At 47.1% G+C, this 138972-nt stretch overlaps 2 protein-coding genes across 4 annotated transcripts; one reads left to right on the forward strand and one right to left on the reverse strand.

The window, feature by feature from the left end:
• The first annotated feature begins 8342 nt into the window (after nt 1-8342).
• Nucleotides 8343-53695, forward strand: SLC5A11 (solute carrier family 5 member 11). Of its 3 annotated transcripts, none has more exons than XM_025855450.2 (16): nt 8343-8783; nt 18235-18391; nt 20187-20258; nt 21460-21564; nt 22760-22819; nt 23480-23584; nt 24756-24861; nt 27370-27450; nt 29180-29385; nt 41336-41471; nt 48347-48454; nt 48809-48959; nt 50682-50850; nt 51217-51432; nt 52066-52234; nt 53374-53695. In XM_025855450.2, the coding sequence occupies exons 2-16, from the start codon at nt 18257-18259 to the stop codon at nt 53574-53576; spliced, it is 2022 nt and encodes a 673-aa protein (XP_025711235.1). In that variant the 5' UTR covers nt 8343-8783; nt 18235-18256; the 3' UTR covers nt 53577-53695. The 3 variants fall into 3 exon arrangements, with proteins under 3 accessions (XP_025711235.1, XP_073744063.1, XP_073744064.1); XM_073887963.1 differs by having other exon boundaries at nt 8633-8783; nt 18235-18335; XM_073887962.1 differs by lacking the exon at nt 18235-18391.
• A 2959-nt stretch (nt 53696-56654) lies between these two features.
• On the reverse strand, nt 56655-108927 carry ARHGAP17 (Rho GTPase activating protein 17). Its single transcript, XM_025855440.2, has 20 exons — nt 108899-108927; nt 107027-107066; nt 103613-103717; nt 98373-98446; nt 97359-97470; nt 97027-97103; nt 93591-93702; nt 91172-91240; nt 90931-91012; nt 86001-86128; nt 84294-84405; nt 83648-83729; nt 81296-81376; nt 79393-79506; nt 77951-78042; nt 75873-76029; nt 73976-74206; nt 71546-71709; nt 65653-66273; nt 56655-57547 (listed from the first exon to the last, which is right to left on the reverse strand). The coding sequence occupies exons 1-20, from the start codon at nt 108925-108927 to the stop codon at nt 57417-57419; spliced, it is 2613 nt and encodes an 870-aa protein (XP_025711225.1). The 3' UTR covers nt 56655-57416.
• Between the last annotated feature and the right edge of the window lie 30045 nt (nt 108928-138972).

Here is a 138972-nt window from a genome sequence, read left to right on the forward strand (position 1 = left end):
TGGAAAACCTTTTATGCTTTTTTTTTAAGATTTTATTTATTTGAGAGAATGCTTGTGCACGAGTAGGGGGGAGGGGCAGAGGGAGCGAAGCAGACTCCCCGCTGAGCAGGGAGCCCAACGACACGGGGCTCGATCCCAGAACGCTGAGATCCTGACCTGTGCTGAAGGCAGACACTTCACCGACTGAGCCACCCAGGCGGCCTTAGAAGAATAATGTTTACATTAAAATCCTCAAAATAAGGGAGCCCGTGTGTCTCAGTCGGTTGAGTGTCCAACTCAGTTTTGGCTCAGGTCGTGATCTCAGGGTCCTGAGATCAAGCCCCGTGTCCAGCCCCATGTTGAGCCTCACCTCAGGCTCTGCACTCAGCACGGAGTCTGCTTGAGATTCTTTCCCCCTTCCTTTCCCTCCCTCTCTGCTCCCCACCCCCTCCGCTCTCTAAAATAGATAAATAAATAAATATATAAATAAATAAACAGATAGTAAGATCTTTTTAAAAAAAATCCTCAAAATAACCATGTTTGTAATGGCCTCTTAGTCAAACCAGAGGCTTCCAAGAATGGCTTATTTTGTTCCAAGACAGTTGCTTTGGACTATGTTCCCTTCCACTCACATTTCTACCCCAAGGGTTTTACTGTGTTCTGAGAGGAAAAGATGGGGACAAAAGTCTTTGCTGTCAGTGCCTTGTACTCTGGGGACACTAATCCACCAGGTGATGCTGTAGGCAGGAGGGCAGCAAACGTTTTCAGCAAAGGGTCAGATAGTAAATATGTGTAGGCTGTGCAGGTCTCTGTCACAAGTACTCAACACTAGTCACCGTAGCACACAAGCTGCCAGAAACAATATGCAAACCAATGAGCATGGCTGTGTTCCAATAAAATTTTATTTACAAAAACAAGCAGGGGGCCATAACCAGTGGGGAGGTGGGGAGGAGGAAGGAAGCATAGTTTTCTGACCTCTGTAGGTAATGGCATATTGCGGAACGCCTCCCCTTCTGCTGCTCATGATGGGATGGCCTTATTATGATGATGGGTGTTGCAGAATGTAAAGGACATTAGAGACAATGATATAATAGGTGACCTGAGTCACCTATTATATAGTATTAAGGTATACACTAGCAGTGATGGCAACAGGTACTGTGAGCACAGTGACATTTCCTAAGGCACAGCCACTGGGTCCCATTGTCTACCTTCTTTATTTTAATCCCTGTCCCCATGGTCTGTGGCTATGTGGGGACAGGGAGGGACCTGGGACTGGAAATCAGATGTCTCGGTGATCACCCGCTGGACAAAACACCTGCTAGATTTGGCGATCAAGTAAAGATTCAGAACGACTGCAACAGGTGGGAGTTTATGAGGCAATCTCTACCAGAAAATTCGAAAACAGTCACTAAAATAAGAACACTCACTTCTTTAGCATTTACACAATAAAACTCAACAGCTCACATGGATTATCTCATTGGAGGCTTACCACTATCCTGTGTGGGAGGTACTCTGACTTCTCCCTCCCTTAACAGATGATGAGACCAGAAGTAAATAGGGTAGGGGTCACTCACTCAGTGGAGTCTAAAAGCAACGTTGGGGACTTTGCACAGGAGTAAGAATGTGTCACTCATAGGTTTTCTGTAATGAGACAAAACTAGGTGTGTCCTTCTGGAGAAAGACAGCAGGGTCCTAACTGCGAAGTGCACTTACCCAGTGCTTCCTCCATTTTGCAGGGTAAAAGGCTGGGCTGTCCTAACCCAGACCCATTTAGTGCGTGGGAGGCTCCAAGTCAGTGGCTTCTCTGCTTTGTCGAGAGCCCAGACTGCTGGCCTCCAAGTCACCATCCTGTCCAGTGGGAAGGCGGGAAAGAGTGGACGTTCACGGCCTGGGGCTCCCTCTTAAGCAAAGGAGGCACTGCCCTGATTCCATCGGCCGCACCCCACCGCACTGGGTTGGCCAGTGGGGTCCGAGAAGGAAGAAGGGCAGATTTTGCTGGCCAGACCCCACCCCGGATCATTCTCTTATTTAATCCTTAACAACAGCCCCATTTGACAAGCGGAGAGCCTGAGAGGCACGGGCGGGGGAGGAAGTTGCCATAAACCACAGTTAGTAGGGCCGGAATTTAACCAAACACAGAAGGCAGAGCCCAGGCACCCGGGTGCACCCAGCTCTGGGACTCACAGCGCCTGTGACAATGGGTCGACCACACAACTGTCTCTTCGAACCCAGGCTTGGGCTGGTGGCAGTTTCAGTCAGGCTGGCTTCCACAGGGCCCTGTTCTACTCTGATAATCTCCAAATGTGTAGAAGTGACATTTCAAATACCAGCCTCTCTGCTGTGAATGACCCGCTGTTAAAGCGTTTAGCAATTAAGTTGTAGAGTTCTTGTTCATTCATTAACGATCCACTCCACACTGACCAGCTAGGTCTCTGCAGTTGCAAACATCTCTCCCACATGGACCCTCACACCACAAACAGGCTTTCTAAGGAGGGCTTACTTGCCGCAGAATACACCTTTTCACACCTTGCATGGGTTTGGGTTTAAAGAGAAGAGTTCACAAGAGTTTCCCCCCATGCACAGACTCCTACCAGCAGTTCTCAGACTTTCTGGTCTAGGACTTTTTACAAGAACCCCAAAGAGCTCCTGTCTATGCGGGTTCTATCTCCAGCAACTTAGCGGAATTAGACATTTAAATGAGGAAGCAATTTAAAACATGCATTAATTATTTAAAAAGTAACAATAACAAACCCATTACATGTTAAATAAATAACTTTTTTTTTGTTTGAATGAAAAGCAACCATCTTTTCCTGAAAGATTTAGTGAGATGGGTGGCATTGTTCCACATATTTGCAAAGCTCTTGAATGTCTGGTTTAATAGGAGACAGCTAGATTCTCACATCTGCTCCAGCATTCTGTCCGTGGTGACATCTCATTTCGTGTGGCTTCCGGAAAACTCCACCGGACATTCGGGAAATAATGAGAGGAAAAAGAGAAAAGTAGCATCTTAGCAGTATAAAGAACATTATAGGAGCGCCGGGGTGGCTCAGTCGGTTAAGGGTCTGACTTTTGGTTTCAGCTCTGGTCGTGATCTCAGGGTCCCAGGATGGGCTCCGCGCTCAGCGGGGAGTCTGCTTCTCCCTCTCTCTGCTCTCCCCAGCCCCCCAACTGCTCATGAACTCTCTCTCTCTCTCTCTCTGACAAATAAATAAATAAATCTTAAAAATAAATACAAAGGTGGGGCACCTGGGTGGCTCAGTCATTAAGCGTCTGCCTTCGGCTTGGGTCATGGTCCCAGGGTCCTGGGATCGAGCCCTACATCGGGCTCCTTGCTCGGTGGGAAGCCTGCTGCTCCCTCTCCCACTCCCCCTGCTTGTGTTCCCTCCCTCACTGTGTCTCTCTGTCAAATAAATAAATAAAATCTAAAAAAAAAATACAAAGAACATTATAGGTATTATCTCATTGAAGCTTTCTGATAAAATAGCTCAGCACTATGATGACATCTTCATTTTTCAGAGGAAAGAATGTGGGCTCAGAGCACTGGATTCATTTATACCAGAACACACAGCTAGGAGCAGAGAAGCTGGAATGAGGACCAGGGTCTGCCTGCCCTGTCCCCCGCCAGCCCCCCACCGTGGTCCTGCAGCTACTGGCAAATGGAAGTCCACCCAGGTTTGTGAGAACCCTGACCTGAGGAACAACAACAACAACAAAAAAAAAAAAAAAAAAGAGAGAGAGAGAGAGGAGAAAAAATGAAAAATGTACAATTTTTCCTCATTGGATCCATCAAAAAGAAAAAGGCTTTGAGATTCTCAACTAAATGCAAGGCAGGCAGCTCATGGTTTAACTCCGGGGTTAGGTGAGGAAGGGAAGGAAGGAACCAACGTGGACCGTGGACCGAGCACCATCCCAGGGGAGATGCTTCTCAGGGGATCTTGTTTAATCTTCGTTTATTCCCCTGTGAAGTGGGCATTAGGAACATCCCTTTGCACCGGGAGGGAGCTGAAGGCTCCTGGGAGGCACAGAGACTTGCTCCAGGTCTCAAAGTTACTAAGTCAAAAAATGTGTCTCGTTTTACTCTTGCGTTTACTTATGGGCTTGGTTTTACTGGACTTACCAGGTTTCCTCGGAACCACCCCTGGCCGTGCGCTAGAAAAGCTTGCCTTATCCAGGGGTAAGTGTCTGGGTGGGTGTCGGTGTCTCTAAAAGACTGTGGAAAACCTCAGGAAGGAATCCCTACCTGGAGTTGAGGTCAGCCTGGGTCCCATATACTAAGATTGTGACCCCAAGCCCACGACCGTGTGGGTCTTTCCCCCATACCACCACGCAATTCCGTGACATCAGCGGGTGTCCTACAATTCGGCTCAATTTTGACACCGATCTACTTGGAGACAGTGTGTGAACTCACAGGTGACGGGCTCGGTCCCACGAGACTGCCCCCTCCCCCACTTTGGAAGTCCCAGTTGTCTCCTGTGCTTCTGACCCACTCGCTCTAGGTGGAGGTTGCTAGAGTGGTTCACCGAACTCAGAGAAACATTTTACTTACTAGATTAGCTGTCTGTCACGTAAGGATCCATAGGCAAGGCAAGCGGGAAAGGGGTGGAATTTCCACACCCTCTCTCTCCAGGGACCCCACTCTTCCCCAACCCCCAAGTGTTCAACAGCCCCAAAGCTCTCCAAACCCTGTCCTGTTTGGTTTTTTATCGAGGCCTTATTACACAGCCACGATTGATTAAATCATTGCCACTGGCCATTTATTCAACCTCCAGTTGCCGCTGTCCCCAGAGATCAGTGCGTGGGACGGAAGGTTCCAACCCTTTTAGGCACAGGGTCCTGCCCCCACCCTTTTGGGTGGGTCCCAAAGTCACCTCATTAACATAACAAAAGTCACCTTGATCTCTCTTATCTGCTCAAAAAATTCCGAGGGTTTTAGGAGCTCCGTGCCAGAAATGGAGACGAAGACCAAGTATCTGTTATTATAAATCACAACATCAGTATCACACAGGGTTACAAATGACAATGTTTTAACTTCTTTTTGTTAATAACAAATTACTTGCCAAACCTTATAAATCAGGAGGGTTCACGTAAAACCCAGACTTACTTTGGCAACATTGGGACTGCATTCTCCAGTGGAGACAGGAGGCTGGGACTAGCTCCTGGGAAGTAATATTTGGGCAAGGACCACAGCCTCTACCACCAGAGAAGCACGGACTGAATTTGCACAACTCCTTGTTGGTACATTCTCTCCTGTTTTTGTTTTTTAAGATTTTATTATCTGAGAGGGAGAGCGACCATGCAAGCACGGAGGGGCGGGGGACAGAAGGAGAAGCAGGCTCCCCGCTGAGCAGGGAGTCCGACAAGGGCGGGATTCGATCCTAGGACCCTGGGATCATGACCTGAGCCGAAGGCAGACGCTTAACCGACTGAGCCACCCACCCAGGTGCCCGCACCTTTCCTGTTCTTGAATCTCATAGAAATGGAATTGAAAGAGGACTTCAGCAACCTCCACTTTGACCTTAACTTTTCTAATTTGATTAAGTTCTTGGGCATCTGGGTGGCTCAGCCTGCATCACCCTCTCCCTCTGCCGCTCCCCCTGCTTGTGCTCTCTCTCTCTCTCTGCCAAAAAAATAAAATCTTTTAAAAAAATAACGGATTAAGTTCTTTCCAGCTCATGTCATAACTCAGGCAGAAGGCCTGGCAGGGAAAGCATCCTGCGTCGGACCTGAAGCTACCCCCTCCAGCAGTAAGGACAGCCCTGAGCCAGCAAGACCCCACCCATGATTGACCCAAAGACACTGATGACCTGACCTTCACTGCCTACCTTTGTTTCACGTGTTCCTTATGTAAACCTGGAAGTATTTTCCACACTCTGGACAAAGTTTCTCTGCCTTTGGAAAGATTTTGTTGGCGGCCAGCGGCTGGACCTGGTCTGTGCGGGGACCCTGGAGCCACACCCCTGCGCTCCGGCTCCAGAATCATAAGGTATGTTTCCTCCTTCATGTCTGCCTCAGCTTCTGAGGTCCATCTGTGGTGGTGCCTGCAGTGGCTTGTTCCTGCTGAACACCAGCAGGGTCTTCCCCATCCCTTCGCCCATGGATGAATCCTGGGCCTGTCGTGAGCAAGACCACAGGGTAGGTTTGTGTACAAGTGGGAACGCCTCTTTTCATTTCTCCAGATAAACACCTGAGAGCATAATTGCTGAGCCACAGAGTAGGGGGGTGTGTTCACCTGGGTAGTAAGAAACTTCCAAAATTTCTCTCAGCTGGTTGTGCCATTGTCCTCTCCTGTTCTTCACAGCCCCAAGAGAGGGTAGAAAATCAGGGAAACGGTCAAAGGGGATGAGCCCGTGGCCAGGGAGCCACGCCTGGCATGCACAGATGAACAGTCATGTGACTATACAAAATTTTGGACTTATGTTTCTAGAAGAAGTGGAAGGTGTGGCCCCATTGGGCCTGGGTTCCCCACATTAGAGCTGGGTCATGACTCTCCCCTTTGGCTGGGACACATGCTCTCCAGTGCACGTCCACCTGGCCGGCCTGGCTCACCCACATGCCTCCTCTGTAAGTGCTGTGACCCCCAAACATGCCTGTGGCCCCCCACGCACGCCCAAGTGGTCAGGGCTGGGCCCCCCGGGCTAGGGGAGCAATGTAGCTTCTGTAGCACCCACTGCCTTCCTGGTGTTGTGGCCTATGGCCCCAGACCACCGGCGCAGGCTGGCCATTCCCTGGCCTTCCGTCTGCTCCCCTCTTCCAGGCCCAGCGGTCTCCTCTGTATGCCCGTCCTTCCAAGGCAGACTACCCCTTCTCCCCTGCTCCTGTAAGACTCTGGGTTCAGATGCGAATCCTGCTGTTCACAGCTGGGTGGCCTCAGGCAAGTTACTGGCCTCTTTTTAAAAAAATATTTTATTTTGAGACAGAGCATGTGCGTTCACTTGTGAATGAGGTGGGGAGGGGCAGAGGCAGAGGGAGACAGAGAACCTCAAGCACATTCCACGCTGAGTGCAGCGCCTGACCCGGGGCTCGATCTCACGACCCCGAGATCATGACCCGAGCTGAAATCAGAGTCAGACGCTTAACCGACTGAGCCACCCAGGCACCCTGTTACTGGCTTGCTGTTTCAGTATTTCTTTTCCTTCGGTGCCCGGGGTTCTTGGTCAGTCCTCTTTGAAGAGCGAAGAGGTAGACCAGACGAAGAGTGGTGGGCAGCAAAGCAAAGTTTATTGATCAAAGTTTCTCAGTCTAGGGTTTTTAGGAGGTTATGGGCGAGCTGTTTAATCTGCTTCACCCTTCATGCACCTGTCACCCAATCACGTTTTTGTCCACGTGTTCATCTACATATCAGGTAGTTGTTCACATGGGAAAGAGGGGAGGGCTTCTTCTGGGGTGACATAGCCTCTGGGACCAAAAGGGCGGAGGCCACCCCTGCCCTAAGGCATGCCAGCCAGCCTTAGGCCACGGATCAAGCTCTGTTTAAATAACCCAGTGGCTGTTGAGCTGGCCCCCCGGGGCTTGGGTTAGGCCGCCCAAGGCCATTCCCTTCCTTTCTGGAAAGCCTAGAACTGGATAGGGGGCTTTTTCCTTTTAAGGGTAGTTTCCTTTTAGGATGGGGACCCTAGTCCCTGCCTGCCTGTCTTCCCGCTCTCCTCCGTTACTGCCTTTACCTCTCCTTCCTCATCAGTGAAAGGGAGATAGTCAGACAATTTGTCTTAGAGGGTCGTTGGAAAGACCAAGTGAGCAAAGACATGGAAAGCAAGCCCTTGGAAGGAACGAAGCCTGGTGCATAGTCACCATCGCTGGCCTTTCAGAATCATGCTGTGCTGGGCCCTGTGCACCCAGGGCCCAGCTGGGGCTACTGAGGGAGACAGGTGGGCTTGAGGTGGGGGTCTGTGGCAACAAAGGGTGGCCATGACTCTGCTCTGGCCAGTTGCTGTCCTGTGACCATGTGGACCTGGTGTGGCCAGATCTTCAGAATGTCCTGTGAACGTGGGAAATCAGAGCCTTGTTTCCAGTCTCCTGGTTTGTAAATGCTAGTACCTATTTTTTTTTCCCCGTGAAAGCCTTCTGCTGTCCTCCATTACCTGCCTGTCCTGGTGTCACGGGCCCCTGGCCGTGGCTGGGTCACTCCTGACAGCTCCCCGGGGCTCCAGATGCCTTGTCTTTTTTTTGCCCTGCCTTGGTCTGGAGCACACCCAGGGAAAAGGGGCCGAACAAAGCTTGGGCACTGTCCCTGAGGCCGCGGTGGTGGGGCCCTGGCTGCAAGGGCCCTCCTGGGATTTTTCCGCTGTCCCCGGCCTCCCTCGGCAGCATCCCTCCTCCCCCTCCCCCCCAGCCCGTCCCAAGCCCGCCTGTCCCCAGCGTGGAGGCGGGCCGTGGAGGAGTGGGTGAGTGAAGCAGGACAGTGCGGGGCTCCAGCTCCCCTGCCCCTCCCTGCCACGGGCCCCCCTCCAGGTGAAGGCCCCCCATGGAGGCTGCGGAGGGGCGGAGCTCAGGGCATGCCCTCCTCCCCACACGGGCCTGCGTGGAGTTCAAGTTCAAGGGTTCAGGGCTAGGCCTGGCCGCTCCTCTGCCTGGGGAGATCATTCTCTTCCTCTGATCCCTGCTGCAGTGAGGCTGGAATTTGGAGTTTGACCCGCAAGGAGGCTCTCAGCTGTAGGCGGTGCAGGAGAGGGTGGCCACTGTCCTCTCAAGCTTTGGCTGTGAGGGGAGAGGGAGCCCAGGCGTTCCCCCATCTCGTGCCCCCTCCTGCCTCCGAAGCCACGGACGGCCCCCCGCCCCGGGCAGGCGAGCCCTGAATCTGGAGGAAGGTAAGATTCCTTACCTGCCCCCCAGCCAACCTGACAGCCTTTCTCCAAACTGGGGAGGTTGGTCTGGGGACAGGGGGACATGGTGGCAGAGAGGACTCCAGCTGTGAGCAGGGGGGCCGGGGGTGGGGGTGTGGGGCACCGCTCCTCTCCCTGGAGAAGGCTCCTCGCATACCAGGCCACTGGAGTGCGTTTGGCGGGGGGACAGCCAGGGACACCAGGCATGTGTCCCTGTTCTTCCACATCCCAAGTTCAGAGACTCAGCTCACTGAGCCTCAGATTCTTACCTGTTTTTTTTTTTTTTTAAGATTTTATTTATTTATTTGACAGAGAGAGACAGAGCCAGAGAAGGGAACACAAGCAGGGGGAGTGGGAGAGGGAGAAGCAGGCTTCCCGCGGAGCAGGAGCCCGATGTGGGACTCGATCCCAGGACCCCGGGATCATGACCTGAGCCGAAGGCAGACACTTAACCTAAGACTGAGCCACCCAGGTGCCCCTCAGATTCTTATCTGTTAAAGGGGATTATAAACCCCAGCCCAGCCCAGCCTCTAGGCGTGGCGTCTCCGAAGGACCCAAAGAAAAATGGGGGTGGAAATATCTATGTAACAGCAGAAGGCTGGCGGGATACGTTGCTGCCACCAGGGCAAATCTGAGTTTCACTGAAACGTGCTGGGCACGTGCAGAGGGCTTCCCTCCCCGGGCCTGGTCTCACTGGACAGTCATCCTGGTCTCACTAGGACACAGCCACCCTAACTCACAGACAGACAGAAAGCCATTAAGAAACATGCCTGAGTTTGCACGGATCGTGAGTGGCAAAGCCGAGACTCAACCGTCACAGCCGCGAGCTGACCCACAACGTCTGGGTTTCCGATAGTGTTCTTTTGAGTGATCCTGGGGACGTGGGAGGAGAGAAGTGCCCTCCCCAGGTCCTGAGGATAGGACTTTGGGGAGGAGGGCCCACAATGTGCAGGGGTATATGTATATAGCAAAAGCTCTGAAAATCCCATGTTTGTTACACAGATGTATATTGAGTGTCGGCTTTGGGGACACCAAGTGAGTAAGGCAGACACAGTCTCTGCCTTCAAGGAGCTTCCAGGGTCTCGGGCACAGGCAGTGGTGGGACTCGTACAAATCAGATGTGCTGTTTGATTCGACAGACAGTGAGGAAAAAATGTTTGCTATGATGGCAGATCACTTAAGGACCCAATTTAGATTGAGGCTGAAAGAAAGCTCCTCTGGGGGGCGCCTGGGTGGCTCAGTCGGTTGGGCGTCTGCCTTCGGCTCAGGTCATGGTCCCAGGGTCCTGGGATCGAGCCCCACATCGGGCTCCCTGCTCGGTGGGAAGCCTGCTTCTCCCTCTCCCACTCCCCCTGCTTGTGTTCCCTCTCTCGCTGTGTCTCTCTCTGTCAAATAAATAAAAATCCTTAAAAAAAAAAAGAAAGCTCCTCTGGGGAAGGGACAGTTGGGTGACATCTGAAGGATGGGTCAAGCTGGTCAAGCTGAGGCCGTAGGGAAGAGCATTCAGGCAGAGGGGAATGAATTAGGGACCATCAGATTCTGGGAATCGAGAAAGAGACACTGTAAACGCTTTGGTGGTGTGTTGGCATGCCGTGGCTGCTGCTGTCCTCAGGCACATGGTAGGTGCTCACGGACCACTGGATGGATAAGTCAGTGATGACCGCAGGACTTTAGGCTCACGAGTGTCTTGTATGAGCATCAGGGTGGGCGAAGTGGCCTCTTGGGTGGGATGGGGGTGTGCTGAGGTTGAAAAGCATGGTCTCCAAGTAGGATGTGTTTTGTTGGAGAGGCCATGTTGGCATTTGGATGCTCTATTCTCTAGGAAATTATGAGACAAGGTCATCACCCCTGGAATTTTCCCTGCCAAGGGTCCACGTGCCAGGCGGTGGTTACGAGCTCAGGGGTTAAGCCTGGGCTGGACCTGGGTTCAGTCATTTACCAGCATTGTGACCTTGGGCCCGGGGCCTCGGCTTTGTTTTCCTCACCTTTCAATGGGGTTAATCCAAGACCTGACCTCTTGGGGTGCTCTGCATTTAAAATGAGATTTACACATGCAGGTGGTCAGGATCTGCTGGACCACAAAGTCCAAGCTTTTTTTTTTTTTTTTTATAACAAGGACAGGGACAGACCCAAGTATTCTAGACCTAATCATGTTATATAATGAACTCACCTAATGCTCTTAACAAACCTGTGACAGTTCTGATTACTATCTCCATTTGTTTTTTTTTAAGTAGGGGCTTTTTTTTTTTAAGATTTTTATTTATTTGTCAGAGAGAGAGAGGGAGAGAGAGTACAAGTTGGGGGGGGCGGCAGGCAGAGGGAGAAGCAGGCTCCCTGCTGAGCAAGGAGCCCGATGCGGGGCTCGATCCCAGGACCCTGGGACCATGACCTGAGCTGAAGGCAGACGCTTAACCGACTGAGCCACCCAGGTGCCCCAAGTAAGAGCTTTTTTTAAAAAATTTTTTTATTGTTATGTTAATCACCATACATGACATCATTAGTTTTGGATGTAGTGTTCCATGATTCATTGTTTGTGCATAACACCCAGTGCTCCACGCAGAACGTGCCCTCCTTAATACCCATCACCAGGCCAACGTCCCTCCCCTCTAGAACCCTCAGTTTGTTTTTCAGAGTCCATCGTCTCTCATGGTCCAAGTAAGAGCTTTTTTAATGCGGGGCTTGAACTCAGAACCCCAAGATCAAGACCTGAGCTGAGGTCAAGATCAGACACTTAACCGACTGAGCCACCCAGGTGCCCCTCTATCCCCATTTTGTAGATGGGGAAACTGAGCCTCAGAGAGTTTGCTGGCCCAAGATCACGGAGCTAGTAAGAGGTAGAGTTGGGACTTGAACCGGGCCATGTAGTTCTAACATCTTTATTAGAGCACATCTCTTTTCCGGAGAGTTTTTGTCTATAATTAAAACTTGTAGTAAAGCTGTCATCTCTGGTCCCTGCAGGGCCCCTCCCTAGTATCTGTCTGTCTCTCATTCTCTGTCCCCACTGATGTGTTTGACATTCTTCGGCAAATAAGCCTGCACCCTGGCAAAATACTCGAGCTATTTTGTGTCTTGGAATGTATTTAACATACGCAGATGGTTTTACGCTGTAAATTTTGTTCTGTTCATTTTTCTTTTGTTATGAAATGTTTCAAGATGCACAAAAGCTAAAGAATGGTGTTGTACGCTTCCCCGCCCACCGTGGTGCACACAGGGGAGCCAACCTACAGAACCAAATGCCCCCACCCCACCTGCAGCCAAGTTTCCCAGTCTTGCCCTTGCACTGGGGCATGGAAAATTTCCACATCTGCTATGGCAAATTATGTAATGGCTGCAAGGAAAAGGGTGAGCAGCCGTCCCTGGGTGCTGAGCTTCCTTTGTTCTCTGGCCCATCGGTGACTGCGAGGCCAGGGTGTTCTGACAAACAAAGCCGATGTTACAACGCTGGCTTTGTCCAAAGCCAGACTCCCCTTAACCCGGCCCTCCCACACAGAGGGTCCCTCACAGGAGGGGAAGCCGGAGCCCACCCCCAGCTTGGCCATTCTGGAGCAGTGCAAGGGCCAAGGGCTGCCAGGGGCTGGTGAAAGAACCCACCAGGACAAGGGACCATGCCCGCCTTGCTCACTACTTTGTCCTCTGTGTCTAGCACAGAGCCCGGCACATAGCTGGTGCCTAATGTGGAAGAAAACCAGAAGGATGGAGGGAAGGAGTGAGGGAGTTGAGCAGATGGGGAAGGAGGTTGGGAGGAAGGGAGGGAATAAAGACAGAGCAGTCAGTACTGGGTGATGGCAGTGCCTGCAGTTGAGGACCTGGTTTTGAATCCCACCTCCGGCATTTCTGTGCCCTAGAAGCAAGGGGCTAGGACCCGAACCCCAGCTCACTGTTCCCTCTTCATGCCTCCCTTTCACACCTGTAAGGGGCCTGGTAACTGTGTCTGCCTCACCAGGGTGACCAGATGCGGTAAGAGGCCAGCTGTGAAGTGGGTTCCATGCCTGGTGCACAGTGCTCACGGAATCGCCGAGAAGGGGCGCGTTAGCTTGTGAGTGTGTGGCCGAAGCGGCAGCACCGGGGTTCCCAGCTTCACTGGTCCCTGCTCCTAGTCCTGCTGTGCAGAAGGGCCAGTCCCTCCTGGCCCCTGGCAGGGCCCCCACCTCCCGGGCACTCAGGAAGAGCCTGAAGCCGGTGCCAGTCTGCCCAGAGCCGCGATGAATAAGTTGTTTATCCGCCCCCACCGCCCTCGGTGCCTGGCAGGCAGAGGCCTGCAAGGGGCAGCTTGGGGGAGGGGCTGGCCCCATGGTCGGCCCACTGCCCGCCCCTCCTGCCTCCCTTTCAGACCTGTTGGGTTCTAGAACAATCTACCCTCCTGCCCAGTTCAGCATCAGTCTCCACCTTGAACTGTTTCCCAAGCTCCTAGCCCTCACCTTTCCCAAAGGCCCCGGATTTGGAAGCAGCAGGTTGAAGTGTTTAAAAACAGGCTGTGAAACCATACAGATGTAGGTTCGAGCCCTGGCTTTGGACATGATGCCAAACCTCCCAGAGCCACAAGCTCTCACCTCGCCTGTAATGTGCCGTAACAGTACCTAATAGGGATTTCATTCCTGAGATAACGTGACAGACCATCTCCTCGAGCCTCCAGAATGTGCCTTTCCCTCCTTTGTTATTATTTTTTAAGATTTAATTTTAGAGAGTGTGAGTGGGGGAAGGGGCAGAAGGCGAGAGAGAGAGCGGGGGCGGGGGGAAGAGAGAGAGAGAGAGTCTCAAGCAGACTCTGCACAGAGTACGGAGCCTGTCTCGGGCTTGATCTCTTGACCCCGAAATCATGATCTGAGCCCAAACCAAGAGCAGGATGCTCAACTGACTGAGCCACCCAGGCACCCCTTTCCTTTATGGGCCTCTGTTCCCACCCTAGAAACTGCAGCCTCCTTCCCACTTCCTCGCACAAAGGCTTTGCAAGTATCTGGTCCAGTTGGGTTCGTCCGGAGCAGGTTATTACCCCATTTCATAGATGGCAATGATCATGAAATCTAGACTGAGGGGTGAGGGGAATCCCGGCTTCTGCTACTTCCTTCCTCCCGCATTAGGGCACAGTAAGTGTCTGAGCTGGACGAGCCCAGTAGCGGCTGTATCCCCTCTCTCCCTCCCTCTCCCACTCTGTCATCTTTCCTTTCCATCAGTGCAGTGGATCCCTGCTTGCTTGGGTCCTCCCTCCCCGGGAGAGGGCCACCACGTCCGAGGTCTGAGCAGCCATGAGCTCCCCTGCAACAATACAAAGCAAGGTGCAGCCCCAGGGAGAAGTCCAGAGCGTGGGAAGGGAACTCAAGATCCTGGAGCGCCCCCCTGAGGCATCTTGTCTAAATGAACATCCAGCTGCCTTGTTTAGGGCAGTAAGACATCTCGTAGCAGGAGGTTGTTAAACATCCTACAGTGCACAGGATAACCTTCCCACCCCATAACAGAATGATCCAGCCCAAAATGTCAATAGTTTTGAAGTTGAGCGAATTTACTCTAGGAACAAAGAACATCCTGCTCAAGTAATCAGGTAGTTCTGTCTGTGGGAGGCTCTGATCAGAAGCACGAAAGAAGCATTACCCTGTTGACTAATCACCAAGCCTTACTGATTTTAACCCCAAATTACTTCTCAAATCCTCTGTGCCCCCCTCTCTACTTCATCTCAAGTCTGAGTCATTACACTGTGACCTTCCTGCCTCCCTTCTTCTACTTAAGCTTCCCCCACCCCTGTCTGATCACACTATTCACTTGTCCCTTAACCTAGAGCAAGGGCATACAGCGGATGCATTGCTGCCCATTGGGAGATGCACTGAACATGTATGGGAGCATTTTCAGTTGTGACCATGATTTGGGGGTACCATGGAGGCCAGAGATGCTAGACTCCCCGAAATACACAGAACTGCCCCATGCAATATGAACTTTCAGATATTCTACCAGACCTTCATGTGGGTGAACAACATGCTTATAACTGAGACTAAAACCTACCTCCAGTTTACGTGAAACACAAAATGTTGGCTTTTTTAAAAAAAAATTTTAAAGCAGTGAATGTGCCCGCTTTTATCTCGACAGCATTGTCTCAGATATTTTTCAGAGTGCTTGGTCTTAAAAAGATGGCATATCATGGCAATTGCTTGGACCTTTTTTTAAAAAGATTTTATTTATTTATTTGACAGAGAGAGAGAGACAGCGAGAGAGGGAACACAAGCAGGGGGAGTGGGAGAGGGAGAAGCAGGCTTCCCGCTGAGCAAGGAGCCAGATGTGGGACTCGATTGCAGGACCCTGGGATCATGACCTGAGCTGAAGGTAGATGCTTAACCATCTGAGCCACCCAGGTGCCCTTTTTTTTTTCCTTTAGATTTATTTATTTGAGAGAGAGCGCACGAGTGGGGAGGGACAGAGGGAGGGGGCGTGGAAGAGGGAGAAGCAGGCTTCCCACCGAGCAGGGAGCCCGATGCGGACCCCGACCCCAGGACCCCGGGATCATGACCTGAGCTGAAGGCAGACGCTTAACCGACTGAGCCACCCAGGCGGTCTGGACTTTGGGGGAGCCTGGCTGGCTCAGTCAGTAGAGCATCTGACTCTTGATCTCAGGGTCATGGGTTCAAGCCCCCCACTGGGCATGGAGCCTCCTTAAAAAATAATGAAATCACAAAGTATGCTCACAAATGCAAGCATTTTGGTGTATATACACTTGACCCTTGAACAACATGGGTTTGAACTACACAGGTCCACTGACACATAGATTTTTTTTTTTATAAATACAGTGCAGTACTATAAATGTATTTTCTCATATTTTTTTATATTTTATCTTCTCTACCTTTATTGTAAGAATACAGTATATAGTACATATAACATACAAAATATGTGTTAATCAACTATTATTGGTAAGGCTTCTGGTCAACAGTAGCCTATTTGTAGTGAAATTTGGGGGAGTCAGTAGCTACCTGTGGATTTTCTGCTGCACGGGGGGGAGGTCAGAGGCTGTTCAAGGGTCGACTGTTCAGTTTCTATGCTGGTGTTCCTTTGCAGATCCACTTTTTATTCTGAGTTTGGGGAATAAAATGGCTTCTGACTTTATTTCTCTTAAATTCAAAACTTAGCATCGTAGGTACAAGTGTCTGACTGCCTCTTAGGGTCTGCCCGTGGAGTGAGACAGAATGCAATTGCATGTTGATGTATTCATCATTTTATCATTAATTGATTTCCTTTTATTTCTCTTGGAGTTAAAGCATTGACTTTTTAAAAAATTATTTATTTACTTAATTTTTAATTTTTTGTAGTTTCTTGTTTAATTTTTTTGAAAATTTTATTTATTTGAGAGAGAGATTGAGAGAATGTGTGGGAGGAGGGGTAGAGGGAGAAGCAGACCCCCTGCTGAGCAGGGAGCCTGATGGGGGGCTCAAACCCAGGACCCTGGGATCATGACCTGAGCCAAAGGTGGATGCTTGATGACTGAGCCACCCAGGCACCCTACTTACCTACTTTAGAGAAAGAGAGAGAGTGGGCAGAGGCAGAGGGAGAGAGAGAATCTTAAGCAGGCTCCACACCCAGCATGGAGCCTGATGTGGGGTTTGATCTCAAGACCCTGAGATCATGACTGGAGCTGAAATCAAGAGTCAGCTGCTCAACCGACTGAGCCACCCAGGCTCCCCAGAATCTGGTGGCTTCTTAACTGTGACATGCTTATTTGCACCTCAGTGTGTAGATGCTGTTGTCTTGGCCTGGAATGCTCTCTTATCCCTGCTCTCACATCTAGAACCACCGACTCATTCTTCAAAACTCAGCTTTTATGCTACTGTTTGGATCTCTTCATTGATAGTGAGGTGGTCTTTACCTCACTCACTGAATATTGTAGACAATCCTGTTAATCACGATAATAATAGCAGCCAGAATTTATGGGGCACAACTGTGCAAGCAGTGCACACAGACCTTCATAAGTATGAGCTCACCGCGGTCTCTCAATACACACTCTTATTGACCATTTAGAGAATTTGTCCTGGTTCTCAGGATTGCCCAGTGGTGGAGCCAGCTCTGTGGCTTCTAAGCCCCCATCCTTAACACATCTGCCTCTAAGCACCTCCCCTATATGGAACATCTTTATGTTGTTATCTGATGAGTGAATTTCCCCATTACTGGGCTGCCCGTCGTAGAGGTCAGGGACTGAGTCTTTTCATTCTCAACCCCCCAGAGTGGAGTCATACATTAACACAGGAATAAGTCAATGCTTAAATCACTTATGGTCAAAAATCACACTTGGGAGTTTTATTAGTTAACAATTACCAGCAGTGTAGCAGCTTGAAACAACACAGGGTTATTATCTTACGGTTCTGGAAGTCAAAAGTTCTAAGTGGGTCTCACTGGGCTAACATCAAGGTGACAGCAGAGCTGAATTCTTTTTGGATGCTCTAGGATGGAACGCATTAATTTGTGTTTCCAGCTTCTAGAAGCCACCTGAGTTCCTTGGTTTGTGGTCCCTATTTTTCCATCTTCAAAGCCAGCAACATTCGGCCAAATCTTTCTCACACAGTCATCTCTGGTTCTCTCTTCTGATTCCCTTTCACTTTTAAGGACCCTGTGGTTGCATTGGGCTCATTCAGATAATCCAGGAAAAAATCTGCAAATTTGATTGTCCTCCGGCCATGTAACTAACATATTCACGGGTTCTGGGGATTAAAATGACACATCCTTGAGGGGGACATTTACCTGCCTACCACAGAAATCCCTTAAATTACACACAAATGCAGGATACTGAGAAACAGCTTAGGATAGTAGTTCAAAGTATGGATTCTGGAGCAAGATCGTTTGCCTTCAAATCCTAGCTCTGCCACTTGAGCTGTATTACCTTAAGCAAGTAACTTAACTTCCCTGTGCCTCAGTTTTACCATCTGTAAAATGGGGATGATGACAATAGCACTTACTAATAGTAAACACTTAGAATGATGCCCAGCACTTAGGAGGCACTATATGTATCACTAAATATGTGCAATTTTATGGGCCATCCAGCATTGGAATAAGATAGTAGTGTCTAGCTGACCCTCGGACAAAATGGTCAGCTTGACCTTCACCCAGCTCAGAGGTTCCTCAGAAATAGGGAGTAACCCAGGTGTCTTGCTTTACTTACACTCTTGGAGTAGGAAACCGTTTGTACTATTCATGCTGTTTATTCTTTTTAATATTTTGCCAAGTGAGTGACTGAATTGCTAAAAAATCAGCAGTTGATTGGATGTGACTTCACTGTATATGCTGAATGAATGAGTGAACGGATGGACGGACAGATGGGTGGGTGGCTCTGCCTTCCCGGGGGACGGGTCCCCACTACACATCCCCCTGCACTGTCCTCTGGTTTGCGTGCTCCGAGGAGGCAGCCGCAGAGAGGGTGAGAAAAGCGCCTCTGGTTCTGGCATCTGATGCACATTTGCACTTCCCGCAGGAGTGAACGTTTGCTCAGGACCATGGAGAGCAGCTCCAGCAGCCCTCAGCTCACCCAGTCAGAGCCCCTGGAGGCTTTTCCACAGAGGAACCTGGAGCCAGGTGACATTGCCGTGCTGGTTCTGTACTTCCTCTTTGTCCTGGCTGTGGGACTATGGGTAAGCCAGGCCAGGGAAGGCGGGGGAAGAAACTCGCCTAAGGTCATCAAGTAATCCAAACTTGACACTTGTAAAAACGGACCGAGTGTGGATCATAAATCAGGTGTTGTCTTAGGCACTTGCAAATTTGTGTTACCCCATGTACTTTGCACAGATGTCTATGAAGAAGACACTACTACTGTACCCATTTTATAGGCAAGGAAACTGAGGCTCAAAAATGTAAGCTCCTAGGGGCGCCTGGGTGGCTCAGTCATTAAGCGTCTGCCTTCGGCTCAGGTCATGATCCCAGGGTCCTGGAATCGAGCCCCACATTGGGCTCCCTGCTCGGTGGGAAGCCTGCTTCTCCCTCTCCCACTCCCCCTGCTTGTGTTCCCTCTCTCGCTGTGTCTCTCTCTGTCAAGTAGACAAAAAAATCTTTAAAAAAAAATGTAAGCTCCTTGTATGTTAGTTAACAGAGCTGGAGTTAGAAGCCAATATTTCCTTCACTTTGAAAGTCATGTTCTCTTTTCTTTTTTAAAGGAAGGTTTGTTTTTTGTTTTGTTTTGTTTTGTTTTTTTTAAAGGCAATACAGCCTCATGGTTCAAAAATAAAAGCAACTTAAAATGACATACAGTGAAAAGTCTCACTACTACACTTCCCTTCACAGGTAACTACTGTTGTTAACTTGTTCGCACGTTAGTTTGAGTTTCCTTATGGAAATCCAAGCAAATATTATTGTGTGTATTTACCTCTTTCTTAAATGGGAAATTGCTTATTCTACACATTTTTTAAAAAGATTTTATTATCTGACAGAAGGAGACACAGCGAGAGAGGGAACACAAGCAGAGGGAGGGGGAGAGGGAGAACCAGGCTTCCTGCAGAGCCGGGAGCCCGATGTGGGGCTCGATCCCAGGACCCTGGGATCATGACCTGAGCCGAAGGCAGATGTTTAACGACTGAGCCACCCAGGTGCCCTACATGTTGTTTCTTCACCTTGTTATTTTTCACCTATCATAGTCTCTTGGCTATTTTTTCATATCAGTACATAGATGCTTCCTCGCCTTAAAAGTTGCACAGGATTCCATGAGATGATCGTACCGTGATTTATTTAGCCTGTTTTCTTCTGAGGGTCATTTGGATTGCTTCCTGTCTCTTACTGTCACAAACTATGTTGCAGTCAACAAATCAACAAATCTTATACACTCATTGTTTTGGATGTGTGCAACTATAATGTAGGATAAATTCCTACAACATATGAGGTTGTCAGACTGAAGGATGTAGGAGTCTGTAATCATTGAGACCTGGGTCTGAATTCCCGGCCTTTCTGCTCTCTAGAAATATGGCACAAGATAAGTAACTTTGCTTCCGAGCCTCAGGGTCTTCATCTGTTAGGTTGTGGTCTAATGACACCAACTTCATAGAGGTTGGTAGGGAATAACATGAGATGAGCTCTAGAAGCTTAGCATGGTGTCTACCAGCTCTGTTACTCTGATGCTATGCTGCACTAGTACTCAGGAAATGGTGCCCATCATGAGCTCTCCTACATAAGCCCTGGGTTGAAAACTCAAATACGTAGGTGAGCCGTACATTTGCGAAGCGGGGAGTGGCAGGAGTTGTATTGACCTGAAGAATTTGTCCTCTAAAGCATTCAAATTAAAATCCTCTTAAACCATGGGTTTAAAAAACAAAACAAAACAAAAAACCCTAAACTATATTTGATGTCCAGATCTGGCCTGCTGACTCTAGTGTTTGGTAATCTATGGCTCAGGAGCTCTGGGATGCCTCTGATTGTTACATGCCCTCTTCTTTGTTTCAGTCCACAGTGAAGACCAAGAGAGACACAGTGAAAGGCTACTTCCTAGCTGGAGGGGACATGGTGTGGTGGCCAGTAAGTGATCTTTGATTCAATTAAAGTCACTTCTCAAAGATTCTTCGAGGGCTGATGTTCTGTTTAGCCTTGGGTCTCGCAGGACTCCGGTTGTATGTAGTGTGAAAGTCACAGTCTAGAGAAGGCTTAGCTCCAATGCAAATGTGTTGAACAAAAAAGATTCATCAGCTCACCCAAGGGAAAAATCTAGTTAGGCTGGTTTTAGGGATGGCTGAGGGCAAGGGCTCAAGTGATGTCACTAGGACCTGTTTTCCCTCCCTCCCCTCATCCCTTCTTTCCTTCTTTCCTTCCTTCCATCTGTCCATATCAACTTTTCTTCTTCTGGATAGACACTATTCCCAAACAGGGCCAACTTCATGGCAACAAGATGGCAGACACTGCTCCGGACTTTTCATCTTCTTAAGTTCAGTCCCGTATGGGAAGAGCACCTGCCTCCATGGCAGTATCCCCGGAAAATATTTTCTCTCTGATTGTGTCCCATGCCCACCTCTGTGCCAGTCTCTGTCAATCCTCCTGATTACATAAAATAAAAATTCACACTTTAGTACTAATATATCTTTATCAACCTTCCATCACTGGCTAATCTCTATGTTTAGCCAAGAGAATGCCGGCCTCAGTGATCGAAACTAGCTAGGATTTAGTAACAGAGATTGTGTCCCAGTTCCAGATTTGCAGGAGAGAAAATGTAATTGATCCAGCTTGGGCCAGGTGCCCAGGGCTGTCTGGTCCAATCAGTTGAGACCAGGGATTGGGATCACTGAATATAAGCTTGGCCACTTAGTGTTCTACCAGGAGGGTTATCTACATGCTAAATTAGAAGCAGAACTGGAATAGAACACAGGCTTCCTGATTCTCATCATGAAGCACCTTCCACAATACCCGTCATCATTTTCCCTGGGGTGCTGCATACAGTTGTTCATGTTGTGCACTGCACAACCCTATGGCGCACAATTCACATTTTAGCCATCATAAATATACATGTTTATTATGCTAATTTCTGATGGTTGGAAGTAAAAGAGTCTTGGGGAAGAAGAATCTTTTTCTAATTTGGAAAAAAAAGGTGCCAGATAGGCTAGGGATGGCCCTGCCTCCTCTACTTCTCCTTCTGTCTTGGTCCCTCTGGAGCATGGGAAGAACTGAGGGTGGGGAGAAGGTACCATAGACCATCGCTCCAAGATCGGACTTGTCCATCTCCTAACAGGTGGGCGCATCCTTGTTTGCCAGCAACGTGGGAAGTGGACATTTTGTTGGCCTGGCAGGGTCAGGCGCTGCTGCAGGCCTTTCTGTCACTGCTTATGAATTAAATGTAAGTATTTTACCAGGGCGGGTACAGCTCATCCTTTGCCTACTAGGTAGATCCTGGGGGACAGTGTGAATGCCCCATACTTTCATTTATTTATTTTTGTTAAAGATTTTATTTATTTATTTTAGAGAGAGAGAGCAAGAGAGGGAGCACGAGTGGTGGAAGGGGTGGAGGGAGAGAATCCCAAGCAGTCTCCATGGCTGAGGACAGAGCCCGAGGCGGGGCCAATTCCCTGACCCTGAGATCATGACCTGAGCTGAAACCAAGAATCGGACGCTCAACTCACCAGGCCACCCAGGCGCCCCTACCCTGTACTTTTTAAAAATAGAGTTGTACTTCGTGAGAAAACAAACAAGCACCAAAGGCACCCCTGGTCAGCAAAAATCAGTTTGATCTGCAAGCTTCAGGCTTGTCTGGGTTTGCTTGATCCTGGGACCAGAAGGCCGGGACCCTAAAACACCAATGTGCAGGAGAAGAGGACTCAGAAGCTCTCCCTTGTGGATGCAGAAGATAGAAGGACCCGAAGGGTACCAGTCAGCCATCATAAAAATGTAGTTCTGTGGTTCAGTGGTTCTTAGCCTTTCTGGCACCCCACAGATACCCCAGAGATGGGACACACTGTCCTGTGTAGCAGGGCTCGTGCAGGGCATGATGTTCATTGACCGGGCAGGCATGTACTCTTAGTAGTGAGTTTCGTCTTCACAGTGACTAACAATTTTTTTAAAAAACAAGCTTTATTTATTTATGTATTTATTTTTAAGTCGTTTCCACACCCAGCGTGGGGCTCGAACTCACTACCCCGAGCTCGAGAGTGACTCACTCCACCCACTGAGCCGGCCCCTTAGTGACTAACATTTTTAAAATGCTCATTCTGTGCTGCACACTGCAGTACACTACGCATATTACTGTATGATGGGGTTCACTTAGGGAGCCCATCCTGGCTCACGTCTGGATGAAGGGGGACGACGTGAGGTTTTGGGGGACATTGAATGAGGAGTCACAGGAAAGCTTCTATTTCCACGCTTCCCTCCTTCTTCCCCTTCTCCCATTATCAATGTGGGAATATGATAGCCCGGGGAGGATGAGGTACTGAACCCAAGACTGAGCCAGGCCAGGTGACCTCCAAGTGCGGAGGGAAATCCAAATCAGCACCTCGATGTAGGTGGGAGCTGAGTCCTGAATCTGTTTTCTCGGGCAGGGCCTGTTCTCTGTGTTGATGTTGGCCTGGATCTTCCTCCCCATCTACATAGCTGGGCAGGTGAGTTGGGGTGCTCTGGGATGCGGAGACCCTTGGGGAGGGTCACCCTCGAGTTCCCTCCCTCCCACCTGAGGACATCCGTTAGCCAGTCCCTGGGAGCTCCCTGCATGGTGAAGGATGCTGCACAGGCGATACCGGGGAGCCCTGTCCTCAGCACCTCCCACCTCCTGACCCATGATGAAGATGGGCACAGGCTTTCAGATGTTTCATGTTTCAGAAACATTTTTTTTCAGTGCCTCACACAGTGATAGATGGGTATATCCCCCTGCACAGAACCCCAATTCCTCCACACCCCACTCCTCTGCCCATTTCCTCCTTCCTTCTTTTTTTTTTTTTTTAAGATTTTATTCATTTGAGAGAGAGAGCGAGCACAAGCAGGGGGAAGGGCAGAAGGAGAAGCAGGGTCACCTTGGAGCAGGGAGCCCGACTCAAGACTCGATCCCAGGATGCTGGGATCATGACCTGAGCCGAAGGCAGATGTTTAACCCACTGAGCCACCCCCTGCCCCCATTTTCTCCTCCCTTCTTAAGTCTATGATTAAGAAGACCATCAGTGCTGCTGAGTTTGGAGAGGACATGGGGAGGGGAGGGGAAGGGCCAGTGCCCTGAGGCCATCTGCCCCAAATTGGGTGGGTGGTGACCGCTCAGCTCTGGCCCCCAGGTCACCACGATGCCAGAATACCTAAGGAAGCGCTTCGGTGGCAACAGGATCCCTGTCATCCTGGCTGTGCTCTACCTGTTCATTTACATCTTCACCAAGATCTCGGTAAGGTGGGGACGCAGCCTGGCCATGTCCCTACAGCCTGGTGAGAAGATCGATTACAGCCATTAGTCGTGTGTCCTGCGCATGCATTTCCTACCCTTGGGCAGGCTTCAGGGAGCTTGGTAGATGGGAGGGGTGGGGAAGAGGGTAAGCATGGGGAGGAAGTTGGGAGAAAAGGTAGAGGGAAGGACACCTCTTTCCACTCCCGCTTTGGCAACATGTCAGGGTGGTGCAGGTCTCAGAACGGGACTCTTTGAGAGCCCTGCCAGGCCTTGGTGGGGGGCTTGTTCTTTTCCTCCTGGGATCAGGCCGTCATCAGGTATTCATCAGGTGTGCTGAGGCCCATTGGGCCTGCCCCATCCTGGCCTTTGGTTGGATGGGCAGATCTCCAGAAAGAGGCCAAGAGCAGATGCACTGCAGCCTCCAGGCACGTGTGCTCAGCCAGCCTGACTCAACGCTGATGCTGTCTCCGCTTCCAGCTGGGGCTGGGGAGAGCTTGCCCCAAGTGGGGGTGGTGCAGAGAAATTGCATTCAATCCAAACAACAATAATGGACTCTACACCAGCTGCAGGCTTGAAAGACAGACGTTCGATGACAGCATCCTTTCAGAACTCTGCCTCTCAGTCTGGTGGGAAGCTATAGATGTGGGGAAGCTTTCGCAGGGGAAGTTATGACCGAGGATGATTACCAACTGGGGAGAGGGGGACTGGCATTCCAGATGGACGGGCAGGGCTTGTTAGGGAAGCAGGGAGTGTGAAGGGAGTGAAGGAAATGAGGCCAAGGGGCGAGCAGACTGTGAAGCTTGGCATGCAATTCTAATGTATTTATGTAGACATTATCATGGGGGCCATGGGGGGGCACTGAAGAATTTTAATGAGCAGGAGAAGGATGTTTGATCATGACAGTATTTGATAAAGGTTGCAGTGTTGAGGGTGGAAGGTGGAAGCCCAAGAGGAGAAGCAAGACCACTGAGGAGGTTGTTGTATTAGCCCAGTGAGTGGGTGTCACATGTAACTGCCCACAGGGCTGCAACTGGAGAACCCTGATCTGGGAAGAGGTGGCTGAAGAAAGGGGAGTAGAGAACTCTTCCATGTTTGCCAGAATCCAGGCCTAGCAGAGCCTGTGCTGAAAATGTCCCTCCTTTCATTCATCTGGCAACTTCCTGTCTCCCCAGGTGGACATGTATGCAGGCGCCATCTTTATCCAGCAGTCCCTGCACCTCGATCTCTACCTGGCCATCGTTGGGCTGTTGGCCATCACGGCTCTGTACACTGTTGCAGGTGTGTCTGAACAAGGGGTGATGCCTGAGAGACTGTGGCCCACCGCCCCACCGATCTTTTCCTGGCCCATGTTCTGATGTTCCCATGTGTTAAAACCATTCATTTATTACATCTCACTCCACAACCCCAGACAAGGTGATTTCTCTTAGCCATTGTCCAAAGGAAGAAGGTTTCCCAGTTAGAAGGAGGATTTAAAAATGCACCACAACTGCATCAAGCTATTTTCCATTTGTTTATTGAAGAACTATCAGTGCATATTTATTCACGTGCACTCTGTAAAGCTAGATGGTAAGCGGCTCTAATTCTGGAGCTGAGGTCGGGCAGCCTCCTCTTTCCCCATCAGAGCTGCATTGTAGGAGAGAGACTGGCCTATAGTAGGACCCGGACAAGTATCTGGTTTGGAATACTTGCCTTTTTATTTTCATTCTGCTCCAGCTTCACCCTTGTCTGTCTCCTTTTGGTGTAATATAATCCCTTCTGCAAATATATCTGTATATTACCTAGTATGTGCGAGACATCATGCTAGGAATGGGGCAGAGCAGTAAACAAAACAGACAAAACCTTTACCCGAAGGGACTTTATATTCTAATGGGGAGACAGACAACGAACAAGGAAACGAAGATATTTCTTGGTATATCATGGTATATCAGGATATATTAGTATAATCTGATAAGTGTTCCGAAGGAAGTTTAAGCAGGGCAAGACGGGGAGTGATGGGATAAGGGAGTTTTTTTTTCCACATAGAATGTCCGGGGAAGGCCTTTGTAAAGTGATGCTTGAACCACATTTAAATGATATGAAGGCAGCTCTAAAGAGAAGTGCAGGGGAAGGGAAGTCCAGGCAGAGGGCATATGTAAGTAAAGACTCTTAGGATGAGAACATGCTGATTTGGGAAACAAAAGGGCGGTCACTGTGGCTGACGCTGAGCGAGCAAATGGTTGTTCGGGCCGCGTCCCGCTCAGCTCCAGGGGCCGTTCCCACAAGCCAGAGAGGGATGCACGCCTGGCACTGTGTGGTAGAGCAGCCCTAATGAGGGAGAAAGACCAGCCACCAGCGCCTCGCAGGGGACAAAATGTGCCTGGATTTTGTTCTAAGTGCCGTGGATCTCCACTGGAGGCTCTAAGCGGAAAAGCAACTAAATTGAACATATGCAAAGGCCCCCCGAAGGATCTCAGGGGGGTCAGCACTCATGGAAGCCCTGTGCCTGGAGCCCAGGGAAACAGAAGGGCTAGCGGCAATAGCCGGTTTATCTTTGTGTTTCCTTGTTTGGGGGTCTGTGTCCCCATTACACTGATCTCTCTGAGGACCGGGGACATGCTGTTTTGTTTGCCTCTCTTTCCCTACCACATAGAGCTTGGCGGGGCGCTCCCCAGAGATTCGGTGAACAATTGAATAAAACACTGAACCCAGTGCGTGGCGCATGATAAATGCTCATAATCGTCAGTATAGAAATAATGCTGGCTTTTAGTGGTGGGATCTCACCACGCTCAGGCCGGCTAATTGCAGTAGCGGGCTGGGGCCACAACAGACCCCGGGTCTCTCTCCACATTTGTGACGGAGCCCTGTTCCCACTGGCAAGGAGGCAGAATCAGAGTAGAACACCACAGCTCTGTGCAGCGTTTTTTGTTTTTTTTTAAGATTTTATTTATTTATTGTCAGCATAAGGCAGGGAGAGTAGCAGGCAGAGGGAGCAGGGAGCCTGATGCAGGACTCGATCCCAGGACCCTGGGATCATGACCTGAGCTGAAGGCAGGTGCTTAACCGACTGAACCACCCAGGTGCCCCTCTGTGCATGTTTTGTATTGCATACTGACTTTGCCCACTAGTAAACGTGCTCATATCAGAGAAGCATCTCTTTCCCCTTTGGGAAGAAGGAAGAGGGAGGTATGGTACAGAGAAGAGACTGGAAAGATCGCCCTGTCCAGATGTCGACAGACTTGCTGCCATTAATTATATGACTATGATCAGCTGGTCTCACTGGGCTCCGTCAAGAACAGGAGGTTGATGACATCTGGAACGGCTGTCTGGGGCAAGGTGGACTCACTCACTTGGGCGGCTGGTGGTTGGCATGGGCTCTCAGCTGAGCTTCCCCCCACCCCGTGTGAGCCATCACCCTCTGGGAGGCAAGCGTGGGCTATTTAAAGAAGCACGGTGGTCTCAGGACAACACGAGAGCAAGAGCAGAAGCTTCCGGGCCCTTGAGGCTTAGGCTTCGAGCTGCACAGTATCACTCCCACCATGTTCTGCTGGTCAAAGCAAGCCATCTGGCCAAGCTCCTCGTTAAGAGGTAGAGAAATCAGCTTCACCTCAACATGGAAGGAGCAGCAAAACCACAGTGCAATATGGGCATGTGCTCAGGAAGGCGGTACTTTGGCCATCTTTGCAAACAACACTAAGAAATCTCCCCAGGCAGGTTGAACTTGCAGGTTCTGTCTGCTCCCCAGGGTAACTCCTCTCCACCATGGTACCCGACCCTCACCTCGGTGCTTATGCCCACCCCTACCCCCAGGTGGCCTGGCTGCTGTGATCTACACGGATGCCCTGCAGACTCTGATCATGCTTATAGGAGCACTCATCCTGATGGGCTACAGTAAGTGGGGCCCCAGGGCCACTTGGGTGGATGACAACCCCTCTCTCAGTGACATCTGCTTTCATCACTGTGATCAGCAAGCCCAGGGTCAAAGCATACCACGGGGGCATTCCAGTCACGGGTGATTTGCTTGAGACATGGTTATTTTAGCTGGAAGAGAACTGGGCTTATGGAAACTTACTGTTTTGTTTTGTGTTTTTTTAAGATTTATTTTAGAGGAAGGGGGAGGGGAGGGCAGAAGAAGAAAGAATCTCCAGCAGACCCCCTGCTGAGTGAGAAGCCCCATGTGGGGCTCCATCCCACGACCCCAAGATCATGACCTGAGCTGAAATCAAGAGTCAGCCTCTTAAGCGACTGAGCCACCCAGGTGCCCCTAAGTGGCATATACTTCTCTGTCATTTTACTTTGAACCTATCTATGTCTTTATAAACATAGATATGTGTTTATACAAACATACATATATTTCCTATTCTTTATATTTTAAGTGGGTTTCTGGTCGACATCATATAGTTGGGTCTTACTTTTTATCCAATCTGACGATTTCTATCTTGTCATTTGCATCTGTGGGTCAATTACATTTATGTACTGATTGATAGGGATGGATTAAAATCTGCAATCCTGTCAGCTGTTGTCCATTTGTTCCAAGTGTCCTCTGGCTCCATTTTTCTTCTTTTAAAAAATTATTTTGGTGTTGGCCCTAAAGTCTACAATGTCCATCTCAGTCTTACTTCTAATATTATCCTACTGCATCATGTATCGTTTAAGAAGCTTACAATATTCCACTCCCAAATGCTCCCTCCCGTCTTCTGTGTTATTGTTATCATACATTTACACATGCCCTAAACCCCGATACCCTGCTACAAGTTTTGCTTTACACAGTAGATTATCTTTTAGAGTGATTAAAAAGAAGAAAAAAAGCCTTAAAAAAAAAAAAAGTCTTTTGGGGCACCTGGGTGGCTCAGTTGGAAGAGCACGAGACTCTTGATCTTGGGGTTGTGAGTTCAAGCCCCACACTGGGTGTGGACATTACTTTAAAAAAATCTTAAGGGTTGCTTGGGTGGCTCAGTCGGTTAAGTGTCTGCCTTTTGCTCAGGTTGTGATCCCAGGGTCCTGGGATCCAGCCCCGCATCAGGCTCCAGCCCCGCATCGGGCTCCTTGCTCATGGGGGAGCCTACTTCTCCCTCTCCCTCTGCCTGCTGCTCACCCTGCTTGTGCTCTCTCTCACTACCTCTTCTCTCTCTCTGTGTCAGATACATAAAAATCTTTAAAAAAGAGAAAAGAAACCAAATTGTTATTACAGGGGAGCCTGGCTGGCTCAGTTGGTGGAGTGTGTGACACTTGATCTCAGGGTTGTGAGTTCGAGCCCCATGTTGGGCATAGAGAGTACTTAAAAATAAATAAATAGTTATTAGACCTACTGCTAGGTCTTACTGTTCAATGGAGAAAATAACTACTAAGCCACAGTTTCTGTGTTTTGACAATTGCTGTCACTATATCCGGTTTCCTTTATAATCCTATGTATTTTGTATTATGCATTGTTATTAATATTCTGAGAAGCAATACACAATCACCACCAAAGGCATAAAAACAAGGCTGAGAACCTTTAAGGTGACTAACTTTCCTTGTTAGCGCTGCTCCAAGTAGGATGTCACCCACCCAGCCATCCCCTGACCACTCGCCATGGATTGCTTTGAGTTTCTGACAAATTTGGGCTTCCTCTGCGTTTTAGGTTTTGCTGCAGTTGGTGGGATGGAAGGCCTGAAGGAGAAGTACTTCTTGGCGGTGGCGAGCAACCGGAGTGAGAACAATAGCTGCGGGCTGCCCCGAAAAGATGCCTTCCATATTTTCCGAGACCCCCTGACTTCCGATCTCCCTTGGCCCGGGACCCTACTTGGAATGTCCATTCCGTCCCTCTGGTACTGGTGCACAGATCAGGTACAGGGCAGCTGATGAGGAAGCACCTCCAGGACGCTTCTTTGCTTGAGGGGCTGGAGACTGGGCTGGTTTCCTCCATCTCTTCTCTTGTTTGCTTCCCCCACCCCTGCCCGCCCCCGCAAGCTCGACTACGCCTTCTTTCCTACTGCTCTACATTATTTTACTTCTTGAGCTTGCTCATGTAATGGCAAATCCAGGGCTACTAATATTTGCAAAGGGGAACTGTTTTTTGTTTGTTTTTAAAGATTGACTTAATTATTTTGAGAGAGAGACAGAGCAGGGCGAGGGGCAGAGGGAGACAATCTCAAGCAGACTGCTCAGCACAGAGCCCGATGCGGGGCTCGATCCCAGGACCCTGAGATTATGACCTGAGCTAAAGGCAGACACTTAACGACTGAGCCATCCAGGTGCCTGAGATGATACATTTTAAATGGAGTTTAAAATTGATTTCGGGTTATCATTTACTCAACAAATATTCACTGGATGCCCTCTGTGTACTAGACACTTGGAAATCATGAGTACACACATCAGACAGGGCTCTCTTCTCTCCTGGAGCTCACTTTCTTCTAGTGGGGGGTAGACAGACAATAAGTAAATTATATGGAATATTTAAAAGTGATAAATGCAATTTTTTTTAAAGCAGGGTAGGGAAAGAGGGGTTAAGAAGGTGGGAATGCAGTTTATTTACTTTTTAAAAAGATTTTATTTATTCCTTTGAGAGAGAGAGAGAGCACGAGCAGGGGGAGAGGCAGAGGCAGAGGGAGAAGCAGGCTCCCATTGAGCAGGGAGCCCAATGCGGGGCTCGATTCCAGGACCCTGGGATCATGATCTGAGCCGAAGGCAGACACTTAACCAATGGAACCACACAGGCACCCCAGGGCTGATGGAAGTTTAAAGTAACCATCACGGAGTAGGGCAACGGAATTTATGCAGGTGACCGTGCCAAGAACAGAGCCCAGTTCCCCCCATGGGCCAGAGTTCCTCTATACCCGGGCAGTGGTGGGCACAATACGCATGCCCCTTTAAGGCGAGACCATCATTGGCAAATCTCCTTCCCCCCTACCAAGCAAATCTCAGGTAGGAGAGAGTTTGGGACACAGTATAAGATCTAGGCTAATAGCATGGGCTTTAAATGTCACAGGCCTGGAATCAAGTTCTGGGGGCATTGGAATACTAACATCTTGTTTCCTTGTTTCCTTACTAACAGTGTGGTTACTAATGGTTACAGAAGAGGGAAGCATGAGGAATTTGGCCATAATCCTTTGGTCATAGGGACAGTTAATAAACCATTAAAAACATTTACATTTTTGCGATGGTTTATGTTAGTGCTCTTGACACAGCTCACCACCAGCTGATACTTCTGAATTTGTACAAATATTTCCTTGAGATGCCTCAAGCCCTTCTTAGCTGGAATTCCAGCATGCACCCTGTGAAAGCCACCTCCAACCCACCGGAGTTGTTCAGGAGCCTGGGGACTTAGTCACAGAGGACTCAGTCTCCTTCCAAATGCCAGGCAGGGCAAGAGGGCCTAGAAACCTAAGCCCACCTTGACCATGTGACTTTGGTCTTGATCACACGGTGTAGCCGCTGACCTGGGTTCTGCGGAGTCCCGAGACTACATTGCTTCACTGTGCTGGTCCTGCCCTAGGGAACGTAGAGCTTTGTTAGCTAATTTTAAGATTTTATTTATTTATTAGAGGGAGAGGGAGAGCCACGGGCACGCGTGTGCAGGGGGAGATGCAGCGGGAGAGGGAGAGAGAATCTCAAGCAGACTCTGCACTCACCACAGAACCCCACACAGGGCTCGATCGCACAACCCTCAGATCATGACCTGAGCCGAAGTCAAGAGTTGGACGCTCAACTGACAGAGCCACCCAGCTTCCCTTGGGCTAATTTTAGAACAGGAGAAAGGCAAAACTAAGCATTTGTGATTCACTGACAGAGAATATTCCAGATCTTCCTGGGTTGAGACTAAAAAGATAAGTAACAACGGACAATCGTAATGGCACTTAAATGTTTACTGCTGCTGTGCTGTGGCCAGTCCCTGGTCTAACCATTCTACATGAATTAATTCCTTTTCATACCATCCCTCTGAACTGTGGTTCCGTTACTTGGGCCTGGGGGGTTGTCCTACAGGGGGATCCCCTTCCCCTCGGGCTTGTGGGTTTTCAAGGAACACAGATCTTTTCAGACATACTCAGCTGCTTCTTAAATTGATGTTTGTATTCTCCACTCCACGGGAATAAAAGCCAGAATCCTTTTTGGTCACAGTTTTGGATCTCTAGTAGAAAGGGCTTTGTTTTCCAAAGCTATAAATGCTTTCCTCTCAGCTTCCAGAGGGACGGGCTAGGATTAAACCCTGGGTGCCTCTTTGGGCACCTTAAGCAGCCGGATGTATTCTATAGACCCTGATATCCTCACATTTTACTACCACATTCTAAAGTGTTCTAGAAGGCTGCCTGTGTGGCTTAGTCGGTTAAGCGTCTGCCTTCGGCTCGGGTCATGATCCCATGATCCCTGTACTGGGCTCCCTGCTCGGCTGAGAGCCTGCTTCTCCCTCTCTCTCTGCTGTTCTCCCTGCTTGTGCTCTCTCTCTGTCAAGTAAATAAATGAAATCTTTAAAAAATTAAAAAAAAATAAAGTATTCTAGAAAACCTCAGTAGGTATATATCTGGAGTTCTAAAAAATAACATAACAGTTAAACCAAATTCTATAAATTTTTTTAAAGATTTACTTATTGATTTGAGAGGGGGAGAGAGAGAGAGAGCATGAGGTGGGGAGGGGCAGGGAGAGAGGGAGAGAGAGAAACTCAAGCAGACTCCGCACTGAGCAGGGAGCCCAACACAGGGCTCTATCTCACAACCCTGAGATCACGACCTGAGCCGAAACCAAGAGTCAGATGCTCAGCTGACTGCGCCACCCAGGCGCTCCCATTAAACCAACCTCTAAACAAGGATGGCTAACTTCCCAGCTCTGGATTGAGGGCCTCCATGCTCCTCACCTTTTCCTCACATAAGCCAATCCTACATTTTAGAGTCTTTCACTTTATGGCATCCAAACAAATATAATTTATGCCTGTCAGGGTACACTTGGTTGCAAGTGACCAAAAAAAAAAAAAAAATTTCAAACTGAACTATCTCAGAGAAAGGATGGGGGATGTAGTAGCTCATGGAATACAAACAAGAAGTTGAACGAACCTTCAGAAACTACTGGAACATATTCTGGTTTCCCCCTCCATCATCCATCTTTATCACCTATAATTTTGTTGCCTCCCACTGCAGACCAACAGGAAAGAAGCTGGAAACTCCCTAAGTCCCAGTCCAAAAATCCTGTAGAAGGGTCTAGCATGGGTCAGGTGCCTACCCCTGGATTAGGCAACTGTGCCCAAGATGATAGTGTAGCCATGTGGACAGGGCGTGGGTTTCAAAAGAAGGAGCAGGACACTCTAGGAAGACTACCCAATTAATGCCCACTGTCAAAAAAACTGGGAAGAATCCCAACTTTGTCCTGCTCATCATAGCAGTGGTAATGATTTGAGATTTCATTCCCTTTTTTTAAAAAATAATTTTTATTGTTATGTTAATCACCATACATTACATCATTAGTTTGTGATGTACTGTTCCATGATTCATTGTTTGGGCATAACACCCAGCGCTCCACGCAGAATGTGCCCTCTTTAATACCCATCACCAGGCTAACCCATCCCCCCATCCCCCCACCCCCCTCCCCTCTAGAACCCTCAGTTTGTTTTTCAGAGTCCATCGTCTCTCATGGTTCGTCACCCCCTCTGACTTAATCCCCTTCATTCTTCCCCTCCTGCTATCTTCTTCTTCTTCTTCTTTTATTCTTAACATATATTGCATTATTTGTTTCAGAAGTACAGATCCGTGATTCATCAGTCTTGTACAATTCACAGTGCTCACCATAGCACATACCCTCCCCAATGCCTATCACCGAGCCACCCAATCCCTCCCACCGCCCACCACTCCAGTAACCCTGTTTGTTTCCTGAGATTAAGAATTCCTCATATCAGTGAGGTCATACGATACATGTCTTTCCCTGATTGACATATTTCACTCAGCATAACAACCTCCAGTTCTATCCACGTCGTTGCAAATGGCAAGATCTCATTCCTTTTGATGGCTGCATAATATTCCATTGCGTATATATACACATCTTCTTTATCCATTCCTCTGTCGATGGACATCTTGGCTCTTAACACAGTTTGGCTAAGGTGGACATTGCTGCTATAAACATTGGGGTGCACGTACCCCTTCAGGTCCCTACATTTGTATCTTTGGGGTAAATACCCAGTAGTGCAATTGCTGGATCATACGGTAGCTCTATTTTCAACTGTTTGAGGAACCTCCATACTGTTTTCCAGAGAGGTTGCACCAGCTTGCATTCCCACCAACAGTGTAGGAGGGTTCCCCTTTCTCCGCATCCCTGCCAACATCTGTCGTTTCCTGACTTGTTAATTTTAGCCACTCTGACTCGTGTGAGGTGATATCTCACTGAGGTTTTGATTTGGATTTCCCTGATGCCCAGCGATGTTGAGCACTTTTTCATGTGTCTGTTGGCCATTTGGATGTCTTCTTTGGAAAAATGTCTGTTCATGTCTTCTGCCCATTTCTTGATTGGATTATTTGTTCTTTGGGTGTTGAGTTTGATAAGTTCTTTATAGATTTTGGATACTAGCCCTTTATCTGATATGTCATTTGCAAATATTTTCTCCCATTCTGTCGGTTGTCTTTTGGTTTTGTGGACTGTTTCTTTTGCTGTGCCAAAGCTTTTTATCTTGATGAAATCCCAATAGTTCATTTTTGCCCTGGCTTCCCTTGCTTTTGGCGATGTTTCTAGGAAGAAGTTGCTGTGGCTGAGGTGGAAGAGGTTGCTGCCTGTGTTCTCCTTTAGGATTTTGATGGACTCCTGTCTCATGTTTAGGTCTTTCAACCATTTGGAGTCTATTTTTGTGTGTGGTGTAAGGAAATGGTCCAGTTTCATTCTTCTGCATGTGGCTGTCCAATTTTCCCAACACCATTTGTGGAAGAGACTGTCTTTTTTCCATCGGACATTCTTTCCTGCTTTGTCAAAGATGAGTTGACCATAGAGTTGAGGGTCCATTTCTGGGCTCTCGATTCTGTTCCATTGATCTCTGTGTCTGTTTTTGTGCCAGTACCATACTGTCTTGATGACAACAGCTTTGTAATAGAGCTGGAAGTCCGGAATTGTGATGCCGCCAGCTTTGCTTTTCTTTGTCAACATTCCTCTACCTATTCAGGGTCTCTTCTGGTTCCATACAAATTTTAGGATTATTTGTTCCATTTCTTTGAAAAAGGTGGATGGTATTTTGATGGGAATTGCATTGAATGTGTAGATTGCTTTAGGTAGCACTGACATCTTCACAATGTTTGTTCTTCCAATCCATGAGCATGGAACGTTTTTCCATTTCTTTGTGTTTTCTTCAATTTCTTTCATGAGTATTTTATAGTTTTCTGAGTACAGATCCTTTGCCTCTTTGGTTAAATTTATTCCTAGATATCTTATGGTTTTGGGTGCAATTGTAAATGGGATTGACTCCTTGATTTGTCTCTCTTCTGTCTTGTTGTTGGTGTATAGGAATGCCACTGATTTCTGTGCATTGATTTTATAGCCTGCTACTTGACTGAATTCCTATATGAGTTCTAGCAGTTTTGGGGTGGAGTCTTTTGGGTTTTCCACATACAGTATCCTATCATCTGCAAAGAGTGAGAGTTTGACTTCCTCTTTGCCGATTTGGATGCCTTTGATTTCTCTTTGTTGTCTGATTGCTGTGGCTAGGACTTCTAATACTATGTTGAATAGCAGTGGTGAGAGTGGACATCCCTGCCGCGTTCCTGACCTTAGGGGAAAAGCTCTCAGCTTTTCCCCATTGAGAATGATATTCGCTGTAGGTTTTTCATAGATGGCTTTTATGATATTGAGGTAGGTACCCTCTATCCCTATACTCTGAAGAGTTTTGATCAAGAAAGGATGCTGTACTTTGTCAAATGCTTTTTCTGCATCTGTTGAGAGGATCATATGATTCTTGTTCTTTCTTTTGTTAATGTATTGTATCACGTTGATTGATTTGCAGATGTTGAACCAGCCTTGCAGCCCACGGATAAATCCCACTTGGTCGTGGTGAATAATCCTTTTAATGTACTGTTGGATCCTATTGGCTAGTATTTTGGTGAGAATTTTGCATCCATGTTCATGAAGAATATTGGTCTGTAATTCTCCTTTTTGATGGGGTCTTTGCCTGGTTTGGGGATCAAGGTAATGGTGGCCTCCTAAAATGAGTTTGGAAGTCTTCCTTCCATTTCTATTTTTTGGAACAGTTTCAGGAGAATAGGTCTTAATTCTTCTTTAAATGTCTGATAGAATTCCCCTGGGAAGCCATCTGGCCCTGGGCTTTTGTTTGTTGGGAGATTTTTGATGACTGCTTAAATTTCCTTAGTGGTTATAGGTCTGTTCAGGTTTTTTATTTCTTCCTGGTTCAATTTTGGTAGTTGATACATCTCTAGAAATGCACCCATTTCTTCCAGGTTATCTAATTTGCTGGCATATCGCTGCTCATAATATATTCTTATAATTGTTTGTATTTCTTTGGTGTTGGTTGTGATCTCTCCTCTTTCATTCATGATTTTGTTGATTTGGGTCATTTCTCTTTTCTTTTTGATAAGTCTGGCCAGGGGTTTATCAATCTTGTTAATTCTTTCAAAGAACCAGCTCCTAGTTTCGTTGATCTGTTCTACTGCTCTTTTGGTTTCTGGTTCATTGATTTCTGCTCTGATCTTTATGATTTCTCTTCTCCTGCTGGGTTTAGGCTTTATTTGCTGTTCTTTCTCCAGCTCCTTTAGGTGTAGGGTTAGGTTGTGTATTTGAGACCTTTCTTGTTTCTTGAGAAAGGCTTGTATTGCTATATACTTTCCTCTCAGGACTGCCTTTGCTGTATCCCAAAGATTTTTTTTTTTAAAGATTTTATTTATTTATTTATTTGAGAGAGAGAGAGACTGAGAGAGAGCATGAGAGGCAGGAGGGTCAGAGGGAGAAGCAGACTCCCTGCTGAGCAGGGAGCCCGATGTGGGACTCGATCCCGGGACTCCAGGATCATGACCTGAGCCGAAGGCAGTCGCTTAACCAACTGAGCCACCCAGGCGCCCCCCAAAGATTTTGAACAGTTGTGTTCTCATTTTCATTGGTTTCCATGAACTTTTTTAATTCTTCTTTAATTTCTTGGTTGACCCATTCATTCTTTAGTAGGATGCTCTTTAGCCTCCATGTATTTGAGTTCTTTCCGACTTTCCTCTTGTGATTGAGTTCTATTTTCAAAGCATTGTGGTCTGAAAATATGCAGGGAATAATCCCAATCTTTTGGTACCGGTTGAGACCTGATTTGTGACCTAGGATGTGATCAATTCTGGAGAATGTTCCATGGGCACTAGAGAAGAATGTGTATTCTGTTGCTTTGGGATGGAATGTTCTGAATATGTCTGTGAAGTCCATTTGGTCCAGTGTTTCATTTAAAGTCTTTATTTCCTTGTTGATCTTTTGCTTAGATGATCTGTCCATTTCAGTTAGGGGGGGTGTTATAGTCCCCCACTGTTATTGTATTGTTGTCAATGTGTTTCTTTGCTTTTGTTATTAATTGCCTTATATAATTGGCTGCTCCACGTTAGGGGCATAGGTATTTACAATTGTTAGATCTTCTTGTTGGATAGACCCTTTAAGTAGGATATAGTGTCCTTCTTCATCTCTTATTACAGTCTATGTTTTAAAATCTAATTTGTCTGATATAAGGATTGCCACCCCAGCTTTCTTTTGGTGTCCATTAGCATGGTCAATGGTTTTCCACCCCCTCACTTTTTTTTTTTAAAGATTTTATTTATTTATTTGAGAGAGAGAATGAGAGAGAGAGAGAGCATGAGAGGGGAGAGGGTCAGAGGGAGAAGCAGACTCCCCGCTGAGCAGGGAGCCCCATGTGGGACTCGATCCCGGGACTCCTGGATCATGACCTGAGCCGAAGGCAGTTGCTTAACCAACTGAGCCACCCAGGCGCCCATCCACCCCCTCACTTTCAATCTGGGGGTGTCTTTGGGTCTAAAATGAGTCTCTTGCAGACAGCATATTGATGGGTCTTGTTTTTTAATCCAATCTGATAGCCTGTGTCTTTTGATTGGGGCATTGAGCCCATTTACATTCAGGGTAACTATTGAAAGGTATGAATTTAGTGCCATTGTATTGCCTGTAAGGTGACTGTTACTGTATATTGTCCGTGTTCTTTTCTGATCTATGCTGCTTTTAGGCTCTCTTTTTGCTTAGAGGACCTCTTTCAATATTTCTTGTAGGGCTGGTTTCGTGTTTGCGAATTCCTTTAGTTTTTGTTTGTCCTGGAAGCTTTTTATCTCTCCTTCTATTTTCAATGATAGCCTAGCTGGATATAGTATTCTTGGCTGCATATTTTTCTTGTTTAGTGCTCTGAAGATATCATGCCAGTCCTTTCTGGCCTGCCAGGTCTCTGTGGATAGGTCTGTTGCCAATCTAATGTTTGTACCATTGTAGGTTACATATCTCTTCTCCCGAGCTGCTTTCAGGATTTTCTCTTAGTCTCTGAGACTCGTAAGTTTTCCTATTAGATGTCGGGGTGTTGACCTATTTTTATTGATTTTGAGAGGGGTTCTCTGTGCCTCCTGGATTTTGATGCCTGTTTCCTTCCCCACATTAGGGAAATTCTCTGTTGTTATTTGCTCCAATATACCTTCTGCCCCTCTCTCTCTTTCTTCTTCTCCTGGGATCCCAATTATTCTAATGTTGTTTCGTCTTATCGTATCGCTTATCTCTCGAATTCTGCCCTCGTGATCCTGTAGTTGTTTATCTCTCTTTTTCTCAGTCTCTTTATTTTCCATCATTTGGTCTTCTATATCACTGATTCTTTCTTCTGCCTTATTTATCCTAGCAGTTAGTGCCCCCATTTTTGATTGCACCTTATTAATAGCCTTTTTGATTTCGACTTGGTTAGATTTTAGTTCTTTTATTTCTCCAGAAAGGGTTTCTCTAATAACTTCCACACTTTTTTCAAGCCCAGCTAGTATCTTTAAAGTCATGATTCTGAACTCTAGGTCCAACATCGTACTAATGTCAGTATTGAGTAGGTCCCTGGCAGACGGTACTACCTCTTGTTCTTTTTGCTGAGGTGATTTTTTTCATCTTGTCATTTTGTCCAGAGGAGAACAGATGAATGAGAGAACAGAATGCTAACAGGTTAACAACATCTCCCGCAAATATGCTCTATACAAATCAGAAAAGACCTGAAACCAGGGGACAAGAAAGGGAAAGAAAGAAGAGAGGGAAAAAAAAAAAGGAAAAAGAAAAAGATAAAAACAAACAAAAACAGAAGAAAACAAAAAAAAAAAAGAATATGATCAAATATGATCAGGGTAGTGCATAGATCAGTGCCGCACACTAGCTTTTGGGCATATTTTGGTCTGTTAGAAGAAAGTGCCTGCTAAAATTTTAAAGGAAGAAAGACATATATGTACAAAATAAGGGTTGATACAATGAAGGGATGGCAGATGACTGTAAAGATGAAAATTATGAAAGATTTTATAAAAGGAATTGATAAGTTGTTTTTTAAAAAGAAGGAAGAAGATTTAAAAAGAATAAGAAAAAAGAAAAAAAAGAAAAAAAAAAGGGAGACAATGTGATCAGGCAGGAGAATAGAACAAAGCCATACACTAGTGATTTAGGGTATATTTTGATCTGTTAGAAGAAATTGTATCTCAAAATTTTAAAGAGAGAACAACTTATATATATATGCCAAAAATAGGGTAACTACTATGAAGGGATAAAAATAGACTCTAAAAATGAAAAATAAAAAATGTTTTTTTTAAAAAGGGATTGATAAGATGTTGTTTGAAAAAGGGAAAAAGAAAAATTAAAAAAAAACAGTTAAAAATTAACTTTGAAAAACTAATGAATTATGGTAAAAAAGCCATGAATTCTATGTGCAGTATTCCCCTAGCGCTGGAGTTCTCCCGTTCTCCTTGATCGGTAAACTTGGTCTTGGCTTGCTGGCTGTTCGTGCAGATCTTCTGGGGGAGGGGCCTGTTGCCGTGGTTCCCAAATGTCTTTGCCGGAGGCGGAATTGCCCCGCTCTTGTGAGTCCGGGCTGGGCAAGCTGTTCCGGTTTGCTCTCAGGAGCTTTTGTTCCCTGCAAGCTCTCGGTACAACTTTGGAGGACCAGGGTGAAAATGGTGGCCTCCCAATCTCCGCCCGGAGGAGCTGAGAACTCGGGGCCCCGCTCCTCAGTGCGCCCCCAGAGAATAGCAGTCACTCCCATCTCCCTGGTCTCCGGCCGCACTGCGTGCTCACCCGGCCTGTGACCGAGCGTTGCTATCTCTGGCACTCGACCCCGTGTGGAGTCTCCAAACCCAGCAGATCCCTGTGGTGCGTTCCCGCGCCGCTCCTCCCGGGGGAAGAAGGGGAGTCTCCCCGGATCTGCCGCTTGTTGGGTCCCTGCTGGAGGAGCAGGGCCCAACTGGGCCACGGATCACAGTTTATGGCAACCCCGAGCTGAGAGCCCACTCCTCGGCTCCGTCTCTACAGCCGGCTTCCCCGCTCCGATACCTGAGAGCTCTGCCGCACTCAGGCACCCCCAGTCTTTCTGTGACCCTGAGGGTCCTGAGATCACACTGTCCCACGAGGGTTCTTCCCCCCACTTAGCCACTGGAGCGACGTCCCTCAGTGGAGCCGACTTCTAAAAGGTCCGATTTTGTGCTCCGCGGCTCCACCACTTGCCAGAAGCGGCCGATGGAGGCCCCCTCCCCCGCCGTCTATCCTCCCGAATATCGCCTCAGATTCACTTCTCCGCACGTCCTACCTTCCAGAAAGTGGTCGCTTTTCTGTTCAGAGTGTTGTTACTGTTCTTATCTTCGATCTCCTGTTGAGTTCGTAGGTGTTCAGAATGGTTTGATCCCTATTCAGCTGAATTCCTGAGACCAGACGAAATCCAGGTCTCCTACTCCTCCGCCATCTTGCCACACCCCCTATAGTCGATTTCATTCCCTTTGTCCATAGTTCACTGAATCGGCTTGTAAAGGCTCTGGTAACTCAACAAGGCCTCTGTAGCTTCTGCAGATGCTTCAAGACTCAAAGCAGAAAAAAATAGAGAAAGTTCTGGGCTTATGTCAATTCAGTCTGAAGGCTGGAGGAGGATTTTGGGGGACCACTCTCCTACTCAGAAAACACTCTGGAACAAGTTATTCCTTTTCAGTAGATAAGGTTTTTTTTTTTTAATTATGTGATACACATTTTTAAAGATTTTATTTGAGAGAACATGAGTGAGGGGAGGGGCAGAGAGAGAGGGAAAAGCAGACTCCCCATTGAGCAGGGAGCCTGATGTGAGGCTCGATCCCAGGACTCCGGGACCATGATCTGAGCTGAGGGCAGATGCTCAAACAACTGAGCCACCCAGGCACCCCGAGATGACTTGAATTTTAAAGAATCTTTCCAAATACGATGGCAGAGGTGCAGCCAGTGGTCTAAGCTCCTCTCATAGTTGGCAATTCTAATGGAGGCTGTAGGTGGTAGGGTGCTTCTTTCCTTTGCCTCTTCTAGGAAGAAATTCGTGGGAAGTTGTAACTGGCCCACCTTGGATTCATACTTTTCCTCAACTGATCATGGTAGCCAGAGAAGTGGAGAAACTCTATGTAGAAATCGAATTGGCCAGGTCCAGCCCCAGGATAAAGGAGTAGGGAGGGGATGGAACAGGATTCTTAGCTTCCTCAACTGGACCACAGGGATTGGGAATAGGAAAGTGATGTTTCCTCAAGGAGAAGCTAGACAAACCAAGATCCCAGGTCTGCGATGCCTACCAAGAAGCTTTGCACACTTAGCCACTTTAGCCTCCAACCACCCCACTGTTTTCCAGGTGATCGTTCAGCGGTCTCTGGCTGCCAGGAACCTGTCCCATGCCAAAGGAGGCTCTCTGATGGCTGCCTACCTGAAGGTGCTGCCTCTTTTCATGATGGTGTTCCCTGGAATGGTCAGTCGTGTCCTCTTCCCAGGTGAGTAGACAGTGGGGAGAAGAGATCATCTGTCTTTGAGTCGCAGACCCTATGAAGTGTTCTAAACATATGACTGCCATCAGATATTGGGACTGGAGTCCCTGCAGAGTGATTTGGCTGAGGCATCTCTATCCAGACATCTGACTCTATCCTGTTTCCTAACAGGGCTTCAACAGGAATGTCTAGTAGATGTCCCAGGCCAGTACAGGGGAGACCTATTTGGGGCCTTGCCTCAAAAGAATTTTTTTTTGAAGCCACAAACTACAGGCTAAGATCTTGTGGTTCCAGATGTCAGTTTCTTAAAGACTAATGTGAGAGTTCCTGTTGTACTTTTTAGTATTTCAGCTCAATGGTTTGGTTAGTTTGGCCCAGTGTAACCCCTTTGGGGGTACATAACAAAAACCAGGGGTGTCAAAGCCTCTAGAATATTTGCCTTAGATTTTTTTTTAAATGTGGTAAAGTGATGAGATTTGCACTGTGTGGATAAACAGGACTGGGGGAGGGTGTCATTGGGAGTCACCATGATGTCAGGAACTGCTGATCTGTAGGGAAGAGAGCTCCTCTTTTTCCGAATCACTGAGCTTTCCTCCTGTACCCACCAAGGCTGTTATTAACTCAAAGGGGAGGGTAAGGTAGGTAGAGAGCTCCCTCCCCTGCATTTTATCCTACACAGTGTCATGCACAGGTAAAGAAAGGGTAGGATGGCCTAGAAGTTTTGTCTAAATAATTTAGGACAATAAGCCTTAGGAGCAAAAAGCTGGGCAAGGAAGGGGGCGGGGGGGGGGGGGGGCTCTCCGTGGTGCTAGACTCTGGGCTTCCCGCTCCTCCAGCGCAGAGGGCATGAAGAACCTAGTCACTGGTCCTGGTTCCAGGGAAGGTGCACAAGACTTGGGAAAAGCCAGGTCAGAGTAAGACCTGGGATTTGGGATTTGTGGTGACTTGATGGAAAATACACAGCTTTTGGGTAAGGCTTGACATATGAACAAAGAACATAGCTTTAAACAACCTACGTTCATCATGCTAAGAGTCTTACAGAGAGTGTGGTCTTTCTGAATATGGACTCTGATTTGAATGTTGCAGCCAGAATCCTGGCTCTGCCACTTCCTAGCGGTGTGACCTTGGAAAGCCACTTGCCTCTGTTCCCTCACTCATAAAATGGGGATAATCCTTCATGAGGCTTAAAGCAGTTCTCGGCACGAGGTAAGCACTATAGAAGTGTTTACTCTTATTTTATGTATTATCTCATTTATTCCTCAAAACAGCCTTATGACGTAGGTATTGTTAGGGCTCTTTACTTTTCTTTTTTTTTTAAGATTTTATTTATTTATTTGAGAGAGAGAGAATGAGAGACAGAGAGCACAAGAGGGAAGAGGGTCAGAGGGAGAAGCAGACTCCCTGCTGAGCAGGGAGCCTGATGTGGGACTCGATCCTGGGACTCCAGGATCATGACCTGAGCCGAAGGCAGTCGCTTAACCAACTGAGCCACCCAGGTGCCCCTAGGGCTCTTTTCATTTACAGATGAAGAAACTGAAGCTCATCCACTCATTTATTCTTTCATGTGTCCATCAAAGATTCTGAGAGCCAATGATCTGCCAGGCCTTATTCTGGGAGACCCTGGGGATCCATAAGTGAACAAGACAAACAGTATCCCTGCCATTGGTGGGGCTCACATTCTAGTGGTGGAGGAGACACACAAGAGATAAGGAAATAAGTAAATGAGACATTCATTGATTATGTTGAGAGCTGTGAGCCATTCGTTGTGTTGAGAGCTGTGAGTAAAAGGCACAGGGAGACATCAGGGAATGCTTGGTGGGGTTTCTTTTGATAGGGTTTCCAGGGATGGCCTCTGTGAGGAGGACGAGGCAACAGTTGATCCATATGGGTCATTTTTTTTCTTTTTTGGGGGGAAGGGCAGAGGGAGAGAGAGACAGAGAGAGAATCTTAAGCAGGCTCCATGCCCAGCACAGAGCCTGATGTGGGGCTCAATCTCACGACCCTGAGATCTGAGACCTAAGCTGAAATCAGAGTCAGACACCTAAACAACTGAGCCACCCAAGCACCCTGGGTGGTTTCAAAATACGTTTCAGAGTGGATCCAAGAAGATTAATGATGGGTTGGATGTGGTGCATAAGGAAGAGCAATCTAGACCCCTTCCTAGGTTAAGTAACTTGCTAGAAATTAACCTGGCTAGTGCTGTGTGAGCTGGAATTGGAACCCGGGTGCATCTGCCTCCAAAGCCCAGCTCTTAATGATGGTATTGTCTCTCTTAGCAAATTACATTTCAAGCTTTGGGTCAGTGTCTGGAAGATCAATAGCAAGACCTTGACCATCATTCTTAACAGCCAACAATCATGTCAATCAACAATCATGATTAAGTGAAACATAATGCTATGCTCTATGTCCCTAAGGACTTTTTAATGTAACAGATGAGTATGGTACTCATGAAAAAGCAAGATAAGATATAAATCAAAACACTCTAGCATATGGTACTAACAATAAGCAAAAGGAATTTGAGAGTGAAGTAGGGTGGAGAGGGTGAGGTGGGCATGGTGTGTTGGAAGGCCTGGACAAGTGTTTCTCAAAGTGTGGTTCCCAGTCCAATAGCATCAATGTCACCTTGGAACTTGTTAGAAATGCTAAGCCAAGATGTCTTTCAATGGATGAATGGATAAAGAAGATGTGGTTCATATATACAAAGGACTATTACTCAGCCATCAGAAAGGATGAATATCTACCATTTACATCAACATGGTTGGAACTAGAGGGTATTATGATAAGTGAAATAAGTCAATCAGAAAAACATAATTATATGGTTTCACTCATATGTGGAACATAAGGAATAGTGCAGAGGACACAAGAGGTAGTGGTGGGAAATTGAATGGGAAGAAATCAGAGAGGGAGACAAACCATATGAGACTCTTGACTCCAGGAAACAAACTGAGGGTTGCAGAAAGGGAGGTGGGTGGGGGGATGGGGTAACTGGGTGATGGGCATTAAAGAGGGCACATGATATGATGAGCACTGGGTGTTACACTGAATTGATGAATCACTGAACATTATATCAAAAACCAATGATGTATTATACCTTGGCTAATTGAATTTAAATTAAAAAAAAGAAATGCAAACTTTCAGGCCTTGTCCAAGACCTGCTGAATCAGAATCTCTTGAGGTTGAGGCCCAGCAATTTAATAAGCTCCCCCCCAAAATTGAGAAGCCCTTGCCTAAAGTGCCAGGCTCCAGGCCAAGCCACTCTACCTTCCTGTTTCCATGTCTCCCTCTATGTCTGCTCTGCCAGTTCCCCCTGAATCTTCAGTTGGGTCCAAAACCACCCAAAAGGATGCTCCAATATTGAGCTATAATGAGCCTGGACAACACCTTCCGCTTATCCATCTGATAAATGGTACGCACTTTGAAAGGACTCATAGTGGAAATTAAAAGAGAAGCAAAACCACCCCCCAAAACAGTAAAACACAAGTCTAGAAATGTACCCATTTATAAACCCAATCATCCCCACCTGAGCTCTGGAATACCTTAAGGGTATGAGACCTATTCATGATATTTACTAGCTGTTTGATTTGGGGAAGCCTTTCCACCTTTCTGGGCCTCAATTTACTTATCCTTACAATAGGTGTAATAACCACATCTTCCCCATGGAGTTGTGAAGAATACAGTGAGAATTGTATTGAATTGAATGTTAGCATTTGGAAATAGGAGATTTTGTGTTGTTTGGATCTGACCTTGCCAGAAGCATCCTTTTTTTTTTTTTTTAAGATTTTATTTATTTATTTGACAGAGAGAGACACAGCGAGAGAGGGAACACAAGCAGGGGGAGTGGGAGGGGGAGAAGCAGGTTTCCCGCGGAGCAGGGAGCCTGATGTGGGGCTCAATCCCAGGACCCTGGGACCATGACCTGAGCTGAAGGCAGACGCTTAATGACTGAGCCACCCAGGCGCCCCCAGAAGCATCATTTATGTCAACTATCAGAGGGCCTGATAAGAGAACCCACACCATATATGAAATGGTTGATTAATTAGCCCAAGATAGGTAGGTGGTTGTTACTCAATGGTGGGTTAATGATCCATAAGGCTGTTGGTTTCAGTTGTAGCTTAGCCAACTGATATCCTAGGATGAATATATATATATATATTTTTTAAAGTAAGCTCCATGCCCAGCATGGAGCCCAATATGGGGCTTGAACTCATGACCTTGAGATCAAGATCTGAGCTGACATCAGGAGTTGGATGCTTAACCAACTGAGCCACCCAGGCTCCCCGGATGAAGCCGAACAGACAAGGACAACTGCCACAAACATGCTTTGTAAACTGTGTCTGTCACGTTTCATGGTTGAAAAGTGCATGTCTGGAAGGTTAAACAACCTAAGGTTAACAACCAAAGGTTAAACTATGTAGTTAATTAAATATCCCAGGGAGAGTCTTGCTCCATCTCAGTGTACCTTGAAGAGAGGAGCTTTTGGGGGTGCCTGGGTGGCTCAGCTGGTTGGGCTACTGACTCTTGGTTTTAGGTCGTGGTCTCAGGGTCCTGGGCTCAAGCTCTCTCTCTTCCTTTCTCCCTAAAGTAAATAAATCTTTAAAAAGAGAGAGAGAGGGCGCCTGGGTGGCTCAGTTGGTTAAGCGACTGCCTTCAGCTCAGGTTATGATCCTGGAGTCCCAGGATCGAGTCCCGCATCGGGCTCCTTGCTCAGCAGGGAGTCTGCTTCTCCCTCTGACCCTCCCCCGTCTCATGCTCTCTCTCTCTCTCTCATTCTTTCTCTCAAATAAATAAATAAAATTAAAAAAAATAAATAAATAAAAAGAGAGAGAGAGGAGCTCTTGGACAAAAAGAGGTAAAGTCCATATGATCTGAATGTGAATAAGACCTTTGCCTGACCTGGGAGGCTCCTTACAACATTCTGGGCATGGGAATGAAACTATTTCCTTATCTTCTTTTAAGACTTCTCAGAAGAATCATAAAAAGCCAAGAACTTTGACCTGTCAAAAGCATTTTTCTCAAGATTTGTTTCTGCTCAGGACTTCTCTTCAAATATCACTTTTGGTCTACAGTCTTAATTTTGTCTAAGGCTTGAACCAGAGCTTTGGAGGCATCTACTTCTATTCGGTAGCAATTGTATTATTAATTGTGGCCACAACACCCATTGGTGTATGTTCGTGAGTCGAAGGGTCTCAGCCTTTGAGAAGACATAATAATGTGTGGAGAAATTTTATGAAGACCAGTTTGCCCTTGGACTTCCCAGTGGATGAAAGGGCCTAGGGCTATATCCATTTCTTAGGTCTTACATTACATTAAAAAGAAAATGAAGATAGAACAATACTGCATTTTAAAATTGTGGTGTCCTTTAAGTGGTTATATTTATTAAATTAGCAGTTTCAATGCAGGTAAAAATATAGAGACTAAGTGTACAACCTCATCTGGAGATACTGTCAAACATCTACACTTGGGGTCTCAGTTAAGTGGTCATCATGACCTTGATAATGCACTGGAACCAGGCAGGAAATTGGCATGAGCAGGGGAGGGCTTCACGTTCACTTGTAAACTGAGGTTCGAGATGGGCGGACAGGCAGCCCATCACCCTTCAAAATGAGAAGCAAGGACTGAAGACTTTGGATTGAGCAGAGGGGGCTCAGGAGGGATTTACGGGAGTTATTTCTCAGTCCACCTGGTGAAGGAGACTTGAGAGGTAGTAAGTGGCCCAGCTGGGGTGAGTGGTGTTGGGTAGGCATTGGGGCATTGGTGAGGAGCATTGGTTAACTCAGATGTCAGGAGCTGAGGAAGTCAGAAGGCGACAAGAAAGGTATCCTTCAGACGCAGGTGTCAAACCATTGAGACCATACAGAGTTCTGAAGGTCCCAGTGGCCAGGACTAAGTCTTGGGTAGGGTGCCTGCCAGACTCATTACAGACAGAAAAGCATATACTCTCTTGGTCTTCCTTCTCTGAAAAATTGGATTTCAAGTCAGGAGACCTGGGTTTCAGTTCTGCCTCTGGCATGACCTTGCTGGGTGTTTATACTCAGGTCCCTCGCCCTGATTCTTTATCTGTGAAACGGTGGAAGTAAGCACTGTGATAGCTAGCTCTGTTCCACAGAAATTTGTTGAGCTCCTGCTCTGCCTCATGCTCTGGACTCCAAGCAGGAGTATGGACGTGTATGCTTGGGGCGTGTTCATCGTCATACTAGGAAGAGATGACGAACTGCAGATGCCAGGAAGCCTGGGTGGCTTTACACCAGAAAATCAGAATGCTGCTCAGGAGAGCAAAGACCCGACACAGAAATGCAGGAAGAGGGGGAGAGAGATACTCAGCTAGCACAGCTGGGTTGTTAGGAGCCTAATACGAGAACAGCTCTTGAGGAGCTGGGGAAAAAGAGGGATTTGGAAAATATTTGCCCTGTGTGGGGCAATGGCATTCTCCTGTGCATCCCCAAGGAACTGTAGGCAAGATATGAATTGCCTGTGTCCCCATTTCGGGGGGTCCGGGGGATGCAGCCTGATGGGGGACGCTGTGGAGAATGGCCGCTAGGTGTCTCAGTTTTATTTGGGTGAGAGTAATAACAGCCGAAGTGCATTCAGTGCTTCCTACATATCAGTTTCTGGGCCAAGCACATTACGTCTGTCATCTCGGCCAACCCTCATGATAATCGTACAAAGTAGACTTACATTACTGTCCCAATTTTACAGATAGGGCAAGGTTAAGTAAGAAGGTCGTGGTTTATAAAATCTAGGCTCCTTTTTTTTTTCACTGAGCTATACAGGTAGAGAGAGTCATCCTGTCTCCTGGTATGGGCCTACGTCAGGCCATGCTAGTGGCTCGGTCTGGGCTCAGAGGGTCTGTCTGCTCACCCTGGGCCTTGTTTTTTCCACAGATCAAGTGGCTTGTGCAGATCCAGAAACCTGCCTGAAGGTCTGTAGCAACCCCTCTGGCTGCTCCGACATCGCATATCCCAAACTGGTGCTGGAACTCCTGCCCACAGGTAATGTCCACTCATCCCTAAATGGAGCCCCCGTGGCGCTCCCGGAAGGGAAGACCTTGGCCAGGCCCTGGTCTGAGGGAGGGACAGGATGGGAGGGCCGCAGGAGGGAGTGCACTCTGGGCTGAGGGACTGAGCCCCAGAGCCAGGGCACTCAAATAAAACCCAGGTCCTTCCTATGCCCCTGCTGCAGCCCCTGTCCCTCCTCATGGGTCCCACCCCTGAGTTCTGCTTCCTCCCGGTGGCACCTACTGAGATCAGCTGGTGCTGTGGGCCCGGGCTAATGGGGTCATGAGTGGAGGCAGCAGCAGTTAGCAGGAAAAGCCTGAGGCCCATAGACCTCCCTCTCGCCCCCAGGGCTCCGTGGGCTCATGACGGCTGTGATGATGGCGGCGCTCATGTCCTCCCTCACCTCCGTCTTTAATAGCGCCAGCACCGTCTTCACCATGGACCTCTGGGATTACATCCGGCCTCAGGCGTCAGAGAAGGAGCTCATGATTGTAGGCAGGTAAGGTTGTACTCAGTGGGCCTGGGGAAGGAGAGTGAAAAGTTTAGAAACCCAGGGAGGAGAAAGCTGAGCCCGCCCAGGGGCAAAGCCCGACCAGCCACTCATCCTGGAGGCTCAGCCTCTTCTGATGGCAAAGGTGACGTTCCTTAAAACTCTGTATGAATAAATCACTCATTCAAGAGATGTTTGCTGAGCACCGACTATGTGCCGGGTGGCTGGACGCAGAGCAGGGAAAAGCAAAGATTCAGTTTCTGCTTTCACAAAGCTAAAGAGAAGATGATTAAAGAGAGAGGATAATTAAAAAGAAATCACAACCCCAGTGAGTGCTATGAGGAGGAGCCAGGAGATGTAGGGATTCAGAGGAGTCCCTAGCCTCGACTGGGTGAGACCTGAGGGATGAATAGGAGTTAGCCAGGTAAAAGGGAGGAAGGGGCTCTGGGGCCTGGGCCGGGGTGGGGGGGTGGGGAAGCTTTCCCTACTAAGGCTTCTGTAAGGTCCTGAAATCTAGTGGGGGGGAACAGAAGGGACCAAAATGGACAGTATGCGAATCTTATGTAAAATACATGCTAATAAGCATCTTGGGGCCCCGAGGGCTATCTTAGCTTTTGGTTAGGGAAAGAGTTCTTAGGTCTGACACTGAGAACATAACCCATAAAAGAAAAAAAGAAACAAAACAAATACGTTAGACTTCATCTAAAGCTAAAACTTTTTCATTTCAAAAGACACTATTAAGGAAATGAGAAGACAAGCCACAGATAAGGAGAAACTATTTGCAAGTCATGTAGTTGGCAAAGGACTTTTGGTCTAGAATGATCTGCAAAATGAGATCATAACCCTAGAAAACTATAGGGAGATACCATGACGCGCTCACTAAAATGGCTATAATCAGAAAGACAGAGGGACGCCTGGGTGGCTCAGTCAGTTAAGCGTCTGCCTGCCACTCCCTCTGCTGTGCTCTTTCTGTCTCTGATGAATAAGTAAAATCTGAAAGAAAGAAAGACAGACCGACAAGGAGATAGAGAAGTTGGAACTTTCTTAACACTGCCGGTGGGAATGTAAAATGGTTCAACTGTTCAAAACAGTTTGGCAGTTTTTTAAAAAAATTAAACATACAACTTATCATATGACCGAGTAGTTGCATTCCCAGAAATGAAAACATACCCAGAAATGAAAACATAACGTCTACATAAAGATTGCATTCCCAGAAATACATAAAGACGCGAACACAAATATTCACTTAGCAGCTTTTGTTTACAAGAGTGGAAAAATAGAAAAAACTCAAGTGTCCACTGACCACCGCAGGATAAACAGTGGCATGTCTTGGTAGATCCATTCAATGGAATATTTTTCAACAAAAAGAATGACATACTGTGATCATGCACGATGCATGGATGAACCTCAGAAGCATGCTACGTGAAGGAAACTGCTGCCAAAGACCCCATGCTGTTTTTGAATCCTATTTCTGTGCAATGTCCAGAAAAGGCAAACCCATAGAAACGGGAGCAAATAAGGAATAAATTGTAAATGGGCGCGAAGGAACTTGTTTGGAGTAATGGACTTGTAAAACTTGATTGCATCGCCCAGAGTTACAGGATTGTACTCTTAGAATGGGTGAATCTTGTGGTATGTAAATTCTACCTCAATAAAACTGTAACAGAGAAAGAGCAGTAAGTGTTCCTGGGGAAGACATGCTAATGAGGGGCTCTCTCCGCCTGGCACTAGGGTGTTCGTGTTGCTGCTGGTGCTGGTCTCCATCCTCTGGATGCCCGTGGTCCAGGCCAGCCAGGGAGGCCAGCTCTTCATTTACATCCAGTCCATCAGCTCCTACCTGCAGCCACCCGTGGCCGTGGTCTTCATCATGGGATGCTTCTGGAAATGGACCAATGAAAAGGTAGCTCAGCACCCATGAAGATGTCTTAGTGACATTGGTGGCATTCTGGAGGATGAGTTCTGGGGACGGAGGTGTGGGGAAGGGGCCACCTGGCCTTTGAAGAGCAACCATGGGGGTTCTGTTTCGATGCATTGTGTCATGAAACAGGAAGCTAAGTTCACAAGGAATGAGTGAATTATTCATGAGTGATTAGTTATGTGTGAAAGATAAACAGATAAGTAGCTGCAATCCTTTTCAAATTACTGACGCCTGCATCGACCGTCCCTAGAAAGGCAGGCTCTTGAAAATGGCTCATCGAGGTCTGCAGAGGCTCAGGCTGCCCCGTAACCCTGGACGTCTCTAAGATGGCCTTGCTCTGATTTGCAGGGGGCCTTCTCAGGTCTGATCTTGGGCCTTCTCCTAGGCTTGATTCGGTTGGTCCTGGACTTCATTTACCCGCAGCCTCGGTGTGACCAGCCAGATGACCGCCCCACCGTGGTGAAGGATGTTCATTACCTGTATTTCTCCATGATTCTGTCTGCAGTGACTCTGATCTCGGTGTCCATCGTGAGCTGGTTCACAGAGTCGCCCTCCAAGGAGATGGTACCTTTGGGTTTGATACCATATAACCACTGAGATCCTTGGCCGCGAGTGACAGAAAACTGACCCAAACTGGCCTCAGCGAAGATGGTTTGATTGTTCAAGAAGCTGGGACATCCAGGGTTGGGCTTTAGGGACAGCTTGATTTGGGATGGAAGACCATCCGAATCCATCCTTCATTTCCGCCCCAATTTTCAGGCGCCGTGTGGGGCTGGCAGTTTCCAGGGATTTTATCTTTTCTCATGCTCATCAAGCAAAAGCAGAAACACGTTTGTCCCAGCATTTCTGGCAGAGTTCCTAATTCCCATCGATGCAGTCAGCTCAACACATGTTTACCCATGAACCAGTTCAGTTTCTGTGGCTAGAGAAATGCACGTGCTGAATGGCTGATGGGGGGGGTCCCCCCAAAAGCCCCAGGTTAAGCTCTGGGGGGCCAGAATGAAGGAGGGTGAGATCCCAACAGAATTAGGGCTGCCGAAGAAAGCCAGGGGAATCGTGGGGGAAATGTCCATTGATTCTTCAGAGGGCAGGGAGCTGGAACTTGTTGGAGGTGCAGTGATGAGGGGGCATTCTCACATGTGAGGCGGAACATGGGTTCGAGCAGGGGACCCTAATCTGATCCATTCTGCTCCTTAGGTAAGCCGCCTGACCTGGTTTACTCGTCATGACCCCATGGTCCAGAAGGAACAGGTACCACCAGCAACTCCCCAGACTCTTACCATCTCTCCGAATGGGACACCAGAGGCCAGCATCACCAACATCCAGTTGGAGATTGTTCAGGAAAACAGAGCCAAACCCCACTGCTGTGAGTTGCCTCTCCTCGGTTACAGTAGAAGCCCAAGGAGCATTAGGTGTTTAAGGGGAGATTTTTCTACCAAATCACCAGCCAGAAGGGGGGTGTCCTTGGAATGTTAGCATCCCCTGGCCCCCAGTATCTGTTCTAACTTTCAGCAGATGCTCAGTGGGGAGCAATAACAACAAACGCATGTTGAGTGCTTGCTAAAACATGGCTCACTCACTCCCCATGAAATCTCACCAGGTAGGCTGGAATACTATTGGCTTTCTCTAAATTGCTGGTTTCAAATTGGCAGCTTGCAGACATACTGTGGTATAGTCCACCTACCATTTTAATAAAAGGTGAGTTAACATTGAAAAATCAGGAGGTTTCACATAAAATTCCAGATTTCCATCTCCTTTTGAAACGTGGGAAGATGTAACAACACTGGGCCCCCATGTCTGCATGACTCACGTTGTCCGGAGCTTGGAAAGCAGGCCCTTCAGACCTGGGCTGTGCCCTTCAGTGAGCCAAGGTCCCCACCCACCCCTATTTCCCCATGACCCTGCGGCCGTGGGCTGTCAATTTACCATCACACGTGGCCCTTTACATCTATCAGTATACATGTACATACACGTAAAAACGTTCTGTGGCTTTGTATCCATGTCAACCTAACGAGATAGATCCAGAAGACCGTGTGTTTCAATAAAAATGAGAGAATCTTTCCTGGTTCATATTTTGACAAGTTTAATAAGCAAGGTGGCTCCCCCTGACCATGTGCCTGGTTCTAAAGGCCGTGGAGCTTGCAGCCCCAGCTTCAAATGGGGAAAGAGTTTCCCACAAGAGTGCCCTTCTCGGCCTTGGGCCTTCTGGCAGGCAATGTGATAGAGAGGAGGGAGTCAGACAGATTTGACTTCTAAACCCACCCCTGCCACTGCTTACCCACATGGCCTCACCCAAGTCAGTCAAGTGAGGCTCTGTCTCTTCATCTGAAAGTGATGACAAGTCTGAAAATACCACTCTTCCAGATTAGGTATTCATGAATACTTTCCAGAAAAGGTACGGAAAATACTTCTCACGGGGCATGGAACACAGCTGGTCGGCCCCTCTGCTCCCTTCTCTGGGAGACACAGCCCACATCCTCATGACCTTCCTTTGGGTTCTTTTAGGTGACACGACCCCAAAGCGGTCCAAAGTGATGCGAGCCATCTTGTGGCTCTGTGGAATGGAGAGCCTGGATAAGGAGCCCCCGTGCAAAGCGGAACCTGTCATAGTTTCCTTGGAAGAAAACCCCCTCGTGAAAACCCTTCTGGACATCAATCTCATCATCTGCGTTAGCTGTGCCATCTTTCTCTGGGGCTACTTTGCTTAACGTGGGGGGTGAGCCCAGGGGTCCAGTCTGTTGTCCGCGCCCTGTTTTTGTAATGAAAGGAAATAAATAATAAAGCTTCGTTTGTTTACCGTGAGGCTTCAAAGGAGTTCATGGGCCATTTTCAACGTGACATTTAGCTCTTTTCTTCTTAAAAGGGAATGGAGGGTAGAAGGTAGGGGAGAAAAGAAGTGTCAAAGCTGCCTCTTCTCAAAAGGCTATTCACTCTTCTTGTCTATTGCGTGACACCAAGGGCGAAATTCAAACAGATAAACAAGTGAAGAGACCTGCCAGACCCCCCAGCCTGGCAGCAGCCCCATCTCCAGGGCCGAGCACTAGCATTCGGACTTTGCCCGGCTCACGTTCAAAGCGCAAGGAATGGGACCCGCAGGCCACCGCTTGCCTCCACTCCTGCTGGCTTTGGGTGAAGGAATAGCTGGTCCCCAGAGCTTTCTTTGCTGTGACACTTGCTTTTCCATATGATCTCTGGGAAGTAGACCAGAGGGGACGCCCTGGAATCTTGTACTTTAAGAAAATCGGGAAATGTGTGCACTTCCCAAGTGCTGGCATTGACTCTCTTTCTCTGCTTAATTCCCATAAGGCTGCTTCCCCTCAAACAAGCGGCCAGAAGGATGGGCAACCCCACAGCAAATCTCTACTGGCCGAGGGGCAGTGGGGCTTTGGACCTGAAGAGCAGCCACCCCCTGTTCCCAGCCATCTTCCTTTCTGTGTTCTGGGCTCTGCTGGGGTCTGCCAGAATGACCCACACAGGCTGTTTGCCGCGTGCACAGCTAAGATCAAGGGCAGGCCCACAGAGCCAGCCCTGACGCCATCTCTGGGGGAGGCCAGTGCCTCGAGTCGTGATTCTGGTCCTGGGATAAAGGGAGCTGGGGCGGACTGGAACCACTTATTGGCATAACAGAACTCGGAACTCTGTTCTCAGAGCAGTCTCTCCAGGGACCCCGATTTCCACACCTGAAAGGAATACGGACAGGAAACCCTGAGGCTGAAGAGCCACTGGCTTCACTTAGTCACCCAGTGTGTCTCTGGAGTCCCTGCTGGTTGCTCTCAGGACCTGGGGCCAGCCTTGTCAGAGGCCTGGCTCTGCCACATTGGTCCCGAGGTCAGCGGTGGGTCTGGCGAAGGCACATCCCTGCCTTTGTGGGGAGCCGTTCGCTAACGTGGCTACTCTCCAGACCCTCAGGAACTGGCCCCTGACCGGAGCCTGGGACGGTGTGCAGCAAGTGGGCTTCAGGGGGAGGCTAAGTGTTCCTTCCCAAGGGCCCGAGGAGGGGAGGGGAGGCCCAGCAGGCTCTGCTGGGGTCCTAAGCTCCTTCCCCACGTGGCCCCCCAGCCAAGCCACAGAAACCTCTGCTGCCACTGGTGGGGGTTGGAAGTGCGTCTCAGTGGGAGCCATCACAACGGACACGCAGGCTGATGCCACCTCTCCCCCGGGTCACTGTCACAGCCTCCCGACTGCTGGCCTTCCTGCCTCCAGTGTTGCTCATTGTGCAGCCACAGGCAAACAGAGTGAATCCGACTGCGCCACTCTTCTGCCTAGAATCCTTCAGTGACTCTCCCAAGCTCCCGGGATGAAGCCCACATGCCCTGATGGGAATTACCCCTCATGGCCAGGCCCCTCTCTGGCTTTGACTCTGATCACTCTCCCCTTGTCACTTGGCCGTGCCAGATCTTTCCTTGTCCCCAGTGCTGCCACTACGACATTCCAAAGTGGAGGCTTAGAAACATCCACCAGTGAGCTGCTACCCCATGTGATGCAATAGACTGTGAGTCACAGATGTCACTTGGTGCCCCGGAATGAAGAGATGGCAGAACAGGGTCTACGGGAAGAGAGGGAAGGCTCTGGAATATGGTCACAGACCGCCAGGGCCATGGTGCTAATGGGAAAATCAGCTGGTGGGAACAAATGTCAGGTGGAGAAGGCAGTGGAGGGTCTGTCTTCATACCTTCAAATATGAGCACCTGTGGGGCTCACTGGACTTGTGGGGCACCAGGAGCTGGAGTCCCAGGAGGGGGACAAGGGTCTCCAAATGCTGGACCAAGAACAGGTTAGATGGGTCCTGAATGCAAGGCGTGGTGCGAGGAAGAGGGCTTGACCCTGGTGTTGCCATGGGTGGGGGAGCAGAAAGAGAAGGCCTGAGCACATAGGGCTAGAACGTTCTATGAGAAACTGTTCTGAGGGAAGGAAACGGAAACCAGCATCTTCCTAGACACCAGCACCTTCCTGGATGACCAGGGATGACCACTATGAGTTTAGATTATAAAACCTCTCCTCTCTGATGGTGTTAGTGCCAGAAGGGGACAGCAAGGTGGTGACAGTCTCAGCAGGGGTAATCATGTCTCTGCAGGACCTCACAGATGCTTCCACCATGATGCGCTTGCAGCTCCGAATGCAAGCCGAGCCCCCATCAAGAAGATGGGCAGTAGCCTTGGTTTGGTATTTACCTCTGACACGCAGACAAAACCAAATTATTACCATTTTTCTTTAGATTGGAGCTGTTGGGGTTGGGAGATTTTAACAAATGAAGGAGAGTGAAAACTGAAACATTCTTCAAATAAAGAGGGTGTGTGTTGCGTTTCAGAGCCAGCGATAACAAAACACATGTGCCACTCTGGGGAGAATGTCCAGCACGGACCTTCCTGGTCCCCAGGCACCCACACCATCTCCTCGGCAAGCACGGCATCTCAGTTCCCTCCTGAGCACCAGCGCTGCAGAGGAAGCACGTCCAAGGTGCCGCCGAGATGCCTCACTGCGCACAGCGGGCTCCCTGGAGAAGGGGCTCAATGCCGATGGGCAACCGACACTGAGACCTTTGGTCTCTACGAGGAGCTTGATCTACAGTCAAGGGGGGATGGCTTCTGAGGAGGGAGAGAGTCAGCCTTAAGCAAATATAAATTTAAGATATGGGGGAAATGGGTTTATGGGTATATATTTTCAATGTCATTAATAAGTATAGGAAGTACTCTGGAGGCACAGGGATCTTTGATGTCTCACCCAAATTCTGTTTGGTTAAGTAACAAGACAACACGCATGCATGCACACACACACACAAGCCAGTTTTGTTTCCGAGAATTATAAGGTTTTCATATAAACCACAGAATATATTTAATTCAAATTAAACATGAAACTAGAATAATGTTCGGTCCTTATCAAGTAGCAATTACATTGTTTAAAAAAAAAACAGTACATTTCTTTCTACATTCTGGCAATCCAACAAGGCACAAGTCACATCCAGTTTGCTGAGGTGACGGATCCAGCAGTCACCATCAATGCTCGTGATTTTGAGGGGGTTGGGGAGGCACGACCATACTTCATACAAAATGATTCTGCAGCAATTATGAAGGAGAGGAACCTCCCTCCTAATATATAAGAATGAAAGTCCAAGTAGCAGGAAGTAGGCGATTTGCATAATGCATGTATTTTATTAAATAGATAGTTCACGCGCTGCTTCTTCTTCATTCCAAATTGCCTTTCGTGCCACCTGCCTCAACGGCAGTGACAAAGATTCCTACACACATCTCGGCAATAATACTCTTTCCATTCTGGGTACTTCTTTTTTCTTTTTCTTTTTTTTTTTTTTAATTTTTTTGGCATGATTTCTTTCCCGTGTAAAGAAAGCCAACTTCAAGACACAGGTCATTCAGCTTAAAGTGTCAGCCTCCACCTTCTCCTGGGGCTGTGGGAAGGCGAAGGCCTGCATGCCAGACCTTCTCTTCCCTTCACTGCAAGCTCTTCACTGTTTGGTCTGCAGAGAGAAGCGCGCACCTGCGCCTGTTCTGCTCACCAGGGTGAAAGGGGGCGGGGCGGGGGCGGGGCTTTCTTCACAGGGCGGTGCTTTCTGTATCGTTGTCTATATCCAACAGAATGCGTCCGGGCAGGTCTTTGCTGGCTGAGTCTGAAAGCAGGTCAGGAAAGGTGCTGCGAAGCGGCTCTGAAACTCTAGAACTGGTGTCTGGACAAAAACAGGAGACATGCTGTCAGCGTGTGGTGATGCCCACGAGGCCGCCCGAGGGCGCTCTAGTAGAAGAGAAGCTGGACAGTCCGAGTCAGCCCATGCACACACACCTTCGCGCACCACGGGCACCGTCAGCCCCTGGAAGCTGGGTCGAGCCTCTCAGACCCCAGGGCAGCCGAGTGGCACAGCCCTGCCTCCTGGCTCTGGTGGCCCTCAGAGCTCGGGAGCCCTCAGAGTTGCAGCCCTTGCAGGGGGCGCTCGTTCTGACCGAAGAGAGGAAACCTCATTCTCACCAAGCCTCTCATGTGCTAACTAAAACCTCCTCACAAATCAGGGCTGAGGGGATAGGTGAGCCTCACTGGAGAGAGCCCCCTTCTCTGGGGCCCAGGAGTCTGTTCTCCTGTTACTCATGCTATGCCAACCCTGGCACCAGTGACATTTTGGGCTGGATCAATCTGGGTTGGGGGGCCGTCCTGTGCCCTGTAGCAGCCGTTCTGCCCTTCATGCATGAGATGCCAGTGGCAGACAGCCCTCTCTCCCCCAGTGTGACAAAGATGTCTCCAGACACGGCCAGATGTCCCCCGTCAACCCCTGGGTGACAATCACTGAGGTAGAATCACCAGCCTCTCACAAATACCGATTTCTCTTCTCCTTCTAATACTTATACTCAGTTCCTTTTTCATGTCTTATTATGTTGGCCGGAATTCCTCTAGCGAGAGGGCAAATGTGGAATCCTCAAGCCGTCGGTCCCTCACTCCTCAACCCACAAGAGACATCTTCATCTGTCATGGCCAGCCTCCTGGTGAGGCCGGGGAGGCTCAGATGCATTCGTTCATGAACAAGTACTTACTGAGCATCTACCTGAGATGGCACAACAGCGAACAAGCCAGACACAGCTTTAATGAAGCCAGCAGTCCAGTGGGGGAGACGGCCTCTGATCAAAACAGGATCATTTGTTTCTCTAGGAGGTGTGTGTTTTAGCAAATTGTGAGGGCCTAGTTAGAGGTTTTAGGGCCGGTGAGGGAGAGAAGGGAGAGGTTCAGATTTGCTGTAGTTTCACGCTGCCGGGCTAGAGTGCGCTGGGAGTCTCCCCGATATGTTTAAGAACTTCTCTTAATTTCTCTTTCACCTGCTCCTTCTCCACACAGGCCGGGGGCACACACAGGTGTGCTCTGGGGGCCGCACTGCTTTGAGACTGGTTCCTGCTCCAGCATAACCCTACAGTTCTGAGCTGAGAGATCTATTTACTCCCCTTTCTCACAAGGGCTCTTGGGTTGGTGGCCCCAGCCCTCCAAGTTTCCTATGCAACCACAATTCAAGAGAAATTTCTAGATTTATGGATATGCCAAGGTGTGAGAGTTCAAGTGCTGAATGCACTTGACAATTCCGGTCTTACAATAATTGTAAAACCAACTGAACTGTGCTGCATTGCACTGTCCAGTGGAGCAGTCAAGGGCGGGCTGCGTGCACAGAACTGGGATCCAAATGTCTCAGACTTGACCTCAGCAGAAAGGAAGTCACGAGAGCAGGGACTGTGTCTGTTTTGTTCAGTGCATCCCCAATGCCTAGAACAGTGGCTGTTTAATGGCTCAATCTCAGTAAATTTGGTGGCTGGCCAGCTGGATGGATAGATGAGGAAGAACCCTCCAGCCCTCCCGTTTTTCCAGTCCTCCCCTCCTATAGTCTCAGGCAGAGTAGTCACGTCTCAAAGACAAGACTGGTACAAGAAATCCACTGCAAATTCAATCCCTAACCCAACAAGACAGATGGTGCCACCAGTCAGCGTCTCTTTTTAGCCCAAAGAGTTTACCAGAGACTATGGAACTGCCATGCCTGGTGGGGGATGTGTGATGCAAAGGCACTATACGTACTGATTAGATTTCTACTTGTTAATATGTGGATTTACATGCAAACCAACACCGATCAGCCACAGATCCTTTTCAGAGGACAAACTTTCTTTTCTTTTCCTTTCTTTCTTCCCTTTCCTTTCCCTCCCTCCCTCCCTCCCTTCCTTCTTTCCTTCCCATCACATATAAATAATTTCTGGATTTGTACTTTCCTGAAATTCTCTATTTATGATGAATACACACAAATTCTACACTCAGGAAAAAAAGTGTGTGGTGGGAGCATAAGGGACGTTCCTTCCCTCTGCCTCCTGCCCGCTCGCCTGGTTTGCCTGAGGTTGGCAGGTACATTATTTCCCAGCCCCGCGCCCCCTTACACAAACCATTTTTAGTTTTTATCTTTTTAAAGGCAGCTGATTTTATTTTTATTTATTTATGATTTTATTATTATCTTTAAAAGTTTTAAGTAGATTCCATGCCCAACATGGGGCCTGAACTCATGACCCTGAGATCAAGAGTCACATGCTCCACTGACTGAGCCAGCCAGGCCAGCTGAACCATGTTTAAAAAGAAGACAGCAAATCTGTTCCCACACAAGAAGTAGTAAGAATCAGGATGTGTGCAGAGCCAGCTTTCAGAAGGAGACTACTCTTCATCACAATGGCTGGACCACTGAGCGGCTACCACATACCAGGCATGGTGTGGGGGGCTCCACACACATCATTGTGTCAGTTTACTGCCCCCCCCCCCGTGAAAGGACCCCAAGGCAGCACTAGTGCCACCGGAGAGGTAGAAAGGAGGACTCTGAGAGACTCAGCTCCACACGGAGGATCAGAGCCAGATGGGTTGGACCCTGGAGTCTGGTTCTTCATTGGCCTAGTGCTCTCCCTCTGCCCTGCAGGAGTCTGTGCGTCCTCGGGTGAGGGTCCTGACGGAGAAGACGGCCTCTGAGGATATAACGCGTGAGTCTTAAACACTCTAGTTCATTGTAGCAAAAAGGTGGAAAAGGCTATTTTAGAAAGATTCTATTTTTTAGAAAATCTTTTGAAGGAATTCTATTTTTTAAAAATGCCTCTGGGGCGCCTGGGTGCCTCAGTCGGTTAAGCTTCTGCCTTTGGCTCAGGTCATGATGCCAGGGTCCCAGGATCGAGCCCCACATCGGGCTCCCTGCTCAGCAGGGAGTCTGCTTCTCCCTCTGCCCTCTACCCCACTTGCGCTCTCTCTCTAGCACTCTCTCTCAAATAAATAAATAAAATCTTAAAAAAAATTATAAACATGCCTCTAAAACCTTCTGGCTGCAAATTTACATAAGGCATCATTTTTCTTATATGCATTCTAAGAAGGGCTGGTTTGAGCATAGAGTTTGGAGCTAAGGTCACATGACTGATGTTATATCAAAAAACCCAAACCAAAAAGACAGAGACACCCAGCACACTGTATCTCCTCTCGGGCAGAATGTTACCCCGATCGGCGGCTTGGACAAATCTCACTGGGTTCCTTTCTTTTTTTTGAGTATCTGTATCAAGGAAGTTAGCCCCCCAAGGGCCAGAATGGGCCCTCTATAATTTAGGGTATGGTCCTACAAGGTTTATTTGTCACCTCAACAAGATGTGCTTGTCCAAGTTTATTCGAATGGTCACTCTGAGAGGGAAGAGACCCAAATACAACCTTGAAATTAAACTTTCCAGGCATAACCACAGGCGAATCAACTTCCCCACCTGACCAGTCTGTAACCTGAGGGAAGGACCCCCTTCTGCCGCTCACCAGCTCGCTAGGGCCGTCAGAGCTTTGGCGCCCAGTTTTTATTATTTTAGTCAAAGGAGAGATCCTGTTCAGGTCTCACTGGATATTTACCTTGACATGATTCTGATGTCTAGTTATTAAAAATAAACTGCAAGTAGAAGTAGAAGCCACTGAAATGTCCGGCTATGAGCAAAAATACGCCTGCTTAACGTTAAGGAGTCATTTGAAAAGATGGTTGTCAAAACTCCATCATAACATGGGATGTAGCATATGATGCAAGATCAAAACCTATTTTTGCAAAATAATTATGATCAGGCACCCCCTGGACTTTTAGGAAAAAAAAAAAACTAGAGAAAAAATAGAATATGAATAGCAAACTTCTCCAACTGTAGAAGAGTGCCTTCTAATTAGTTCTAGTTTCCAAGTCTCCTTTAATATCCATGGTTAATTTTTTTAAATGTGTTTCTTTTGGCATATAAAAAGAGGTTAGTTTTAAAAAAGAACACTGTGAGAACCAGCAAAGTGTTGCGGTTTTAAGGACGATCCTGAGAGCGACATGGTGTATCACTGGACAGAGGATGGGAACCTTGTGGGTATTCTCAGGCTCATGAAATATCATGGAATATTAAGAAATATCTTCTACTCCTGAGCATTGTCTTTTTAACCCACGAAAGAATCGATATTGGGAAAATCAAGTGGTGCATCAGAATCTAAATATGGATGCCTGGGCCCCAGCCCTCCCGTGTCTGGGTTCTAGAAGGCTGGGTCTGGGCATATGAATTTTTAAAGCGTTGACCTATGAATCTAATACATAACTCTGAGTATCTATTTTTTTCCAAGATGAAAATTATCATAAATTACTTAGGACCCCGTGAATATTAAGAACGGTAAGGGCGCCTGGGTGGCTCAGTCAGTTAAGCATCTGCCTTCGGCTCAGGTCATGATCCTGGAGTCCCGGGATTGAGTCCCGCATCGGGCTCCCGGCTCAGCGGGGAGCCTGCTTCTCCCTCTGACCTCTCCCCTCTCATGCTGTTTCTCTCTCGCTCTCTAATAAATAAATAAATAAAATCTTTAAAAAAAAAAAAGAACTGTAAGATGTTTTCTTATTTTATCTGATTTAACCCCTTCAGGAGAAATTCTCACAGACGTCACCCTCTTACTGATCAGCCTGGCTGTGCCTTATCTGATGTGACACAGAGAACTGCAATTCTAATTTGGGCACGTCGGAGTCTACAGTGTCTTCCTTCTACTACACCTCAAGCCTGCCTGGTATAGGAAAGAACAGAAGTGAGAGAAGTAACAGGGCCAGCCCCGTGAGCACCCGTCACACATCTGTGAGCACACTTCGTATCCAGGGTGATTGACAGCAAGCATGAACGAAGCCAGCCTCCTTCAGTACATGCACTGTTAGTAGGGATGCAAGCAGGCAGGGTCAGGGTGCCCGGTTAGTAACAGGCGTTAGTGCACAAACATGATCATAAAGTAGCACAAATGCTTTGGCCAATCAGGTGCCTTTTCCTTACCATTAAATATTCCAATTTCAGTTCCTACTGAATATGGCAGGTCATACATCTAAATTATTTAATAAAATGTTGAAATTAGAACACTCTTGGCTAGAATCTATTCCTTTAAAAACAGCAAGATGTAAACTCTCTTACTTTCGAAGCTAAAAGCCTTGTCGTGCTTTCTACAGTAACAATGAAGAAGGGATTCCAGTGACACCAGAACCCCTCCGTTCTCCCGGGCCGGTGCTGAACTGCCACAGGTTGGCTGCCAAAGGTGTTTGGCAGCAACAGTCTCCCCCAAGAGTTTATCCTAATCCCCAAGCCTTAATTCCACCTTTTTGGGATTAACTGCTCTAAACGAATAACGTGTTTCCAGGAATCTGTCTGTGGTTTTCCATGTAAAAACACACGATGCCGTAATAAAGAAACGCCTTCCTCGGAAGTTAGGTTGAAATACCCAATAGCCATATCCAGGAATGGTTAATAATAGCGGACTCGTGAGTCCTAAATGCTGGCCTTCTGTGTGCTTCTGCGGGCAGTCTGGGCGTTTTTAAGCAATTAAAAGTTAATTCTGCAATACAAAGGTCATTGTGGTGGCCTGGAATTTCTTGAGCTTAGGAGAATTCATAACATAGATTGGTTTTTAAATACTTAGCTAACATCTTAAGGAAAAGTAGTTTTTATATAAAATTTCCCTGGCCTGATAATTATCAAGTACAGAGCCTTGCGGGACTGTACCGGATCAATAAGATAGCTCTCTGGAATAAATACACCTGGGTGGAGAACGGTATTAAATAACAGACAGGATTCTGGTTTGCACTTTTCTGTCTAAAAAGAAGGAAAGATCTGGGTGGAGGGGGAGAATTTTGGTGTGTCCCAAGTACTGACATGTTAAAAGGCTCAGCCTTGATTAGGGCTTAGTTACTTTACTGTTTGTGCATGACTTCCACACCCCATCAGGCAATGCCCGGCTTCTGGGTTATAAGGAGTCGGGAAGGGGGACTCATCCCTGTGCTCTCCTCTGTGTCCTAAAGGTCGCACTCTAGTTTTTCCCTTTCCGGTTTCTCCAGAAAGTCTAACTCAGACTAGAGCTGTGAATACTCTGTCGAAGCGGCCCACCAAAGGTTTAAGGCTCAGCTCAGCGGATGAGAGCAACCGCACACGTAACGACAGTCTTACGGTGTCCAAATGCGGACCCAAAGGCAGGGTGTAGATGAGCCTCACGGTGCCCTTGGAAAAGCTCATATGGTTTAAGAAAGCAAAATGTAAGCATGCTGGAATGCAAAGGAATTTAGTGTGGGATCTTTGGAGGAAGATTTTTTTTTTTTTTTGGTCCTGAGTATTTCAAACATCAAATTAAGAAGCTCCATGCGGTTAACTTGCACTTAAGATATACAATTAAAAAATTAAAGCTCAAGACACAGGGAACACGATTTTCTGTGCTGACTGCACCCGAGTCCTCTTTGGTTGGATGTGATGAGCCAATCGATGAGAGGTAAATCAGTGAGAAGAGCAGGACCCTTTAGGAAAGGCTTACCAACAAGAAAGAAGACACTCCTCGTATCTTATGAGAGTAGCTTGAAATTGGGTTCTCAATCTACTGACATCTACCTCTTGAATTTGGAGCACTGCAGCTCGGAATGCTTTTGGTAAGAACATATGGAATGTCTAATGCTACAGAACGGATGGCAGGGGCGTCAAGTAGCTGCTCCTGAGCACATAGTCACAAGCACATATGCAAAACACGGCTAAGCAGGAGCATTTGGAGCTGTGGTGCGAGCTGCTTGGGGGGGTTACAGACCTTAGTCCTGGGAACCTTCCCCACCTGTCAGGGCATCTATTGGGAAACAAACAAACAAACACACCAATATGGCTTTGTTTTTTTAAAATAAATGCTGGAGTGTCATCAGAAATTATTAACCATTTACAATACGTGCACTTATGTAGTATATTCCTGGAAAAAAAAATACGGTTATCAAAAGATAGACTAGTTGGTTAACCCTCATCATTTGGGGTACCAGTCCAGGGGATACCGTTGGCTCATTTCAGCAGAGAAGTTGTGCAGTACAGCTGGTCAGCCCAGAGGTATAGTTCAGCTTCTTCTCTAAAACTAGCTCCAAGCAGGAAATTTAAAACTAAGCTGTTATGATTCAGAGCTCTTAAGTGCCATTTTTAAAAACACATTAAAACCCCCCCATCCACCCCATCCTTAAATCAAATAGTGTATTAGAGCCCTTGGGGTAGAATTTTTTAAAGAAATAATAATTAAATAAAATGATCATGTTCTAGACTACCTGTAAAAAACAAAACAAAACAGAACAAAAAACACCCCATTAGGTAGCCCACTGAAATCTATATAATCACCACCACCCAAAACAGGTTTCCACAGGAATTATGGGAAATTCTTGATCCTTCCCCTCCCTCATCACTTGAGGCTCGCACTCTGATGTGATCACGCCCCAAGACCTCTCTTCCCAGAGCATCCAAATGGGCACAGGTCATGTTTTTTTAAAGTTATACCTGAAATGCTTCACTTACTATGAACATTTTTAGCTTTAGAAGGAAAATAAGTATCTTAATGCGGAGTTTGCTAAGAGATGAATTTCATGCTCATGTTGTACAACACCTTCTACCTGCATTAGGTCATTATACTTAGAAAAAGGTAAAGGTAGATAGGTCTTAAACACATATGAAACTATAAATCAGAGGCCAGCTAACTTCAAGGGCCAGGTAGTAAATATTTTTAGGCTCTGTGAGCCAAATACTCTCTGATAGGACTATACCACTGTTACATTAGCACAAAAGCAGCCAAAGATGGTATGTAAACAAATTAGAGTGGCTGTGTCCCAATAAAACTTTATTTATAAAAATGGGCTATGGGCCGGATCTGGCCAGTGGGGATAGTTTGCTGGCCCCCTGCTGAAGACCAAGGCCTAAACTGAAAGGGGAGAGTCCAGAAGCAATGTAGCATGGATGAGGGGGGGAAGGTCTGAGCCGATTTCTCACTTACCTGTTACTATTTTGGAAGCAGTGGGAGCTGCATTGGTGAGGGTGCCATCCCCAGCCAAGTGGGCGCCAGGAGGATGTGGGGGTGGAGGCACACTGGGCCGGTTCCTCGGCTTTGGTACTGGTCTCGGTCTTGGTAAAGTTCCGGTGTGTGGCTGCGCCATCTCAGGGTTACTCATTGCCTGGGTCTGAGAAGCTGGCAGGCTGGGGTTCTGTTTTCCTAAAGGTGGAGTCCTAGGGGGCGTTGGAGTCTGGGGAGGGGTATGAGGCGGCTGCTCAAGTCCAGGCTCACCGGGCAGTGCCACGGGGGCAGGCGGGCCCTGGCTACTCGGTCTGCTGTGCCCCAGCAGCGCGGCCTGCGTCGGGGGCTGTGGCGGCGGGTGACTGGGAGCTTGTATTGGGGACAGGCTGCTGGAGTACCTCCGGGGTGCAGAGGGCTGCGAGGTGGTGCAGGCCTGGCTGGGGGCCTGGCCCGCGTGCTGGGCGGGAGGAGAAGGGCTGCGGGTGGTTGGCTTTGGTGACAGGCTGGGTGGGTGCGGAGATGTTCCTGGAGAGCTCTGGCCCCCAGGGTGGCCAGGAGGTGGGTTTCCTGGTTTCGGGGGTGCAGGAGCAGGTTTTTTAACAGCTGCACAAAGGGGGAAAACACCTTTCAGTGAGAACAGCACAGCGAGAGCCAACACTGCCTTTATCAGGTGAACCTCACCACGGCGGATCCCAAGCACCCCGTGCAAGGATGCAAGTGGGAGGGCACTTCACCTCTGTGGTCTCCCTCCCCCAAGCCCCCAGGCCCAAGTCTAACCAGGAGAACAGCAGATGACAAACTCGAATTGAGGATGTCCTTCAAAACGCCTGACCGGCCCTCCCCCAAGCCGTCAAGGCCACGAAGACACAAGGGAGGAAGGAAACTGTCACAGCCCAGAGGAGACTCAGGAGATGAGGTGGCTGCATGCGCCGTGGTCTCCTGGATGGGAGCGAGCCTGGGACAGAATATGGACGTTGGTGGAACTGGTGGAATCTGAACAAAATACAGAGTTTCGTCCATAGTAAAGCAGCGGGGTTGGTTTCTGGGCTGCGATACATGCACCCTGGGGACCTGGGACATTAACAGTCGGAGAAGTGGGTGAGGGGCATATGGGGACAACCCACACTGCCTCTGCCACTTCTCTGGAAATCTAAAATTATTCCCAAACAAGAAGTTTATGGTAAAAAGAAAAAGTACCTTATACACATAGGGACCTTTAAAGACCTGCTGTTTATCTTTCAATTTAAAAAATTTTTACTAGGGCGCCTGGGTGGCTCAGTTGGTTAAGCGACTGCCTTCGGCTCAGGTCATGATCCTGGAGTCCCGGGATCGAGTCCCACATCAGGCTCCCTGCTCAGCGGGGAGTCTGCTTCTCCCTCTGACCCTCTTCCCTCTCATGCTCTCTATCTCTCATTCTCTCTCTCTCAAATAAATAAATAAAATCTTTAAAAAAAATTTTTTTACTAATCTCTACACCCAATGTGGGGCTTGAACTCATGACCCCGAGATCAAGAGGTGTATGCTCTACACACAGAGCCAGCCAGGTACCCCAAGGCCTGTCGTTTGAAAAGTTCAATATGAAGAGAACTCAGTGAACGGGGGGGGCCGCCTCCCTACACGGAATCGCTGCTCTAAGCCCACTGAGCTGCCCACTTGTCAGTGTCCTTCCCGCGTGATCTGAGAGCCCGGGAAGAATCAGGGAGAAGAACAGCTAGAAGAGGGTGACCCCCAAGCATGACTGATCTGCCTATACATACACCATGGCCCCTTGCCCTAAGCCGGCTTCTCTTAGAGAGCTTGACTTTTTTTTTTTTTTAAATAACAGAAATTCTACCGATTCAGGAATCATTTGAATTAACAGATAACGTTCTGGATAGAAGTACAAGTAAGTCTGGAAGAGTTGTCTTAGCTAGATTTCTCTAAGGAGAGTTGAAGCACATCACCATCCTTCTCATACCAGTTGAGATCAGTGTCACTAAGAGGGCTTGGGTGCAGAATTTGGTACTGAGGAGGGAGAAATGGAAAACAGTGGGTCTGGAAACCAGGTTTTGGGCTGGGAGAGGTGGGTGGAAAGGAGAGACGTTAGTATTTTTCAAATTGTACTGAGATCCTACTAATCTTCCCCAAAAGCAATAGGGAAATTAAGGAGGATCATTTACCCCACATCACCAACACACAAGTTAGGTCTCCTACATAAACTGAAGTCCCATTTAAGTCTCATTTAAGTCCCATTAGCTCCCTGTAAGACAGGCATTGTCATACCCATTTCATGGCGGAGAAAGCCAAGGCTCAGAGGAGTCAAGTATTCGCAAAAGATCACACAGCTAATAACTGGCAGAACAGAGGCTCACCACCACGCTCTATGGACTCCTTGAACTCTTTTTCATCCCCTTCCTCCTTCCTACACTGCCTGGCTCCCTGCTCACAGGGCTCAGAATTCAGGAATGAAAAGGGTATAAAGTCTGCTCTGCTCTGCTGGCCTTGAACTTTTGACCCTGGACCTTGGAAGACCTTTTCCCAAAGAAACAACCAACCAACCGACAAAGTAAGAACTCTAGAATAGTAGCCACTCTCTGGTTACCATAAGCAACTTAAAAAGAGAAATGTCTAGCTTTCTATTCTGAGTGATATTAATTGTAAATTCCCACGGGATGAAAGCATTCCTGGCAGGAAAGGATGCCGAGGGAATTAGGAGAGGAGGCAGGAGAGTTGGGTGCCGGGGCCAGGGGAGAATGGTGGACCTCATCCAAGGCCACCTGTGAGCGTCTGGGGAGGCTGAGGCAGGGGCTGAAGGATCACACTCGTCCTCTGAGGCAGCCGGAGATCCGTGGTCTGAGGAAGCAGGAAAGCCCCCTAAGGTGGCCATAAGGAGAGCCTCAACCTGGAAGCAGGGTTATACCCAGAATCCAGGAAGAGAAGACCTAATTACCCTCCGGGATCAGCTGGGGCACAGATGAAGGTGATGGTGGCTCAGGAGAGAGGATCGCCTTAAGAAGGATCAAGTGGGGTCTGTAACCAAGCGGTGTCCCTGACTTTGCCTCCTTGCCTGTAACTTATAAAAATTCCACGCATATACGACCAGCTGATCTTTGACAGGGCACTGAGGATGTACAATGAGGAAAGGATGGTTTCTTCAACAGGTGGTGTCGGGAAAAGTGGACGTCCACAGGCAGAATAAAAGTGGACCCTTATCTTATACCATGAACAAAAGTCAACTCAAAATGGATTAAAGATTTAAACATAAGAGGGGCGCCTGGGTGGCTCAGTCGGTTAAGCATCTGCCTTCGGCTCAGGTCATGATCCGGGAGTTCCAGGATCGAGTCCCACATCAGGCTCCCTGCTCAGCGGGGAGTCTGCTTCTCCCTCTGCGCCCCCCCCCCCGGCTCATGTGTGCGCGCTCTCTCTCTTGCTCGCTCCCTCTCAGATAAATAAATAAAATCTTAAAAAAAAAAAGACTTAAACATAAGACCTGAGAATGTCAAGCTCCTTGAAGAAAATACAGGGGGGAAGGCTTCATGACATCGGAATTGGCAATGGTTTCCTGGATATGGCTCCGAAAGCACAGGCAACAGAAGAATGGACGTATGGGTCCACGTTAAACTACAAAGCTTCTGCACAGCAAAGGGAATGACTGACAGACGAAGAGGTAACCCACAGAATCGGGGAAAACAGTTGCAAACCATCTATCTGATAAGGGGTTAATTTCCAAAATATGTAAGGAACACCTACAACTCAATAGCAAAACAACTAATAACCTGATTTTAAAATAGGCTAAACACCTGAATGGACTTTTCTCCAAAGAAGTCATCCAGATGGCCAACAGGCACAGGAAAAGATGCTCAACATCACTCATCATCAGGGAAATGCAAATAAAAACCACAGTGAGACATCACCTCACCCCTATCAGAATGGCTACTATTAACAAAACCCCCAAAGACAACAAGTGTTGACGAAGATGTAGAGAAAATACAACCCTTGTGCACTGTTGGTGGGAATGCAAATTGGTGCAGTCGTTATGGAAAACAGTATAGAGGTTCCTCAAAAAACTAAAAACAGAACTACCATATGATCCAGCAAACCCACTTCTGGGTATTTAGCCAAAAGAACTGAAATCAGGATCTCAAAAAAATATTTGCATTCCTGTGGTCCCTGCGGCATTATTCATAATAGCCGAGATGTAGAAACAGCCTAAATGTCCATCGACGGATAATTGGATAAAAAAAAAAAATGGGGGCACTTGGGTGGCTCAGTCGTTAAGCATTTGCCTTCGGCTCAGGTCATGATCCCAGGGTTCTGGGATCGAGTCCCGAGTCGGGCTCCCTGCTCCGTGGGAAGCCTGCTTTTCCCTCTCCCACTCCCCCTGCTTGTGTTCCCTCTCTCGCTGTGTCTCTCTCTGTCAAAAAAAATAAATAAAATCTTTTAAAAAAACTGTGGGATATACGTGCAACAGCCTTAAAAAAGAAGGATATCCTGCCATATACAACATCATGGATGAAGCTAGAGGACATTACGCTAAGTGACATAAGGCAGTCACAATAAGACAAATACTGCGTGATTGCACTTATATGAAGTATCTAAAGCAGTCAAACCCACAGAGTCAGAGTGGAATGGTGGTTGCCAGGGCTAGAGAGAGGGTACTGGGGAGGGGCTAACGGAGAGCTGCAAGGCAACAGACATCAAGTTTCAGTTATGCAGGATGAGTAAGTTCTAGAGGTCTGCTGCACCACACTGTGCCTGTAGTACTCTTAGAGATTTAAGAGGGCAGATCTCATGGTAGGTCTTCTGACCCCAATAAAATTAAAAAAAAAAAAAAAAAAGAACCACAAGAAGATGCTGTGGGTCAGAATGTTCCAGAAGAGAAAAAATGGAATGCAGAAGTTCTAAAGAGGGAATGAGGGGCGCCTGGGTGGCTCAGTTTGTTAAGCGGCTGCCTTCAGCTCAGGTCATGATCTCTAGGTCCTGGGATCAAGCCCCACGTTGGGCTCCCTGCTCAGTGGGGAGCCTGTTTCTCCTTCTCCCTCTGGCTGCCACTCCCCCTGCTTGTGCTCTCTCTGACAAATAAATAAATAAAATCTTAAAAAAAAAAAAAAAGAGGGGATGAGCTTAGTGCATCCCAGGAGCAGAGAGCAGACCAGCACTGCTGAAGCTTGGTGAGAGAGGGGCGTGGTAAGTGTGGGGCCCAAAGGCAGGCCGGACCACACCGGCCCCACAGGGGAGGTCTGCACAGAAGCCATTGGAGGGAGAGTTTCAACAGAGAGAAGACACGATCTGCTGTGTTTTAGAGCAACCCCGCTAACTGCTGTGTGGAGGACGGTAGGGATATGGGTAGGAACCATTCAGATCATACAGCACTCAGGACCCAGAAAGCCCTGACCTCAATCTAGAGGTTACAGCGGCTTGCAGACCCGTAGAGCCTGGCTATGACAGAGGCTGTGGTGGCTTCCAAGCAGAGGGACGGCTTGGAATGCCAGATTCCTGGAAAACTGGGAGTGCTGTTTCCAAGAAACAACTTTTCGTTTGTTAGGCTTTGTGGCTTAAACATATTCTTAAATGCCTGCTTTTCTGCTATTATTTCATTTCCTTTTAATGATTTTGCTTTTAAACGACTGATTTTTCTGCCTGCCATTTTTTTTGAAGTTCTTTGTTTTTTTTTTTTTAAAGTAATCTCTACACCCAATGTGGGGCTTGAACTTGTGACTCTAAGATCAAGCGATGCATGCTCCTTCGACGAAGCCAGCAGGTGCCCCTCTGCTTGCCATTTTATAACAGACATGGAGATGATCTGTCAGAAAGCCTTGCAATGTGAATCCCTGTGCTAGCCGAAGGAAGTCTGCACATCCCTTCCTAAGGGGAAGGAGTAAAGGTGGCTACTTACCCCGGCGCAGAGTGTGCGGGCTAGGGCCAGCGGAATTGTGCCCCGGGCCAACGGAGAGCTGATGGGAGCCGGCCACCGTCTGTGCCTGGTTCTGGCCACTGGCCATCTGACTGCCATTTCTCCCTGGGGCAGGGGCAGGTGCAGAGTCCTTGGGTTTTGGCGGACTATGGAGAGCAGAAGTCAAGTTTGATGTCAGGCATTCCCCGAGAGAAAGCTAGTCAGCATGCTATCAAAATACCAAATTCCACCCAGAGTTTTCACCTCGGCAGGCAAGGAGGTGATCGGGAATTTTCAACAGTTCACACAGGGTCTGCAAACCCACTATTTATTTGCGGACACACAGGGCTAAATATTTCAGGAGATTCACTGCCTCAATTGTATTCCAGCTACTCTGTCACTCGAATATCACAAGAGACACCATTTCACAGCTACCAACAAGAAATTTCTAGTTTGAGGGGCGCCTGCGTGGCTCAGTTGTTAAGCGTCTGCCTTTGGCTCGGGTCATGATCCCAGGGTCCTGGGATCGAGCCCTGCATCGGGCTCCCTGCTCGGCGGGAAGTCTGCTTCTCCCTCTCCCACTCCTGCTGCTTGTGTTCCCTCTCTCGCTGTGTCTCTCTGTCAAATAAATAAAATCTTTAAAAAAAAAAAAAAGAAATTTCTAGTTTGCTTGTACTTAAATTGGGCAGTATGCTTTTTAGCATGAAAGGGCTTTCGGACTTCAAAAGAAAGAGATTTGACACACGCAGTGTACAAAACAAAGCAAAAGCTGTGGCAAGATACTAACACTGTAAATTATAAAGTGCTAGGTTATTATCAATCATTTGGACTTGAGGAAAGAGTAACCCTGAGACTCAATGATGGCTCACAGCCCGGAGCTGGTTAGCAGCAGGGTGGACAGAGATCAGAACTCGGGCCGATTCCTGGCTCAGAACTTTGTACACTAAGCTTTACAGCTTCATCTTGTCAGGGTCACTAAAGCATGAACACCATTCGTGAAGGTACACAAAATACCCACAGCACACAAAGAACAAAAGCAAATTGAGGACTGACACTCCATTTGTCCTTCTGCAGGGCATCCTAATTATTGTCTTAATGTGTTTGGCCTTGATTAAGCAACCTGAAGGCTACAGGTAAATGAAAATGTGTGCAAATACTTTTTTTTTTCCCTCAAACAAAAAAAATTAAAGCCAAAACAAAGACATGTGTGGAGCGTCAGTTTTGACAAGACAACAGGGAGCTTATGATGTGCCTAGGAAACCTTGGGAGGTGGAAGCCTTCGTGATTTTTAACCAAAATGTGAACTTCTGCAAATTCTGTGAGTCAAAAGGAACTCAGGAATATACAGAGCAGTCCAAATTCAGCTGTGAGGCTGGAATGAGATTTTTATCTCCTAAGCAGCTAGCCTCACATCCCACCAGGCACTCCTTCCCCATCCAGAGAAGCTGGATCCTTGTTCTATGCATTTATTTTACTTTATATGTGGTTATCTAGTGCTTTATAGATGGCCATGGTAGAGAAAAGGACAAGAAAAATCATAGCACATACTCTGTAGAGGGGTTCATCTGTTACAGCAGCTTCCAGTCCTGAACTATCTGACATAGCACCTGAAGTAGCCTCCAGTGGAGAAGTGAATTCATGCAGATTAGATGAAAATCTCAAGTTCAAAGGTACTCTTTCTTAAAGTTGCTGTATATTTATACCCCACTCCAGACAGCTAATCAAAAGGTTAAGCAACAAAAGAGCCTTTTAAGAAAGTCTATCATATTTTCTACCTTGTATTCACCTATCAATTTGCCTGTAAGACTGAAAGCTAGGGGTGGGGGAGGTCTCAGTCCACCAACTGTGTACTGCATCCGGCACTCAGTTATTCAGTAAATTTGATTAGATGGATGGATGGGTGGATGGATGGACGGATGGATGGATGGACAGACGGATGGATGGATGGATGGATGAATGGACAGATGGATGGATGGATGGACGGACAGACAGATGCATGGGTGGGTGCATGGGTGGGTAGATGGGTGGATGGGTGAGTGAATGAATACCACGAATACTCTCACTAAGTAACTTGCTACATTCAAGTGTTAACTACTTAGTGTGGAAGATGACAAAAGCAAATGGTAAATGAACACTGAGTGCTCATCAAACAGGGAAAAGAGGTTTACAGTACTGCTAGCCGCCTGTTGGCTTCTAGCACCAAAGCAGTATGGTAAAGAATGCAAACAAACGTTGCTTCTTTTGGACAACGGGAAAGGAAGCAAGCAATTTGCAGTCTTTTTTCCCATCCTTTGCCAACCAGAAGAGTGAAGGCAGATCTGGTTCACTCTCTGCTGAGCGATTCTGTGGGCATGGAGGCCATGCCTGCAGGCCAGCGCCTTCGAGAAGGGTGGGGCACGGAGCACCCGCTGCCAGCAGAAGCCGCCTTCTTACCTGTCGCCCGGGCTTGGCCCCTGCTCCAGTGTGCCCGCAGAGGAGGGGACCGTCCCACCCCCTGTGCTGCTTTCAGCCCTAGAGCTCTGGGGAGGGGGCTCTGGGCCTGCAGGAGCCAAGGTGCTGCCATCTGTGGGCGGGAGTGGCGGCTGGAAAGCCGGGGATATGTGCTTTCTAGTTAGAGTGCCACCCCGCCGGTGGGCCTGGAAGTCCATAAGCTTCACACCAAAGCTACACAGAAAGAAGAAACAGTCAACACAGCATGCAAGCCGACTATAGAGACAGAAGTCCATTGGTCCGCATGTGTTAAAACCCACGCACGGGGAGAGCCACCCGAGTTGCCCAGCATGCAGTGAGGCGGCAAGGACCAGACGAATGGTCACTGCTGTTACCAAGGCAAGCAGCTCAACCTGGCTTTAAACCTGAGCAAACCAACAGACCTGGTACTGATCAATGTCCTTTCTCAATTTGGGTGTGAACGGCTGAAAGCACACAGGCAGACCTCGTCCTGAGTGGGTGACATCGCGTTAGCGCACCTACCTGCCTACCACCCAACGGCCGCCTTGCGTCTGGGTGTTTGGGGGACGGGGTGGAGGCTGAGGGCAGCGTCAGGATGTCACACCGCACTCTGCCTCTACAGCTGAGGTGTACGAGCACTGGTGGGCGTGGATGCAAAGAATGTATCTGAGAGGATTCGTGACCCCGGAAAAATCTCATTGCTTTTGGGAAGGAGACGGTGGCTGGGGAATGGGGAGAAGGGAGATTCACTTTTCACGTAAGCCGACTGATGGATGAACTCTCAAGCTCTTCAGTTTGAAAAATAGAGACATGTGGCTCCCTGAGCTCGTGTGTGCTGGGTCAGCTGGCGGGGAGAATCCACCCCCGGAGATAACCGAGAATCGCTTCTTGCGTGCCAACCAGGGCCAGGACGCTGCATTTTGTGACTTCAAATACGTGAAGGCTAATTGTGCGGTGGCCAGTGTGTCATCAGGAAGCAGGACCTAATATGTGATCGGGGCTTCAGAGAAGTAAAACCTCTGCCCATAAGAAATGTGGGTTTCAGAGGAACAGACGGAAAGTAAAGCATGGGCCTTTGCTATGGATTAAAAAACAACAACAAAGCAAAAGGAAACAAAAAAATCAAAGCTCACTATAAGATTGGGCAATGAAAAGAAGAGCTTGTTGTTTAGTTGTAAAACCATGTCCAGTGATGTTATTCCGTCTGTGTGCGAAAAGCACGTTACTCCACAGGCCTCTCTAACTTGGCCTTATGGGTGAGCACAGTGGCATTTCATCATTCAGACTGAACAGGTTGGCCTCTGAGGGCATAAATCACAGACAGCCTTATTAAGTTTTGAAAATCCCACTAAAATCGCCTGTGGAGCATAGTATAGAGACCTAGGTCTCTCACTAAGTCCAAATACGGGAGTATCTCCAGCTGAACATCAGAGTCAGGGGCTGGCTTCCATTGAGGGGCTAAGTTATACCCAGAATGGGTCTCTCTGAAAACCAAATCCGACAACTCACTGTGAGAGGTGGGTTATTCTCTCATCTGTCCACAATATTTAACTTGCCCTTGCTTTTTCTCTCCTTTCCCCCCGTCAAGTATGTTTAGGTGGCTTTGTAGCATGAGTATGATGCTTATCACAGACCAAGTGAAGCTTGGATGCATATGGAACAAATGTGTACTGACAAGCTACAGAGCTGCCTTGTGGTCACGTTAACGTTTGGAATGAACTAGAGCAGAATTCCCGAAATATCTAGACCTAACGTCATGGGCGCGCCGTGGGGCACTCTCATACTACAGGCCCATTGAGGCAGTACCTGATACCAAGGGTTTAGTAATTCTTCTACATGACATCTGCTGTTGGAGGAAAGTGAACAGCTCTAAACACACCTCTCCTTCTTCACCAAGTCCCCTTCCATGACCGCCATGCTGGCAGGCCGCTTCCTCTCGAGGGTCCCTGAGTCAGAGTCATTTCCAGTGTGAGATGAGTGATTGGAATTTGGGGCGACGAGAGGCACGAATGCTTCCGATACGTTAAATTCCACCTCTGCAAGGAGAAAAAGAAACAAGCGTGCAGGCACACCTCAGAGATAAGGCAAGTTTGGTGGCAGACCACTGCAATAAGGCGAGGATCACGATTAAGCAAGTATTGTGATGAAGTGAACATCCCAATAAAATGAATTATCACAATAAAGCAAGTCAAATGACTCTTCTGGTTCCCCAGTGCACATAAAAGTTATGTTTACACTATGCTGCCCTGTGTCATAGCAGTATGTCTACAAACACAAGGCACATACCTTAATTAAAAAATACTTTATTGCTAAGAAATGCTAACCATCATCTGAGTTTTCAGTGAGTCCTAATCACCGATCACAGATCACTATAACCAATATAATAAGAATGAAAAAGTTTGAAATACTGCAAGAATTACCAAAATGGGACAGAGACATGAAATGAGCAAATGCTATTGCTAAAATGGCACCAATGGACACGCTCAAAGCAGGGTTGCCACCAACCTTCAACTTGTAAAATACTGCAGCATCTAGGAAGTGCCATAAAGCAAAGCGCCATCAAGTGAGGTCTGCCTGCACATGAGGCGTAGAGCATACGGGTGCAGGAGGCTTTAAAACTCCCATCAGCCCTCCCTGTTTCACAAGTGCAACTCCCTGCCCCCTCATCTTCTCAAGAATGGTTTGCCACACCAGGGGGAGGTAAAATGAGGAAACTAGAGATAAGGAGGGGGTGTGATTCAGAATATAAGTTACACAATTCCTCTGCCCTCTTCTTAAAAAAAAAAAATCAGGGAATATGGAAGAGGACAATAGCATGGATTACTAAAAAAAAAATGAAAGGTATTTACAGTTTGATATAAAATACAAGTAAAAGGCAACACCAACTCCATAATGCCTATAGAGTTTTTCTTTTCTTTTTTTAATAATTGTTTTATTGTTATGTTAATCACCATACATGACATCATTAGTCTTTGATGTAGTGTTCCGTGATTCATTGATTGTGCATAACACCCAGTGCTCCACACAGAATGTGCCCTCTTTAATACCCGTCACCAGGCTAACCCATCCCCCCAGCCCCCTCCCCTCTAGAACCCTCAGTTTGTGTTTCAGAGTGCCTATAGAGTTTTTCTAAGACTTGTTTTCCCAAAGAAATCTTGGGCAAAACGCCGGTATTCATTCATGCATCACGTACTTATTGAGAATCTACATGAGTGAGGTATGATTCTCGATGATGAGGGGACCCCGGGAAAGGAGAAACGAGCTTGCCCTGGGGTCATGGAGCTCACATTCCAGGGGAGGGGACAGCGGGGCCACAGGTCTGCACTCTCAAAGCTTGCCCTACCAATGCCCTCAAAGGGGGTCATGGGATCTCTGAGATCCCCAGGACTACAACAAACGTAGTCTGGAAACCTATCGCCTGTTGGCTGAAATCCTCTTTCTCTGACACGGCCAACTCCCACCTTCACAAAATGGCTCCAGTCAACCTATCCGGCTTCATCTTCCACCTTTCCAAAGACCCAGCTCTCTGCCTACAGAAACAAAAAGCCATTTTCTAAGCGGAAAACTGCATATTCAGTGTCACCCCTTCTATAAAGAAGTCCTGGTTCTTTGTGCCCAACATCTGAGTTTGTCGAACCATCTGCCCTTCCTTCTAACTCGCCATGTGTGATGGTATCTGTTTATGTGGCCTTCTCCAAGGGCCAGGCTCCTCCAGGGAAGACTGCATATCTCACCAGTAGACATACGGTGTCAATGGGTATTCACACTGGCTGAGTGGACAACTCCAGGGTGAAGTGAAACAAAGCGAAATACAAAATAATGTGGATGCCAATATGTCAAAGGTGAAACCAATCACATCCTCACGAAGGAGCTACTGAAGCATTTTCTTCTTTAAAGAATTTTTTATACCGTTATTGTGCTGCTTGGACGCACTATGAAATTGAAAATGTACGTTACCTTCAGGGAAGAACCAGTCAGCGTGCTGGATGATGGGCTCGATGACCGCAACCACGTGGACCGAGGTGGCTGCTGCCATTTCAGCCAGTGTTCTGTGAAGGACATTCACAAAGTTAGACCGCTTCCCCCAGGCAGCCTCTGATTTCTGCAGGTTGTGTCAGAGCAATTTAATTACTTTGTTATTAAAATATATATATATATATGTATTTATTTATTTTAGAGAGAGAGAGAGAGCACAAGTGGGAAGGGCAGAGGGAGAGAGAATCTCAAGCAGACTCCTTGCCAAGCATGGAGCCCAAGGCGGGGCTCGATCCCAGGACCCGGAGGTCATGACCTGAGCCAAAACCAAGAGTCCAATGCCTAACCGACTGCGCCACCCAGGTGCCCCCAATTGAATTACTTTAAAACAAGAAAATATTTAAGCACAAATGCAAAAACCGGATTCACGGGGCTCTGGCCTCAGCGTGTGGCAGTGATGCCCCAGGAGGAAAATCACCCCGACTCAGCTGTCACTCCTTAGTCTGCACCGTGTTAACAGCAAGTGAGCTGGTGAACAATGGTGTGTCCAAATGCTGATTTTAAGTTGGTTTCGAACAGATTTTATTTATTTATTTGAGAGAGAGAGAGCACATGAGTGGGGTGAGGGGCAGAGGGAGAGGGAGAAGCAGACTCCCTGCTGAGCAGGGACCCCCCCTCACCCCCACCCCCCACGTGGGACTCGATCCCAGCACCCCGGGATCATTATCTGAGCCCAAGGCCGATGCTTAAATGACTGAGCCACCCAGGCGCCCCCAAATTATCTTTTTAAATGCAGTCTGATCAACTCATTCTTCTGCTTAGAAACCTTGATGCCTCCCCAACCACTTATGACCCAAAATAAGTTCCAAAACCTCAGCGAGATATGAGGCCCTTCAGAACCTGGCTCTGGCTTCATAATCCTCTGGCACAGTCTCCTGGCCCCTGCGCTCAGGTTATACAAGACCATGTGACACCACCCCCACCTCCAAATTAGCCTTTGCTTATTTGGGTCACGCCTGCAGGGAGCTATTTATCCATCCAAGTACAACCTAAGTGCCTTTTCCTCTGCAGGGCTCTCCCGGCACTTCTCAGCCTAAGCGGTGTTCCTTCGGTAAGTACTGTGGCCATTGTACTTTATAATGTCTATAGCAGCACCCCCACGTGCACAGACATGTGTGTGGGGCTTTGTCATGGCCGTTCATCTGCCTGACTGCCCAAGGGCGGGGCCCTCTGAGGACTGTGCGCGTGACCAGCATCTGGGATGGGACCCAGCTCACAGCAGTGTTCCGAGAATGTCGGCTACGTGGAAAGACCAGGTTCAGAAGGGCAACTCTGGAAGTGCATCTTACCCGGGAACGGGGGTCTGTCCCCCGGCGGTGCAAAGGCGAGATTAAAATACCGTGATACGGGAAAAGCTCACTTACCCTTCAGTTTTGGCCCATAATAAGTTAGGGCCTAACACAATTGCAATGTTGCTGGGAGTCATTTTATTGACATCGCTGGTCTGAGCAAGCTTTGCAAGGAACTTGATTAAATACCTGGGGGAGAAAAGAGAAAGGAAAATATTTCCGGGAACAGCATCCTCCCGCCCCAGTGCTCAGCCCCAGGTTGCTCAGGTGCTAAGTGCAGAGTGGCGTTGAATCAGAATCTGGCTCAGGTTCTGTATCTTACAAAGTCCTGTGCTCTCTGTTTCAGACAACAGATTCCGTTAGGGGTTGGAAGAGGAAAACAGCTCACAAGAAAACCTCCACAATTCAATCCTTATCTGCTGTGTATTTCCAACCCATTTTTCCTTTATGCCCTATCTATCGACCCCTCAGTAAATTACAATCTGATTAACAGTGGGCTCGATATGTTTTAATACAAACATAAAAAAATACAAGCAGAGGGACATTGCTTAAAGGAAACTGTATGTGAAAATATTTTCTGTGGTAATTATAAAAATCTCCAATTTATCATATAGTTATAGTCTCTCCTATACCAGCACAGCACTATAAAAACAAAAAATTAAGAATAACTCCATTATCTATTAATAGGGTGCTGATTTAATAAAATATATCCATACAGCCATAAAAAATTGTCATGTACTGATATGGAAAAGTCTTCAGGATGTCTACTCAGCAAAGAAGGTGAAGAGAATGATGTATACAATATATACTATCATTTGGTTTCAAAATAAAAGGGAGGAGTGTGAGAGCAACAAATATATGTATCTGTGTATATGTGAGAGATTTTTCACTGGACACCTTTTGAATTCTGAACCATGGGAATGTGCTCCCTATTCAAAAAATAATTAGTCAAAATTATAAAGAGTAAAACAAACAAAATAAGAGACGAAATCCCAAATTACCAAGAACTGTAATTCTGTTTCCAACATAAGGCACGGAATAATCTAAGACTATGTGTAATTCCTAGCTGCGTGTGCTGAATGAAACAAAGAGGGATATTATAAATATTAACGTATTCGTTAAGGCAAAGTTGATATTTAAGGTGTCCAGAGGGAGTATTTAGCTTAGTTTAGTGGTAGAACCCGGGACTGAAATTAAAGGTCAGGTAACATGACAGAAATTTCACCAGTAGAATATTTGTCATTTTGGACCAAGTCCTCTTATAAAATTTTCTTTGGTTTTCAATACTTTGGGCTTCTTCTCTTTATGCTTCTTCAAAGTCACATTTTAGGTCAAAAGGAAAATGGAGGTGAAATTCTAGAAATGTATTCCCCGGTAAATTTTCTTAGAAACAGTAATTCCACAAAGCAATACCTAATCTCCAGTTCTAGACATTTCATTTAATAGGATGATTTATGCTCTATTAAAAATAAATTATATAGCATATATAAAAGCTATTGCAGAAAATAGAATTGTTGATTAATTTTTTCCTTTTACATACTGGACAATTTATTTTATTTTTTTAAATTTATTTAAGTAAGTTCTATGCCCAATGTAGGGCTTGAGCTCACAACCCTGAGATCAAGAGTTATAGGCTCTACTGACTGAGTCAGACAGGAGACCCCCATACTGGACAATTTAGACTCCAAATCCATCACGCAGTCAAGCCAACTCTCCATGAGAACTTTCTCCTAGTAGCTGCAGTGGTAAACTGACCAGGGGACTTAGCTGTCAGTGCAGACGTGATGCGGATGCATCACACGGTGATATGCGTCACAATAACATACATCGAATCCCATTCCCAGCAACCCCCAGTCCTCTCCAAAGCACTTGTTTAGTGTGCTTGGACTGAGTGACCTCTGCTCCACATGGCACCATTCTTCGTTCCAGAGTCACTGTGGCTTGATGGCGTAATTTGCAGGATGCCGGTCATACATACCTAAAGTTAACAAAATTTTGCGGTGGCAACTTTTGACATGTTCTCCATAAATCCTGAAGTTTTTTGTCTTGATCCTGTACACTGAGGGAAAAAAAAAAAACCAAACCTGTATTCATAACCCTCCATTAAGACACATCATTAGTAACCCCTGAGTTAATAACAGGCTATATTAACAGCGATGCCTTCATTGACAGAGAAAACATGGCTGGAAAACGGGATGGATTTGGAAGTAAATACATTTGGAGTCAAATACCAACTAAATCTTTCACTCTGAGCAGTGAGTTAGCCTTGCCAAGACTCGGTCTCCTGATGTGCCCGCCTGGGGATAAGAATGTTGATTCTGGGGATGCCTGGGCGGCTCAGTCAGTTAGGAGTCTGCCCTTCGGCTCAGGTCATAATCCCAGGGTCCCTGGGATCGAGTCCCGCATCGGGCTCCCTGCTCAGCGGGGAGCCTGCTTCTCCCTCTGCCTGCTGCTCCCCCTGCTTGTGCTCTCTCTCTCAGATAAATAAATAAAATCTAAAAAAAAAAAAAAAAAGTTGAGTTTGCCAAGTGATGGGGAGGTTCCAGAGGCATAACCTTAGAAACCACCTGTGCCAATAGCTGGCACAGAGGAGACAAGACACCGCTGAAAATTCTGTCTAGGAAGGTGCCTATCTCCATGAGCGGCTTGCTGGCGCCCAGATCCCTTGCTGGCCCAGCCGCAGGTGAGCTGGCCAAGCTCCCGGGCACCCAGACCCCTGAGCCTTTCCCTGCCCTTAACTCTGCTCAAAGGCTCCAGGCCCAGGAGCCCTTTCCTGTCGTGAAGCAATCGCAGGGGCTCTTCTGCTCTACGGCTTCCACATGCAAACTTCCATCGACAAAAGAGGGCCAGGTGAGGTCAGTCATCGCTGCCCGCCGGCAGGAGAGGGCATTAGCAGTTGCCCACACAGTACACCTCTGGACCTAAAACGTCCTCCACAACTGGACCCATCTGGAGTGACAGGTAGGGGGTAAACATAATTATACGTTAGAGGCCAGTCGATGTGCCACTGGGATCCTGACATTTCTCACGTAAGGAGAATCAAGACATCCATAAACAGATACCTGCTTCGAAGAGTGTATTTTCTCACTGGAACAATGCTGGGAGTCTCGGAGCTGGAGACGAATCAAGGTGCAGAAGTGGAGCAGGCTACCCAATAGAGGAGACCCTGAATGCTCTCCTACTCGACGCTGCTGGTGAGCTCTGTTTATTCAGCCCCAGAAACATGGACGCTGACAACAGGATGGGCCGCACGCAGGCTCTAAGGATATGACTGTGACTACGAGTGTACTCTGACTTTTTTTGTTTTTTTTTAAGATTTTACTTATTTGTCAGAGAGAGAGAGAGAGAGAGAGCACAGTGGGAGGAGCGGCAGGCTGATGCGAGACTCGATCCCAGAACCCCAGGATCATGACCTGAGCCGAAGGCAGACACTCAACTGACTGAGCCACCCAGGCGCCCCTTACTCTGACTTTAAAAACCTTACCAACCGGGGCAGAGCCACCTGCCACTGAGGCCTAACTGATCAGACCCCGCAGCCTGTCTGCTGGGAACGGGTGACAGGGGAAGGGTAGGAGGGGAAGGGAGATCTGTTCCTCCTCCCTTTAGGGCTGAGGAATTAGGCCCCTGCGGGAGGAAGTGAGTCAGAACCATGAGACACAAGCTAACAAGGAGGCAGCCTGGCTGGCCAGAGAGAAGCCTCTGGGACTTGGTGGACAAGGCTGCCAACAGCTCCTAGACACATGGAAGCCGGGGGTGGGCAGAAGGCGCAAAGGACAGAGACACAGTCTTTGGGGCAGAGAGGTCTGGGTCTGAATTCCCGCTCTGCCAATTACTTGCTGTTCCCTGGGCCCCGTGCCTCCCCCAGCCTCAGTTTCCATGTCTGGAAAATGAGGTTAACCACATCTGTCATTTATGTCATTGATCATGGATGATAGGAGGTAACGGGTATCAAGATTAGTATAGTGAGCACACAGTAAGCGTTAACAACCATTACTAGTACCATCAACACTGTATTACTGCACAGCTGAGTTTCCCCACGGCTCACCAGGCACATCGCCGCTGGTCAGTATGACACCTGTCCCCAGGGCCCACTACATGTCTTCATCCATATACATCATGCAAATTGAAGCCAATGCCTAAGTGCTGACTCTCCCACACTAATAATACTCAATATTCTCACCCGACACTTAAGAACTGAGGCACATATTATTTAACACGTGTGCTATTTTAATGTTATTTTATGACCCCTGAGAGTAAAATGATTCACAAAGGGGACGTAATATCCCATCATTACCTTTAACTTTGAAAACTCAGTGTTCTTTAAACTTACCTTGCAACTTGTGTCCATTCTTCATACAGATTAAAAGTCATCAAAGGTTCAGGCAGTTCCCGTAAATAGGACTTTAAAGCACCTGAAATTGTTAACACTCACTTTGAGTATGTCAAGGGGTAGGCCTGGGAATCTCAGGACATATGATTTTTTACAAATTGAAATGATCTCAATTACAACCTGCCAAGAATATCTAGAACAATCTATGAATCAGCGGGAGTGGTTAGAGCATGGAGTGTTCCTAAAACAAATTCTGGCCCTTGCAAAATAGATTGACGGGTCAGTAGAAAATAAAATTAGCTTCAAAGTCACCTTCTAATGGACATCATTTCCCCAGGCAGATCTAGACTGTGAAGGAGAAAGAAGGGAAGGAAATACAAGCAGGTCTCCAAATATCTGGGTTATAAGCTACCTTCACCTTTACTTAATAATCAGGAAAACAAAGAAAGCCCCCCAAATAGGAAATGGGGTGTATGTGTGTGTGTACCCTTATGCAGTTTTATTTGTCATTTCAGTTTGTCCAATTAAACCTATATAGGGAGACCATTTCAGTTTTCTCTGAATCTGAAAATGAACATTGGATTTTTAACTGGTGATCTGTGTGAGACAGGACCCACCCTCCTGAGGGCGACTCCTTGCAGCTCACCTGCGACAGCATGGGGGTCAGAGTAGAACTCATCCAGGTGAGAAGTAGAACAGTCTAAAGCAGCTTTCAGTTTCTTTAACTTGGAGGCCCCAGCCCCAATTCGGAAAAGGCCCTAAAGACAACAAAAAGCCATGAGCATCAGGTTCAAGTTGTGGGCTTTATGCTGAGCAGCAGTACACACCTGATGGAAGAGGCTTCCGTCCCGGCCTGACTCCCACACCCCTCATCTCTGAGGGCGGGCGACCGGAAGGACAACAGGACCAAGCACACGGCAGGGGGGCAGACAGACAGGCAGAGGGCGGTTCATTCCTGATCGCTGTGGGCTCTTGCCCTGTCCCGTTGCTAAATTATCTGTGCCTACCTATTAGAAATCAATTTAAATGCAATATTTTATACTTCCACAAGGTTGACTGCTATAGATTTTCTAAATTTAGAATTTTTTTTAAGTGGCATCTCATGAAAAATTGTTAGACTAGGTGGCTTGTCACTTTCACTGCCCTAAAAGTTACTTAGAGAAGAACACATGAAGGTCAAGCGAGAAAGGCAGGACTATGAAGACACTGGTCCAGGAGTTAAAAGATGTAGGTTTTAAGCAAAATTAACCTAGGCAGGGTTTCTCCATCTCAGTAATACTGACATTTCAGGCTAGATAATTCTTCGTTGTGGAGGCTGTCCTGTGCATTCTGAGATGTTAAGCAGCAACCCTGGTCTCTACCCACTAGAGCAGTAGCAAACCCACCTCCAAAACTGTGACAATCAAAACTGTCTCCAGACTTTGCCAAACATCTCCCGAAGGGGACAAAATTGGCCTTGGCTGAGCAGCTCTGATCTCGGCTACTAGAAGCTGGGGCCACATCAATGGGAGACAGGGCAGTGACTGGAAACAAACACAAGGAGGGCTTCTGGGCTGTTCCTTGATCTGGGTGCTGATCACACAGGTGGGTTCAGTTTGTGGAAACTTATCAAGCTGTTCACTTATGATACATACATTTTCTATGTACATTATACTTCAATAAGGTTTTTAAAAGGGGAAAAAAAAAGACTTGGCATTTGATTTTGATTGCCCCCTACCATGAACTCATTCACTTACTGATGTGAGGAGTAACAAGACCTGCTCTGCTTGGTTTGTGAGGTTTTGGGGAGTAAGGATTTTATAAAATAAGTATGTAAATACCCCCACCAAAATGCATAGTACTACCCAAATGTAAGATTCTGCTAAAGCTCACAGAAGCTCTGGTCCATTTAGTACATCTTGAAATTCAATGTCACAGGGGCGCCTGGGTGGCTCAGTCTGTTAAGCATCTGCCTTTGGCTCAGGTCATGATCCCAGGGTCCTGGGATGGAGTCCTGCATCGGGCTCCCTGCTCCATGGGGAGCCTGCTTCTCCCTCTGCCTTTGCCTCCCTCTCTCCGTTTCTCATGAATAAATAAATAAAATCTTGTAAAAAAATTTTTTTAAATGAAATTCAATGTCACAAATCACAACCAGAGTCGAAAACGAAACAATCAAGTGGGGCAAAAGAAAGTCAGAGTGTACCGCAAGCAGGAAAGGGAAATGTTCCGTGAAACTCATTTCATTCACAGTGTCTGTTCCGGGTATAGTGTGCAGGGTCCCCCTTTAAAATGTGGGTCACGGCGACCGAAGCTGGGAAGCCGTCAGTGTGCGCAGTGCAGATGGCGGCCCGCGGGGCCCCCGAGCACCGCTCACCTCCTCCTTCATGCCGGTCTCCAGGAGCAGCATGACGCAGGCTTCGATGGGGAGTGCGATCTCACGGCCGCTCCGCTTCAGGTGTTCTTCCAAAGGCGTCCCGAAGGCTGGCTTTTCCGCCCACTTATCTAGAGCAGCAAACCATCCATCAGGCACCCAGCGATCTCACAGCATCATTGGGGAGGTTTTTTCTCCCCAAACTAACAAAGGGGTTTTTTTTTTTTTTTTTTTTAGCAGACTGGCAGTTGAGGCTTTGGGAAAAGGGGAAGCATCTGTTCTTTTTGCTTTGGTTATTTACCATGTACTAGAGCAAGAGTAGGTCCCAGGCTGGGGGGTTACTTGCGGAACAGAGCCCTGAATGCCCTCCAGGGCGAGCTGCCCAGCAGAAGGCGCAATGGGGCTCCTGCACGGGACAGGTGGGCTGCCTGGCGCTACCCCGAGCATTCGTCTGAGCATACTGATTTCACTGGAAGGAAATTTACTCTTGCCATGCAAAGTGGCACCGGCCTTCTATCTCCAGGACAAGAAATAGACTCCTTCCATGTGAAAAAGGAAACAACTTCTCAAGATTTTAAACACAAGCCAAGCATCATCACACAAGACCGGAAGATGGCCGATGTGAACTCATATGAAACGCAATGTCTCCATGACATGCCGTGCTTCCGAATGCTGTTGCCCCAGCCAGCTCCTGAACGTTCTGAGTAGGAAACCACGCAGTATCTGCAGCCCCAAAGCAGCTGAGGCTGAAGCTTGTGCCAGCAATAAAGTGATCGTTTATGTTATTTTGGGGTCACATACTCTGCTTCATTCCACAAGAGATGTGAGGCAGCTTAGCAGGAGCCCACACAATTCAGCAGTGAAATGCAAACAAGAATTTCACGAATTCCATTAGAACGAGAAGTGTTTGGTTGGGTTTGAGCCACCGGTGGGTGCGTACAGATCTCGTGCTGCCTGAGATGCTCATAGACATAGAAGAGGGGAAACTGGTCAGTGGAAGCTACTCTGCTGAGCAACACTTAGGCCCTTCCAGTGATGGGAAGGGTTCATGTCCTTCTCAGCACCGTCAATGGGGTTAACGTTGTGCAGCGACTTTGCTATTCGAACCTTGGGTTCAAAGCAGGCAGGAGGACTCTAATGTCCCCCTTACCCTTGGCTACACAGAAGAGCAGGGACAGGCCCCATTGCATGATCTGCACACAGGGGAAGGAAGAGAGAACCCCCCAGGTCCATGGAGCTGGGAGCTTGTACAAGGTTAAAATCGGTGGAAAGAGCAAGTGGGGTCCAGGTCGAAGAGGGGTGAGGGCAAGGGAGGCAGGTGCCCTCCTTGTCTCTGGTCCTGACCCCGGGCCCGGCCCCGGCCCGTGTAATTCCTGGGAGCAAGAGCATCTGGGGGTCTGACCCTTCTCAGAAGACAGAACTCTGTGACAGTCCTCTCAGAGGCCAGTCCTTCCCCTGCATTTGTCCCTTTTATCTAAATGATTCTCAACACAAGCAGAAAATGGCCATGAGAACCCTCCCCTGGGGGGTACATCAGAACACTCAGGAGAGTTCTTCAAATGGCACCTGCCATCACTACCGCCACATGCCTGACCCCATGGCGGCAAGAGCCAGGCATTCTTTGAACCCCCACTGGAACTTTCTGGGAAACGCTTGACAGTGTGCCCCACCCCTGACCTTGGAGTAACATTGGCAGAGGGCGGATGTGAGAACCTGCCATCTAGACAACTCCTGAGCCAAACTGCCCAAAGGACGCTGGCGTCTCCAACAACGGACCTGCTAAGTGCCGGGCACTGCAGCAGCATCCCAAGTTCACAGAGACTCCCCACCCTTCTAACTGGGAAGAAAAGACAAGACATACACGTGAACATACAACAGTCATTAACAAACGACAAGATATGTTTGCTAAGTCGTGGCCGGAAAATGGTACAGATCAGGGTCGCAGATGCGGGTACCCACAGGGACCAAGGAGGCCCCTGAGGTGCTGAGTCAGGCTAGGGGCAAGGGGTCCACCGAAAGGTAGTCCCCTGCCCCCCCACTCCTCAGTGCCCAAAGACCTGTGTCGCCAGACTTTCGTGACTTTCAAGAGAAGCCAGAAATCAGATTGTTATGTGAAGGCGTCTGGTGTTTAAATGATGGCAAAATTTTTTGAAAAATGAGATATAGCTGTTTGCGACTTCTGGCGCAGAACACAGACACTAGGGCGACTCGGGAGACAGTGTTTGCTGTTGGCTTCAAGGAGGGGAGCTGTGGGTTCTGAATGAAACAAACCAGGAAGAAGGGCTGAGAAAAGACCAGGGATCTTGAGTCTCAGAATTTACACTTGATTCCATAGCTCTTACCCAAGGTGACGAGGGCCCAGAGAAGGTAGGACGGTGTGGGTGGAGCAGAAGGCCCAGCAGAGGGCAGAAGGGACAGACCCCAGCTACAGGGTATGGGGAAGGAGGAAGGACAAGAAGCCTCCAAGGTCAAGCCTGGATGGTTTGGAGGGAGGTGGCGTCCAGGAGACATGGAGGAAGGAGAAAAGGGCAGCTGGTTTTGGGGTAAGGGCGGCTTACTTTCTGGGATGCGTGGAGTTTCAGGGGACAGCTGGAGGAGTCTCTGAGGGAACCAGCAGTGAGGTGGTTGTGAGGGTGAAGACACGGGTGACATGGGGGCTGGCGCCAGGAGGGGGCTCTGGGGAGTGCACAGCCCTACCGATGAAAGACAATCAGGTGCAATGAGGGGCACACATTCCATCAAGGAAGAGACAGCCCAAGGGACATCAGATGCCAGGATCCGACAATTAAGAGCCTCTGGTCCACTGGGAACTGCAGTATTTTTTTTACTCTTAATAGAAGCGTGACTGGGAGCAGAAGTGAGACTGCACAGTGTGAAGGGGGGGCCGGCGGAAACAAGTCATTCAGAGAGCCTACGAGAACAGAGGAGGATGAGACTAACAGGACACCATGCTGCAGATAGGCAGGTACCAAGTCCGGTCAGCTGCCACCGTGCATGTGAGATAGGGGTGCACAGGGGCGTGGCAGCTGTGGGGTCAAGGTTTTTTTTTTTTTTTCCTACTGTAAGGATGCTCTGAGTCTTTCTGAAAACAGAAGAAAAAGGAAGAGGAAGACAGGAACTAAGACAACAGGGAGATGGGAGGACAGGCAAGAGGTGGAAGGGATTGAATCCCAAGGCTTGGCAACCTTGGAGAGAAAGATGGATCACATTTCCTTTGCTGGGTTTCTGCTCCCGCACACCTGCTTCTTGTTCCCTCCTCAGCCTCCTCCCTGCCCTGTCACTTGCTGACATACTTCTCTACGGAAAATAGCCTTGGGAAAAACATAGTTAAAAAAAAATAACTCGGGGAAAATATAGTTAAAAAAAAAAAAAGTCCACAGGGTACTTGGGTGGCTTATTCGGTTAAGCATCTGCCTTTGGCTTAGGTTTTGATCTCAGGGTCCTGGGATCGAGCCCCGCATCGGGCTCTCTGCTCCGCGGGGAGCCTGCTTCTCTTTCTCCCTCTGCCCCTCACCCCTCTCGTGCTCTCTCTCTCAAATAAATCAATAAAATCTTAAAAAAAAAAAAAAGTCCTGCTCACGAAACCCAATCTTCTCTCTTCTTTTATGCTTGTTAGTCAGCTCCAAACCAGACTTTAATTCATTCAAAGGCTAAGATGATGATGGTTCCTATTTTGTCCTACACATGGCCAGGCACACGGTATGTATCCCACAGACACACGCTCTTGGCACTTGGAACTTGCCCGGCAGGAGCCTGCCCCCTGCAAGGCTGAATGCTGGCCACAGCTTCACTCCTTTGCACTGTGACTCGACCTCGTCATCCACCAACAAGGAGATTAGATCACTTAGGAAAGCGAAGGCAGCTCATCCTAGGAAGAGTCAATCAGACGCATTTACTCAAGATGGCCGAAGATCTGCCTATGCAGGTGGGTCAAGATAGAGAATTTTCTAATTCTATCATCCAAAACCTTTCAGGCACAAAGCCAGAAGCTGTTGGGACCTCCTCAAACTGAGAGAAGTGACATTCTTGAGGATGCCAGTGTGTGTGTACACCCCCAACACACACATTCCACACACACACCTGCCGACTCGCATTCCAGATCACGGAGTCGCCACACTCAGCACCTGGCTTGATCCTCTTCAGCTCAAGACCAAAGGTTCTGCAGGGAGAAACCTAAGCTCCCAATGTGGGGTCTACAGAAGCTAAAGAGTACGATAGGGCCAAAGAAGACAGAGCAACGTCTGCCTCAACTGTGTTTGCTGATCTCTGCTGGGAGATGCTCTGACAGCAAATCAGAGAATTGGGAGTCAAAAGCTTTAATGTGCAGGTAAAACTAAGCCTCAGGAGAAAGCTCAGTGCACTCACGACTTGTGGGTGAAGTTGGCTGAGAGCCTGAGTACGGTGGGCAGAGTGTGAGTGCTAGGAACCAGAGCCTCGTAGGACCGCAAGGAAGAGGGGGAAGGAGTGGTCATGGCCTTATGATTCAGTCATGCCGACGAGGGGCTAGCAAGCATTGCCTTCTAAAATTCCTTTTCGAAGGTCCACAATATTCTCCCCAGAATGTATGCTCTTGGAATCACAGGGTCAGAATTAAACCCAAGGGACCGAGTAACTGACTTGGAAGAAGAGAAGACAGGAAGACACGTACAGGCACCAGCCCCCCTCGCCCCGCACCACCAAGGGTCCAGCTTCCTCTTCAACTGAAGATGTCAGAAGAGCTGCGAATGTCCCATTAGTAGGTTAATTTGGGTTTGGAAGAAATTAGAGAATGTGGCAAGGAAGATGAAATTACGCTGGGAGATAGTAGTCTCCTAGGCAGAGAGGCGTTATCCAGAGGAGATGCATGCAAAGGAGTCAGGGGGTAAGAAGAACAGAGGCGGAAGTGGCAGAGGCTTAGGAAAAGGGGCATCAGCCAGCACGCAGGTTACATTACCTTGATGGGCTCGCATTTCGGGAAGGGCCTTTTCTAAGACTGCTAATGCTTTTCTATGGTAATCTGCTTGGGCTTCTAATAACTGAGAACAGACCCACATTCAAAAACAAAAGTAACGTTAGCATCAGATGGACACACACACAATGGCTGAGCAAAACCAAAAATGAAATCTTTTGCAAAAAAAGCTAAAACAACTCAATTTTTACAATGCTTTCATATTTTGGCAAGGCGAGGGGCTTACCGTAACAAAGAATTTGCCATACTCCCCTTCTTTGGCCATAAAGTTGTACATATCTGCTGCAAGTTGATCCTGGTGAGTGGAAGAGAAAACAGGTCACTGAAGAAGATGGAATCTGAGAATTAATATCCATGGGCTCTTAGAGCAAAATGTCACAGAAAGAGCCACGGATTAAATGTCCATCAACTCGTGGGGCGCCTGGGTGGTTCAGTCGGTAAAGCGGCTGCCTTCAGCTCAGGTCATGATCCCGGGTCCTGGGATCGAGTCCCACATTGGGCTCCCTGCTCAGCAGGGAGTCTGCTTCTCCCTCTGCCTCTGCCCCTCCCCCATTTCATGCATGTGCACTCTCATTCTCTCTCAAAAAAAATAAAATCTTAAAAAAAATAAATGTCCATCAACTGGGATGACAAAAAAAAATAAATAAGGAAGGTTATTAGGGGAACGATGAGGAGGATATCCAAGATATATGGGTAATATTCCTTATCAAGAAGTGACGTATAGAGCATTACTTATGCTATGTTACCATCGGTGTAAAAATAGGGGAGAAAGAAATATTTTATTTTTACTGCCACATGTGTATCAAAATATATAAATAAAAACTTGAAAAATAAATTTAAAAAAAAGGAAGAGAAAAGGCCTGGCATAAGTGGAGCTCAGTAGTGTATGGAAAGACTAGAGTACTTGTGTTTTGCATTGGCTCTGGCACTGGGAAAGTAAAAACATTTCCCTGGATTTTACAAACACAGATCTGCCTTCATGAGGCTCTGAAGTTTGATGGCCTTGAGGGGCGCCTGGGTGGCTCAGTTGGTTAAGTGTCTGACTTCGGCTCAGGTCATGATCTCAGGGTCTCGGATTTGAGCCCCACATTGAGCTACCAGCTCAGTGGGGAGTCTGCTTCTCCCTCTCTCTCTGCCCCTCCTCCCTGCTCATTCTCTCTCCCTCTCTCTCTCTCTCAAATAAATAAATAAAAATCTTAAAAAAAAATGGCCTCAAACTGGTAATACTCTCTGGGGAGAATCACTCCCAATACCTAAGAGTCCCATAGACAAAGTCTCTCTTAAAATGAGCTCACAATACAAAATTGCAAAACATATGATACAAAATTGCAAAACACAGTAGGCAACGATCGATCATGAAGCAAACTCCCACCACTCTCACAGAGGAAACAGAATTACCAGACTGTTACTATAAGTATATATAAAATGATTAAATATTAAAAAAGAAATAGGCACTAGGAAAACAATAATGCACTATCAACAAAGGCTAACTTGGAAGAATTAGAACTGAAATATACAGTAAATGAAATTCAAACCTCGATGTTAGTTATGTAGTAGATGAGACCTAACTAAAGAGAAAATCAGGGAAAAAGAACGTAGATCCCTGGGAATTACCCAAAAGTTAGCCTAAAGAAAGAGACAGAAACTATTTTCACAAGTTTTCACCATCTGAAGATTTTTTTTTTTTATTTGACAGAGACACAGTGAGAGAGGGAACACAAGCAGGGGGAGTGGGAGAGGGAGAAGCAGGCCTCCCGAGGAGCAGGGAGCCCGACGCGGGGCTCCATCCCAAGACCCTGGGATCATGACCTGAGCCAAAGGCAGATGCTTAACGACTGAGCCACCCCAGGCACCCAGGTTTCACCATTTGAAATGAGAAGCTATGGCATGGAAGTTGAGAGAAGACACATCAGCCAGTTCAGACTCCTAAGGCCTCTGCCAAATTTATGTCTGATGAGTAGCCGATAGCGGAGATCCAGGTTAGACTGGATCTAAGGAAAGCTATGTAAATGACACTAGTAAAGTTACGACTCTTCTGAACAGGAATAAGCCGCTATGAAACTGATCAGAAGCATTTATCTGATATCATTTTTTTAAATACAAAGGCTATGTATGGCATGACTTTGTGAGTTCAGTTTTAATTCCTACCCACTATACACTATATTATTTTAAACAAGTCATTTTACTGCAGTTAACTGATCTTCAAGTTCACTAACTTGTTTTTTTTTTTTTAAGATTTTATTTATTTATTTGAGAGAGAGAGAATGAGAGACAGAGAGCACGAGAGGGAAGAGGGTCAGAGGGAGAAGCAGACTCCCTGCTGAGCAGGAAGCCCGACGTGGGACTCGATCCCGGGACTCCAGGATCATGACCTGAGCCGAAGGCAGTCACTTAACCAACTGAGCCACCCAGGCGCCCTCTACTTGAATTTTTTTTAAAGGATGTTTTATTCTGATGATAAAGTAATGCAGGGTCTTAGAAAATAGAGAAAGAAGAAGAAACTAAAACCCACGTTTCCTATCATTCAGAGTATTCTGATAGGACTTGTGTAAAACGCTAAATAATCTGCAGTATTTGGCCTTTCATCTGTCATTTGCAGGAACCAGACTGATGCAACCCACATATTTATCAGGTAAGTCTTATACCTTGCACAGTTCTACTTTATTTCCAGCTTCATCCATCTCTTCCTTTAGGGTATCTATTTTTGATGGAAGCCCCTGGAAGTTGGTTCCTGAAGATTTGTGAGCCTGGTTCCACCTGCAAAACATGGGGACAACCAGCATCTGAGAACCAGCTGCACATTCTCAACCTTGTAGAGTCAAGGCCCTCAGGGAGACAGACTCTTTCTCCAGAACAGATTCTACCTGGGATAGGCTGCATACCTGGGATGTCAGCCTCCCCTGAGTTTATCCTCCAGGAATGGAAGCGAGCAAAAGGAGCCAGGAGCTCCCCACCATGCCAGGACTCTCGCTCTGAGAGTCTACCACATCTTTTCTCACACACGCCCCACTGCTGGAAATCATGCCGTGAAACCCCTTTCCCGTAGTGTCCAATCGTGGTACCCTTGCCATGAAACACCCCTGCGCTTTTCTGCTTTGGCCTGGAATGTCCCTGTGCCACTGGGAGTCAGTCCCACTCGGGTTCCTATGACTCTTCCTGCTACCAGCCTCATCCGAGATTACTTCCAGCGAGTGAAACCTAGAACTTCGGTCAAGCAGCTAGCAATCCATAGCTAGGAAAGCGCTTGTAGAATTAAAAACAGTTGTTACAATTAATATTCTAAAGACCAAATTTATAGCAAATCTGAAGCCTCATGTGGAATATTTACATTCCCTTTACAGTATGTCAGAAGGACTGAAAAAAAGGTTATACATAGCAAGAGTAGGGGAGTACAGGGGGGGATAATAATCTAAAACAATTTCTGTGTGCTTTGACCTTTTCTTTGAGTATGGATTATGTCTGCTATTCTGGAAAGTTCCAGCAATGTAAATGTAAACATGGATATTGCAGAGATGAAAACCCATGCTAGCAACTCATCAAGCTTCCCAGCTGCTGCACTGCCTCCCCGACCCCCCCACCCCACCGCCAAACGGTATGCTCTGACTTCTCTCCAGTTCCTGAGGTGAGGCACTCCTCCAAAGCGGGGCTTCGGCGAGTCTGCCAAGGCTAAGCTTGGCGATGCTATGTAGTGTGGACAGAGCATGGACTTCGGAGTCGGACATGCTCGGGTTTAAAGCCTGGCTCTCCCGTCACTAGCTGTGTGACTTTGGGCAATGACTCAAGCTCTCTGTGCCTTAGTAATCTCATCTGTAGAACGAAGATAACAAACACGGTCTGCCTTGCAGAATCATCATAAGGAATCAGAGAGAGAACAAATATATATATATATGCATGCGTATGTGTGTGCAGATAATATCTGCCATATAATGGATTCCTACTTAGAAAATAAGCAGTAATTAGTCATTAGCTGTGATCAGCTTCCTCCAGGGAAGAGCCACAGGAATAAGAAAAGAAGAAATATTCCACTGTTTGTTTCTCTAATACCTGCTTTGATTGGTTAAATGAACAAGACCATGAATGCAGATCAAGAATCCGTGTTGAAATCCCCTCCAGGATACATGTACTGTAGATGTAAAATTTCTGGCAGATAAGCATCTATAATGTCACTCAACCAACTCCAGTGAGGGAGCATTCTCGGCTTCATTTAATTAACCATTAGATCACGCTTCCTTATCTGGAGCAAAAAAAAAAATCGACCTCAGGGTGGCCTCTACTCCTGGTCCTGACCCGGAGGATTCTAATCACAGGTGTACACGTGACGAGGAGACAAGACAGTGGACTTTAAGACAGGCTCCTAGCCTAGACATTTATCATCTTGGAAGCATGAAGCAAGTCATGTGGGTAACTCTGTGCAGGTTCCTCCCTGATCTATAAAAGAAGTCTCTTCTCAGGAGGAAGGGGTGTTACCTAACCCACAGACCCCTGTTCCCTCTCCAATCTTCACCGAGGGGCCTCTTCACTTAGTACCTAGCATGGAGTCTGACACAGTAAGCACCCAACTGCGATCTGTCAAAAATATGAATGAGCAAATGAATAGAAACGAATGGAGGAATCAAACAAGCTGAGGTCAATGCCTCGCACGTGGCACGCGGCAAGTGTATGGTCAGTGGTGGCAATTATTTTTGCCATGTAGCTAATTCCTAGATGTACCGTTTATGATCTCAACATTTCTTAAATCAGGACATGTCTTAACAAGGGATTTGTACATTGAATGGAGGGGTGTTTCTCCCCCGCGACCAAAAGTAGGTATTAAATCAGCGGTGCATTGATACTCAGTGGTATCTTAGAAACGAGGAAAGGCTGCATTGTAGAATTGCTACTGACGTTCTAAATCTGCAATAAAAAACACGTGGCAGGAGAAGCTCAGGAAATGATGGCTGTCTCTCCATATATTTGCCAAAGAGAAATCATCATATCCATTTCACAGGACTGCAATGAGAACAAACTGACAAAATCAATAAGTCACAGAGATGAAGAGCTCAGCATAGGCAATACGGCCAATAATATGTTAATAACACTGTACGGGGACAGACGGTGACCACACTTATTGTGATGAGCACTGAGCAACGTACAGAACTGTCGAATCAATGTTGTGCACCTGAAATTAATACAACATTGTGTGCCAATTATTCTTCAATAATTAAAAAAAAAAACCAGAGAGCTAACAACAAAGCCACCTTTTTTTTTTTTTTAATAAAGTTTTATTGGAAGACAGCCACACTTTCATCTACTTATGGTCCAGGGCTGTTCCTATGCTGCATCAGCAGAGTTGAATGGCTGTGACAGGGACCACCTGGGTTGCGATGCTGAAAATATTACTATCTGGCCCTTTACAGAAAGTTTAGCAACGTTGTGATAAAGTCTGAGAAAGGACGGGGCCAGGGCAGCTGCCTCCATATTCCCCACTCTCATCCGAGGAGAAAGCCACGTAAGTCACTGATACAAATGCCCTTGGGGACAGAGCTAGGCTGGAGTCCTGCCATGAGGCTCTGCAGACCGTCATCAGGCATCAGCCCGCAAGTCAGCAGCCCTCTGGGATGGTTACTTAGTTTCATGGGGGTTTCTCCCTCTTGAGCACAGCATTCGATTATGAAAGTATCATAACCACAGGATGTCTGGACGTGGCAGGACCCTCAGAACTGCTAAGATCAGAGACCTATTTATTCCTATGGTCCCCTATTCTAGCAACAAACACTCAGAACTATCTGCCACTGACCCCTTTCCCCTTAAAAAACTTACTTAGGTTTCTTTCTTTACCTTTTTTTTTTTTCTGCCTCCCTTTACTGCTGGTTCACTAAGAACAGGATGTTCTAACATCATCCCTATTGCCACGCTTGGGAGAATGAGCCCTAAAAAGCAGGTGTAAGTGGGCGTGACTTGGTCTATGGGTGGAGTGCATGAATCTGGAAACCTGCAACTTGTCCACGGAGGGGCCTTTCTCTCCTCTGCGTTGGGGACAAGGACGGTTGCTGGGGGAGGGACAATACTGCATTATTGGTTATTTTTGCAGCTCTACCTTACCTGGCTCTGACCGAATCCCAGTCTAACACCAATTTAGCCAGCTGTTTCCTCTGCTTCTGGATGTTGGGGATCTCCATCTACAAAGAACATACCATATATCCAACGGGATAAGCTTTGGGGTTTTAAACTTGACATTCGAAAGGGCAACATTTATTCACATTTTTCCCCCCTTAGGCATAGGATCTTGTACCCTCAACTTATTCCCCTTATTTCCAAAAAGAAGCTACGTCAAAGCCACTGGTTACTGTTAAACTTGTGGACATAAGCAAACCATTCACCACACAGCCCACACTACTCGTGGCTCTTCTGTGCCATCCGGCAAAAGCACCCACCTCTGCTATGCTGCACAGAGGCTCCACAATCTCTCTCTCAACAAAGACTTCATGCTGAGTAAGTTCTAGAGCCAGCTGATTCTCGGCATCGCCACACGTCTCCAGCAGCTTCCTTTAAAAACACAAGACACCCCACAACAAGCATATGATCATTAAATCAGGTGCCTCATTACCATACTGGGCCAGTTCTGCTCTCTACATGATGGAAACACATTAGGGGGCCGCACAGTAGAACCTCAAAAATGTTGTAAGTTTTGGGCATCACCGAAAATGTGAGTCCACAGACTTATGCTTTAAAATGAAAAAGACTGTTCATGTGCGTTACGAAATGTGTCTTATGCCTCTGTTAAATTGATAACTATCTTGCTAGGTTAATGTTTCATCTGTTGTACAAAATAGTAAATTTATATAGCCAAATAATCTGTTTTTTATTTTTTTTTAAAGCTTTTATTTATTTGAGAGAGAGAGCACGAGAGAGAGAGAGGGAACACAAGCGGGGGGGAGGGCAGAAGGAGAGGGAGAAGCAGACTCCCTGCTGAGCACGGAGCCCAACATGGGGCTCAAGCCCAGGACCCTGGGATCAGGACCTGAGCCGAAGGCAGACACTTAACCGACTGAGACACTGAGGTGCCCCTAGGAAGTGACTCTTAAAGACCGGAAGGGGCTGGTCAGAGTTTGTAAACCTGAGTCAACAGCTGGAACAGGGAAGGGGTTTGTTCTTTACACCCAAGCTCAGGGGAATAAAAACTGACCCTACCAATGACTTTTGCTCGCAGCCCTTTCAACCCATCTCTAGTCTTGCTCCTACTAAATGGAAGATTCTCTACCATCCCAATGGCCCAGACCCCACTTTTTCCCCCACAGAGACTGTGTTGTTCTCCCAGTGGATGAGCCACGCCATCACGCTCACGGTCCCTCTGTCACACAGACAGCTGCCACACACCTCGTCCGCCCACCCACTCCCACTGACCCGCAGGGCACAGGGCTCTCTCTCTAAAAGCAGCTGACTCTTACCCCAGCAGAGACTCTTCCAGTTGAGTCGATGCTTCTTGCATGTTCTGAGCGAGAGCGGTCAGAGGGAGTTTTTTCTGGAAGGCAGAAGACAGTGTGTTGATTTCACTATTATTGACACCTGCATTCTCGATGACCTGCTTCAGGTCACCCTTCAGGGATTTCTCCTCCAGGCAAACCTCACAGGTAAGAGACAGCCTGTCTGGGTTCAGATTCTGGTCTCGCAGGTAGAAGCTATGGGACCTCTGTATCTGTGTCCTCATGCCTGGATGATACAGAGGCACGGTAATAGCACAGGTGTCCTAGGGCTGCCCGTCTACGGGGATATTCAATGTCAAGTGCCCAGCACGTGGTAAGTGCTCATTAAGTGCTGGCTGCTAGTATTATTGTTGTGGTTGCTGTTAGCTGTTATTTTTAATTAATCAAGTGCATGCTGTGTCCCAGACACTGGGAACAGAAGACACAGACTTTGCTCTCTGATGATCTTAACAAATAAGTGCAATAAAATGCTCAATTTCAAAAACTTTTGCTAGAATACTCTTTTTTTGAGATTTATTTATTTTGAGAGAGAGAGAGAGTGGGGGGAGGGGCCAGAGGAAAGGGAGAGAAAGTCTTAAGCAGACTCATGCTGAGCCTGACACAAGGCTCAATCTCATGACCTTGAGATAACGACCTGAGCCAAAACCAAGAGTAGGTCATTTAACCAACTCTGCCACCCAGGCGCTCCTAGACTACTCATTCTTAAACTGGCTCTTAATTTGGCTGTAATCATAACGATATAGCTTCAGTTAAGTATCTAAAAGTATCTGGCTAAATATCTAAAAAAGTTTTTTTAAGGTATTTAAGCCCAAAGCCATGCATTTTCCTATCAGAGATTTGTTGTTCAGCTGGACATGACCATAAGGATCATCTGATTAATGTTCTACTTGTCCAGTCAAGGGACCTGAAGCCCAGGGAGGTCAGGTGGACTGGCCGGGCACCCCAGTGAGGGGCAGCAGAGCCAGACCTCCGTGCCCACGGCCTGAGCCTCAGGTCAGCACCTTTCCACCACTGGCTGATGGCTCATCTCAGAATACGGGTAGAAGGGGCCTGGAAAGTACCAGGGATTGGCGATAACACACAATCTGTTAACCAAAAAATGGGTTCAGTGCTGCAGTGCTCCACGTGGTTTTGACTCCCCAGTAGAAAGGGCCCTCGTGGCAAAGACGCAGGGTACATCCTGCTGTGGCATTGTGAAGCCTTGACCTCTCGCACGTCACCTGCCTTTCCTGCTTTCAGAGGGCTCCATGCAATACAACTTGCACCGCCTTTGCTTGCATTGTAGAGAATATCTCCGGAAGGCTATACAAGAAACTACCAGCACTGGTCATTCCAGAGAAGGCAGCAGGACGCCTGGGGAACAGGACCGGGAGAGACCTCGCTTTATGTTCTTCTGTATGTACTGGATTTTTACCATGTAAATAGGCAGCCTATTCGAAACAGTATATTGAAATGCAAAGATAAATAACAACAACTATATTTACCCATCTCTTGTCTTCTCAAGTTGTTTTCAAATAAGTAAATAACAGGCTTCACCTGCCCCACCTGCCTCTCAGTTTCTACACTTCCAGACCAGGGAGAGAGGAGAAAGCGGGCAGCATGCCTTGATCATAGTGAGGGTAATTCATTCATTTTTGTAAGGCTGCCTGCCTTTTTTTTTTTTTAAGATTTATTTATCTTATTTTAGAGAGAGTGAGCGCATGAGCAGGGGTGGGGAGGGGCAGAGGGAGAGGGAGAGAGAATCCCAAGCAGACTCTGCTGAGGGCAGAACACAACGTGGGGCCCAATCTCACGACCCTGAGACCATGACCTGAGCCAAAACCAAGAGCTGGACGCTCAGCCGACTGTGCTGGCCAGGCACCCCAGTAATGCTGCCTTTCAGAGGGAATTTAAATCTAGGATAAATGTAATAATCAGGAGAAATACACTTTGTGCAACTCTGGAGCTCTGGACAAAAAGAAATCATAAAAGAGGAGTCTCCATTGCAAGTATCATTCAAGCTCCCAGCTATAAACAGCCTTTTGGTTTCCAGGCTCTGACCCCAAAGCCACAACAATCCTGTTTCCTTATGTATACAAATAAGGATATTCCGCTTATTTAACCCTGTGCTCCTTGATGAAGATGCTATCTACCGCCGCCATGCTCCTCCACGAACACGGCTAAGCACTTCCTAGGCACGGACAGCTTTTTTTATCACCAGGGAGTCATTTAAAAAGTTCTAACGTCATAATTTATAAAATGCGTGCCAACTGCACAAAAACCAGGCACTCCAGGTCTCACATGACACACGACAGAAGCTCTGCCGTGCCCATGTCTTGGGCTGAGAAGACACCCCCCCCCAAGTCTTGCCTCTGCACACGCATGGGAGCCTCTTGTGGGGTCTTTGGGGGCTCCTCCTGTGTATGCTGGAGCCCTAGAGGCTGCCGCCATTTTCTCCTCATTGTACGACCTCTGTGGTCGCCTATCTCCTATCGTTTCTATGGTGACTGCCCCTCCTATGTGCACAGTGTAGACAGCCTCAGAGTTCTGTCTTTGGCTCTTCCGTTCCAGGTTGGAAAAGCAAGCCCCAGGCATTAGGTTTTAGAAATGAGGGCCAGGCACCTTTGCCCCCGCTGCCTAGAATATGCCCATCACCTGCCGCTCATTGCCCTCCTTTATGGCTGGACCACCACCTCCTCCAGGCAGCCTCACCTGACTACCTCTCTCCTCCCGTGATGCCCATTCTTGGTCCTCCCATGATACCCTGTGCACACTTTGTTACGCATGTCATTTTATAATGATCCCTTTGTGTGTCTCTCTCCCCAACCGGCTGTGAGCACCTTTAAGGTGGAGACTATCTCTTCTTCATTTTCTATCTCTAGCACTTGTACATAGTAGGTGTTTGATCAATACTTGTTTAATTTGTTTTTAAGGAGTATGTGGGACACCTAGGTTGTATCTTCCATCAGTCAGAGGGAGCGACCAGATATAACAACATGAGGGACAAAGGCACACAGAGGAAGCGGGAGACACCGGGACTGTCCACGGAAATGGGGTCAGATTATGAAGGGCTTGTCATGCTGAAGAGCTTGGACTCTAATCCCGCCAATGGGAAGCAGCTAGTGCCCCTCGAAGAGGCACCACGGGCATCAGGGGCCACTTCCGGTGTGAAACTATCCCTCCAGGCACCACAGAATGCTCAGCATCTCGGTCCCCTCCGTCCAAAAGCCAGTAGCGTCCCCCAGGTCCTATGGCAACCCAAAATGTCTCCACATATTTCCAAATCTCCCCATGGGTGTAATTCTGGTCCCTCTGGAGAACCACGAAGCTAAGACTTTTTTTCAGGCAGGAGGATGAGAGTATTGATGTGTATTTCAGAGCGTTCTGGTGATCTGGCTGGAGACGTGCTGGAAAAAAAGGGAACCAGAGACCGGAGCTGGAGCTCAGGAGGTGCCCACACCATCCAGGCGAGAGGTAATCAGGTTCTGCTTTAAGGTGAAGGTGGCAGAGATGGAGCAGAGGGGAGGAAGTCCAAAGATATTCCCAATCACAGGACTTGCTACTCAAGCAGCTGTGGGAGGGGTGAGGACGAAATGAAAGGGAACGTAAGGTAACCCTACAGTTTCTGGCTTGCATAATAGGGTGGGTGGAACTTAAGAGTCAATACAGAAGGAAGAACTAGTTACGCACACTAAAATAGACATCTAGGCAAGGAAGTGTTTTTGCTTGGTTGAAATGGTTTAGATGTCCCTGGCATAAACACATCAGCCAGAAGCCATGAGAACAGAGGAGGTGGCCCAAGGAATGCGGCTGGGGGACTAAGGAGGACAGAGCCTTAGGGCACCATGTGAAAAGGGTAGGTAGAACAGAAGCCGTGGCAAGAGAAGTAGAGGAGCCGTGGGGACAGCACCAGGGGACTGGGTCTGGTTCTGCGGGACCGGACCTGCAGCAGGCATTCCTGCCATCGTGGGTGCATGCAAAGTTCCACTCTTTGGTCTCTACCTAGGGCGGCCAACTAAGTATTGCACAAGAGAGGAATAACCCTGTTGTCTAGACGTCCCATAAATGTCTGTAAGGAAACATGAAAGAAGGGCGACACAGATCATCTGCATGCCGGTTCTTCCTTGTGAGACATCCGGTGACAGACAAAACACTATGGCAAATCATAGCTGCCCCTGAAACTATCTCCTTAATGGTACGTGGGCTTCCAAGGGTTAGCATGTGCTCCTGAGCTAGGATCTCGGAAACCCAAGAATGGGACGGCCCCATGAGCACTGCTGCTGGTGGCACAGGAGTCGGATGCTTTGGCCAAAGGGACACATTCGATGGTTCTCCTGGAGTTCATCCCTCTTCCTCTCTATGACAGCATCCTGATTTCTCTTAGGGATCCACCCTGGTCTCAGTAAAGCCCGTGAGCCGTAGGTAGCTCCACAGCCCACGTTCTAAGGCTGGGCCCTGATTAGCTTAACCAACCAGCACATCCCACCTCCTCACCAAGCTCGCCCCTGCCCACGGTGATCAGGGTGGAATGGGAATGTTCCGGAATGGGAAATATGGCTCAGGACGGACCAACGCAATGGAAGGTGGTTTCTACCTGCCAAGGACTTGGAAAAAGAAGATTTCCCACTCCATTAAGAAAACTACTGTAAGGCACACTTTCTATTCCTGCTGAACACGCACAAGGAAGCAAGTAGCCCATGGAAGCTGCTGGTAGCCAACCCGTGACCATGAGAGGAGCCTATTTAGGGATAAAGCAGACACTGAAGAAGGCAGAAGGGACAGAAGAAAAGAAAGTGGGGTTTGGTTACACCACTGAAATGCTAGCCCAAGCTTCACCTCAAGTCCACCCCAGCTTCTGGACATTTCAGTTAGTAAGCCAATAAATTATGTCCATTTTCTAAGTCCATTTAAGACAGGCTTTCAGCTTTTTTGCCATCAAAGCATTCCTAACAGACATCTCCATTGTCTTACCAACGACAAATGGCTCATTGAGTCTTTAAAAGCACCTGGAGAAAATTCAGTGTGAGCAGGGCTTTCAGCTCAGCGATGTCTTAAGCACAAAAGAATGTTCTGGTCAGGCAGGCGTCACAAGAGTAAATGGCAATATAAGGTACAAATCTGCAGGCAACACTGCTGCATCTGCCTGAGAAAAACCGAGGGCCTGCAGGGTGCAAAGCCTCATCGAGACACATGAACAACAGCCCTGGGTCACACCCACTACTCACGTATCTCCTCTCGGCGTCCGTCCCATGCTGGCCCTGGAAACACGCCATCAGACGCTTGTGCGAATGGTGGCACACTGACCGGACCGTGTCCAGGCGCCGCTCGATCTGACAAAACAGAGACAAACGAGCCATTTGCAGGGGCTGAAGAACACACCCAGCCGCTTCGTTTGTGGCGCTGGCCCGTGGGCAGAAAAAGCACCCCGTGGTCTAAGTGTTTAGCTCTTGGATGTACGTGGAAATGGTCCTCATTCACTTACACCAGGAGTTCTCATTATTGACATTTGGGGCCAGATAATTCGGGGGGGGGGGCTGTCCTGTGTATTATGGTGTGTTTAGCCTCATCTCTGGCCTCTCCCTACTAGATGCCAGTAGCACCCCATTCCCTGAGGTGTGACAACCGAAGATGTTGCCACACATTGTCCAACATCCCCCCCAGAGGGCAAATGCAATAGCCCCTGGTGGAGAGCCTCGACCTCCCTTACACCGAGGGGTTTCCATCTCTCAAGGGCCAAGTCTGTGCACAGGGAGGGAGCAGAGTCTGGACTAAAACCTACTATCAGAAAGAGTGGTGGCAGCCTAGTTACACACCACAGTACCAGCAAAGCCCCGGCTCCAGCCTGCAGGAGTGCAAATGAACACCTCAGGCCCAGGCCCACTGCCAAGTGGAAAAAGCCACAGGGACGTTCAGAAGCGACCTCCTGCAGACGGCGACAGCGCCTTCCGCGCACAGGACATCAGGCTGAAGGATCAAAATCAATGTTCCACAATTTCCACTCAAGGTCAGTGTCTTCAGAATGATTCCTTATTGGGTTCAGGGTGGGTTGTTGGCTTTGTTTTTGTTTTCAATAAGCCTCTAAAGCAGAAGGGACAGCCAACAGTAAGAAACACTGACTTAGGGGACCCATGCATTATGATTTAGTTTCCCAAAATATTACTGCTGGGATATGGCTGTTTATGGCAAAGAGAGCTGCTTGTCAGGGAAGGAATGCCAAAAATGTGTATTCTGATGACTCATTAAGACCGAGTGCAGGCCCTTAGGGATGCTTTCTATTTTAAAGAAAAATCAACAAATTCAAAGCAGAATGCATTTTTACCCCACAACTTTTTACCCAATGATATGGTTCTGTGCTTCTTTCTTGAAGGTCCTCACTGCCCCAGCAGCTTTTCTTCAGAGCCAAGGCCCGACCACCAGGACCCTGATCTGGCAGGCATATAAGGAGCAGATGCCCCATCACCTCCCCCTACTCTTAATAATGACCGGATTTTAAAACACTGGAAAACTAATACACATTCTTTATTTGCCATGAAAACAGGTAAAATCAAAACCAAAACAACCCCCCCCCCCAACTCCATTTCATTTTGATTCTGATTTCTACTAGAAAATTGTCAAGTCCACAGGGATGGGGACCTTGGTCTCTTTTGTTCACTGATTTCTCCCGAATGCCCGGAACACTGTCTGGTTCACGAATGGAAGGTGCTCATTTAATATTTGTTGAAAGGACAAATATGTATCAAGTTCCCGTGCAGGTATTACAAAAACAACAGTAAATAAGTTGTGCTTCTCGCCCTCCCAGGACTCATAGCCTCCCAGGGAAACTCCACATGAGCAAAATGAACTTACTTATGAGCAAAAAACAGGCAAAATAGAGCCTCTTGAACTGATCTAAGAGGCAGGAGGACACAGAGCAAGTTAAGGGAAGTTTCACACCAGAAACAAACAAATCTCCATGGCTTATCCCTCCTGCTCTCTTGTTTAACCCATTAACTCCTGCTAATAACCCTAAGGGGTGGATATAGCCATTATCCTCATTTTAGTGAAGTGGAAACTGAGGCACTTGGGTTTAGGGTGGGTTCAGTAAATCCCTGAGGCCACAGAGCAAGTCAAGGGCAGACCTGGGTAGGGAGGCTCCAGACTCCATACTTTTACCCATTACTCTCCTTCTTTATAGCCAAAGAAGGGGAAAACATCTGTAGCAGTGATGGCAGATGTGGAGTAAGTATCTGTGTCATGAAATGAGGTGTTCCTAGAAACCGGCGAACTCTTGGGGCCCCAGTGGATGCTTGTCCCTCAAGCGCAGACAGTTGCCGCCTGCCTTCCACAGGAACTCTGCTGTCCTCAAACTGCCTGCGAGGCCCTCTGGCCGCATCTTGGGGCTTCAGGGATTCAATGAGATCGTGTCTCTTACTGGTGTGGGATGTGGGAGACAGAACACGGACGTGAAAACCCAGTCGAGTTAAAGGTTAACTAAGACCAAACAACATTGCTGGAAGTCTGAAAATGAAGTTGAAATACGTGGTAAAAGCCAGTGAGGAAATATTATTAAGAATATGATTGTCTAATACATCTAGGGGGAAAAAAAGCCTAAGCCTTAATAAAGACTTCTGGTCCTTTAAAAAAAAGGGGGCTCTTAAAATCTTGTACCTGCGGCTGGCTGTCATAATCAAGAGGTCTGTTCTGACACGGGGTGGTACAAGTAACATTCTTCTAAACTATGCTGGCTCCTTCTCTCCCTAGGGAGAGCCGGCGGGGGGGTCACCTGGGAGCGGATCTTTGGTCTTCAGGGGTCAAGTGCACACACCTGCTGTGGGTTATGGAAATGACACGAGCAACGAGGCCTCAGAGAAACCTCCGTGCAGGAGGGGCTCTGTCCTTCCCGGTGCGCTCTGGGGTGGGCGGGGACGCAGGGGGGCTGAGGTTGAGCGAAGGCATGTGTACAAAGGGTCCAGGCCTTCTGGGAGACACTCCCAGCCCCAAAGTTTGGGAAGCCTGTTGACAGAGAAGTGCAGTGGCCCTGGCTGAGGTCCCCACAGGAAACACCCCTCCCTACGGAGAGGAAAAGACATCCAGGTGGACGACAGGCCACCTCAGGGCCTCAGAGTGGTTCCACCAGATCTGGTCCCTGTCACCGAGACTCTAAGTCCCTGGGGACCCAGCTCAGCCCAGAACTGGAGAACAATAGCGTGAGAGGGAAGGAGAAGTGGAAACTCTAGGTTGGAGCCAGTGGGGCCCTCTGCTGCCACTGGCCGGGCCCGTGCCATCAGGGACGCCATCCCAGCAGTGAACGACAGTCCCTCCACCTGCCCGGGACCCATGACCAGACCGCAGTGCCAGTGGACCGGCCAGGCTAGACAGGCCCCTCCCCAGCCCCCACCCCAACACCTGGCACTTGAAAGAAGGACTAGCCCCATCTGAACTTCATAACATGACACCAAAGTTTCAGATCCCCTTTTTATCACCATACAACCCAACTGCTTTTCATTCCTGCTCAGAACCACGTTGATCAATTTTATTCTGTTTCAGAGAATACATACACACATCCACTTCAGTTCTCACCTATGAGGTTTGGTTTGGTTTGGTTTGGTTTGGTTTTCCTCTTTAAACAAAGCACTTGAAAAAGATTTTTATTTTGTTACCTGTAACAGATCTTCACTGAGGACTTCTGTTTTCTCGGCTCTGTGGGGGAGGGAATCAAAAGTTCAGAGTTAGGAATCCAGAAATGCAAAGCAACTCAGGAAATTCAATAATTCTCATCCCGGAGTTTAAAACAAAATGGGCAGGAATGAATGATAACGTGGGCAGAAACTCCACCGATGTTGACATCAGAGGGCTGCTTAAGCAAAACCAAAGAAAAACCAAAGTTTGCAGAGAACCAGTTGGTCCCTGACTTGGGCTATACAGAATCCCTGGCAGGAGGGTGGGAGGGGGGTAGTGTGCCGACGTAAAATGCCAGTTTCCGGGACTCATCACTATTCTAATTCAGCAGGTCCGGAGCAAGATCCTACTGCGTTCTGAAGAAGCCCCTCCTGCCCAGAATTCCATGGCCCCAGACCCACAGACCACCCTTTAAGAAAAGCCTGCTTAGAGAATCTTAAACTTCATTTCTTAAAATGATCATTTCTGAGTTGCATGGCCGCATTGAAACAGGTTTGTCACAAATGCAGGACACGATACATATTCAAGACAGTAACAACTGAGCATTCCCTCCTTCAGGTATCTCATCCTGCCCTTAATAAGAAACAAAGTATTTTCACAGCTTTCCCCCACCTATGCCTTCCAACCACCATTAACTACATTAACTCCGCAGACCTTTCCAGAAAGCCGACCTGCCGCCCAACAATCAGCGCAGGAGCCTTCCGAGCTGCCTGAGCCTCTGGTGCCAGATCACAGTACTTTGTTAAGAAGACTTTCTTCTGCAGTCCCAAAGGGCAGCATCGCTGCCATACATAAACCCAAAATGACGGCAACCGAGGTGCCATATTGGGACTTCCAGTTTAAACAGTGATTGAAGCCAAGTCAATGAACATCCCTAACCCAACTCCCATTGAAATGAACAAGGAAACTTTTTTAAAAAAAGATCTTATTTATTTATTTGAGAAAGAGAATGAGAGATAGAGAGAGCATGAGAGGGGGGAGGGTCAGAGGGAGAAGTAGACTCCCTGCTAAGCGGGAAGCCTGATGCGGGACTCGATCCTGGGACTCCAGGATCATGACCTGAGCCGAAGGCAGTCACTTAACCAACTGAGCCACCCAGGCGCCCTGAACAAGGAAACTTTTAAAGGGAAAAGGAAAAGTCTGTTTCAGCCTTGAACGTTGGGGGAGTTGGGGAAAGGGGAAGACCATCAATGAACCAGAATTTTGAAGCCTTTTAAATAAGATTTATTGCAGAATGGAAGGCTGCATGATCTTGCCCATGAACGAATCTAATGCAAGAGAAGGAAAAGCTGTTTGGCCAGAGAGTGGATGGGACCCCCTTAGGATGAGCTCAAAATACTGCTAAGCTCAGAGCAGTGCCAGCCAGCTGCCTGAGGTGCACACCTCCAGCCCACACTTGGGCGATGGCAGGTCAAGTAAAAGCTGGCCTTGTCACAAAGGATTCCAAGACCAGTTGTCACTGCAGTGTCCTTGTTAGCATAGAGATGCCAATGGCAATGGCTCACACACCAATTTCTGCAGGCAACCAGAACTCTGATACCTCCCAGGTCCACCGGAGCAGAGCCTGGAGATGAGTTCAGGGCCCCAGCTTTCAGAGGAGGCCAACTTTCAACTCACGAACAAGTTCTGCAAGCAGCGGGCCAAAATATGCCATCCCAGCCCTTGCTTGGCATGCGTGGTGCCAGGCATTGCGGAAGCGCCAAACTAAGTAGTCATGCCAGTTAGGGAAGTGGAGCAGGGCCCCAGCTGACTAGGAGCTCAAGCAACCAGCCTCATAAAGAACCCTGACGGCCAGCCTCGCAGGGACATACCTGGCATGAGACCTCCATAGCTTCACCGTGACTCCTGCTCACCGATAGCCTTGTCCCTCCTCTAGCAACATAGCACCGCTAGATTGTGTCACTTCGGCCTCACCTTCTCTGGCCAGGGCCCTGTATACCTGGGACAGAACTCTGAAATCTCTTCCTTCTGTAAGTATGAGTATACACAGATAAAAGTCCCCAAGGCCTACTGAAACATTCAGAGTTCAAAAGAAGAGATTCAGAGCCAATAAGTCCTTTGATGAGACAAAATTATTTTAAAAATATAACAGAAGAGAAAAACTTAATTTTTAAAATCCCAATGTGGGCCAATAGCAGGTATGAGAAAGTTACTAATAGCTGAGAACCAACTGTGTGCATCTTTTCCCAGCAACTTGTTCAGTGACCTCACACTGGTAATTTGAAATGAAAAATCAAATACAATACAAACAAATGCAAACAATACAAATTAGGGCTTTTTTTTCGGGGAGGGGGTCTGAACATTTATGAACACGGCACTGCAACAGCCATAAAGAAAATAAAGCAAATGTAAGAACAAATTAAGTATTAACTTCAGGAAAAAACAAAAAGTCCATTAGAAAGAGTCATAGTACACTACTATGCTTAGCTGCAAATAATTTATTGGATAATAATGTAAACATCAGACAGAAATATATCCAAAAATTGTAATATAAGTGTATTGGAAGGATAAGGGAGCAAAAGCAGAGAAAAAAGTCACACAAGTGCACGAAACCCTCATTCATCATGACAGGAAGCCAATAAGTAATAACTAAAACTTGATAACTTGAAGGATAGAAGTTTACATATTATCTATAAATGTAGATATGAGTGATAAACAAATTTGAAAATAGTTGCCTCTGGGGTTGGGGAATCGCACCTCGGAGAGTGGGCATAGTAGAGAACCCACTGTGAGAAATCTTTTACTATTACTTAACTTTTTCAACTACATGTATACATAGTTTCAAATTTTAAAAAACAAGTATGTTACATTTTTCAGTGACATGCTTGATATGGTTTCAAGTGATGCGTAACTTCAAGTGAAGCATAACTCTGACTTAAAACAATGGGTCCAACTGCCAATCTGCACAAAAGTATAACAGAACACATAACTCAGAGTATCCAGAATACAAAACAAATTTGTATAATTTACTGTCCTTCTTTCAAATTAACAACTAAACCCTTTGCTTTAAATTTACAGGTACTCTACCTAAAAAGCTATCTGGAGATGGAGATATATATGGAACATATTATATGAAAATGTTAACATATTGCTTAAAAATAAATTCAACCTATGTTTCCTGCCTTTGTGGACAATCTACATTACATTGATAAAATTAATTTTATTTTTTAAAGTTTTTTAAAGATTTATTTATTTGAGAGAGAGAGAGAGAGAGAGAGAGAGCATGAGCAGGGGGGGAAGGGCAGAGGGAGAGGGAGAAGCGGACTCCCCACTGAGCAGGGAGCCCCATGCAGGACTCGATCCCAAGACCCTGGGATCAGGACCTGAGTCAAAGGTAGACGCTTAACAGACTGAGCCACCCAGGCGCTCCGATAAAATTAATTTTAGAGAGAAATCTAATATATCTTTTTTTCAAAAGACTTGTTTATTTATTTGAGAGAGACAGCACACATGCACACATGCACATGCAGGGGGAGGGGCAGAGGGAGGAGAGCACCTCAAGCTGACTCCCCACTGGGCGCAGGGCTCCATCTCATGACCCTGAGATCATGACCTGAGCCAAATCAAGAGTTGATGTTTAACCAACTAAGCCATGCAGGCACCCCCACAATGTATCTTTTTAACCAGTTTTTAAAAATTCACCAAAATTATTAAAAATTACCTATTATCAGGAACAATTACTTCACTGAGCTTTACCAGCCCTACTGAGCTATAATTGACAAATAAAACTATATTTATATATGTTATATATATATTTAAAGTGTATAATGTGATAATTCAGTTTGTATATATATTGTGAAATGATTACCCTAATCAGGTTAATCACCTTCCACAGTTCCCTTTTTTCTAACAGTAGTTGTGAGAATGCTTAAGATCTACTCTCTTAGCAAATTTCAAGTATATAATATAGTATTATTATAATCCCCAGAGCCTAGATTTCCTTCTTTCTCAGGGCTCAATAATATTCTAGTGTGTGTGTGTGATGTATGTGTATATATATATCTATATGTATCACACTCACACTCCCCACATATTCTTTATCCATTCATCCATCAACCAACACTTAGGTTGTTTCCTTATCTTAGTTATTGTGAATAAGGCTGTAATGAATACAGGAGTTCAGATATTTTTGAGATACTGATTTCATTTTCTTCAGATATATATTCAGCAAGTGGGATTGCTAGATCATATGGTAGCTCTATTTTTTAATTTTCTGTGGAACCTCTATACTGTTTTCCATAATGACTATGTTCTCACCAAAGTATACATGGGTCCCAATTTCTCCATATTGTCACCAACATTTGCTATCTCTTGCCTCTTTCATGATAGCCATTCTTACAGGTGTGAGGTGATAACTCATTATGGTTTTGATTTGCATTTCCCTGATTATTAGTGATGTTGAGCACCTATTCATATACCTGTTGGCCACATGAACATCTTCTTTGGAAAAATGTCTAATTAGGTCTTTTGCCCATTTTTAAACCAGGTTATTCACTTTTTACCATTGAGTTGTATGAATTCATTATGTATTTTGGATATTAGCTCTGTATTTACAATTTGCAAATATTTTTTCCCATTCTGTATGTAGGTTGCTTTTTCATTTTGATTGCCTCTTTGCTGTGCAGAAGCTTTTTAGTTTGATGTAGATGACAGTGCCTTTGGGGTCATATACAAAAAATCACTGCCAAGATGGATGTCAAGGAAGTTCTTCCCTATATTTTCTTCTAAGAGATTTATGTTTCCAAGTATTACATTTAAGTCTTTAATCCATTTTGAGTTAAGTTTTTAGACTGGTACAAGGTAGGGGTCCGGTTTGCCTTCTTTTCCCAACACAATCCATTAAGAGACTGTCCTCTCCCCATTGTGCATTCTTGGTGCCCTTGCCAAAGATTAGATGACTATTTATATATGGATTTATTTCTGGGCTCTCAAATCTTCCATTGATTTATGTATTCTTTTATACCAATACCATACTGTTTTGATTACGACAGCTCTGTAACATACAGTGGACCCTTGAACAACACAGGAGTTAGATGTGTCGACCCCTGTACAGTCAAAAATCGGCATATAAATTTTAACTCCCCGAAAGCTTAACTACTGATAGCCCTACTGTTGACCAGAAGCCTCACTGATTAACATATTTTATGTCACCTGCATCATTCACTGTATTCTTAGAATAAATCAAGTTAGAGAAAAGAAAATGTTATTAAGCAACTTGTAAGAAAGAGAGAATACATTTACTGTACTGGACTGTAAAAAATCTGTATGTAAGCTATTCAAACCCATGTTGTTTGTTCAAGGGTCAAGTAGTTTGGAATCAGGAAGTGTGATGGCTCCAGCCTCGTTCTTTTTGCTCAGGATTATTTTGGCAATTCGGGCCTATTGTGGTCGCATCTGGATTTTAGAAGTATTTTTCTCTTTCTGTGAAAAATGCCACTGGAATTTTGATAGGAACTGTACTGAAAGTGTAGACAGCTCTGGGTAGTATGGACATTTTAATAATAGTAAATCTTGCAATCCATGAACACAGGATATCTAGGAAAGATTACTTTTAAGTGACAAAACATGATTCTGGAATGCAATATACAAATTGGGGATGGCTCCTTCACACAAAGATACCCCCACTGGCCTATGCTCTCCCTACCTTAATTTTAGGGAACCACCACTGTCCCTACCTCCAATATGTGGTCCAAATGACTTGATCTTCCTCATCCCCACTGTGACTGGTCCAAGGCTCAGCCCTTTGTATGCTGAACTGTCTCGAAGTGTTCATCTTCACCAGAGACCTGGAATTTTTACCCAAGGAAAGTCCAGCCATTATTCAGAATACTGGCCAAGGTGCCTATTCAAAGGATTTATATTAACCACTTGGTTTTTACTGCGATGTGATTTTTTTTTAAAAAGATTTTATTTATTTATTTACTTGAGAGAGAGAAAGTGAGAGAGCACAAGCAGGGGGAACAGGCAAAGGAAGAAGCAGGCTCTCTGCTGAGCAAGGAGCCCGATGCGAGACTTGATCCCAGGACCCTGGGATCGTGCCTTAAGCCGAAGGCAGACGCGTAACCCACTGAGCCACCCAGGCACCCCATCTGAGATGTGATTTTTGATCAGATTTTAAAAATTCATTAATAAAGCAAAGAGGGGGAGCAACATATTAAACTTTTCAAGGCACCTTACAAAGTGATTCAAAAATTTAAAAAATAATACTTGCTAAATCAGATTGTTTTAAATGTGACATTTTGCTACGCGGACCTAAACTTTTTGTATATGGGCCTTTTTTCTGCTTTGTCAGAGCCCTCTTTGTGTCCAGTGTTCTGTGCTTGAAAACACACTCAAATGTTTCCTGTCTGTAACTGGGAAAACAATACGAAGCAGGAAAGCACTTCCCGCCTGCCATTTTACTCTGAGGTTTGTTTTTTCCTATGCATACCACCGTGTAATTTCACGAGTCATTCAGACAAGGCTTATAGCAGCCCAGAGTTTTAATTTCTTTATTACTTTTTGGGAAAGCATAACCTTCTTTCCTCATAATTCCCAAAGCCTCACAGCAGCAGGGCTGTGCAGACCTTGATGTCCACCGCCCCCCCTCCCCCCTTGACTGGTTGTGGTAACCTCGCACCTTGCAGCTGTGGCTAACAGGAGTCTCAATCAGCTCCCCTCCCAGGCCACGAGAAAACGGAAATGCTTCCAATCTGAAGTAGTTCAGCTCACCATAAAAGACAGAGATGCTTCAACTAGGACATAGGGTCAAAGGAGAATCTCCAATTGGCCCGATAATTTCTAACTCTGATCGCAAACCGATTTCTGGAGAGGTTTCTGCCATGGCTACACTCAAACGCCCGACACCATGATTGTGAACTGCCGTCCTGTTTCCCAGGATACCGACTATGTATGGCACTTGGGCCACCTGTGTGATGCATTTATTATGGGACCCACGGAAATCAGTGCTCGCCTCCACACCTCCAATGCACGCTGTGATCTTCCAAGCACTGCGCATTACTGACCTCATCCCCGCCAGCCAGAGAGTTCCAAAGGGGCAGAGACCAAGGGTATCATAGCCATCACTCCCCCGGCTCCAGCACCCTTCTTGCTAGCTGCCTGCCACACAGTAGGTGCTTCATAAATATACACTGAGTTAGTGAAAAAGTAAATGGCTGTCCCAGCAATAGAGTAATGGCTTGAAAAAAAGATCTTCCTAGATTTCAAAAGACGTAGCAAGTAAAAAAAAATTCAATAGCAGGAGGTAGAAAAGCAGACGTATGTGTAGAATTGCCTTCCACAGTAAAATCCACAATGACTAAAATTCAAAGGTGATAGTGCCTTCCAAAGTTAATGTTTTTTTTAATAAAAAAAAACCCACAGTAAGTAAACTATGCATATTACCAGGGGTCAGCAAACAATAGCCTACAGGTGCAATCTAGCTCACTGCCTATTTTTGTATGGCCAGTAAGGTGAGAATAGTTTTCACTTTAAAATGGTTGGGGGAGGGGCGCCTGGGTGGCTCAGTTGGTTAAGCATCTGCCTTTGGCTTAGGTCATGATCCCAGGGTCCTGGGATCAAGCCTCATGTGGGGCTCCCTGCTCAGCAGGGAGTCTGCTTCTTCCTCTGCCTCTGCTCCTTTCCCCTGCTTGTGCTCTCTCTCATTCTCTCTCAAATAAATAAATCTTTAAAAAAATGGGTGAGTTTTTAAAAAAACTCAAAAGAGGAATATATAACATGATGCACGAGAATTACTTGACATTCAAGTTTCCATGTGCACAAAGTTTTATTGGAACACAGCCAGGCTGATTGGTGGACATATTATCAATGGCAGCTTTCATGCTACAACAGAGACCTACGGCCTGTGGAGCTCAAAATATTTACTATCTGGTTGTTTGCCAACCAGTGTGCCAACCCCAGGTGGACACCAGTGACTCTCGCAGGGCATGGTGCAAACCTCGCTAGGAGGGTGTTTGGAATCGCTCCGAGGACTGGTATGTGAGGTGGGTCTGGAGGTGTATCTCGTCTTCTTAGACATTCCGCCTCATGTCGGAGCAGCTGCTGCCCCAGTGAATGGGGGTGGCTGACTGTGTTAATACAGTCCAAATGTGAGGCACAGCCCGGTGCTGATGATGCTGGTGACAGAGCGAGATGAGAAATTATGTCTCGCCTCCACCCACTCACCTCCCCCCAAACCACTGAAATATTATAACCATTGTTTTCTTTCTGATCCCTACTCATAAACATATTTCAGAGCAAGATCTCAATAAATACAATCGCCTGTGTCAGGCGTGGGCCAACTTTTTCTGGAGAGGCCAAATAATAAATGTTTTCGGCTTGCAGGCCACACCATCGCTGCGATCACTGAGCTCCGACGTTGTAACACGAAGGTGGCCACGGACAACATAGAAATGAATGGACCTGGCGATGTTCCAATAAACTTGACTTATGGACACTGACAAGTGAATTTGCAGAATTTTTTTTTTTTTAAAGTAGGCTCCATGTCCAGCGTGGAGCCCAACACAGGGCTTGAACTCGTGACCCTGAGGTCAAGACCTGAGCTGAGATCGAGTCACATGCTTAACTGACTAAGCCACCCAGGGGCCCCATGCATTCACATAATTTTCATAGGTCACGAAATATTCTTCTTCTTTCGATTTTTTTCCCAACCATTTAAAAATGCAAAAACTCTTCTGAGCTGAATGGGGCTGGATCTGGCCCGCAGGTCATAGTTTGCTGACCCCTGATCTGTGTACAAGTGAAGTGTGGTTTCCCATGAAGCTTCAAGCCTTTCTAATCACTTACAAATGCTTCTTACTTTGAAGGGGGATTTCTGTGCTTTCCCAGCTCGCTCTTCCGAAGGCAAGAGAAGCTAGCTTTTCAAGACTTCACCAGATTGCTCCTTTCAAACCCTGTAGCAGCTCACTCACCTCTTCCCACTCAGTCCATCTCTACCCAGCGATGGCAAACACACAGCCCAAGAGCCAGCACTAACTTCAAACATCTGTGTCTTCCCGTTGCCCCAGGATCCCAGTGCTGATGATTTGGGTCGACAAATCCACACGAGGGATCGTAATTTTGTGGGGTTTTCACTTAAATAATCACTTAGCTATATCAATTAAAATGAATAAAAGGGGGGGCATGGAGAGAAATTTTAATAAACTGATTTGAAATTCTGGTTACCTGCAAATATCTAAGTGCATGTTTGGTAAGTGATATAAAATGTGACCAGCTGAGGAAGCTCAATATTGTCTATGGGGCAACAACACACATGGTCACTGCCTGCAGTGAAATTTATATGTGCAGGGAAATAACAGGAGCCAGCCCCACAGCTAAGTGGTGTATTTCATCCTGCCGGGAACCAGATTTTGTGCAACGCTGTCATCTCCGGGTACAAGTGTTTACAAAATCCACTTGAGCCTCTGTGCTGAGTTTGGACAGCATTTCGTCTGATTTCACAGCGAGCCAGGGGACTGCTGGGTGAGTTTTTCCTGTTCTATCTCATTAGATTAGCTGTCTTCTTAAATTTCTGGGCAGGGATCTGAAGGCTACTTAACTGGATTGTAAAAATAAAGGAACCCTCTGACACTTTATAAATGAAACAATTTGTTACGCATTCCACAAAGCAGTTTAAAAAGTCTTACAAGAGGGTTTATAGAACTCTAAAGGGAAAGTATGGGAAAAGAAAACAAAAGATTCCCATGCACTACACTGAAAAGAAAAAGGATATTTATCAGCAGGAAAATGATCAAATAGAAAGTATTTTGGTAATAATATGGGTGAAATACACCTAATACTCTACATTCTATGCTCTGAATTATTTCCCCAAATGATGGAACTCTGGCCACATATTTACAGCTTTTCTGAGATAAGTAACATTTATTTTTTACTTTAAACAGCAGTAACAACACCCTTATCAATCTTAACTGACTCTCCACAATGTGATTTGAATTCCAGTCCACGACTAAGATGAACTGTTATATTTTAAAATCAACTGCATTGAGGTTTATTGTCTTCCTGCACATGTAAGCTTATGCAGCAGCTTTTTGTTTGGTCAGTTGGCTTTTCTCCCCGCCTCTGGCACACAAAATGGAATCTCTTTGCTGTCCCTGCTGTAACCACGTGCTAAGTCTGAAAGCTCCACTGACAATTTCTGCTTATGGCAAAGTGGGAAGGAAGCTCCCTGCCGCCAGCACACTGTGCAGACTCTGCCTTCAGTGGTCCCCGCCCAGCGCTGCTCCAGTCAATTACAGCATCCACTTGGACCTGGAGGCAGCTGAGTTTGAGATTTCAAAATGTATTTAAGCAGGCAGAAATACGAGTGATTTGCAAAGGATCTCAGCGTGGACAAATGCATGTGGGGCTAAATCCTATGGGGGCGGGGAGGGGGAGATCCGGGAGGGGGTCCGGTTTATTGGCATGCCAACACAAAGAGGCCAGGCGGAGCTGGAAAGCCACACACAAAAATGTAAAGCAGAAGCGCCAAAGGCAAGGCCACACAAATTCAAGGGCTCGGCTCTGACTCAGTGCTGTGGCCATTGGTGGGGAGGCCCTCCGCATCTTAAGACAGGTTGTGCAAGCCCTCTTCCAAATGCTTCTTCCTGAGTCAGCACATTTGGACTTTTTAAGAGCATGTTCCCATAAAAGGCAGGTTATAAACAATCATTAAGTTCTCAGGTCGGGATCCCTTTTGCTTATACTTATCTGAAGGGCCCATTATACTTACAGCTTATCTAAAAGACAGCCCTAGGAGGCACCTATTGATTTCTCTGAGCCACGGTGAATCTAGGGAACAGTAGTAAAAAAAAAAAAAAAAGTCTGAGATAACTGATTCTCAACGATGGTTACACATGGTTATATGTGATTCCATCTTTAGGAAAAGGCCAGAAAAAGCAAATCTAGGGGCACTTTGGTGGCTCAGTCAGTTAAACGCCTGCCTTCGGCTCAGGTCATGATCTTGGGGTCCTGGGATCGAGCCCCGAGTCTGCTTCTCCCTTTCCCTCTGCCCCTCCCCCCACCCCGCTTGTGCTTTCTCTCTTCTCTCAAATAAATAAATAAATAAATATTAAAGAAAAAGAAAACCTATAGAGGCAGAAAATAGAGCAGGGTTAGCTGAGGGTGAGGCTGGGAAGGAGAATGGACTAGACAGGAGCACAAGGGATCTCATTGGGGTGATTGAACTGTTGTCCAATCAGATGCTGGTGATGGTTACACAGTGCTGTCAGTTTACTAAAAAAAAGAAAATCACTGAACTGTAAACTTAAAAGGGTTGAATTTTATGACATATAAAGCATATCTCAATAAAGGTGTTTTAAAAATAATACCTGGAACCCAACCCAGAGTGACTGAATGGGAACCTTGTGGTGGGGAGAGAGGGGAAGGGAGGGCCTGGCATTTTGTTTTAAAGCCTCCTAGGCCATTCCAAAGTATGGCGAGGCCCCGGTGTCAGAAGAGGGTCAGCGTACCCACACTGGCAGGCGGCCGAGTAACCACCAGGACACGACAGAAAGAGGCTCCAGCAGTAAATGGTTGGCAGTAGCAAAAACAGTCAGAGGTGGCCCTATAGCCCCGGCCACAGACGTGCTCGGTCAAGACTGCCGGCTACGTGGTCTGATGTACGGGGCTCATAATTGAGTTTACTCTCCTGCCTTCGCAGGCAGGCTGAGCTGAGTGATAAGAAGGCAGTGGACGGCAGATTCTAAGTTGCATTGTAGGCAAAGGAGAAGGAGACAGAATATGGTACGAGCTGAGTTAGGGCTCTGGGGTCAGGCAGACCCGGCTCCGAATCCCATTGCTGTTGCTCGGGGGCCACCAGTGTGAGTGTCTGTATCCTCCCCAGCAAGATGGGAATGATGGGAATAATAATACCACCACCACAGTGACTGTTTAGGAACACCATTTACCTCATTTCTCTCATTACTGTGGTCCCCAGCACCCCATGAGGGTTCCTGGGGCATCAGCGGTTCTGAGCATCATGACGAACCACCACCACCTTTGGAGAACTGCCAAGCGAAGTCGTCCCTGGGAAGGACTTTTCCACAGTAACCAGGCTGTTCTGGCTTCTCCCAGAAGTTACACAAAGACACAGAGCAGTGTCGAACCTCCAGCGGGAGGAGGGCAGCCTGTTCCATCACAACAAAGGGATGGTTGTGGTAACCCCGCATGGGCTGGAGGCCACCGAAGAGAAGCACGGGCACAGAATGCACAGAAATGTAGAGACCGGGTATGTGGTGAGTTAGCAAAAACCCTTCATCACAGGATCAACGTCTTAGCCCTCCGCACCCCACACCGCTGATCCTGAGGCTGTAAAAATCCCAGCTGCGGCCGTCCTCAGCACTGCATTCACAGAGGGCCAGAGAGCTCTCTGGACAGAAACCATCTTAAGGACAGCCTTGCTACGAGATATTCGGATCTTCATTCACTCACCCAGTATTCAGGGAACCCTCTCTAAATGTCAAGAACTCGGAAGGAATGAAGGAGAAAAATGAGCCACAGTCCCCACCCTTGGGAGCTAATAGGAAAGACAGCAATGGAAACCAACTTCATTCAGCATTTCTAGGAGCAGAGAGAGAAGCCAGGAAAGGCTTCAGAGCGAAACAGCCTGAGCAGATCTCTGATAAGACAGCACACCCAAAGAGGCTGGGAGAGGGAATGGGAAGAGGGTCCTGCACCTGGGCCCAGAATCAGGGCTGAGAAGAACCAGGGACTAGGAACTAGGGGGCCGTGGGGAGCCGTTGATGGTGTCTCCCCAGTGGAGTGGCATCGGATCTCAGTTCTCAGAATGCAAATTCTGACAGCACAGTACAGCCTGAAGGTAGGAGAACATCTGGATGGCCTCTGCAGTTATTCCAGGAACAAATAAGAACGTAGACACGAAGCCCTACCGGTCTGATCCTGGCCAGTGTTGTGCTGCTATTTCAACAGAAATGATATGGCTGAATCACTGACTATAAACCATCAACTTGGAAAACACTTTAAAAAGTTCAAGAAAAACCCATGAAACATGGAGGTCTCTCTGATCAAGAAATAAATCAGACATAGAAGCTAGAATTCATGGGCCATAACCTAGTTGACTACCAGATTTCCAATACTAGATGAAGTTTGCATTTGTACACTTTTCTTTTATGAAAGCACTTTTGCACATACGATTTCATTTCATTAGGACACGTACCCTTATGGGGCAATTTTCACCTCTGTTTCATGGGTGTGGAAACTGGGCAGAAACCCATTAAATAAATTACATGTGAACCAAAGTCTTTGGGCCCTCAGAAAGAGAGCAATTTTAAGGTCACTGACCAAAGCAGACTCTCTTTTAATTTGTTTTCATGCTAGACCCTGGTCCTAGGTCCACCACAAACTAACCATATGCTCTAAAAATACAACCCTTGACCTTCCTGTACCCCACTTTATTTATATTTGCACCAATGAGCTCACACAACTTTTGAGAAACTACAATAAAACAGAATAGTTGAAAGAAAAGAGAATATTTGAAACCTTCAAAACTGTACTTGGTGAATATAGGGCTGTATCTCTATAAACAACAAGAAATGTTACACATTTTTAAAAGGCATGCAATACTGAGAATTTGGAAAAATTGTGGGTCCTCTAAGTTTCTATAAGGAATACACATCACAGATGTAGCCCAGAAAGTTCTATGATTAGCATGGTGCACAAAATGAAGGGGAAAAATGTTCACCTGGAAAAATGGGGTGAGGCTGCTTTTAACAGATGACGGATAGATTCTGGGTGGAGAACACCATAAATCTTCACTTGCCCTTTTTTAAAGGTCAAAGAAAAGAGTGTTCCAACACCACAGCTTGATGGATGGAAGGACGCTGTTGGTGACTCAAAATAGAATATTGATTTTTTTTTGTTTAAATGAGGCTTTGTCTCAAAAGGATATTCAGAATAATGAAATGTTCTCTGAGTGGAGCTATGTGGCCTGTCACTGCATTCAACCACAAGTGGGTGTCATGCATGCTTTACCACTAACCTTTTTATTTGGTTAGTCACTGAACAAATATTTGTTGGGTTCCCTTCCATGAGCCATCATGAGTAAGAGACACAGCCCCTGCTCTGACAGAGCTCAATGACTGTCGAGGAAAATCAGCAGTGAGACTCCAGTGCAGTGAGTGCTCTGCCCTGGGAAGCACAGGGCCTCTGAGGGTAGATGGTTGTCATCACCACCATCACAGATGATGTTTAGTGAGCTCACACCCTGTGCTTGGCCCTGGTCCAGGTGCTGGGTAAGAATTAATATCCCCTTGATGTTCACAAGAGTTCCATGAGGTAAGTATCGTTGCCTCCATGTTACAGATGAAGAAACTGAGTCACAGAACAGTGAATGGGCTTGCTCAAGGCAGGCTCTCAATCTGGGCGATTTTGCTCCCGAGATCCTGTTCTTAATTTCTGGGTTCCAGGTGCTTTACATGTATTAACTCATTGAATCCTTAAGATAACTATGCGATCGATGCTATTACCGTGCCGTTTTTGGAGATGAGAAACCTGGGCACAGAGAAGTTAATAACATGCCAAAGGTTAAAGATCATGGGAGGACATCTGATGCAGACCTAAGATACCAGGACGATTTTTGAAACTGGTGATGGCTTTTGAGACCTAATAAGTGAGTTGGAGTTAGACGCTTGGATGTTGGATAGCAGAAGGGTACGTTAAGGCAGTGAGGACAGAGGTGAGAGAGAAAGCACAGGGAGGACACACAAGGTGATACGGTTGCGGGAGAACCCTTGCCCCCACCCCCCGGGCCCCCTTAGGCTTGGGTGCATAGGGCCTGCTTTAGTCTGAGGGTCAAGTAGGAGAATTAAAAGGAAACTTCCAGTACTCAGGGCCTTACACAGAGTAGGATGTAACGGCAGTCCACCACTGAAGGAGGGGATGGGACAGCTGAGACACCCCTGACTCTGGGGCCACCCAAGGCTCAGACAGGCAGAGCCTGCTGAAGAGCAATGGGGACAATTGAGAGGAGCCCTGCGGACTTTGGGCCTTATATTGAATCCCAGGCACTGGCCCTCTACACCACAGGGAGGGCAAGAGAGCTGGGGAAGTTCTCTTGATGCAGCCACACGAGGCCTACTGAGTTTGAGGGTAAGGCAGGAGAACTTAGATAAACAAGACCTGCCCAAGGGGGAAGTTTTAATCCTACCCTCAAATGAGTTGAAGCCTGTGGTGAACTGAATGTATCCAAAGCAACAATAAAGCCCAGACTCATGCAACAACAGACTAGATGGATTTGAGTCCTCCCACGAATGGCCTGGCAGAAAAGGCTCACCACTCTACATTTCTACACATATTTGGCATTCCACAAAACTCACCACAGGAGAAAAACAGAAAATATGATGCATTAGCAAGACACACAGTCAACAGAACTAGATCCAAAGACAGCCAAGATGTTGGAATTATGATAAATACATTAAAGGATCTAATACAAAAGGTGGACAGGATGAGCGAGTAGATGATGGGTTTCATCAGAGATCTAGAAGTTGAAACAAATTGTCCAAACTAAAATACAGAGAGGGGGCGCCTGGGTGGCTCAGTCGTTGGGCGTCTGCCTTCGGCTAGGGTCGTGATCCCGGGGTCCTGGGATCGAGCCCCGCATTGGGCTCCCTGCTCCGCAGGGAGTCTGCTTCTCCCTCTCCCACTCCCCCTGCTTGTATTCCCTCTCTCACTCTCTCTCTGTCAAATAAATAAATAAAATCTTTAAAAAAATAATAAAATAAAATAAAATACAGAGAGGAGGGCACCTGGGTGGCTCAGTCGTTAAGTGTCTGCCTTCAGCTTAGGTCATGATCCCAGGGTTCTGGGATCGAGTCCTGCATCGGGCTCCCCGCTCAGTGGGGAGTCTGCTTCTCCCTCTGCCTCTGACGGCCACTCTGCCTACTTGTGCTCTATCGTTCTGTCAAATAAATAAAATCTTAAAAAAAAAATACAGAGAGGAAAGAAATTGGAACAAAGTATCCAAGATCAGTGGGACGATATCAGCCTAGTATACCTGTAATAAGAGTGCCAGAGGGAAAAGAGAAAGAACATGGGGCAGAAGAAATATTGGATAAACAATCGCTGAGAAGTTTCCAAATTTTTAAAAATTAATTTATTGATTTGAGAGAGAGAGAGTAGGCATACGCAGAGGGGAGGGAGAGAAGCAGACTCTGCACTGAGTGGGGAGCCCGACGAGGGGCTCGATCCCATAGCCCTGAGATCATGACCTGAGCCAAAATCAAGAATCAGATGCTTCACCAACTGAGCCACCCAGACACCCCAGAAGTTTCCAAATTTAATGAACAATGAACAATCCACTGATCCAAACTCAGAGAACTCCAAGCAGGATAAACACAAAGAAAACACACCTAAAAAGATCAAGGTCAAACTGTGGAGAAAGAGAAAATCTTGAAAGCAGACAGAAACAAAAGGGCACTTAACAGGCAGGGAAGCAATGTAAGAATGATGGCTGACTTATCATCAGAAACACTATGACCAACTGACAAAAGAATGACATTTTAAAGTCCTGAAAGAAAAAAAGTCAACCTACAATTGTACATCAAATGCAAATATTTCAAAGATGAAGGCAAAATAACAAGATTTTTTTTTTTAGTAATCCTATGCCCAGTGTGGGGCTTGAACTCTGAGATCAAGGGTCGCATGGTCTTCTGACTGAGCTAGTGAAGAACCCCAAAAATAATGACATTTCTTTCAGAGACAAAGGCTAAAGAGATTTCATCTCCTGAAGACCTCACCATAGCACTGTTGTGAGGAGGGGAGGGAAAGGGAGGCAGAGAAGGAAAGAATTTAGGTGTTCAACATCTACACTGGACCAGTCTAGGGTGAGGAAATTTCTTAGGTAAGGTAGCAAGAGTTCTTACTTCCCATGCCAACGCTGATTAGTGATAGCTGTCTGCAGCCCTGGTCAAAGGAGAACTGGGAGGCTGCAGCCAACCTCCCTGGGAAAGAGAACCAGACAGACTGGCAATGAGGACGGAAAGATGTACCAATCGTTCCAACTATGGATGTCCCCCCCCCCCGCCAGGCTAAATATCATTCTTGATGTCACACCTTCAGTTTCACTGTGCAGGCAGATTAGGCACAAGAAATGTTAGAAATTTTATCTACTTTCTAGCAAAGTATTAGGATAGTTTAACGTAAAGAAGACTGCCAATTTTCAGCACGCAGCTTTTAACTTCTTATGTCGCTGACATCTTGGGAGATTAAGGAGCAGTTTTGGTTGCAAGTGGCTAGGCAATTTAGAGTTAACTCTTTCTCCACCTTGGCACTTTTGACATTTTAGTCTAAATAATTCCTTCTGTGGGGGGGCTGTCCAGAGCACTGCAGAATGTTCACAGCATCCCTGGCTCCTACCCGCTCAGAAGCCAGGGGCAACATGCCCCCCTCTCCCCAGGGGTGACAATGAAAAATGTCTGGAGATAGTGCCAGATCGAGGGGGTGAGGGGGGCCAAACTGTTTCCAGTTAAGAACCATATAGATAATAATAATAAAACAATCTTTATGGTTGCCAGAAAGGCAAAAAGATAGCAGTCTCTCTGTGTGAAAACCAACATAACTTAGTCGCATTAATAGAATGGGAGGTTTGCAGGAAGAGGAGGGATGCTCCTCTGATTCTGTAATGACCTAATAAATGATTCCTCTTTATTTTATTAGTGCTATTCCTGACAATGTACATTTGGGAGAGTCCCATATCCTGAAAAATGAAAGAACACAGAAACTTGCTTTACTTCCTTTCTAAAGACTGTTTCTTTTTTAGTTCCCTGAGACTTTTTATGAATTGGTGACAGATTTTTTTTTAAAAAGATGTTATTTATTTACTTGAGAGAGTGCTCAAGCAGGGGGGAGGGGCAGAGGGAGAGGGAGAAGCAGACTCCCCGCTGAGCAGGGAGCCCGATGTGGGACTCGATCCCAGGACCCTGGGATCATGACCTGAGCTGAAGGCAGATGCTTAATTGACTGAGTCACCCAGGCTCCCAGGGACAGATTTTTTAATTTCCAAGAGCTCTATGTCTTTTTCTCAGTAGCCTGCTTTTTTTTCTTTTTAATGGCTATAATAGGCTTTCTGAGGATTTTCTTACATCCTATTGTCCTGTGTTGGACAATGAAAGAACAAATAAAACAGCACTTGCTGTATAGTCAACCATAGAGCTACTTCTTAAACAGTCATCTGGAAGCTTTTCTGAATGGCTTTCAGTACCACGTTTTTTAATTCCAAAGAATTTTTTTAAAAATAGCTTTCCTAACATTTCAATGGATTTCAAAGATTTACTTATTTGAGGGGGGGCAAAGGGCAAGGGAGAGAGAAAATCTTGAGCAGACTGCCCGCCGAGCGTGGAGCCCAATGCTGGGCTTGATCCCATGGTCCTGAGATCATGACCTTGAGCTGAAACCAAGAGTCAGACACTTAACCCACTGGCTGAAACCAAGAGTCAGACACTTAACCCACTGAGCCACCCACGCGCCCCCTCAATGGATTTTAATGAGAGAGAAGAAATATACACATGTTCAGTCAATCACCTCAACCTGTCTCCTGTAATGTCTTAAGTTCATTAGAGAATTTTCCTACCATGGATAATTTCAGGAACCTACCAGTGGAGACAACAGGTCAACCTGCTGTGCTATATAACATGCTATTATGATAGTTGTGTTCCTAAGGGTTCACAAAAAATTCCAAATTACGAAATCAGTTCATACAGAGGCAGGAGGGAGAATAGTCAGGATGGAGCATGTTGAACTGGCAGAGGAATTTCTACGGCATTACAGGGCAACGCATTTCCTATTTCTGGATATCACTTGAACACGGTGCTGGTCTCTTCTTATCACAAATGCTCCTATTAGCAAGAACATCTTTACACAAGTATACCTCCTTTGCCATCCACAATTCTAAAAGAACAGAGAAACACTCCTGAAAGTGTGAGTTCGGAAGGTGCTCGCTCCTTGCGGGAGGATACATTGACTCAGACTGAAAGCCTGGAGCACGTTTGCTGGGGGTCAAAGCCCTGTCCACCACCTAAAAGCTGTGCAACTGTGAGCAGTTTACCTAATGTCTCTGTGCCCCCTATTTCCTAGTCTGTAAAAACGGAAACATTAAGACCTTCTAACCCACAGAATTGAGTGGATTGCAAGAGATAATATACGCAAAGTGCCAATTCCTCGAAAGCTCAAAACATGGTATTTATTGTTATGACATAAGTGGTTAAGAGTAGAGACTCTGGAGACAGACTCCCTAGTTCTGTGACCTCAGACAAGTTATCAAATGTCTCTATGCCTCTGTTTTCTCACCTGTAAAATGAGATAATACAGTATTGACTTGGGTATTAAATGAGCTGATACATGACTAGCACTTGGAGTAGCGCCTGGCACACAGTGAGCATCCAAATAAATATAAGCTATCAGTATTATTATTTTTTTCGAAGGATCTTTCTGGCAACAGTGTGGAAGATGCGTGGAGGAGGAGGGCAGACATACTGGCAGGCAGGGAAACTGAGGGAGGTGAGTATTAAGAGACCGAGAACATGAGATCCAAGTGAGAAGAGGGAGGGCCCACCCTAAAGCAGGGGGTAAGGAGAGGCGGGGCTGGAGAGCCCTTACAAAGACACAACAAGCAGGACCTGGTGTGGATGGGAAGGGAGAAGGAATCCCCTAGAATGATCACCATGTTCCTAGACTGGCTAGACAGTGAGGCTCTTCAACTGGGAGGCTCTGAGGGGGAGGTCAACAAGGTCAGCTCCGGAAATGCCCGACTTAAGGGGTCTGCGGAACGTGCAGGTGGAGATGTCCGGTGTGTTTTTTGCTCTGCGGTTCGGAAGCACGGAAGACGCGTCTGGACAGAAAATTCCGAGCGTGCCGCCAGCAGGAGCAGCAAACACTGCTTTTTTTTGGGGGGGGGGTGGAGTTCGCTCGGAACGCAGATCTGCAGAGAAGAGCTCGGCGCAGAAACCTGATGAGGAACCCAGTGGGAAAGCAACCGGAGCGGCGAACAGCAGAGCAGCGTCTAGGGAGGGCAGGGAGGAAGCCGGCGTGTGGTGCCCCTCAAGCAAGGCTGGCTGGCTGGCTGAAACTGCGAACGGTGGCACAGGGGACAGGAATGCTCACGGAGAGCCAACATGCAGGGCATTGACGGCAGACAGAGCCGCAAAGCCCCGCGCGGGACGAAGAGAGCGGAGGACGACGACCTGAGCGTCGCGAGTGGCTGGGAAGAACCCGCGGAGAGAGGGAAGCTGGAAATGCAGAGCGGACAGGGAAGCGCCCCCGACCTGGGGAGAGTGGCTCGTGGAGGGGGGTTCCGTGACCCCTCAGACCACTTAGACTGACCAGCTTGAGCCTGAGGGACCTGGACGGGGCAGTGGCCAGATTTCCCTGGAAACAAGGAGGCAGGTCATCCGAGGGGAGTGGGTGTGTCTGGAGTCGGGTGGAGTGGGTCTGAGAAAAGTCAAAGTCTGGCAAAAGCACTTAGGGAAATGGGACAGGAAACTGAGCCAAGGGCTGGGAGGCGGTCTTCAGAGCCCAGCGAAGCTTGGAGGCCAGAACATCTTGGCTGCCCTGACCTGGGAAGTGGGATGAGCTTTCTGGACCACGCCCTGCATCCCAGGTACAGGCGGGAAGAAGGCCCCCCCCCCCCCCCGTGACCTAGTCGGGCTGTCGGGCAGCAGGGCTGGTGAAGGAAAAAAGCCAGCTGGACAGAGTGCTGAAAGTGTGGTCAGAGACCCTGCCAAGACTGACTGAGGTCAGAAAAGCAAGGGGACTTCAGACAGCGCGGAGCGGGACTCTTTGGGAAAAGGATCCAGAAGGATAAGAGATTGGGGGATGCGGTGGACGATTTGGGATCCGATCTTACAAGTGGTTCTTAAAACGCAATGGCAAATTTCTTTTTGGAAAAGAATGCCAGTTTATAGTCCCACCTGGGTATGACTGGATAAACACGGCCCTTGTCGGCTCTCCCAAGACAGGAACGTATCATTATTTGAGCTTTGCCAATTTGGTAAGTGAAACATGCCGTCTTGAAGCTTTGTGCTTCTGAAATTAGTTGTAGTTTTGAAATGAGTGTCATACACTTACTGGTCCTCTGTGAGCGTTCTGTTGACGGTATTTGCTTATTAGAGTGCACTTCTTTAAACTGATTGATAAGAGAGCTTTATACACTAAGGACATTAGCCCTCCATTGTGGCTGTTCTCAATTGTTTCCAACTAGTCATCTGTCATCATTTTAATTATGATATACAACAGACAGAAGTTTAATTTTTGCATGGCTGAATCTATAGGTTACCTTTTATTATTTATTCTCTGTACTCTTATGCCAGAGCATGAAGAACTTTCCATCTTTTCCTCTATTTTATGGTTCGGTTTTTTTACTAGAAACCCTTAATCCGTCTGGAATTTATTTTGGCCCCTGGTGGTGAGGTGAAATCTAACCTGCTATTCTTTCCAGTGCTAACCTGCTATCTCCTACTGCTTCCTCACTGTCTTAAGATGCCCCCTACCTCATGCCAACTTCTTTTTTTTTTTAAGACTTTATTTATTTGACAGAGAGAGACACAGTGAGAGAGGGAACACAAGCAGGGGGAGTGGGAGAGGGAGAAGCAGGCTTCCTGGTGAGCATGAGCCTGATGCGGGGCTCGATCCCAGGACCCTGGGATCATGACCTGAGCCAAAGGCAGACGCCTAACAACTGAGCCACCCAGGCGCCCCTCATGCCAACTTCTTAAACCTACCAGGGCTGGTCCCCGTGCGGTATCGGGAGCCCGGTCTGACCAGTGTGGGAGCACAGCGGGGAGGCTCGGGCGGCCAAGGTCAGAGAGAGAGCTGGTGGACAGCACAGACTCACGTCCAGCTCACCTTTTACTATACTCCAGCTGCCCTATAGCGGTTTTAGGTTTTTAAAGCCCTCATCTAAAAGCTCTGAAAACATTCTGGAATGAAGTCACTGCCAAAAGAAGCCGATTATTCTAAGGTGACTGCCACATCTCATCTCCAGAATATCCCATTTTGGCTTTTCTGGGGGAGGTTCCCACATAGAGGTCAAGTGTGTGTTTTGGAGAACATGTGAGGCGCATGCCTGTCATAGGCGCGGGAACTGCAGTTACACATCTCTCCAGGAGCTAGCAGGATTCTTTAATCCCAGGGTTCTTGGCCCTGGGCTGGAAGAGGTGGGTGAAGGCCGGGAAATTATATGCAATTTGTGTGTGTGGATGATTTTTTTTTTTTTTTTCGGGGAGAGGGCTGTTAGAACCTCCATCTAAATCCATGGGTAGCAAGGTTTCTCTTCCTAAAGACTGCCCCGAGTGCCAAGGCTGCAATTAAGTCCACTGCCCCATGACCTGCTAACCACTTCTTTAGAAGTTACATTAACATACTGCTAATTCTGCTCCATTTCAAATTTCTCTTCCAGTTTCTTCCTCAGTCCAAGTGCACTGCCGTTGTTTTCTCCGTATGGTTGAACTACCACAAATTCAGTATTCTGCCTTTAAGCCACACACCTGCCAATTTTAGGACTAAGCTCACAGGTCAGGCATACTAAAAGGTGTGTGGCTCCAAGAAGACAGAGGAAAGGCTGGTAGATTTCCATCAGAAACCACTCAGATTAGGACATTTGCATTTAAACAGGGCTTTACCAGTCCTTCTCACATTTTTGGAATGCCTAATGGGGTGAAATCACATGCCCTTTATACAATATTGCTGCAAACAATTATACAGCTACACATTATTTTGGAGTCTAACCCATTAAATGAGAGATGAAAGAAATAATAGCAAAAGAAGAAACAAAAACATGACGTATAATACTATATACACAGAAATTCAAAGAAGTAACAAAATGATCAGCTGCAACTAGTTTAGTAAAGTAAATAAATATATATACAAACATGAACGTCACTCATGTTTACCAATTAAACTAATTAGGCACTATTTCCAACAATAACAAAATACTTAGGAAGCACATAAAAGCTTCATGTATAGGAAGAGATATGCCATGCTCCTGTTGAAAAGACATCAACTCTCCCCAAGGTTTAGCTTATGGACATGCTAGACCATAAACACCTGGGATTTACTTGTTTTTGTATCCTCCGAAACTACACCATTGCAGGCACCCAATAAACATTATGTGGATGAATGAACTCTAGACCAATCAAAATCTTAAGGGACTTTTTCTAGGAGCTAGAAACAAAGGGATACCAAAATTCATTTCTATACAGAAAGAGAAGCACCTAAGAAAGAAAAGCTGAAGAAGACCAGCTCTGCCAGATTAAAAACACATTACACATTGGTAGTTATTATTAGCACAGTGTGGTGTCGGCTCGTGCGCGCGCGCACACACACACACACACCCCCAAAGCCATACACCAATGAAAGGAAAGCCAACAAAAAGTCAAAGCCGGCATGAGAATTATATGTTTAAAAAAAGAGAAGCATCAGAAACGAACGGAAGTGAAGAATCACTGTGTGACCTATTTCAGTAGATAACATCCAGCCATAACCCAAATCACCTCAACCCTTCCCTTCCTCCCTTCTTCACCCCAAGCACCATGGTGCTAAACAGGTTTGCAGGTCAGTCCCCACGCCACGGTCCTACTCCCCCCAGCCTGTGACAACAGTTTCTTTCAATTTCCGCTCCCCTTCCCCTTCCTCCACAGTCCCAAGTCACCTGCCACCAGAGCGGTCCTCCTAGACCACCAACTTTGCTTTCTCAACCCTCTGCATGTACAGGCTTCCCCCAATTCTATTGCAATGGTTCTCAAACCTTGATCTCCCAAAACTGGCATGGAAGCTTTTCTAACGACGGTCTTCCACAGATGAGAGCAAAAGCCAGTCAACACTGCCGGGCTCTAAAAGTTGGTGTCCACAGTCATAGGTGCTCATGTGTTTTAGTCCTGCCATCCTGGGGTTGTTTGGGGAACGTTATGCATCCTAGTGGGTCTGAGAATGCAAAAGCAATGAGACTATTGAAAAGGTTATAAGAGGGGATGAACGAGTATGATGAAAATTAAAGAAATTAAAAATGGCAGTGTGAGAAATGATGCCTCCATAGAGTTTCAATGTATAACAAAATTGTCTCTTTTGGAGAAAGATGGCTGTCAGTTTTTATTAGGCAAAGGGAATAAGAGTATGCTGCATTTTTTTTTAAAGATTTTATTTATTTATTTGAGAGAGCAAGAATGAGAGAGAGAGAGAGAGAGAGAGAGCACATGAGAGGGGGGAGGGCCAGAGGGAGAAGCTGACTCCCCGCTGAGCAGGGAGCCCGATGTGGGACTTGATCCCGGGACTCCAGGATCATGACCTGAGCCGAAGGCAGTCGCTTAACCAACTGAGCCACCCAGGCGCCCAAGAGTATGCTGCTTTTAAAGCTTTTTAAAACTTTGTAAAGAACCAACTTACTCCATCTATTGGATGGGAATGCATCCAGAGGCTTGTGAATTTAAACACCGCAGTCACTCTGGGCTTAAGTACATGTGGATCTACAAAAAACCATTAGTTCACTACCTACTTTGAAAATAAGAGCTAGACGGAGTTTTCCCACTGCTAGCAATCAGATATTTGATATTTGATATATTATATTATAATTTATAGACAAAAAATATTAAGTTAACTTGTAGACAAAAACATTAAGTTAAAGGATAAAACTGTCAGTGGGTTAGGTTTCCCGAGAATTCTTCTTCCCTCTGGGAGTTGTCAATCACCTGTCATCTCTACTTCCTGTTATCAAGATTGCTCAAGTGTCACATGTCAGAGAAATCTTCCAGAACCCCAAGGCAGTGTCCGTGCTCCATCTATCTTAGCACCCACCGTATCTAGTGAAGGAGAAACACTTTGGTGTATTTCCCCAAGGTACAGATGGGCATGGGTTCAACTGGCCAGTCCAGCCCACGCATCTGAAAGTATCCAATGACCACGTGAAATCCAAGCTGGTAGACTTAGAAATGTTCACACTGACAGGTCACAGGTAGCTGGTCATTGCTCAGAAGAATTTCTGGGCGGTTCTGAACATTTATTTATTTAAACTGTCATATCATGTGAGTACCTATTTACTTAGTCTACCATTTATTATTTAAATTCTTTAGGAGTCATAAGTTTGGCTAACCCACCTAGAAACGGTAGAAGACCTGCTAATGAAACATTTAAGGAGAGATTAAATGGACTACTAGACCAAAGTATCTCTGATAAGGAAGACACCTAAAAGGAACTGTGGGAAAGGACAGTCGAGAGAAACATCTTGGGACTAATCAAAAGGAAGCAGCCTAGGCAAATCATTAATAAGCTGTAATTCACAGGAAATAGCAAGACATCAGAAACAAGTCTTACAGCCCGGAGAGCTTAAGATGAACTTAATATTGTTTTCACATCACTGGCTACAAATAGGCCGACATATTCCAAAGCAGTGTCTTTGGGGCGCCTGGGAGACCCAGTCGGTTAAGCGTCTGCCTTTGGCTCAGGTTCTGGGATGGAGCCCCGCACTGGGCTCTCTGCTCAGCGGGGAGTCTGCCTCTTCCTCTCTCTCTCCCTCTCCCTCCCCCCCGCCTGTGCACTCTCTGTCTCATTCTTTCTCAAGTAAATAAATATGTTTTTAAAAATTAAAAAAAAAAAGCAGTGTCTTCTATAAATCACAGGGTCGGGTTTTCAACAGAATCTGCTTTATCTTCTGAAACTTGTATCAAACGTGTACATGGGCATGAACTGGTTCCTTCAAGGTACCATCCCTGCACTCATTATGTAATGTACCCAAGGACGAGAATTTTCACTTGTTTATATTGTGATAAATGAATAAATCAAGCTATGGCATTAATATTTCCTTACTAACACCCAAGATATTGCTAGAATAGGTACAACACGCTATATTCGAATTATCTGCCCGGAGGTCTGTCTCCTGACTCAAGTTCCTAGGAATCGGTGATCTTTTTAACCCCAGCCTCTGACAGGTTCTCAGTAGACATCTGTTGAACCAAAATGGTAACAGAACAATGAAATCGACAACGGGACATTAATTCCATGGCAATTAAATGCACAAATGACACAGAGAGAAAACTCATAAAGAGATACAAATACATTTCATTCATTTCAACCTTAGTGGAAAAAAGGTAAATAGATTGCAAAGTTTTTTTACAAGGTGATATCGATTGCTACTAGCATAATGGTGAACCATGACATTCATCACGGTGTGCACAATGACGTGCGTTCTGGGGGACATCATTCGTTGCACTAAAACTAAAGGACAGTGCTGTCACGTAGAAGGCCATTTAGCAATACTGTGACCACATCCATATTAATCTCCTACAAATGTCATGATTCTGGACTCCAGAGAATTCATCAGAAGAAAATAATTTAGAGAAGAATGGCTATGATAAAATTGTGACTAGCCATGCCAAGCCAGAGTGGAGGCCTAGATGTCCCACAAAAGGGATAAAATCCAGCTCAAGCTAGCTAAGCCAGGTGGAAGACAATTTCGAGTCCAGGTTTTAAAGGAAAAAAAAAAAAGAAAGTTTGAACTTAGGCCATCAAGAAGCAGAGACCAAGTCAAAGATGCTCCAGAGGCAGAGCTACCAGACCATGGGGAGAGCCTGAATTTAAAGAACATGGAGGAGAAAGAGGGGGACTCAGGGATGACAGAGGAGGTGTGGCGTGACATTTGATGTGCCAGGGCAGGTGTCCACAAACACTCCCTGTAAAGGGCCAGAGAGTAAACAGCATGGGCTCTGCGGCCATACGGTCCCAGGGGAATGGTCTGAGAAAACAGGAGAGAAGGGGCATGTCTCTGTCCAAATATAATGGCCCTTCAGATCACTGGAGCCCTGGAAAGGTAGGAACATCATAGACTAACTGCCCCCCTTAACCCAAACTTTTTAAAAAGAGGCTCCTTTTTTTTAAATAAAGATTTTATTTATTTATTTGACAGAGAGAGACACAGTGAGAGCAGGAACACAAGCAGGGGGAGTGGGGGAGGGAGAAGCAGGCTTCTCGCCAAGCAGGGAGCCCTATGCGGGGCTCGATCCCAGGACCCCGGGATCATGACCTGAGCCAAAGGCAGACGCTTAACGAGTGAGCCACTCAGGCGCCCCAAGAGGCTCCTATTTTAACAGAGACAAAGCAGATAGGAGTGTAATAGTATCTCTAAATGGATTTATACTTGATTAATTATTGTGGCATCTACTCACATTTGAGAAACAGAAATAGAATGATATATGCCAAACTTCTACAGTCTGACAAGAATGCATGGTGCACATACTAATTCTGGGACCCTACACCGGAATGTCAAGTCCCTCGGGTGGGGGAACGGGGTGGGAGGGTCTGCTAGGGACATACTGGGAGCCACTAACACAGAGATCATTTCAGATGAGAATAACATGCTGCCTTCACATGTAAAACCGATGCCACAGGACCACATCTGTTTAGGGTTCATTTTTGTTTCAGTGAACAATGGGTTTTCACGGACCTATAAATACGCTGTTTGATATTGCAGGATTTCACAATATGTAAAGTGCGTAACAAGGCCCCGCAAGATCAGACTCAGAAGAAGTTGCAAAGAGAACATATTTCTTTCTCCCTCTGCTCTATGCAGACGCTGGGTGGGGTCCACTCAGATTGAGGCAAACAATCATCACTACCTCCCCTTTCTCAGAAATCCTGTTCAGAGCTCCCCTGGAAAAGGCTGGGGAAATCAGTGTGTAGAGTAGGTGAGGGATGGAGAATGTTCTTGCTGACAAAGGGAAGGATATGGCTTGTGATGTTGAATACAGAAAGGGCTGTCTCTCGGAAGAGAGACTGATTCTTCGTGGCACCAGAGGACTGCCCTGGGATGCTCAGGCAGAGATACATTTTATTATTTTTAAAGGTTCTATTTACTTACTTGACAGAGACAGAGTGCACAGGCATAAGCAGGGGGAGCAAAAGGCAGAGGGAGAGGGAGAAGTAGGCTCCCCGCCGAGCAGGGTGCCCGATGCAGGGCTCAATCCCAGGAGCCTGAGATCATGACCTGAGCTGAAGGCAGACGCTTAACCTCAGAGATGCATTTTGACTCGCTGTGAGAATCTGCGTTGCCCCTAATACAATGGGCTACCTCGAGAGGCAGTGAGGCTTCTGGTTCTGGGGAAGGTCATTAGATTTCTGTGATCAGGGAGGGGTCTGCAAGGAATGTAACACAGAAAAGCAAGGCAGTAGGGAGTGGGGCAAAATGGATGGTTGACGTCCAGTCCAGAGGGGACAGCAGCTACTCAGCCACTACTGCTTGTACGAGGGAGTAACTCCTGACATCGCCAGGTCTTCATGGTGGTAGAAGAACCTGGAAATCCAGGTTTTCATGGGAAAACATTGAATCTTTAAATATGGGCCAAGGATTGTAACAAATACATACTTAAGAATTCAACCAAACAACATATTGATGCCCTGCAAGCAAACAGTGTAGATCTTTGGTTTTGACCATTCCCATATGGAGAATGTACAAGGACTAGACCAGGGTTTCCCAACCACAACACTCTTGACATTTAGGACCAGATCATTCTGTGTGGTGAGGCGGCCCTGGGCATGGTAGGATGGTCAGCAGTATCCCTGGCCTCTCTCAGCAGATGCTGGAGTACCCTGCCCTCCAACCCAAGTCCTCCCAACAAACATGTCCCTGGACATAGCCACATGCCCCTGGGGGACCATCCCTGGTAGGAGCTACTAGACTAGAGCAACATCCAACTCTGAGCTTCCAGGATTTTATGAGAGCGTCCCACACAACTCCAAAATGGGGTTTCTCCAAGAAGAGTTGCCCACGTGAAGTGCGGACTTACAGCTGATTTGGAATCCCAGACCTGGTTTCTGGTTCATGACAGCTCTGCCATGAACTAGCCCAATGACCTCTTTTGAGTCCTCCCTTCCTCGTCATTCAACCAGGAATAAATAACATCACCTCTGGGACTTGCTGTGGAGAAGGCAGTGAGATCATTGACGCAAAGCCTCTAGCCCAGCAGCTCAGCCAGCACCAAGGGCACTGAATCCACATTAACCCTTTCCTGGTGAATCAGGTGAAAAGGCAGCCGGCCAGGGTGTGTCCTCAGAAACACGTAGGATGCAAAGTCCGAAGCTCTGGCCCCGAGTCCTGCCTCGGCCACTGAGTAGCTGGGCATACTGGGCAAGCCATTTTTCCTTCCTCATAACCTAGACATGATAAGCACCAGTAGGCGAGAACCAAGCCAGGTGCTCTGGGACAGCGCTTGGGAAAGCTAACCCACTAGAGAAGTACTGACGAGTATGACTATCAGATCTTTGAAAGATTTCTGAAGAGGACAGAACAAGCTCTTCCACAAATCCGAGAACCGAGAGTGCAGTCATATCAGGGTAAGGGACAGGAGAGAAAAGGAAAATTGTAACAGGAATCCTTCACCTCCCGATCCTTTTACACACGCAAGTGCCAACTGCTGACCCACACACAGACCAGGTCTGGCCACGGACAGATTCTGTTGAACCCCACATCGTGTCATGGTGGTGGTTTAATTTGCATTAAATGCCACCTGATTTTCATGAAAGTCCAGATTTCAGGCCTTTTTCAAAAACTCCAAAGCTCAGGCCACACTGGGCCCATATCCCACATGCCCCTTGTTGAGACAAACACTGGCGAGGTCCCCCTTGGCCCTCAGCTGTTCTAAGTCACTCTGCTTTCACTAGCCTGGAGTCTGTAACCTTGACTTCTCTAAAGGCTACTATCTAGGAAAGCATTCAGACCTGCAGGGAGTAGTACTTCAACCTTGGCACAAACCGACACCCAAAGAGACACTCCCTTCCAGAGCCTCACGTAGGTCATCATCTCTCTTAGGTGGTGGCTCAGATTCTTTTGCTCCTTGACACTTCTGCCTCACAACTCAACGTTCCTGGGTTTCCTCACCTTGGTATACACCTTCCTCCACTGAGGCTATCACCTCCCCCAAAAGTACCACCTGCATCTGATGGATTATCTATCTGCACTGGGGATTTTCAAAATGCATCTTTCTTTTTAGAGCAGGACTACAAAAGACAGGGCGGCTACTTACCGTATCCTGACCAGCACTCCTTCTTCCCTCCTGCTGGTAACAGCACCCAGTGTTCTCTGGGGGGCCAGCAGTCCCCCACTCCCAGTCCCTGTGGTTTGGGTGGGGCTGACTCCATTCCCATTTCCAGGGCAAGGCATGGGACCCAGCTGGACACATTCAGAGTCAACCCTGGGGCTCTGGCCACAGTGAAAATTAGTCTCTGTCCCTCTGGAACTTGAACAGAGGAGGAGGGAAAACTGGCTGGGGGTGGGGGTGTCCCCTTGGGACACAGCCTATGTAGAGAGTGGAACCCCTGGATCCAGCCCTGGCTGCAGCCATACTCCTTTTGGACTCCGTGGGTCACATACGAGCTAATGAAATTCCCATCTCGGCTTAAGGCAATTCAGGTTGGGTTCTCTTAGAAGCAAAAGAGACCTAATCAATAGGAGAGAAAGTTGAAAGAAGTGCTTACAGTTGGGGGGAAAGGCTCTGCTCCAATTTTCTCCTGGTTTGCTGGTGTGGGTTTGGTACCTCTCTCCATGCACTGAGAGTGGAGTGTTGCTCACTGTATTAGCGATCCCTCTCTAAGCACTTATGTCATGGTCTATAATTATTTCTTGTTTGTCTATCTCTTCCACAAATCTATTGAGCCCCTTCAGGGCAGAAACTGGGCTGTGTTCACTTTTGAATCTTTAGTACCTTGAACAGTGGCACACAGTGTGGGCTCAATAAGTGCCCCTTGATGAATCAATCAACCATCCTAATTCTCTTCTCTGGGACACCCCTGTCATGAGACCACCGCATTAGCGTGGTGCCTGTGATACACAAAATGTCTGCTGAAACACACCCATCCTCCCATTGGAAATACATCACATCATGAGGACTCCCTCCTTCCAGCCATTCCTGATTCTCCCCCATGTTCGTCCCACGGAACCTCACTGTGGGGTTGCTCACAAGGTCCTCGATCTTGGGATGAGAACGTGGCCTTGCAATGCTCTATGAATGGGTAACACACAGGATGGGAGTGCCGTTCACACACGACTTCACTCGTGGGTGCAGGGGACCTTCCTTGCCCTCTAGGCTTCCTCTTGTGTTGAATGCACCCAGAATCCTGCTTCTGATGTCTAGCAATAGCACGATAACACAAAATCACAATTCTAGGCTCTCTCCTGCCTCTGCGTTCCCTCCCGTGGCTTTTATAATGACTTGAGTGGAAGCAGTACAAATGTATCGAGGAAATTGACAGCACTGAACCAAAAGCTTCCCCAGAAAAAGCTTTGATTTGGGAAGCATAACTGTCACACCCTTCACAGCTCTGGAATAGCCTCGGCTTCCACTGGCATCGAGCAAGAAAGATTCTCAAACAGAGTCAAAGGTCAGGGCCGGAATTACAGTCCCAGTATGAATCACCATTGAGTCTATCCAGTTTTCATTTTCCCATACTTGGGCTCACACCGCCAGGGCCATCTGGGAAGAACTAGATTCACACTGGATGTGACAATCTTTGTGGAGTTTCTGCCCTATGCGAGGCACCACAGCAGACGCTGGGAAATGAAAGAGAAAGACAGCAAGGGCTCTCTCAAGGCATTTCGTTCACTGGAGAACAATAACAAGGAAAATGGCCACTGCATTGTAGAAAACGAGGTGCTGGGTGGACTTCTGAAAGTTCCCCGGGCTGGGGCCATCCAGTCTGTGTTGGAGCATCAGGGAAGGCCTCTTAGAGGCAGACACCTTTGCGTGGAGAGCTGAAGAATGAGTAGAAGGCAGCTACAGGACTGGTGCAGTGAAAGGGGCTCCGGAGAACTGCAGGTAGAGGCTCATGGGTAAGAAGCCTCGGCCTGCCCTGGAAACTAAGAGTGGGGCACCTATGGCCGGAATCCAAGTGTGAAGAGAGAAGCTGCTATAGAGGAACTGGGGCCAAAGAGACCCTGCCAGGCTTGGTAGCTTGAAAAGGCTCAGAA

Source organism: Callorhinus ursinus, unplaced genomic scaffold (assembly GCF_003265705.2).
Source record: "Callorhinus ursinus isolate GAN/ISIS: 27379988/994484 unplaced genomic scaffold, GSC_fseal_2.0 scaffold85, whole genome shotgun sequence".
In the NCBI taxonomy this organism is placed as follows: Eukaryota; Metazoa; Chordata; class Mammalia; order Carnivora; family Otariidae; genus Callorhinus; species Callorhinus ursinus.

Excerpts from the sequence above, each read along its gene's own strand:
- SLC5A11 (XM_025855450.2), top strand. The coding sequence starts at position 18,257 with ATGGAGAGCAGCTCCAGCAGCCCTCAGCTCACCCAGTCAGAGCCCCTG. Across the intron at positions 18,392-20,186 it reads TCCTGGCTGTGGGACTATGG|TCCACAGTGAAGACCAAGAG; the intron begins GTAAGCCAGGCC and ends TCTTTGTTTCAG. Across the intron at positions 50,851-51,216 it reads GGAAATGGACCAATGAAAAG|GGGGCCTTCTCAGGTCTGAT; the intron begins GTAGCTCAGCAC and ends TCTGATTTGCAG.
- ARHGAP17 (XM_025855440.2), bottom strand. The coding sequence starts at position 108,927 with ATGTTGCTAGAGGAGGGACAAGGCTATCG. Across the intron at positions 91,241-93,590 it reads ATAAAGTAGAACTGTGCAAG|GATCAACTTGCAGCAGATAT; the intron begins GTATAAGACTTA and ends TCCACTCACCAG. Across the intron at positions 79,507-81,295 it reads CAAAATTTTGTTAACTTTAG|GTATTTAATCAAGTTCCTTG; the intron begins GTATGTATGACC and ends TTTCTCCCCCAG.